The sequence below is a fragment of the Solenopsis invicta genome, unplaced genomic scaffold (assembly GCF_016802725.1).
Source record: "Solenopsis invicta isolate M01_SB unplaced genomic scaffold, UNIL_Sinv_3.0 scaffold_161, whole genome shotgun sequence".
NCBI classification, from domain to species: domain Eukaryota; kingdom Metazoa; phylum Arthropoda; class Insecta; order Hymenoptera; family Formicidae; genus Solenopsis; species Solenopsis invicta.
Genome location: NW_024105249.1, coordinates 1 through 125,871, shown reverse-complemented (window position 1 = coordinate 125,871; position 125,871 = coordinate 1). Strand labels below are relative to the sequence as shown.

The following is a 125,871-nucleotide window of genomic DNA, read 5'->3' as shown; positions in this document are numbered from 1 at the left end:
AATATCTCTGTGTTTTTATAGCCCCCAGAAGAGTTCTAACTTTTATCATAATAGATCGAATCGTTAAAGTGAAAACGAAAGAGTTATATCAGTCAAAGTATCGAAATTTTTGAGTAAAATTTTTTTCGAATTTCTCAATATCTCTGTGTTTTATAGCCCCAGAAGAGTTCTAACTTTTATCATAATGATCGAATCGTTAAAGTGAAAAGACGAAGAGTTATATCAGTCAAAGTTTGAAATTTTTGAGTAAAATTTTTTTTGCCGAATTTCTCCAATATCTCTGTGTTCTGATTGCCCCAGAAGAGTTGTAACTTTTATCATATGATCGAATCGTTAAAGTGAAACGGGAAAGAGTTATATCAGTCAAATTCGAAATTTTTGAGTAAAATTTTTTTTGCGAATTTCTTTAATATCTCTGTGTTCTATAGCCCCGAGAAGAGTTCTAACTTTTATCATTATAGATCAAATCGTTAAAGTGAAAAACGAAAGAGTTATATCAAAAAGTACGAAATTTTTGAGTAAAACTTTTTGCGAATTTCTCAAATATCTCTGTGTTTTTATAGCCCCCAGAAGAGTTCTAACTTTTATCATAATAGATCGAATAGCTAAAGTGCAAAACGAAAGAGTTATATCAGTCAAAGTTCGAAATTTTTGAGTGAAATTGGTTTTTTTCCGAATTACTCCAATATCTCTGTGTTCTGATAGCCCACAGAAGAGTTGTAACTTTTATCACGATGTATCGAATTGTTGAAGTGAAAAAGGGAAGACTTATATCAGTCAAATTTCGAAATTTTTAGTAAAATTTTTTTTGCGAATTTCTTTAATATCTCTGTGTTCTCATAGCCCCGAGAAGAGTTCTAACTTTTATCATTATGGATCAAATTGTTAAAGTGAAAAATCAAAGAGTTATATCAATCAAAGTACTAAATTTTTGAGTACAACTTTTTTGAGAATTTCTCAAATATCTCTGTGTTTTTGTAGCCCCCAGAAGAGTTCTAACTTTTATCATAATAGATCGAATCGCTAAAGTGCAAGACGAAAGAGTTATATCAGTCAAAGTTCGAAATTTTTGGTAAATTGGTTTTTTACGAATTTCTCCAATATCTCTGTGTTCTGATAGCCCACAAAAGAGTTGTAACTTTTATCACGATGTATCGAATTGTTGAAGTGAAAAAGGGAAGACTTATATCAGTCAAATTTCGAAATTTTTGAGTAAAATTTTTTTTGCGAATTTTTTTAAATATCTCTGTGTTCTCATAGCCCCGAGAAGAGTTCTAACTTTTATCATTATGGATCAAATCGTTAAAGTGAAAAACGAAAGAGTTATATCAATCAAAGTTTGAAATTTTTGAGTAAAACTATTTTGCGAATTTCTCAAATATCTCTGTGTTTTTAAGCCCCAGAAGAGTTCTAACTTTTATCATAATAGATCGAATCGCTAAAGTGCAAGACGAAAGGGTTATATCAGTCAAAGTTTGAAATTTTTGAGTAAAATTGGTTTTTTTCCGAATTTCTCCAATATCTCTGTGTTCTGATTGCCCACAGAAGAGTTGTAACTTTTATCACGATGTATCGAATTTTTGAAGTGAAAAAGGGAAGACTTATATCAGTCAAATTTCGAAATTTTTGAGTAAAATTTTTTTTGCGAATTTCTTTAATATCTCTGTGTTCTCATAACCCCGAGAAGAGTTCTAACTTTTATCATTATGGATCAAATCGCTAAAGTGAAAACGAAAGAGTTATATCAATCAAAGTACGAAATTTTTGATTTAAAACTATTTTGCGAATTTCTCAAATATCTCTGTGTTTTTATAGCCCCCAGAAGAGTTCTAACTTTTATCATAAAAATCGAATCGCTAAAGTGCAAGACGAAAGAGTTATATCAGTCAAAGTTTGAAATTTTTGTGTAAAATTTTTTTTTCCGAATTTCTCCAATATCTCTGTGTTCTGATACCGACAGAAAAGTTGTAACTTTTATCACGATGTATCGAATTGTTGAAGTGAAAAAGGGAAGACTTAAAATCAGTCAAATTTCGAAATTTTTGAGTAAAATTTTTTTTGCGAATTTCTTTAATATCTGTGTTCTCATAGCCCCGAGAAGAGATCTAACTTTTATCATTATAGATCAAATCGTTAAAGTGAAACACGAAAGAGTTATATCAAAGTATCGAAATTTTTGAGTAAAATTTTTTTGCGAATTTCTCAAATATCTCTGTGTTTTTATAGCCCCCAGAAGAGTTCTAACTTTTATATAATCGATAGAATCGCTAAAGTGAAAAACGAAAGAGTTATATCAATCAAAGTACGAAATTTTTGAGTAAAACTTTTTTGCGAATTTCTCAAATATCTCTGTGTTTTTATAGCCCCCAGAAGAGTTCTAACTTTTATCATAATAGATCGAATCGCTAAAGTGCAAGACGAATGAGTTATATGAGTCAAAGTTTGAAATTTTTGTGTAAAATTGGTTTTTTTCCGAATTTCTCAAATATCTCTGTGTTCTGATTGCCCACAGAAGAGTTGTAACTTTTATCACGATGTATCGAATTGTTGAAGTGAAAAAGGGAAGACTTATATCAGTCAAATTTCGAAATTTTTGAGTAAAATTTTTTTTGCGAATTTCTTTAATATCTCTGTGTTCTCATAGCCCCGAGAAGAGTTCTAACTTTTATCATTATAGATCAAATCGTTAAAGTGAAACACGAAAGAGTTATATCAAAGTACGAAATTTTTGAGTAAAACTCTTTTGCAAATTTCTCAAATATCTCTGTGTTTTTATAGCCCCCAGAAGAGTTCTAACTTTTATTATAATCGATAGAATCGCTAAAGTGAAAAACGAAAGAGTTATAACTGTGGGGTTGCTTGTGGTATCAGAAGGTTCCACAAATAATTACACGTTATACGTTTACGTGTTCTTTATTGGAATAACTCTGTTACAAAAGTATACTTTTCTTTGGTAGTGGCTTAGGCGGCGCCCGGAGGCGCCTAAAAAAGTCGGTCAATTGCCGAATAGATTTTTTATCAGTTTATCCTTCCGTTTCTTTTTCTCCCGCTTTTCTGCGGGGAGAGATCGCCCTGGCTTGCGAGGACGCGGAGAACGCGGCGAAGGAGCGACTGGGACGACGACGACGCTTCGAAGCTTCTGCGGAGTGCTCGTTGCAGGCTCAGGGGACGTCTGGGTACCGCTGGACGTGCCCGAAGCGGTGGGCGACGTTTGGGTCCCCTGACTCCTTGTTACGGTACACCGGCGGCGAGGGTCGTAGTGTCGTGGTACCTCTATATGCCTCAGCTCCCAAGGAAGGAACGCTATGCCGGAGTCGAGTATGGGAACTCCCTGGCACTCGTCTGGACAGACGCACCCCGGACAGTCCGGGTGCGGGTAAGGACCGGGACGGTCCCGTCGGAGACGTCGACGAGGCAGTTTGACGTGCCACGAAGCTCTTCGACCAAAAGATTGAGGGCCCTGGAGGGAGCGCACCTCGTGTTACACCAAGAGCGAGGGCCCGTGCAGGAGCGCACCTCGGGTGATACCAAGGGAGAGGGCCCGTGAAGGAGCGCACCTCTGGGTACACCAAGAGCGAGGGCCCGTAAAGGAGCGCACCTCAGGTGACGATTCTCGAGATCGAAGGGCCCAACAGGAGCTCAGCCTCGATCGGAGGATGCGTGCTTGACGGGTTGCGGTCGCGTATTATATGCGCTCGGTGGATGCATTTGACTCCCGAGAAAGCGGCCGCCTAGCGGCGGCGCCTGAACTAGCGCCGGCGCTCGCGCCCACGCTGGCGCCCGCGGCTTGCTGCGCGCTCGCGCGCGCGCGTATGTTGGTGGCGGATTTTGGTTCGCCACATGACCCCCTTGGTTGTCTTAAAGTCCTTGGAATCGGACTGGTGGACGTGATATTCGTCCGCTTCTCGTCCGTTTCTCGTTGGATACCTTGGGTGTCTGTTCTGTTGTGCTCTGATTTTGTTCCGTTTCTTCTGGTTCCAAAATGTAAGCAGGTTTTAGTCTATCGATTGACACATTGATGGCTCGCCCGTTGATGAGGATTTTAAACGTTTTTTCTCCTCTGTTTAGGACCTTGTATGGTCCGTCGTACGGCGGTTGTAGCGTTTTCGTCGGCGCGTCATGTCGTAAGAAAACTTGTTGTGTCGTGGCTAAGTCTTTAAATACAAACGTGGCTTTTTGTCCGTGCCTTCTTACTCTTGGTTGCAGGCTTTTCATTGCTTTCTTCAGGTCCTTTACGAATCCTTCCGACGTGTCTGTTTCGCTGTCGGCTTCGTTGAGAAACTGTCCTGGTAACCGAATTGGTTCTCCGTAGACCATTTCCGCCGGTGTTGCTTGTAAGTCCTCTTTCCACGCGGCCCTGATGCCCATTAAAACGACTGGGAGTATCTCCGCCCATGCTTCGGTTTGGTGGCTCTTTATGGCTGCCTTTAACTGCCGGTGGAGCCTCTCTACCATCCCATTGGCTGCTGGATGGTACGCTGTGGTATGGAGATGAGTGGACCCAGTTAGTTTTGTTAGCTTCTTGAATAGCTCGGACTCGAATTGTCGTCCTTGGTCTGTAGTGATCCTTGTTGGTGTTCCGAATCTTGCTATCCAATTTGTGAAAAGCTGTCTGGCTACTGTTTCGGCCGTAATGTCGGGAACAGGAATTGCTTCCGGCCATCTCGTGAAGCGGTCTATGATTGTCAAGCAATATTTGTATCCAAGCGATGTTGGCATGGGTCCGACCAGGTCCATGTGTATGTGCTGGAATCTTTTCGTCGGTCCTAGAAAATTCCCCGTTGGCGTGACTGTGTGTCTGTGTACCTTGGCTTTTTGGCATTGCAGACATGTTCGTGCCCACGCTCGGCAGTCCCGTTGGATGTTAGGCCATATGTATTTCTGTCTGACCAATCTCTCCGTTGCTCTAATGCCGGGGTGCGATAGTCCATGCAGTGCTTGGAATACTTGCTTTCTAAACGGTTCCGTTACGTAGGGACGCGCTGTCTGTGTTGATGTGTCGCAATACAGTTTGATTTCAGTCCCGGGTATCGGAATTTCCGTTAGTTTGAGTGACGACTGTATGCTGCCGTCAAGCAACTGTTGAAGTTCAGGATCTTCTTTCTGTGACTTTGCCATTTCTTCGAAGTCAGGCGCTTTCTGTATAGCCTCTACTCGAGATAATGCGTCAGCGACTACGTTGTCCTTGCCGGCCACGTGTCGGATGTCTGTTGAAAATTGACCGATGAAATCCAGGTGTCGCGCTTGCCGTGGGGAACTGCGCAATGGATCTTGCTGGAATGCGTAAACCAGCGGTTTGTGATCCGTGAAGATGGTAAACTTCCGGCCTTCCAACAAGTGCCGAAAGTACTTCACCGCTGCGTAGATTGCCAAAAGTTCCCTGTCGTACGGACTGTATTTCACTTGAGCTTGGTTGAGTTTCTTGCTCATGAATGCTAACGGTTGCTGGTTTCCGTCGACTTCCTGGTGCACCACCGCTCCTAATGCTGTGTCTGAGGCATCGGTGGTTAATGTGATTGTTGCTTCTGCTTTCGGATGGGCCAATAGCGTTGCCTTTGCTAGACTATCTTTGCAAAGTTGAAACGCTTGTTCCAGTTGAGGGGTCCATTCTATCGGAGTTTTCCCTTTTTGTTTTGGTCCTTGCAGTACGTCGTGCAGTTTTGCCTGGTCGTTTGCTGCTCCTGGGATAAACCTTCTGTAGAAGTTTAAGGTGCCTAAGAATTGCCTCATCTGCTTGATGTTCTCAGGTCTTTTGTAGTCCTTGATTGCTTGGACTTTCTCTGGCAATGGTTGCGTGCCCTCTGCGGACACCATGTATCCCAAAAACTTGACCTCTGTGGCTCCAAAAGTGCACTTGGCAGGGTTTATTTGAATGCCGTATGCATCGAGACGACGAAATAGCTCCTCTAAATGTTTTCTGTGCTCCTCCTCGTTGCTGGAGGCGACGAGGATGTCGTCGATGTAGGCGTAACAGAAATCTAGGCCGTGCAGTACCTCATTGATGAACCTCTGGAATGTCTGTGCGGCGTTGCGTAACCCGAAAGGCATGTACCGAAACTCGAATAACCCGAAAGGCGTCGTGATCGCCGTCTTGGGAATGTCCTCCGGGTGCACTGGAATTTGATTGTACGCTCGGACCAAGTCTAGCGTGGAGAACAGTGTTTTTCCTTCGAGGCCTTGCGTGAAATCCTCTATGTGAGGAATCGGGTATTGATCTGGTACCGTTCTTGCGTTCAGTTTTCTGTAGTCTCCGCACGGTCTCCAAGTGTTTCCTTTCTTCGGAGCCATGTGGAGTGGCGCGGCCCATGGGCTCTTAGAAGGTTGTATAATCCCTTCTTCCAGAAGAAGATTAAATTCCGCTTTTGCTGCCTTAAGCTTTTCAGGCGTTAACCTTCGTGGCCGGCTTGCTTCTGGTGGTCCAGCCGTGGTTTTGATGTAATGCACGGTAGAGTGTGGCTGCTTCTTTTGGTAAGTACCCGAGCTCTGCGTGATCTTCGGGAACTGTGACAAAAGTAGGTGGTACGGAGTGCTTCCAATTATGGACTTGACCGAGGGTAGGTTTGTTCCTCTTGTCGCTCCGTCTGTTCGTAGTCCCGTTTTTGCGTCCACTAGTTGGCCTCTTCGTACGTCTGGCAAGAGGTGAAAATGTGCTAGGAAATCGGAACCAATTATTGGTGTAGTTACATCTGCCACGATGAATCGCCACAGGAAGTCTCGGCGTAAACCAAGGTCGGGTCTTATCGTCAGGTCGCCGTAGGTTCGTATAGCGGAACCGTTTGCTGCAAATAGTTCTCCCGCGCTGACTAGCCGTCGGCCGTGAACCAGAGTTCGAGGGAAAACGCAGACGTCTGACCCGGTGTCGATCAAGTATCTTGTTTTGGTGCTGCCGTCTGTGACGAATAAGCGGCAAGGTTTCGGGCTGGAGCCGTTTGCCGCTACCAACGACTGCCCATCTAGTTTTCCTCACTTTTCTTGAACTCGCACGGCTGTGTGCACTTCTTAGCTTTGTCCTTGAATCGCTTGTGGTAGAAGCACACGTTACCCTCTTTCGCTTTCTTTTTGCTGCGGCTCTGGGAACGGTCACGTTTCTGGCTTTTTTCCGTTGACCGTGATAATCGCCCGCTTAGATTTGCTACTTGCTTAGTGAGTTCCTTGACTTGTTGCTCGAGCGTTGGAGTTGCAGGTTGTAGGCTAGCGACTCCTGTAGCTCTGTTGGCGACCTCGTGGATGCGGTCGGCCTGCTCGGCTACTGCCTCGAGATCATCTGCCGTTCGGGTAGCTAGAATGGCTTGCAGTTGTGACGGCAGTCTGCCCATCCACAGGGTTCGTAGCAACTGGTCTGGGATGGCGGAGTTTGCGAGGGCTTGTAGGTGTCGTAGGAATTGTGATGGCCTACGATCTCCTATCTCTTCGTGTTCGAGTAGCTGTCGGATCTGTTGCTCTTGCGAAATCGAAAGTCTTTGTATGAGGGCCTTTTTTAAATTTTCATACTTGTTCTCCGCAGGGGGCTTCGTAATTAGATCCTTGATTTCCTTGGCGTGCTTTGTTTCGATGTGGGACAATACGTAAGCGTATTTCGTACTGTCCTGCGTTATGCCTCCTAGCATAAACTGGCCTTCCAGCTGAGCAAACCATAGTTCGGGCTCGTCGGCCCAAAACGGAGGTATTTTGAGTGCTACTCGGTGGATGTGCGGACGTTCCTCTGTTGCGTTGGTGCCACTACCATGTGCCTCTGTCATGGTGCTGATTTTTGATCACGTCGGGGTCACCAATTTGTGGGGTTGCTTGTGGTATCAGAAGGTTCCACAAATAATTACACGTTATACGTTTACGTGTTCTTTATTGGAATAACTCTTTGTTACAAAGGTATACTTTTCTTTGGTAGTGGCTTAGGCGGCGCCCGGAGGCGCCTAAAAAAGTCGGTCAGTTGCCGAATAGATTTTTTATCAGTTTATCCTTCCGTTTCTTTTTCTCCCGCTTTTCTGCGGGGAGAGATCGCCCTGGCGTGCGAGGACGCGGAGAACGCGACGAAGGAGCGACTGGGACGACGACGACGCTTCGAAGCTTCTGCGGAGTGCTCGTTGCAGGCTCAGGGGACGTCTGGGTACCGCTGGACGTGGCCGAAGCGGCGGTGGGCGACGTTTGGGTCCCCTGACTCCTTGTTACGGTACACCGGCGGCGAGGGTCGTAGTGTCGTGGTACCTCTATATGCCTCAGCTCCCAAGGAAGGAACGCTATGCCGGAGTCGAGTATGGGAACTCCCTGGCACTCGTCTGGACAGACGCACCCCGGACAGTCCGGGTGCGGGTAAGGACCGGGACGGTCCCGTCGGAGACGTCGACGAGGCAGTTTGACGTGCCACGAAGCTCTTCGACCAAAAGATTGAGGGCCCTGGAGGGAGCGCACCTCGTGTTACACCAAGATCGAGGGCCCGTGCAGGAGCGCACCTCGGGTGATACCAAGGGAGAGGGCCCGTGAAGGAGCGCACCTCTGGGTACACCAAGAGCGAGGGCCCGTAAAGGAGCGCACCTCAGGTGACGATTCTCGAGATCGAAGGGCCCAACAGGAGCTCAGCCTCGATCGGAGGATGCGTGCTTGACGGGTTGCGGTCGCGTATAATATGCGCTCGGTGGATGCATTTGACTCCCGAGAAAGCGGCCGCCTAGCGGCGGCGCCTGAACTAGCGCCGGCGCTCGCGCCCACGCTGGCGCCCGCGGCTTGCTGCGCGCTCGCGCGCGCGCGTATGTTGGTGGCGGATTTTGGTTCGCCACAATAACAATCAAAGTACGGAATTTTTGAGTAAAACTTTTTTGCGAATTTCTCAAACATCTCTGTGTTTTTATAGCCCCCAGAAGAGTTCTAACTTTTATCATAATAGATCGAATCGCTAAAGTGCAAGACGAATGAGTTATATGAGTCAAAGTTTGAAATTTTTGTGTAAAATTGGTTTTTTTCCGAATTTCTCCAATATCTCTGTGTTCTGATAGCCCACAGAAGAGTTGGAACTTTTATCACGATGTATCGAATTGTTGAAGTGAAAAAGGGAAGACTTATATCAGTCAATATCCGAAATTTTTGAGTAAAATTTTTTTTGCGAATTTCTTTAATATCTCTGTGTTCTCATAGTCCCGAGAAGAGTTCTAACTTTTATCATTATGGACCAAATAGTTAAAGTGAAACACGAAAGTGTTATATCAAAGTACGAAATTTTTGAGTAAAATTTTTTGCGAATTTCTCAAATATCTCTGTGTTTTTATAGCCCCCAGAAGAGTTCTAACTTTTATCATAATAGATCGAATAGCTAAAGTGCAAGACGAAAGAGTTATATCAGTCAAAGTTCGAAATTTTTGAGTAAAATTGGTTTTTTTCCGAATTTCTCCAATATCTCTGTGTTCTGATAGCCCACAGAAGAGTTGTAACTTTTATCACGATGTATCGAATTGTTGAAGTGAAAAAGGGAAGACTTATATCAGTCAAATTACGAAATTTCTGAGTAAAATATTTTTTGCGAATTTCTTTATCATCTCTGTGTTCTCATAGCCCCGAGGAGAGTTCTAACTTTTATCATTATGGATCAAATCGTTAAAGTGAAAAACGAAAGAGTTATATCAATCAAAGTTTGAAATTTTTGAGTAAAACTATTTTGCGAATTTCTCAAATATCTCTGTGTTTTTAAAGCCACCAGGAGAGTTCTAACTTTTATCATAATAGATCGAATCGCTAAAGTGCAAGATAAAAGGGTTAGATCTGTCAAAGTTTGAAATTTTTGAGTAAAATTGGTTTTTTTCCGAATTTTTCCAATATCTCTGTGTTCTGATTGCCCACAGAAGAGTTGTAACTTTTATACGATGTATCGAATTTTTGAAGTGAAAAAGGGAAGACTTATATCAGTCAAATTTCGAAATTTTGGTAAATTTTTTTGCGAATTTCTTTAATATCTCTGTTTCTCATAGCCCCGAGAAGAGTTCTAACTTTTATCATTATGGATCAAATCGTAAATGAAAACAAAGAGTTATATCAATCAAAGTACTAAATTTTTGAGTAAAACTTTTTGCGAATTTCTCAATATCTCTGTGTTTTTAAAGCCACCAGGAGAGTTCTAACTTTTATCATAATAGATCGAATCGCTAAAGTGCAAGATAAAAGGGTTAGATCTGTCAAAGTTTGAAATTTTTGAGTAAAATTGGTTTTTTTCCGAATTTTTCCAATATCTCTGTGTTCTGATTGCCCACAGAAGAGTTGTAACTTTTATCACGATGTATCGAATTTTTGAAGTGAAAAAGGGAAGACTTATATCAGTCAAATTTCGAAATTTTTGAGTGAAATTTTTTTTGCGAATTTCTTTAATATCTCTGTATTCTCATAGCCCCGAGAAGAGTTCTAACTTTTATCATTATGGATCAAATCGCTAAAGTGAGAAACGAAAGAGTTATATCAATCAAAGTACTAAATTTTTGAGTAAAATCTTTTTGCGAATTTCTCTAATATCTCTGTGTTTTTATAGCCCCCAGAAGAGTTCTAACTTTTATCATAATAGATCGAATAGCTAAAGTGCAAGACGAAAGAGTTATATCAGTCAAAGTTCGAAATTTTTGAGTAAAATTGGTTTTTTTCCGAATTTCTCCAATATCTCTGTGTTCTGGTAGCCCACAGAAGAGTTGTAACTTTTATCACGATGTATCGAATTGTTGAAGTGAAAAAGGGAAGACTTATATCAGTCAAATTTCGAAATTTTTGAGTAAAATTTTTTTTGCGAATTTCTTTAATATCTCTGTGTTCTCATAGCCCCGAGAAGAGTTCTAACTTTTATCATTATGGATCAAATTGTTAAAGTGATAAACCAAAGAGTTATATCAATCAAAGTACTAAATTTTTGAGTACAACTTTTTTGAGAATTTCTCAAATATCTCTGTGTTTTTGTAGCCCCCAGAATAGTTCTAACTTTTATCATAATAGATCGAATCGCTAAAGTGCAAGACGAAAGGGTTAGATTAGACAAAGTTTGAAATTTTTGAGTAAAATTGGTTTTTCTACGAATTTCTCCAATATCTCTGTGTTCTGATAGCCCACAAAAGAGTTGTAACTTTTATCACGATGTATCGAATTGTTGAAGTGAAAAAGGGAAGACTTATATCAGTCAAATTTCGAAATATTTGAGTAAAATTTTTTTTGCGAATTTCTTTATCATCTCTGTGTTCTCATAGCCCCGAGGAGAGTTCTAACTTTTATCATTATGGATCAAATCGTTAAAGTGAAAAACGAAAGAGTTATATCAATCAAAGTTTGAAATTTTTGAGTAAAACTATTTTGCGAATTTCTCAAATATCTCTGTGTTTTTAAAGCCCCCAGAAGAGTTCTAACTTTTATCATAATAGATCGAATCGCTAAAGTGCAAGACGAAAGGGTTAGATCTGTCAAAGTTTGAAATTTTTGAGTAAAATTGGTTTTTTTCCGAATTTCTCCAATATCTCTGTGTTCTGATAGCCCACAGAAGAATTGTAACTTTTATTACGATGTATCGAATTGTTGAAGTGAAAAAGGGAAGACTTATATCAGTCAAATTACGAAATTTTTGAGTAAAACTTTTTTTGCGAATTTCTTTAATATCTCTGTGTTCTCATAGCCCCGAGAAGAGTTCTAACTTTTATCATTATGGATCAAATTGTTAAAGTGAAAAACCAAAGAGTTATATCAATCAAAGTACTAAAGTTTTGAATAAAACTTTTTTGTGGATTTCTCAAATAACTCTGTGTTTTTATACCCCCCAGAAGAGTTCTAACTTTTATCATAATAGATCGAATCGCTAAAGTGCAAGACGAAACTGTTATATCAGTCAAAGTTCGAAATTTTTGAGTAAAATTGTTTTTTTTCCGAATTTCTCCAATATCTCTGTGTTCTGATAGCCCACAGAAGAGTTGTAACTTTTATCACGATGTATCGAATTGTTGAAGTGAAAAAGGGAAGACTTATATCAGTCAAATTACGAAATTTTTGAGTAAAATTTTTTTTGCGAATTTCTTTAATATCTCTGTGTTCTCATAGCCCCGAGAAGAGTTCTAACTTTTATCATTATGGATCAAATCGTTAAAATGAAAAACCAAAGAGTTATATCAATCAAAGTACTAAATTTTTGAATAAAACTTTTTTGCGAATTTCTCAAATATCTCTGTGTTTTTATAGCCCCCAGAAGAGTTCTAACTTTTATCATAATAGATCGAATCGCTAAAGTGCAAGTCGAAAGAGTTATATCAGTCAAAGTTCGAAATTTTTGAGTAAAATTGGTTTTTTTCCGAATTTCTCCAATATCTCTGTGTTCTGGTAGCCCACAGAAGAGTTGTAACTTTTATCACGATGTATCGAATTGTTGAAGTGAAAAAGGAAGACTTATATCAGTCAAATTTCGAAATTTTTGAGTAAAATTTTTTTTGCGAATTTCTTTAATATCTCTGTGTTCTCATAGCCCCGAGAAGAGTTCTAACTTTTATCATTATGGATCAAATCGTTAAAGTGAAAACCAAAGAGTTATATCAATCAAAGTACTAAATTTTTGAGTAAAACTTTTTGCGAATTTCTCAAATATCTCTGTGTTTTTATAGCCCCCAGAAGAGTTCTAACTTTTATCATAATAGATCGAATCGCTAAAGTGCAAGACGAAAGGGTTAGATCTGTCAAAGTTTGAAATTTTTGAGTAAAATTGGTTTTTTTCGAACTTCTCCAATATCTCTGTGTTCTGATAACCCACAGAAGAGTTGTAACTTTTATCACGATGTATCGAATTGGTGAAGTGAAAAAGGGAAGACTTATATCAGTCAAATTTCGAAATTTTTGAGTAAAATTTTTTTTGCGAATTTCTTTAATATCTTTGTGTTCTCATAGCCCCGAGAAGAGTTCTAACTTTTATCATTATAGATCAAATCGTTAAAGTGAAACACGAAAGAGTTATATCAAAGTACGAAATTTTTGAGTAAAACTATTTTGCGAATTTCTCAAATATCTCTGTGTTTTTATAGCCCCCAGAAGAGTTCTAACTTTTATTATAATCGATCGAATCGCTAAAGTGAAAAAGAAAGAGTTATAACAATCAAAGTACGGAATTTTTGAGAAAACTTTTTTGCGAATTTCTCAAATATCTCTGTGTTTTTATAGCCCCCAGAAGAGTTCTAACTTTTATCATAATAGATCGAATCGCTAAAGTGCAATACGAAAGAATTATATCAGTCAAAGTTCGAAATTTTTGAGTAAAATTGGTTTTTTTCCGAATTTCTCCAATATCTCTGTGTTCTGATAGCCCACAGAAGAATTGTAACTTTTATTACGATGTATCGAATTGTTGAAGTGAAAAAGGGAAGACTTATATCAGTCAAATTACGAAATTTTTGAGTAAAACTTTTTTTGCGAATTTCTTTAATATCTCTGTGTTCTCATAGCCCCGAGAAGAGTTCTAACTTTTATCATTATGGATCAAATTGTTAAAGTGAAAAACCAAAGAGTTATATCAATCAAAGTACTAAAGTTTTGAATAAAACTTTTTTGTGGATTTCTCAAATAACTCTGTGTTTTTATACCCCCCAGAAGAGTTCTAACTTTTATCATAATAGATCGAATCGCTAAAGTGCAAGACGAAAGTGTTATATCAGTCAAAGTTCGAAATTTTTGAGTGAAATTGGTTTTTTTCCGAATTACTCCAATATCTCTGTGTTCTGATAGCCCACAGAAGAGTTGTAACTTTTATCACGATGTATCGAATTGTTGAAGTGAAAAAGGTAAGACTTATATCAGTCAAATTTCGAAATTTTTGCGTAAAATTTTTTTTGCGAATTTCTTTAATATCTCTGTGTTCTCATAGCCCCGAGAAGAGTTCTAACTTTTATCATTATGGATCAAATCGTTAAAATGAAAAACCAAAGAGTTATATCAATCAAAGTACTAAATTTTTGAATAAAACTTTTTTGCGAATTTCTCAAATATCTCTGTGTTTTTATAGCCCCCAGAAGAGTTCTAACTTTTAGCATAATGGATCGAATCGCTACAGTGAAAGACGATAGAGTTATATCAGTCAAAGTATGAAATTTTTAAATAAAATTCCTTTTTTTCAGAATTTCTCTAATATCTCTGTGTTCTGGTAGCCCACAGAAAAGTTATAACTTTTATCATGATGTATCGAATCGCTGAAGTGAAAAAGGAAAGACTTATATCAGTCAAAGTTCGAAATTTTTGAGTAAAATTTTTTTGCGAATTTCTCCAACATCTCTGTGTTCTGATAGCCCCGAGACGAGTTCTAACATTTATCATAACAGATCAAATAGTTAAAGTGAAAAACGAAAGAGTTATATCAGTCAAAGTACGAAATTTTTGAGTAAAATTTTTTTTACGAATTTCTCAAATATCTGCGTTTTGATATCCCCCAGAAGGGTTCTAACTTTTATCATAATGGATCGAATCGCTAAAGTGAAAGACGAAAGAGTTATATCAGTCAAAGTTCGAAATTTTTGAGTAAAATTTTTTTTGCGAATTTCTCCAATATCTCTGTGTTCTGATAGCCCCGAGACGAGATCTAACTTTTATCATAATGGATCAAGTCGTTAAAGTGAAAAACGAAAGATATATATCAGTCAAAGTACTAAATTTATAAGTTAAATTTTTTTTGCGAATTTCTTAAATATCTCTGCGTTTTGATAGCCCCCAGAAGAGTTTTAACTTTTATCATAATGGATCGAATCGCTAAAGTGAAAGACGAAAGTGTTATATCAGTCAAAGTTTGAAATTTTTGATTAAATTTGGTTTTTTTCTTTTTTTTTCTAATATCTCTGTGTTCTGATAGCCCACAGAAGAGTTATAACTTTTATCATGATGTATCGAATCGCTGAAGTGAAAAAGGAAAGACTTATATCAGTCAAAGTACGAAATTTTTGAGTAAAATTTTTTTTACGAATTTTTCAAATATCTCTGCGTGTTGATAGCCCCCAGAAAAATTCTAACTTTTATCATAATGGATCGAATCGCTAAAGTGAAAGACGAAAAAGTTATATCAGTCAAAGTTCGAAATATTTGAGTAAAATTGTTTTTTTTCCGATTTTTTCCAATATCTCTCTGTTCTGATAGCCCACAGAAGAGTTATAACTTTTATCATGATGTATCGAATCGCTGAAGTGAAAAAGGAAAGACTTATATCAATCAAAGTTCGAAACTTTTGAGTAAAATTTTTTTGCGAATTTCTCCAATATCTCTGTGTTCTGTTAGCCCCGGGAAGAGTTCTAACTTTTATCATAATGGATCAAATTGTTAAAGTGAAAACGAAAGAGTTATATCAGTCAAAGTACGAAATTTATGAGTAAAATTTTTTTTGTGAATTTCTCAAATATCTCTGCGTTTTGATAGCCCCCAGAAGAGTTCTAACTTTTATCATAATGGATCGAATCGCTAAAGTGAAAGACGAAAGTGTTATATCAGTCGAAGTTCGAAATTTTTGATTAAATTTGGTTTTTTTTCCTTTTTTTTCTAATATCTCTGTGTTCTGATAGCCCACAGAAGAGTTATAACTTTTATCATGATGTATCGAATCGCTGAAGTGAAAAAGGAAAGACTTATATCAGTCAAATTCGAAATTTTTGAGTAAAATTTTTTTTGCGAATTTCTCCTATATCTCTGTGTTCTGATAGCTCCGAGACGAGTTCTAACTTTTATCATAATGGATCAAATCATTAATGTGAAAAACGAAAGAGTTATATCAGTCAAAGTACGAAATATTTGAGTAAAACTTTTTTTGCGAATTTCTCCAATATTTCTGTGTTCTGATAGCCCCGAGACGAGTTCTAACATTTATCATAATGGATCAAATCGTTAAAGTGAAAAACGAAAGAGTTATATCAGTCAAAGTACGAAATTTTTGAGTAAAATTTTTTTGCGAATTTCTCAAATATCTCTGCGTTTTGATAGCCCCCAGAAGAGTTCTAACTTTTATCATAATGGATCGAATCGCTAAAGTGAAAGACGAAAGTGTTATATCAGTCGAAGTTCGAAATTTTTTATTAAATTTGGTTTTTTTTCCTTTTTTTTCTAATATCTCTGTGTTCTGATAGCCCACAGAAGAGTTATAACTTTTATCATGATGTATCGAATCGCTGAAGTGAAAAAGGAAAGACTTATATCAGTCAAATTCGAAATTTTTGAGTAAAATTTTTTTTGCGAATTTCTCCTATATCTCTGTGTTCTGATAGCTCCGAGACGAGTTCTAACTTTTATCATAATGGATCAAATCATTAATGTGAAAAACGAAAGAGTTATATCAGTCAAAGTACGAAATATTTGAGTAAAACTTTTTTTGCGAATTTCTCCAATATTTCTGTGTTCTGATAGCCCCGAGACGAGTTCTAACATTTATCATAATGGATCAAATCGTTAAAGTGAAAAACGAAAGAGTTATATCAGTCAAACTACGAAATTTTTGATTAAAAGTTTTTTTGCGAATTTCTCAAATATCTCTGCGTTTTGATAGCCCCCAGAAGAGTTCTAACTTTTAGCATAATGGATCGAATCGCTAAAGTGAAAGACGAAAGAGTTATATCAGTCAAAGTTCGAAATTTTTGAGTAAAATTGGTTTTTTTCCGAATTTCTCTAATATCTCTGTGTTCTGATAGCCCACAGAAGAGTTACAACTTTTATCATGATGTATCGAATCGCTGAAGTGAAAAAGGAAAGACTTATATCAGTCAAAGTTCGAAATTTTTGAGTAAAATTTTTTTTGCGTATTTCTCCAATATCTCTGTGTTCTGATAGCCCCGAGACGAGTTCTAACTTTTATCATAATGGATCAAATCGTTAAAGTGAAAAACGAAAGAGTTATATCAGTCAAAGTATGAAATTTTTAAGTAAAATTGATTTTTTTCAGAATTTATCTAATATCTCTGTGTTCTGGTAGCCCACAGAAAAGTTATAACTTTTATCATGATGTATCGAATCGCTGTAGTGAAAAAGGAAAGACTTATATCAGTCAAATTTCGAAATATTTGAGTAAAATTTTTTTTGTCAATTTCTCCAATATTTCTGTGTTCTGATAGCCCCCAGAAGACTTCTAACTTTTATCATGATGGATCGAATCGCTAAAGTGAAAAACGAAAGATTTATATCAGTCAAAGTTCAAAATTTTTGAGTAAAATTTTTTTGCCTATTTTTCCAATATTTTTGTGTTCTGATAGCCCGCAGAAGAGTTCTAACTTTTATCATGATGGATCGAATCGTTAAAGTGAAAAACGAAAGAGTTATGTCAATCAAAGTTCGAAATTTTTGAGTAAAATTTTTTTTGCTACTTTCTCCAATATCTCTGTGTTCTGATAGCCCCCAGAAGAGTTCTAACTTTTATCATGACGGATCGAATGGCTAAAGTGAAAATCAGAAGAATTATATCAGTCAAAGTTCGAAATTTTGAGTAAAATTTTTTTTGTGAATTTCTCTTTTCGAAAGTCGAAAGGCTTATATCAGTCAAAGTTCGAAACGTTTTAGTAAAATTTTTTTGCCAGTTTCTACAATGTTTCTGGTAGCCCCCAGAAGAGTTCTAACTTTTATCATGATGCATCGAATCGCTAAAGTGAAAAACGGAAGACTTATATCTGTCAAATTTCGAAATTTTTGAGTAAAATTTTTTTTGCCAATTTCTACAATATTTCTGTATTCTGATAGCCCACAGAAGATTTCTAACTTTTATCGTGATGGATCGAATCGCTAAAGTGAAAAACGAAAGAGTTATATCAGTCAAAGTTCGAAATTTTTGAGTAAAACTTTTTTTGCGAATTTCTCCAATATCTCTGTGTTCTGATATCCCCCAGAAGAGTTCTAACTTTTATCATAATGGATCGAATCGCTAAAGTGAAAAACGAAAGACTTATATCAGTCAAATTTCGAAATACTTGAGTAAAATTTTTTTTGCCAATTTCTCCAATATTTCTGGGTTCTGATAGCCCCCAGAATAGGTCTAACTTTTATCATGATGTATCGAATCGCTAAAGTGAAAAACGAAAGACTGATATCAGTCAAAGTTCGAAATTTTTGAGTAATATTTTTTTTGCGATTTTCTCCAATATCTTTGTGTTCTGAGAGCCCCCAGAAGAGTTCTAACTTTTATCATGATGGATCGAACCGCTAAAGTGAAAAACGAAAGAGTTATATCAGTCAAAGTCCGAAATTTTTGAGTAAAACTTTTTTGCGAATTTCTCCAATATCTTTGTGTTCTGGTAGCCCCCAGAAGATTTCTAACTTTTATCATGATGGATCGAATCGCTAAAGTGAAAAACGAAAGACTTGTTAATAGGCTTGTTTTCTATTCCTGCACTAGACTGCACTGGAACGTTCCTTCTTGTTTTCACTAACTTTCAAATATATATCTATTTCACTTTAAGTGTACACTATTTCATAGCGTTTTTCACTGAGAAAATTAGTACGCACTAAGGCCGGTATTCGTAGTCGATTCTTATATTTAAGATCATCTTAAGTATCATCTTAAGATGCCATCAACCAATCAGAGAGCCGTATTAGCATCTTAAGACGTTACTTAAGACGATTTTGAAATAAGAATCGACTATGAATACCGGCCTAAGTGTGCACTCGCTGCTGGCAATTGGACGTTTCAGTTCGCGCGATGACGGTGCCAACGGAAACGCCCAATTACCTGCAGCAAATGCACATTCAGTGCGCACTAATTTTCCCAATGAAAAACGCTATCAGGGGGTGTTTACGATAACTAATCGGATCTCGGATTGGATTGAACAATGGTACTCAACGTAAGTATAGAAAATTTCCCTAGGCTAATCGAATTGACGATTGCTGTCTCAAATGTAATCCGATTGATGACGAAAGCGTGGAGACCGAGAAGCATGCTTGAAAAGTAAGTCTCTTTATTTTTTTAAATAATAACACAAAAAATCAAAGATAAAGTTAAAAAGAATGATTTGAATTTAGATTTATTGTAATTTGTTTTGTCTAAACACTGGATTTCGTTTAAATTTCTGTTTGTAAAAATTAATTAATCTATTCTAAAGTTTGTGGTTATAAACAAATCAAAATTAATAAAACAATTATTAATTATTAGGTACATATTAAAGCATATAATATTTCAAGCATATCATATAGAATTCCTGTTTATTATAAACTTAGTAAACATAACTTTGAAATTATTCAACTATATTATACATTAATCAATATTAATTTATATGTTAAAAATCAATAATGTTTCTAAAAATGTTCTTTTTATTCTTTTCCAGATCGTAAATAAACTTCAATTCCATGAATAAATAAAAATTACTGGAAAATGGATTTATATGAAGAGGGCATTATTGAACAATATCAATTTGTGCTAACTTAAAATTTGTAAAATCTACTTTTCTTTATTAGTTGTTTATTAGAGAGTAATAATATAAAAATGTAATACACGCATCATATATGCATACAATTATTTTAATTTTATTTATGTATATTCCGTTCTTATATTATTACTCTCTAATGAACAACTAACAAAGAATAGCAGATTTTACAAATTTTAAGTTAGCACAAATTGATAATGTTCAATAATGCCCTTTTCATGTCAATCCATTTTCCAGTAATTTTTATTTATTCTTGGAGTTGAAGTTTATTTACGATCTGGAAAAGAATAAAAAAAACATTTTCAGCGACATTATTGATTTTTAACATATAAATTAATATTGATTAATGTATAATGTAGTTGAATAATTTCAAAGTTATTTTTACTGAGTTTATAATAAACAGGAATTCTATATGGTATGCTTGAAATATTATATGCTTTAATATGTACCTAATAATTAATAATTGTTTTATTAACTTTGATTTGTTTCTGATATAACCACAAACTTTAGAATAGATTAATTAATTTTTACAAACAGAAATTTAAACGAAATCCAATGTTTAGACAAAAAAATTACAATAAATCTAAATTCAAATCATTCTTTTTAACTTTATCTTTGATTTTTTGTGTTATTATTTAAAAAAATAAAGAGACTTTTCAAGCATGCTTCTCGGTCTTCACGCTTTCGTCATCAATCGGATTACATTTGAGACAGCAATCGTCAATCCGATTAGCCTAGGGAAATTTTCTATACCTACGTTGAGTACCATTATTCAATCCAATCCGAGATCCGATTAGTTATCGTAAACACCCAGGGAGTTCAGGAACAGAAAACAAACGGAATAACGTAAAAAGTGTAAAGTAACTAGGCGGAAGCTAATGTTCCAGTAAAACGATATCATTGGTCGGCGCAAGTTACGCTTACGCAAGTTACGCCCCATGTGACGGCACTCTCAAGTAGACCGCAACGGATAAACGCGCGGGAGATGCATTCGCGAAGTTGCGTGGTCGCCTTTACTCAACGGGGAGTTTTCGATTGTGACATTGGCGGCATTAGAGGGGTGTCAATTTAATATGAAAAACGGATAATGAGAGAAATGTGAATGATGGAATGCTCGAACCGTGTGTAATTAATAAAATTCTCATTGAGGAATCAATTTTGTCACCGGACTCGCACAATCTACAACACGCCGGAATATCGAAGATGTTGATCTACGATGTACTGCACAAAGAGAAGGTATATCACGCTGTCGCCAACGATCTCAGGAGCCTTGGAGTCAAGTATCGCTTCAAAAAGAGCATGCTTAAGAGCGAAAGGGCCGAGGCGTGCAAGGACATCTCCAAGAAGGTCTTCAAGATCCCTCTGTTTTATCAAGCTTTGGACATTGTCAACTTGTCATCTGGCGCGATAGTTCACGTGCCTGTATTTGTGATTCAAGCCGCGACATTCCTGGAAGAGCATGTCACACAAGAGGGTTTGTTCAGAAAAGCTGGCTCCCAAGCGCGACAGAAGGAATTGATATCCCGCCTCGACAACGGCGGCAGTTTAGGCGACAAGAATCACGCGGTTGACATTGCTAATTGCCTGAAATCCTTCTTCCGCGACTTGCCAGAGCCGTTGATCCCATATGTGTACCATGACCTGTTTGTGCACTGCGCGTTGCTTAAAAGCCACCGGGTGCAGGCATTGCTGTTAGCGTGTACCCTGCTACCACCATATCACTTAAATACCTTGGCATTCTTCATGGAGTTCTTGAAAAAGGTTTCCATGTATGAGAAGCAGAACAAGATGAGTGTGGAAAACTTAGCAAAAGTCATTGGACCAAATATCATGCCTCTGCAAGAAATGTCCATGTCGGCTGTGCAGAATAGATTACAAATGCACCTAACTATTGTCAAGGTAATGTAAGTTTTATAGACAACAAATTATATGATAAAATCAATTGTTACTGAATGTTACAGATTTTGATTGAAAATTCAGAAAATATTGGTATCCTTCCGCCTCATATTGTTCAGAGTATTTCTACTGAAACAAGTGGCAGCACGGACAATGGATTGGATTCATTTGAGCTACATCTAAAGCATAAAAAGAAGAAACATCGTAGTGGAAGTCTTACGCGTAAGTTGTATTTAAGTAGTTTTAATTTTTATCTAACAGAGGTAAGACCAGATGAGAATGCTTTTTTAAAATTAGATTTATTGCAAAAGATAGCTCTTTGTGCATATTAAAAAGTTCTATGTTTTAGCTTTAAATACTGCTTATTTTTCCAAAAATCCAAAATAAAAATTATATAAATAATAATAAGTAAAATTAGGACAAATAAAATTGTAAAATAAAGATGAAAAGACACTACTATCATTTAGCAATGATCTTAGTGTCTAATAATATTTTTTTATGTGAATTTTTACAATTACCACTTGTGTTAACTGTACACTGATTATTTATTGGTATTTGAAACAGTTACAACTTACTGAAGCTGGAATATATAATATAACAAATTAAATTGATGAACAAATAATTCAATAATATTTTAATGCTAACAAACATCTTTAATAAAAATTATATAGATATAAAAATTTTGTAGTAATCAGATTTATAAACTACTTGATAAAATAAATAGACTTTAGGAAATGGTGGAAAAAAGGTATTACAATGTTCTAAGACCAATTGACTTTTGTTACATATAAATACAATTTAGATTGATGTGAACCTAGGCTGTTTGAGTACTAGTTGACATTGTCCATTACATTGTCAAAATAGTGACAAAATGTATTAAGCTAAACTGTAATTATATCTAGCAATAGGAAAAGGTAAATAACTTTCTAGAATAACATAATTCTTAAATTATTTCTTCTTTTTCTTTAGATTTATCATCTTATTAAATTAATCAATCCGATGCTTTTAAAAGTTTTCTTTATTGTTAACTTTTTGGAAACTAAGGAGTGTCTGCAGTTGAGGATTTCAAATTTTTAATATAGGCAGAAAAAATTACCTTCTACAACAAACTACATTTTAAAATTGCATTTCCAATTTTGGGTCTTTTTTTATAAATATATATATGTAACTTATATATTTATACATAAACTTTATTGAAACTTATAATGTTAATTAAAAGATTAATATAAGATTAAGATAACATTTAATATTGTTATATCTATTAAATGTAATTTGTTGTCTATAATGTTATTAAGATCATATTTAATCTTTTACAGTTTTTCTTATTGTTTTACATATATAACATTTTATATTTGTACATATTGTATAACATGCTTTGCACACTTGATGAATGTTTTACATAGGAATGTTTAATGGCTTGAAGAAGATGGTTGGGAAAAATGCAGATGACGCACCTAATGTTAATCATCCACAGTGCCTTGTACATCCAACACAGTTAAATACGGTTTCTAACAAATTTACCAAAAAACGAAAAGTGGTTGAAAGGGAATATCCTCCAAGCATAAAGAAAAAGTAATGAAATTATACTTATGCCATATTTTCTATCCTTTTCTCATTGTTTTGTTTTATTTATTATTTTTTTTAATATTTAATTTAAAACAAAATAATAATGAATTTATTCTAGATAATGTATGTTTTAGGAGAATGGCTGATAAATTGGATAAATCAAAGAAACTAAGACTGAGTTTAGATAAATTTGTACCTAAGAATAAGCAAGTAAGTACATCAGTTTCTATACTTTGATATATAGAATAAAAAATCCACTTAAATCAATCAATAAGTCTTAACCCTCAGCTACTATATTGGATTTAATATTTTGCCACACATGGGTGTGTCACCTGATCAATTGCGTATATCTCAGTACCTAATCCATAGAATTTGAATAATTTTTTCTTTAATTGATACGCCAGAAGGTGAAGAAAAAGACTAAATAGGTGCGAAAATCGAGAAGTTAAATATCGAAACATTCAGAAGAGAAGAAGTGAACGATTTATGAATGCCAAGTATTTTTGTAAAACAGCCCGGATGTACGGCACCCAGTGTGTTAACTGAGGGTTAAAAGATTATGAAATTGTAATTATTAAGTAGAATTGTACGTCTTATATTTTATAATTATAATACTTTCAGAAGAACGTTGATGGTAACTTGTCAGATTCATATACGGGTAATTACAAAATGTGTAATGAAAGACGTTGGAGTTCAGTAAGCAATTCTTTTGATACGGACAAAATATGTGAATTCAGCGAAGAAATATCAAATCTGAGATTAATGAAATATGATAAACCATCAAATAATGATTTTCGCCAAGAATTTAATGATGTATTCATTAATGCCACTGTGGATTTATCAGACGATGGTGGCGAGCAAGTCTTGCTTGTTAATGAAAGTCGTCGTAGAAGTGATGAACAATGGCGTTTGAATGTAAGCACAAGTTCAAGAAAATTGGATGCTACGGACGAGAGTGATAACATATGCTTGTTGACGCCTGAGGAAAAGACCGATTCAGAAGAATTTGATACATTTCTTCCAAGCAGTGACGTAATATCTTTATCGAGTGATCACTGTGAAGAAGATTACGTCAGAATCCGTAAAAGTGAATACGAAGACATAAAAAATCGAGTCTCTGCTATTGAATCACGTATTTCTCAAGAATTTGGATGTATATACAATGAGAAGAATGATATAACTACACATTCATTAAATAAGATACAGACAGCGTATGAAAAAACATTAGAAGAGGCTAGCATCGAGAATACTCTGACAAGCGACTATCTGGCAAAAAGATTGAGTAAAGAACTAAAAATTAGAAGATCTGGGGAGCATAAAATAATAAGATCTCCTAGCGCAAGAAAAATTGGATCGTTAAGAAGACGTTCTCAAGAGAAAATTGCGAGGTAATTGGATCATACTTAAACTCTTACAATTATTTTAATGTAAACAACAATTATATACATTAAAAAATTTTTAAAGTATATAAATTTTTTAAGTATATAAATTTTTAATAAAATATATAGAGTATTTTATTATATTTACATTTGCTACAAAATAACTCAAAAAAAACCAAATTTTTTAATTAAAATTTTTTTAATCATTAAAATTATGTAATATTATTTTTAAATGCGATTTTGGTGTAACGTCTAATTGTAGAGAAATGAAAGTGTTATCTCTTCACTCAGTATACTTAGTATCAGTTTTTTTTTGCAGACAACTCAAAAATTATAATTTTTTAGTTATAGCTGATGTATAAAATCTTTTTTTATTATATATAAAATAATATCTTTTAATATATATAAACCTTTTTTTGCTACGAATGTAAGTAGTGCAGCGAAAAATTTAAATTTGAAACATTTTATTAACTTGACTTTTGACCTCTTTACAGTCAATTGATTTATTCATTTTGTCTCGGCGAAACTAAGATCCTTGAATATCTATTGGCAAAAACAAAATTTAAAAAAATTAAGCTGAAAACTCTTGTAAATGGATGGACAAATGGACAGACATCCAAACTAATACTATAAAATTATAAAATAGTTTGCTACGCTGCACTATTTAATAAAAAGTTCAAGTAGTATATAAAAATATAATTATAAAATTATTGTTCTAAAAATCATTGTTTTAATGTTTGCAGCAAACGTGTTAGAAGAACTGCATCACGGCATACATCTCCAGAATTTAACTTACAACATCACATTCAACTTGAAAGACAAGTAAACGTTTATCCGGTTGAAAAACAATCGATTTATTCTAGTAAATATTTGGAACAATCTCATTCTACGGAAAAATGTAATGAAGATATTTCTAACAATATGAGAGATGAGATAGCCTGTTTACATAATCAAATTAACACATTGATTTCTCGTTCAAACGATCAACGCAAGATTTCAAACAATAGCGACTTGGATCTTTCTGGATTTAAAGATCTGTACTTGAATAACCATACCACAACATCTGTGCGTAGAGCGTCATCTTTTCATGGAAAAGATTTTGTGGATAACTCATCTTACTTTGATAAAAAGATCGATGAGTTGAAAAAGGTGAACAGTCATCAAAATATAGCCTTAAATAATGATTGTTTACAAAGAGATAAGACTGCTTTTGAGGGCTCGAACAAGATATCTTGGAAGGATGCAGATAAATATTTTAAATCGGTATCCCGAACAAACACACCCGCTCCACAGACTGGCAGAGCGTCCGTCGCAAAGCTTCGAACGCAAAACGCTGGTATGGTACTGGCCAAAGCAAAATTATTTGATGAATGCACAACGAAAACATCCGAGTTTATATCGAGTAACATATCAAACAGGAAACACTATCGTGACAATACAACTAAACATTCCCCAAAAGTAACAAAAGAAATGAATGCGAGTACTGAGAATTTCAAGGTGTGTAACAGGTCACAAGTCTCTCGAAAGAAGTCCAATAAGGATTCGAAAGGTAAAAATCGTCACGCTACATCATCTCCAAATGTGTCGCCACAAATTAAAATGCAAGCAATGGATATGCCATTAAAATCGTTTCAAAACGAATTAAACGAGCATTATCGTTCCGTGCGAAAATTTGAGTCGCAAACTCAGAAACTCTCGAATAAGGAACCAATTATACATGATACTTTTGCCAAAGATAAAGAGATTAACATTACGCACGACACCAAAATTTATCAGAAAGAAAACATTGCTGTCAAAGGATTGCCGTTAACGAAGGTGCCTGTCAATACAACGCTAGAAAATCCAAATATGTCTCCTTACAAATCAGACATTATCAAAACTCCACATATCAAGCGACCTTTAACGGTAAAAACACCTAAAAGTTCAAAATTAGTGCGTAGACCTCCGGTTGATACACGTAGAACACCATTGAAAGCGACGGCACACCTAGGAACCCCAAAACGTCAGAGCCCTAAAAGTATCTTGAAATCACGAGCTCTCAGTATGTATACGTAACGGGAAGTATAATCATAAGTACATATGTTGAATTAGTCTCATATATAATATACATATGTTATTTTAAGAAACTATAATTTTTATACTTTTATATATATATATATAATCGATATCTTGTGGTGTTTTTAATATATTAAATACTTGTATCAACAAAATATATACAGAAGTTGCTACAAATAGAAATATAGTAAGCAAAACTAATAGTTTATGCTTAAATCTTCAAAATTACTTTAAAAAAGGTGATTTGAAGAATGTTCCTATGGATTACAAATATACCTGTATGATTTAAGAAAATTTACCTTTTTTAAAGGCTAAAACACGTAAATATTATTTGAAATATATTTAAGGCTAGTCATTGCGTATATCTGCGCTCTCATTTATAAATGTATAATCCTCATTCATTGATTCATTGTCATCTAATGACAAATCAAGAGTTACATGCAATATTCATATCATCGTTTGTTAATATGTAATACAAATCGCACAATTGACACTTGACTTGCGACTGTATCTATTACAATGGGACTAATTATATCGTTATTATATTTGCGTACGCTCTCTTGCTTCTTATTTCAGAAGAAAACATCACACAGAGGAAATAACTAAACAAATGTTTATAATTAATATTGCAATGTATTACTAATTAACATTTCACAAAATAAAATATACATATGAATTATACATTACATATAAATTATGTCAAATATGAGTCATAAATATTAATAAATAAAAAAAAAATATCCTAATTAGAATGTATCAAATATTGCTGCAAAAAGTCACAGATAAAATTAAAAAAAAATTATTAAAGGAGAAAAAAGCTCAATTTTAATTAATAAAATAAAAGGTTAATTTTAATTCTTGTTATTATTTCTGAAAATTTAAATAGTGTCCCTGAATTCCAATCTGATCTTCAAATCTGATTTTTCAAATTTTATCTGCGGTTTTCAGCGATCAAGAAGTATGTGATACATTCTTAATTTTATTATTAGTATCCATAAAAATGATTTATATTTTTTATAATTTACGTGATTTTAATTTAACTTATATATATGTTAATATTAAGTACAATATTAGTCTTGATATCAATATTAGTTTGTTTTTCTCTTTAACTCTGTGTATTGCACCCGCTCCCTTTTAAATATCAATGACGTCACTTGTTACCAGTGGCGTAACTAGGAAGAAGTTTCGGGAGGGAGGCTGTACCTTTAATTGGTTACAATTATCACTATAATTAATATTAATTAGGCACATCTATACGGTAAAATTACACTTTGCGTGACCCAGAGCCAACGACGAAGCTCTCGCCTTGCATGTTAACTGTTCCTCGTATTTCTATTTTTGCAGATTTATTTTGTTACTAGAAACGGTCAACTTTTTTATAGAAAACAGGTGCTAAATTTTTGGCAATAATTTAAACGTTTAAAAAAATCATATTTTTTTAAATATTAAAATTAAACTAAATTGAAATTATTAAGAATTTCGGGGGGAGAGCTGCAGCCCCCACAGCCCTCCCCCCTGGCTACACCACTGCTTGTTACAATGTTGCTCTCTCTCTCTAATGAAAGCGAAAAATCATCGCGATCCACGTGGTCAACGGTCGTAGCATGATCGTTCGTGTGACCAATCACGTGGCACCGCCTGTCTTTCACAGCTGTCACAACATTACTGGTTGACACTTCGCGTCTTGCCTGATGACGCAACAATCGCGATTAATAATAAATCACGATATCCGTTTGCCTTGTCAAAACGTGCTCGTAAAAAAAAAAGAGAGAAAAGGAGCACGGAGGTACATACGCGCTGTTCGTAAAAAAAGTCGTTTCGTATACGCGGTTCGAAGATTACCGCGATTACCGATATCGTCACGATATCAGCGCCACGCGTTGATACCGAACCGACTCACGGCGAGTAGCGTTGTATGCGTGCGCGCGCGCGTACGTGCGACGATACGTGTTCATCCACACTCCGTTTGTACATACACAGACAGTTCGCTGAGGTGGTGCACGGGATCGTCGAAAACGTGCGATCCGATAAAATTTTCCGTGCGAAGACGCAAGTGTCAGCGATTTCTCCACCTGGGAAACGCGGTGAACGTTCGGGCTGTACGAGAAGGCGCCCGGCACGAAAATGAGGGAGGCCGGGATCATGCTGATCAGCACCGCGCTAACTTGCGTCGTTATCGGCAATGCGTACTATCAGAGAAAACAGTTCTATCCGACTGTCGTTCACATAACTAAATCCAATCCGAGCATGACAGTGAGTTGAGCTTTGTTTTTTTTTTCTTTTGCGTTTAAACGTTAATTTGATAAGCTGCGCGACACGAATGTGTACGCTCCGTTACCGTATCACATATGTATTGTTTTGTGCTCAGGTGATCTACACGCAAGGATTCATTCTTGCATTCATGATAAACGCCTTCCTGCGAAAAATCTTTTTCGGCACCCTGCGTGCTGCCGAGCTTGAGGTGAGCGAGCCCCTCCTCTCTCCGCGCTTCTCCATCGTCGTCGGATTACTCGTAATGTTGCTCTGTTGTTTGCAGCATCTGGTGGAAAAAGTCTGGTATGCCGTGACGGAGACTTGCTTAGCGTTTACAGTGTTCAGGGACGACTTCAGTCCTAAATTCATAGCGTTATTTACTCTCCTCTTGTTCCTAAAGTCGTTTCACTGGCTTGCAGAGGACCGCGTCGATTATGTGAGTTTTATCCATGTGGTGAGGTTTGATCAGAGTATAATGTGACATATCTGTTCATTTTCTCTATCTGCTGATTGTTATTGACATTTGTGTACAGTTACTTAATGGTCTGTTATCTTTTAGATGGAAAGAAGCCCAGTAATAACATGGTTGTTCCATCTCAGAGTCGCTACTTTACTGAGTCTTTTGTTTGCTATCAATCTCACCATGATCAATTATGCCTATAATACGACAGCCACTAAAGGCCCCTCTGTACAACTTGTGTTTGGCTTTGAGTACGCGATTTTGCTGACTGTTGTCTTTAATATCACTGTAAAATATATCTTGCATACTATTGATCTGCAAAGTGAAACTCCATGGGATAACAAACCAGTGTTCCTGTTGTATACAGAACTGATTATTGGCGTATTAAAGGTAATTTATACAAAAAAAATCTTGTATCTAAGTTAACACTACACATAATTTGATAATTTTGTCTCAAATTTTTTTTAAAAACTAATTGTAAAAAACTACACACTGTAATTAATTACAATATTTATATACAATTATTTTAAATAATATATCTTTTAGAAATGTTAAGATATATGTAACTTATTGAAGAATTTTTTATAACAATTTAAGCAAAAAACGCTCAAGATTTAAACAAAAATAAAAGTACAATTAAAGACTAATGAAACTAGAGTCATAGTGCTCAAAACAAATTAATTGGTTATTAACAAAATTTTATTCATAAAATTAATTGAACGTTTTGACTCACTTTGAAGTCATCCTTAGCGTACCAAATAACAAAATTCGAAGTAATTATCTAGCCATCGTCGGTGCAAAGCGTGAGTTACTAATGGATTGTCAAGACCGAAGTGGCAGCTTCATCCATCATATGTGATATCAAAAGAGATGATATGATTTTCTTATAAATGTATATGATTTGTTAATGACCAATTAATTTGTTTTGCGCACTATTACCCATGCTGTATTATCATTAATTAGCTTTTAATTGTACTTGAATTTTTTATACTCATAAAATGAAAACAGAATATTCCATTAATGCTAAATATTGCAGCAATGTCCTGCAGTATTGCTACAGTATTCTGCGTTGTATGAGATATATGTGTGCTTGTATCTTTATCAAATTAACATTTTCTTCCAGGTTTTCCTTTATGTTGCCTTTGTGACCTTAATGATAAAGTTGTTTACATTGCCCTTATTTGCACTGCGTCCTATGTATTATACAATGCGAGACTTCAAGAAAGCATTTCATGATATTGTAATGTCTCGACGAGCTATCAGGAATATGAACACTCTGTATCCAGATGCAACAGCTGAGGAATTGGCTGCTGCTGATAATGTTTGCATTATATGTCGGTGAGTGTTGCAATGAATAAAATTATTATGATTGCGTTTTAAGTCCAACATCTATTATCAGCATGCACTTTATATAATTGAAGAATAGGTTTGATCATTGATATAAAAATATTAATCATCAAAATCCATTCTAACTGAAAAATGGCACTTCTTTTGATTTCTTTTAAAATTATTGTTTTATAATTTGATTGTAACATTTTTTAAAATATTTATTTTAATTTATTGGATAAATAAATTCATTGTTTGTTTAAAAATTAATAATTTTCGAATTTTATCTTATTTAAACATAAAATATATTCAATTAAAAAAAGAAAAAATTTGTATTCCAAATACCATAATGTCATATCTTATATGAAAGCAAATAAGATAATGTGGTCCTTTAAGGGGTCCTTGTGTATAACTAGTGTATATAGTTGTAGTTACAGTGACCAGTCAATCAGATAAAAACATATAAAATATAGCATCAAAACGTTTGCATGCCTATCCAAATAAGAGTTATTTTAAAATATTTCTTGTTAAATATTGATTTTATGCCAGTGCAAAAAATCAATAATATATACAATAATAGTCGTTTAATATTTACGTCACAAGTGAATACTAAGGCTATGTCTAATGCATTATACTTGCAGAGAGGAGATGGTTACAGCCAGTAAAAAATTGCCATGTAATCACATCTTTCATACCGCATGTTTACGTTCCTGGTTTCAACGTCAACAGACATGCCCAACGTGTCGGTTAAATATTTTGAGGCCTACGCCAAACAATGCACCACCTAGACTGCAAAATCCTCCTCAGCCTGTACCGCAGATACCTCCGCAACCTCCACAAGTACCTGGTGTCAACCCTATTGGTACGATTTTGTGTTACTTTTCATAAATAGGCAGGGTTGGAAAAAAACACATTACTTAAAAAATAACGCTTTTATTATCGTTATTTGGTTTAAACAGTCATTATTTGTTCTGTTTTAATAATAATGAATCCAGCTGTTATTTTTATCATTATTTTAATTTCCTGTTATGTTTAAATCTTTTCAATTCATGCATCTTTTCAGTGCAAATACATATGGTAATTAGCGTGCTAAAATTGCATATTATATGCAATAAATGCAATTATAAGTTTCATTTATTTTGATATTGATTATACACTTTTTACATATTGAAAAATACTGTTTACTTTTTATTTTATCGTATTTTCTCTGATAGTCATTGTTAGTATTGTTTCTGAAATTGTACAGTGCATATGTAACATGTACTATAGATTTTTTATATTGACAATGAATACTAGAATACATTCTTGTAATAATATTAAGGTGTTCAAAAATTAAAAAATTTTTTTATACAATTTGCGTTTATGAATTACAATTTTAATTTCTATGAAGATGAGTATTATACTAAAAAAATAAAGATATTAATGTAAAGAACTAGAAGAATTATTAGATACATTTAATATAAAAAGCTTGTTATAGAGATTAGTTTGAAGTTGTAAGTTTTAGTATTGATTATTATATTTAATTTGATTATTAAATAATGTAGTTTTAACAGTTAATATCTTATTTTTTAGTATTACAAAAAGCAATGAAAAAAACTAGTTAATTATTACTTTCTAAGTAATTGTAAAAAGTTACTTCTAAAAAAAAAGTAATAATAATAAATTACTTTTATAAAGTAACATTCCAACCTTGTAAACAAGTCTGTTCTCTTTAACTGAACTTTTTGTATAGTTCATCTTTTCTCAATGAGAAAAGAAAAACAGAAAAGATAAACCATACAAAAAGTTTTAGGTAAACACAAGCTTCATAAATTTTACACATGAAGTAAATGTTGTCTATTTTTAATCAATTTTTTTATTTAATGTAGGACCACCCTTTCATTTCCCAGTATTTTGGGCTGGATTACCCGCTCCAGGTATGCCGCCACAACAACAACAGCAACAGCAGCAGCAACAACAGCAACAGCAGCAACAACCGCAACAACAGCAACAGCATCAACCTCAAAATAATGCTGGAAGTACTACCCCGCCTCAAAATCCGGTACCCCCTACCGGAAATATTCCGCTTTTCCCACCGCTATTTCCTGTAGTACCATTGCCACCTATTCCCGTACCGCCACCGAATTTAATTGAATTGAGCGAAGAAGAACTCAGAGCGATGGAAGGTAATTTGCGGCAAGCTGTTGAAGCCAGGATACAAACGTTGCAAAGGATTCAGCTTTTGTTAGATGCAGCCAATGCGATGATGAATCAATATCAAACAGCAGCTGCTACCGCTAAGTGAGTAAAATATTCTATAAATAATATACAAGATGTCCGGAAAAGTCGAGTCTAAATTTATACAATGTAAAAAGTTTATATAAACTTATTTCCGAAAATGCTTTATTACTAGATTACGAGAATACTTTATTACTGCTTTGCAACTAGAAGTTATAAATATTAAATTTTATTGATTAATAATTATAACGTTTGAAAATTCTTTCTTCTACAAGAATATAGGCTTCTATTCAGTGACTATTGAACTCTCGAATATCTTTCGAATTTATTATAATTATAACAATTGATAAAAATCTTCGAATGTTTTCAATTATTCATAAAGCATTCGGCCTTAAGTTTATATAAACCTTTTTCACCTACTCAACTTCATTATTAACAGTTATAGAAGCTTGACCCCGACCTTTCTGCACACCTTGCATATCTGTAATATTTGCGTGTAAAACACATATCACTTAAAATTATAGCATTCCTGTGAACAATAATTCTGCAAGCAATATCGACAGTACATCAGATATGTCCACAATGGCAAAACCAGGGCCAAGCGGTACAACAAACACGAATGCTGGAGTTGGTAACGATAGTTCTCAAGTCAAAGTAGAGAACGCTCCTACTCCGACTACTCCGTCGAAGGAAAATACTTCTGCTCCGAGTATATCGAAAGAGGATGCGTCAACAAGTAATGATACTGTAGATTTATCTAGGACTGAATCTTCGAGCGAACAGGAAATGCTGCGCAGACGTAGGTTACAAAAATTTTCACCACCAACAGAATAAACAAAACTTGTGTGATAACTTATGTAACATAATAGTTTTTAAACTTGGTTTATTATCGGCCTCAATTAATGTGAGCGGTTAATAATTGAGGACTGTAAAAGCTAAAGTTTGGATTTTCTAATCGATACGAGAGACAGCCTTGTTGAATGAGATTTCATTCAATCAGTGATTAATTAATAGGTTTTAAGAGCACAGATAGAACTATTTGTAAAGAGATCTCTAGCGATTATCAAATCCAGAATTTTAATAACCGAGACTGAAAGCTTGAGACTCAAATTACAAAAACTGAGGGTATATTACCAACAAATCATAATCATATGAAAAATGATTTTATAGTAATGATTTTTTTCTTTCTTTTTGTAAATTATCAGAATACGGAGTGCAAGAAATTAATTCCATTGACGTAATAATTTCCAGATTTACAAACATGTTTACTTGTATATAATTACAAATTTTCTTGCTTCTCTACGTAATCTTTACAGCCGTGCGAGAGTACGACAAAAGCCGACGAAAACTGACGAGCCGTGCAATTTCTTGTGAAACTATGTGAAACTTTAAAAATTAATTTGATATTCTTTGCATAAAAATGTATTGAGTACCTTTATCCCTAAGCTTTAATATATGAAAATTTCTTATGTACATTTATAATTATATTATCATGTAAATATGCTACATGTGTGTGTTTGTCTCATTCTTTTGTAAAACAAGACAACATACCAACATTGATTTACCTTGAACAAGTACAAGAATTTCTGATAATTAACATATATAATTTATTTACTAATATGTTTCTTCTCTTTTTTAGAGTACATAGTTAAAATATAAAATTATATATTCTAGATATTTATTTTAGAATTAAAAAATGCAGAAAAAAAGAATATACATAAGAAAAGATGTAAAAACATAAACTTTAGCTCAATTTGCATAAATTATTTTGTATTGTTCTCTTCTACTAATACATAAATATTCTTATTAACGCTATTAATGCAAATTGAATGTTTCTAACTTTGGATACCAAATTCCTTCCTATTAAAAAAACTATTTGGTAGTTATTCGAAGAAAAAGGTTATAATTGATTCCATATAAACAAGTAAATTTTCCTTTAAAAGAAAAATTTTTTAAATAAGCTTGATTATATTTAAAATAAAATTTTAATGATCTCTTCAAATAAAATTATTTATAATTCGATTAATCTATGCAAGTTGCTTTAATGTTATACAATTTTAGATAGTGTATAAATATTTGAGTTTAATTTTTTTAAATTATTAATAGCAACGAACGGATATTATTAAAAAAGTAATTCATTGTCAAAAGAAACACTTTCTAATGGATATTTTATTTATTACTTTCTGGACCATATTTTATAAATCTTTCCTCAATAATGAAAAAGTTAAATTTCCCATTTGTCGTGTAATTTCTACAGATGGCTCTATGTCTTAAAGCCTAATAGATCTCCCATATTTCGTTACAATCGGCTTTTTCTGAAAATTTTAAGACTAAGCAGTAAAAATTTTCTTTAGACTAGATAAAAGTATTCTAAAGTCATATACAGATTTACTTGTATGTATCAATATCCATTATGCCACATAAATTTAATATATTAATGTATGTAATATGAAAAAATATTGATTTTTCTGCAATATAAAAACGTTAGATATTTTATATAATTAGGAAATATTTCTCAACATAAAATTCTTTTATTAAATTTCATAATGAAATTAAAGACATATACTAATTTATTCACTTAATTTTCTATTGTCTACAAATATCACAACTAAAAGAAACTTTGTACAAGATAGCCAAGTACTGTAATATCTAATCAACAAGGCTGATTATGTTTGATAAAGAAAGTTTTAGATCCTTACAAGAGAGTTATGAAAAAAATAAATTCATGAAATTTTCTTATTGCTTATTGTTTCTGATATGTCATATCAGATTGTATATGATTGGAGTTTCTATACTTTTCTTAAAGCTTCATACCTAAATTAGAAGATTTTAATCATTTTTTATATGCACTTATTATAAAAAGTTTTTTAAGTTTTAATTCACATAACTTTTACTCCAATTTGTAATTAGTCTTCAGCAAAGATTAAATATACTACATTTTATTTTTTTTTCCCAAAATAAAGTACAGACAGTTGTTCTTGAAACTTGAATGTTCATGAATTAAAAAAAATTTTTTTATTACTTTAAATAAATGAAAAATATACGCGAGATATCCATTTTTAAGTCAATGATGTAACTTTTTTATATTATTGTACCGCAAGAGTTAATATAATTACATTTTCAAATAAAAAGTGATATTTTAATCAAATTTTTATGAAGATTAAATCTAAAAAAATATCAAATAATTTGCAATTTATTATTTTGAAGTCTTATTATTTTAATACATTTCTCAAACAGTCATTTACTAGCGATTGTCCAGCGACTAGTATGTACAGTGACCCTATTTAATATGGACGGACATGATGGACATCTAATCACTCGCAATGTGACATACTTGTCAATGTCAATGTGACGTTTGATGTACCTGTGGAAAAGGGCTATCCGGTCTAATAATAAAAATGCGGTTAAAATAATTGGAGCAGCACGACGCATGATACGGAAGACAACGGCGTCCAACATTACTGTATCCGCTAAGTTTTATTAATCAATCGAAAGATATTTATAACCTCATTTTAACGTCTCGAAAATGCGCACACTCCGTTTCGCAGCACGGAGCAACACCGTTAACACATAGAAGTGACTTCCTAGAGAAACATCCGATAACGTCCGATAATAGCACGTTCGTACATACTCGTGTTGCTTTATCGGACCAATCGATCTGTTTGTTTCTATTCTATTCTATATGACGACCCGTTCGTCGCGAGTGTCGATATTTGGACGCTGACGAACAGTTGTGATTTTATAAATTAACATAATTCATTTATATTTAATAAATCAATATTATCCATTTATAAATTAATTTTCCCACGTAATCTCTTGTTCCATCGAATAACCATATGTTCCGCATATTTTATTAGTTCCTTACAAAACTTGTTCCCGTAACTGTTCAATTAGACAGGTATAATTTATGATAAATATTCATGAATATTTATTATTAGGACAACAAAAATTATTTTTAATTAAATATTTTGTATATGTTTTATAAATATTTTTATGATCAATCTAAGATCACAAAATATGAAACATTTTGGTAAATATTTTTATAAAATATTCAAATAATTATAAACAACATAATTATGTAATATAAATTATAAATTATTATAAGTATAACATAATAATCAAAGTTTGTACATTTTTTATAAGTAATGTGTATTCTGTCTAGGTTTGGCCAGTAACAATTATTTGATATTTGAATTAAGAGGAAAACAGTCGTATTTTTATAACATACGTCAGTGTCGAGTATACGTTATATTAGAAATGTTAGAAATTTTTTTCATGAAACACGCGAATATGAATTTTTTATGTCTGTCTACGTCTGAAGTATTTATACATGCTCATAGTGTTTTTTTTTCCTACAAAAAGAGCGCAGGAGCCAGAAGAAATAGAGGAAAACGCGACATGTAAACAGCGGCTATTGAGCTACCGAGTTGTAATTTTAATTGATATCGCGATGATGTAACGATGTTATTCGATTGAGGCACGAGCGACGAGAGCAATCAATTTTTCAACTGTTATCAAATCGAATCGTTAATCCGTAGCATTACTAATTCGAAAGTCCAATTATCGTCTCGTTTTCTACGAATAAAATCATTTGATATCATATGAATCATATGATATCGTTTGGAAGAAAAATCAGGCAGAATAATTTACTCCGAATCATATCCAATAAATGTACAGGATGTTTCAAAATTTACAAATCAAAATAGAGCAAGAATATGTTCTTGAAAAATTAAGTAAAATGGTTATTTGCAAATTTTTATTTTTAATCATAGTTTTTGAGATACATTTATGAAAGTTTAAAACTAACTGATCACAAGCTATGTTTCGACAGTCGCATGTCTGTTTGTGCGGTAATGTTAGTGACTGTCCATCGTAATCTCTACAATACAAAAAAATTCTTTATCTTCAAGTAAATATATTTATTTTAATATCGTTTCTTTGATTTAAAATATATTTCCTAAGTTCAAAGATATATTTATTTGAATATAAAAAACTTTCAGTGTACGGTTTGCTTTCTATTCTTGCACTAGACTGCACTTCTCACTTTCGCTAAATTTCAAAAATATTCAGAGTTGAGAAGTAACTTGTAACGTTGTTTCTGTTATAATTACTTTCTTTAGTAACGAATTAGAAATGGTGTTACTGTTCTTGTCTCATAACGGTAACGTAGTTACATTTTTTCATTAAAGTATCGAACAGTTACTTTCATCGTTACTTTTATATTTTGAACATATTTGTGACAATTTTTGTTGTGTATGTATATTAAATCTTCAATATCCAGCTAGTATTCATAAGTTGCTTCTCTTTTAAAGAACACAGTCGACACTTTTGACATACAAATCGACACATGTCACTTTCCATTTACAATTTGGTTTACTTTGAACTCAATCGACATTTTTCGACTTTACTCGGAAAGAGAGTCAAAGTATTTTGGATCGATTGAACAATATTAGAACGCATTATATCACCTCCCAATATTTTGTTTGAATCTTTGAATATATATATTATATATATATATAAGATTTGAATTGTTTTTTTATTGATCACATTTAACAATAAAAAAATTACAATGATAAATATTATATATATTGACAGAAAAAATTTAGTATCTTCAAACAAAAAAATTTACTTAACCCAAAAAATTATTTACTCAGTGAGTCCTAATAATAGTTTATTTACTTACAGTCAAGTTAAAAATTTCTCAATTGAAATATTATATTTATGTAAATAAAATGAAGAAATAATTTTTAATCAAGTATTTTTTTTGCAGTTCTAGAAAAAATTTGCTGTTAGATTATTTTTATATTTTAGATAATTCATGTTTTTAATCTAAAAAAGCAATTTAAGTTTAATAATATTATTAGCTTATTTGCAAAATTTTTTAAATGTAAAAAATGTAATAATACAAAATTATATACTTAAAATAATATAGCTATATACTTAAAAATAAATATTTGTTATTTAAATAACACAAAAAAATGCATGATTTTAAGAAAATGTATTTTTTATTAAAAAATATTTTATAAATAACATATTTTATAAATAAATTTACATTAAAATTTATAATTTTTGTTTCTTTTTAAAATAAATATTATAAAATTTAGGTATTAAAGTTAGTACACACTATACATATCATGTTGCATTTAATTGTGGCAAATTATGCTCGAATATGTCAATCTATGTCAATTTGTGTTCCTTAAAAGGAAAACAGCCAGTCTATTGTTACGTTTGAATTTCAAGTGTAATTTTATAATGTCAAACCAATCATATATAGTCGCATACATTTTAAGAACAATTTTCAGTTTAAATTTATGTTAAAATTTCTTAATGAAAAATTGTGAATGCAAAAAAGTATAAATTTCGATGTATTTATAAATTTAATAAAAATACAAATTTTTTATTTGCATTTTGAGCATTTAAAAATTTTTGTTTTAATATTTTGTAGACTTGCAAATTTAAGATAGAAAATAATATTGTTCTTATCTTACAATAAGTTTATTAATATTTTAACAAAAGTGATTAGAAATAAGGTAAATTTTTTGTTTGATTTAATTTTAATATTAAAAAAGTAAAAAGTATCAACTCGTTCTCACGGGCTACACAAACACCCAGTGCTTACGTTTACGTCATCACGTGCGAAGTGGCCCATCCGTTTGCGCTTTTATAAGTTCTTATATTTTAAAAATTGTTTAAAATAAAAGTTTACAAACTATTTCATTTAATTTTTCCAAAGCTTCTATAATATTTTGAATCACACATTTTAGGACACCCTGTATATAAACATATACGCATTGTTTTCTGGATAATATTATAATGCGCGGGAGCACACGAACACACACAAAGAGAGAGAGAGAGAGAGAGCGCATATAATACTCAATATTTATTAATTTCCGAGTCATCACTTTGCGAGAAGTCACTCGGCCATCTTAGAACGTGACGTCAAAAACCGAATAATCCCGTCGAATTGTGGAGAAAATGCATCATCCACGCGGAGAAGATATCGTCGCATATTTTAGCAGCACGCAAACCGATCGTTGCGCGAACAAGTGAGCAAGACCGCTCGTCTGAAAAAAATCTCACACTGTCGCGATGGAGAGTCGCGCGAGTCAACAAACAAGGCACGTTTGCCGGCACACTTGGCGTTTTACCGACAGTGTGATTCTCGAGATTGTCGCCATCGTCGTGCGCGACTCGAGCTCGACAAACACACAGTCGAACTTTCCGAGTTTTCGACTATTTCGACATTCCGCGTGAGAATGACGTGAGTACGCGGAAGTACGAAGATCACGAACACAAACTCACTTATTAACTAAAATATTCAACTAAAAATTTAAAAAATATATAATCAAGATTAATAAATTAATGAAATTAGGTATCAATTTTATAATTTATCAATTAAGTTTTTGCTTAAGTAAAGTAATGGATTAAAAATTTATGATAAACATAATCACAATTTAATTAATTAAATTGATTATTGAAACAAGTCAAATACCATTGATTAAAAAAATAATGATCAATCATTAATTATAAATTTTATTTAATCATTTCAAAATTTATATTTATAATTTTTATGAATTTAAAGAATATGTTTGTCATATTTCGAAAAAGTAAATTGATATTAATCGATAAATTATTTGATTTATTATATTAATCATTGCTATTTAACTATCAATCAACACTGTAAAATATTAAAATAAATATTAGAATTAATCACAATTACAATTTATTTTAATCAATTTATTTTATTGATTAAAAATTTAACTAATACCCAGGATTTATTTCAAAACAACTAAAAAGTTTTAATTGTCCATTACAATCAAGTATTAAATTTTTAGTTATAATTATATTAATCAATAAATCAATAAAATCTTGTTCGACATTGTTCAAGATTGTAAAAAACGGGAAGAAAAAAGGAAGATAATATATATTTATTTTCATTGTATAAAGACAAATCCTCTAAGAACGTTAAAAAATAGAAGTAATAAATAAGAAAAGCAACAAATTATGGCAAAGGTATATAAAGTACACGAGAAAAATTTCTTTTAATGATACAATTAAAGGTATAAGAAAGTAATTCAAAAAAAGAATAAAATATAGCAAATGTAGAAAAAAATAAATGTTATTTAGTCAACATTTATTGGACTTTTACTCGTTTGACTACATTTTTTGTCGCTTCTGAACGAAGAAATAATTTTGAACGAAGACATTAATTTTTTTTTTATCAAGGAAGACTTTAATTATTCTACTTCTACTGAAGTCGTATCTGACCTTCGATGTAGACCTTGATACTTGTTTTTTTATCTCTTTTTTTTAACGTTGTATGATCACTAAATTTATATCTTAGCAAAATTTAGCTGAAAATGATTAAATAAAATCGAAATGTTTGGTATACAATTTACAATGTTACAAATATCGACAGATCTAAAAGATCTTTTTATATTCGCTGTTGATCTTTTTTAAATGTTTGTGTTTTGCTACATTCAAGCTAGAAATATGTTAATCTTATTTAAAATTTGATATAAATAAAATAAGAAAAAAAATTTTGTAAAGAAAAAGGAACGAAAAAAAGAGAAGAGACGAAATCGGCTTATGGCGTCGCTGCGAGAGTCTCGTTCGAATCTCGCGCCGCGCGTCCCTGGGTTTAGCTTGGTGGACCCCGTGGCGCGTTGTTATGATCTATCATGGCGGAATGTAGTGTTGTGGCTGCTCGGTGTCTATGTCAATTTTAGAGTGGCGCAGCTTAGGGGTAAAGGGTGCGAGCGGCGACGCGAGCCGACGGCGACTGTCACGGGTGTTCGTGTGAGGTAATCGTGTTCCTGTGGGCAACCGTATCGCGGAAGTGGCCACCACGTACCACGGGTTCTCGTCCATCGTCGCCGCTCTGCCGCCGTCGCTGCCGCCACCGCCACCGCCACCGCCGCTGTCGCTATCTCCACCGTTGCTACCGCTGCCGCCGCCGCCACCGCCGCGGGAAGAGGAATCGTATACAGCGGAGAAGCGGAGAGAGCGTTGCACGCGCCAGCGATCTCACTAACCGAGAGTGGATTGGTGTCCAAGCTGGAGAGCCGTGTCCCCGTGCCGGTCGAGACGACGACGAGTCCAACTGTCGCGTATTGTCGTTCCGATACGTCGCAGCCACCGCGACACGTGAGAGTCACGGCCACGCGAACTTTTCCCGCGCGCGATCTGCCTCCTGGCTAGAGCCCTCCCGCGGGGAATCGCACTAGGATCGCGTTCACACGCGTCCGCCCGCCCCGACGAACGGCGCGTTGACGACGCGGGGGGAAAGGCCCCGGGGAAACATTCATCCATGACGCGCGTCCATTGCCCACGCCACTCATCAAGTTCACCGTTTTACGGAGCACGCATATGATCGTCAGCCGTTCGGAACTGAAGTCAACCGCGTGTGTGGATTGTGCACGTTGCTTCTCCACGGTGGTGGATTTTATCCGAGCGCCGAACGCTGTGTGGTGCCTTTCAACGGAGAGACACACTGACACCTCACCGAACATTTTTGTTTATACACTCACGTTACGCGACGCAATAATAATAAACCTTGATGGGCTGTACAAGGGCATGCAGAAGTCTAACATATCTAGGTTTTTATCCATTTGTTGCTCCAACAGGTATCTGAGAGTTCTCCTATAGAGACGGCCACAGAGAAAGCCAAAGATTGAGTGAATTTGGAAAGGCATGCGGAATAGTTGGTGATACGGAGAGCGCGCTAATTAGTTTTACAATATGACGGATACACGTAGGAGAGTAAAACTGTATGCTCTTAATCAGGACAGACAATGGGACGATCGTGGAACTGGTCATGTTTCCTCTTCTTATGTAGAGAGATTGAAAGGGATTTCTCTTTTGGTAAGGGCAGAAAGCGATGGCTCTCTCTTGCTTGAGAGTAAAATACAACCTGATACGGCATATCAGAAACAACAGGTAATAAGAGAATTTTTTTTATGAATTCTTTCTATCTTGCAAGAATTTTTTTGTTTCACATATACAATCACTATTGTTGAGTAGATATTACTCTGTTGTTATTACGCAATCTTGTATAAAATTTTTCTAATTTAGATATTTGTGATATTTGTAAACAATGAAAAACTGAGTAAATTAATCAATGCATTTCTTTAATTTGCTTGTTATAAAGCTTAATGAAATCTTTAATATTGTAAATTATTTCTTAATTATAAGCTATTTGACATTTTTATATCAATATTTTTTATATTATTAGATACATTAATGTTAAATATAAGAATATATTTAATATATTCTTGAATATGTTATATTTAATGAAAATTATTAAATTATTTTTATATTATTACACACATTAATGTACCAAATATATAATTTATATAGCATGACACATATATGGATATGTACAAGTAAATATGTATATAATTTTAGGATACTTTGATAGTGTGGTCTGAAGGAGACAATTTCGACTTAGCCTTAAGTTTTCAAGAAAAAGCTGGCTGTGACGAAATATGGGAAAAGATTTGTCAGGTTCAAGGCAAGGATCCATCTGTAGAAATTACACAAGATATTGTGGAAGAGTCCGAAGATGAGCGGTTTGATGATATGTCAGATGCGGCACCGCCTATCGAATTACCTCCATGTGAACTTAGTCGATTGGAAGATATTAATGAGCTCATAGAGAATTGTCTAACGTCCCCAATGAGAAAAGAGAAATTGGCGGTGGCACTAGAGTCAGAGGGCTACATTAAGAAATTACTGAATCTTTTTCGTACATGCGAGGATTTAGAAAATATCGAGGGATTACATCACCTTTACGATATATTCAAAAATATTTTCCTACTCAATAAAAATGCACTGTTCGAAGTTATGTTCAGCGATGATACGATTTTCGATGTTGTTGGTTGCCTGGAATATGAACCAACGTTATCTCAGCCAAAGAGGCATAGAGAGTATCTCCGACAGTTAGCCAGATTTAAACAAGCAATTCCTATTACAAATACCGAACTGTTAGCTAAGATCCATCAAACATACAGAGTTCAATACATTCAAGACGTAGTGCTGCCAACCCCAAGTGTATTCGAGGACAACATGCTGAGTACATTGAGTAGTTTTATATTCTTCAATAAAGTTGAAATAGTGACTTTGATACAGGATGATGAGAAATTTCTTACTGAACTTTTTCGTCAGTTAACGGACGAGGCGACTTTAGATAGCAAGAGGCGCGACTTAGTCCTTTTTTTAAAAGAATTTTGCAATTTTTCTCAAAATCTCCAGCCACAAGGAAAAGAGGCGTTTTATAAAACGTTAACAGCACTTGGTATACTTCCCGCTTTAGAAATCACTTTGGCGATGAATGATGCACAGACAAAAACGGCTAGTATAGATATATTGACTTATATCGTGGAATATTCTCCAAGTGTTGTACGAGATTATACATTGCAACAGATAAATAACACGGAGCAGGACCAAATGTTAGTGAATGTAATAGTTGCTCAACTTGTCGGGGACAGTGATCCCGAGTTGGGTGGAGCGGTGCAGTTGGCCGGTGTACTACGTTTACTTCTGGACCCAGAGAACATGTTGGCTTCTGTTAACAAATCAGAAAAGACTGATTTCTTAAATTACTTTTACAAAAATAGTATCGGTACTCTAATAGCCCCTCTCCTGGCAAACACGATCGGAGAACGGCCCGCGAGAGAGGATTACAGAACAGTACAACTTTTGGGATTGATCCTGGAATTGTTATCATTCTGCGTGGAGCATCATACGTACCATATTAAAAACTGCATATTGAATAAAGATTTACTCAGAAGAATATTGGTTTTAATGAAATCAACACACACATTTCTAGTACTATGTGCATTAAGGTTTATGAGAAAGATTATAGCATTAAAGGATGAGTTTTATAATAGGTATATAATTAAGGGTAACCTGTTTGCACCTGTATTTGATGCATTTGTAAGAAACAATGGCCGATACAATCTTTTAGATTCGGCTATATTGGAAATGTTTGAATTTATCAAATTGGTGAGTAAAAGTTGCTTTTGCAACTTTCCTTTTATATATTCTTCTGAAAGAAAAATACATAAAAGTTTATAATAAACTATATTTTATTATGATATTTCAGGAGGATATTAAATCACTATGTTCGCATGTTGTTGAAAACTTCTCAAAGGAACTGGAAGCAATTGATTATGTACAAACATTTAAGGCATTAAAGTTGAGGTATGAACAACATCAAGACAAATTGAAAGATCGTGATAGAGCTACAATTGACAGGTATATACATTTAAATGCATTCTTAATTTCTTATTTTAATTCCAAGAAGATTAATAAATTCTACTTTTTACAATGTAAAGAAGATGAAGGATGGAATTAAAAAGTTTTCTGCAAAAATCAATCCAGAAAGTTAAATTTTTAAGAAACAAAACTTTTTATCTTTAAACTGTTTATTGTGTAAATATGATAATTTTTTTCGAATATATACTAGATAAAGTAAAGTTGTGGGCTTTGATTAATATTTTGAAGACTTATTTAAAAGAAAAATAAATTAACTTTTGGATTTGTTTGGTTCATGCAGGAATGTTATATTTATTCTTACTTAATCTGTATTTTACATTTACCTTGTTTTATAACATTAATAATAATAAAAGTTAAGTTAGAATAAAAATGAAGAAGGAAATATTATTTATAAATCAATAATTTTTTCACTTTTTATTTACAAAATTTTACAAATTGCTTTGCATAAAGATGAAAGATGATAATTTTTCTCGAAACATATAATAAGTATAAGAACAAAAAGTTTTAGGCTTTAATATTTTAAGGAATTAAAAAAAATTTCCAAATTTGTCAATTAATTAAATTTTGATGGGTTAATAAGAATAACCGCGGTGCGTAGAAATAATAACAATTTTATTATCTTTACATAAAACTTGATTAATTGACAATTTTGAGAGTGCTACACTTCAATGTTTTTTTATTGTTGTACTTCCAAATTTCTTTGTTTATGCGAAAATTTTATATTTATTATTTATATTCCCTCCCCCCCCCCTTTTTTTTAATGGAACAAAATTGTTTATGATGTGATGCCACTATTAAAGAATTTGGCATCGTAACTTTTTACATTTTTAAAAAATAGACTTGTTTCAAGTCCTTTCTTTAATTTTTTTTATTTTTTATTTTTTTTTTGTAGGAAACTTTTCAATTTTGTGAATTATATAACAGATTACTCAGAATCGTCATACTAAACATTTTTACCTTATTATGAAGCCATCATATATTGAAATTTTATATATACACACTTTTAGTTTATTATGAAACCATGATATATTGAAATTTTATATATACACATGTATGTACAGTGTCCCATCAATCTTACGGAATAGTCGGTATCGAAGGGACCAGAGGCAGCTAGACGAGGAAGAAGAGCTATGGTTTAATGAAGAAGAAGAATTTGATGATGGTGAGGCAATGCTGTCGCAACAGCAATAAATCTTATATTGCCAATTTTTTCCAAAATGATATTACATTACATCACTTTATTATAATTATATTATTATCTTCAAACTTTATGTTTATTCTGTTCTTGTAGATTCAAAAAGCCATCAGCAACAACAGCAACAGCAGTCTGTGTTAAATAACAACACTGCTAATAATAATATTACCTCGCAACAACCACAGATCAATAATAGCTCGTCAACAACGAATGAATCACCAATTGCTTCGGACATAAATCCTACTCCGGCTATTGGCACTGTGGAAAAAACGGGAACAGCACTGTTTAAGAAGGTAAAACAAAAGAGAAATATCATAATCGTATAGCATCGTTTGAGTCAATATAAAAAAAAGATTTGAAAAATAAAAACAAATTTCATAGAGAATAAATCTTACATTAAATCATGAAATGTCAAAGAAAAAAGTTTTTTAATAAAATATTAGAAAATAAAATACATTTTGAATGTCAAATAGATCTATATAGAAACAAATCTATTTGATACACAAGCGAAATAAAATTATTGTGCAATTAAAATTATTAATAAATAAAGATAAGTTTAATTTTTTCCAGGGGTTAGTCGATTATGAGGGAGATTCGGATGAGGAGGATGAAGATTCGGAATTAAGTCCTTCCCCAAAACGACAACGATTGTCATAGTAGGCAAACTTGGAAAAAACAAGAACATTTGTGATTTTTAATTGCTATTATCATTTCATGACCCTCCTACATGTAAAAACAAATCTATCTCCTCATTGTTGGAAGAGACAGATTGAGCTTTTTTGCTAAGGAATGGACACAATAAGTGCTTTTAAAAAAGAAAAATGTATGGTGGGCACTCATTCATAAGTCTGTCTGTGTTGACACATGTATAATATGTGAAACATAAATAGGATCTGAATGAAAACTAAGTAAGCTCTGTCGGCCAACTGTATCGCTAAAAACAAAGAAAGAATGAACTTTCTTTAATGAAACGAACAGTGGTAGTATTGTGGCATAATATATGATGTAGCACGATGTACTGTATAATGCGTTTAAAAAAAGTAAGAGATACTAAACAAATCATAGAGAGTCCATTCCACTCATCTGGAAACATCTTGTACTAGGGAACATAATCTCATGGATAATTATGGATAGAATCTAAGATTTGGCCAAAATTATCCAAGTTTTAGTGACTTGCGAATACACAGGAGATCAAAGCGTACACAGTTTAGACACAGTGAAAAACCAAGACGTGTCGATTAAATTGAGATGTCACAATTGAATTGTGATTAAATTGTAATCACAGTGTATCACAGTATCTGGTAAGTCTATGAAGAAGGAACATACAACATGTTGTAAGACCGAATCGGAGAAGACAAGAAGTACATCAGATGTACCGCACAAAAGCAACCGCGAACGTTTCATTTTGCCATTTGTATGTTTCCCTATCATCTAGGCGATAGGGAAACCGATTCTTCGAAGGGATTAGGCACTATGAAACTTTATCCAGTTCGACAAAAGTAGTATTTAGTTTGTATATATATGTATATTTGTAACGATTGTAAAACAACCACACTCATCGATTAATCAGAAACATACAATTTCTTTAAGGATACAGTTTCCTTTAAAATACTTTCAGTAAGCTTTTTGGTTGTCAATGTAAGTAGTAGTAATTGTACAATAAATATTTGATTTATGTATATTTATCAGTCTGCACTTCATGCCCAGTGTTAATCCTTGATGTGTAAAGTATAACCTGAATGTATCGCAAAACGATTGAATATTAGGCTAATGTATAAAATATGTTATTCGTATTTACATGGGCAAAGTGAAGCCAAAAATGGCAGAAAAGCGCTTTGTAAAAATAAACTTATATACAATTTAGCTTTGTTAAATTGTAAACATGTTTATAACATATAATTTATATTGGATAAAAAAAATAATGTCACAATGCAATATAAAATTTTAATTTGTGCTTGTACTATTAAATTAACAAAAGATGCGATTTGATAAATAATTTCTTCTAGAAATGAATAACGTTTTGAAACTGAATATATATATATATATATATATATATAATTGGTTTAAATTTATAGTATCATATCAGAAGAATAGCATTGTCTATTTCAATCAGCTCCAGAAAATTTTTTTTTTGCCATTTATGCAAATGATAAAGTAAAATTTAATTATTATCACAACATAATTTCTACAGAATATCATTTCAATAATATTCATTTTTACATCATTTTTAATTGAGTTAATTTTACAAAAAATTACAAATTGATGTACAGATTTTTCAACAATATGCCTAATACCAGAAAGAAATTCCAAGACTGCTTTAGGACTGTAAGTACATAATGCTTGAAATATTGCAGTGGAGATACACATGTACACATATACATATATATTAACTCTTACTATAGTGAAAGGGATTCAGAAATGTTAATTCAACCGCAAAATGAACAAATTGTGAATATCTGAGTAGGCAAATTCTGCTGGAGCTGAGTGATACATGTACATAAAATGTTGTGCAACTTGGACTGATCACAAAAAGAGAAAATGTAACAAAAGCTAATATTAATTAGTTATTAAGATAATGCTGAGTAATGTTGTTCTTTATGTGTTTTACATATATCCACAATTTATTCGATAATAAAGAACAAATATTAAGCCTAGAATGTTATTGGGTGTAAAGAATGTAAGTAAAAAAAATGAACAAGTGAATTAATTTCTCTAAGTGATATTAGAGAGTAAAAATGCGATCACGTGCTACTTAAATTGAGAAATTTGATATATACATTTGTACAGAGTGTGTTACGCTCTTATACATTTCATCAATCAATGATATACTTGATTATTATTTGCAAGCTTCAATATTTTTGTTTTCATTTTTATATTAATATTTGATATGTATTAAATTTTAAAATTTTGAAGAAACATAATGAGCCGAACATATTTTCCTATCAATATGGATTCATATTTGTAGAATAAATATATACTTTTAATATAAAATAAAATAAAGTCTTCAATCCAATTAAATTTACAAGCACAAGAGGTCGTTATAATCATATATTTATTGGCTGCTCCGAAGATATTGATGTTTTTATCATATGTCTTCTTTAAATATAATATTTCATATTTATTATGGCATTATTATACAATATAGCTTTGAACATATGATACAACAGTCTAAAATATTCTGCCTCAAAATCGTTGTTGATTACAAACATATTTTTTTCAACCGATACATCACATCGATATAATATTAAAGAAAGAAAAGATTTCGAGACGTGCACACATTGTACAATATCACGTGCTGATTCTAGCATGCGTTTTAATTATATAATAAAACAAAATAAAAAACTTTTTCTTTGATAGTATATATACATATATATATATAGTGTATATATATATATATAATATATATATATATATATATATATATGCACGTAGAAAAAGAAATCTTTTTATATGAGAAGCTATTCGAGAATTTTGTGAATTACGAGCAAGTATAAGATATACAATCCTGTGTATTATGGTAATAAGCGAATGCGTTGTGTAATTGAAAAAGGATATTTTGCATTTTATTCTACTGGAGAATGAAAGAAACAATCAGGCAACAAAAGTGATGTATAAATGCAGGATTCATAGCATAAAACAGGCAACTATTGTAGAGAAAGTTAACTTTCACAAATTGTTTGCCCAATATTGTATTGTTAAATTCTGATTTGATTATAGCAAACGGTTTATTTCTAATATTGAAATTAACTAACTTGTAATATCAAGTAGATATCGTGATATCTGCAACGACAAAAAAAAGCAATTAAACTTTATTGAATAATTTAATTAAAATTATAAAACTAATTATAGTTATACTAATATATATATATATATATATATATATATATATATATATATATATATGGTGTGTGTTATGTGTACATATTATACGATAAAGAGAATTTATTTTGTATGCTGCAAATAGGTATTGATTTCCTTAATTTCCATTATGCTACATAGAAATATACCTTAGTATTCAATTAAATAAAGATGAAAATGGTTAGATATTTATACATATAACGTACTTATTGCTGGTATTGTGCTATGAATCCATTTCATTTGTTAGAAAGTAGACTGCAAAAAAGTGAGAATGATAAATGTGTGTTATGCAAATAGTGTGTTGTAGAAGTGCGAAGAGTATTTAATTAAATAAAATTTAAAATTAGATGAATACTTGTTAGCAGAGCTAATCTACCTTAATATCTACTTTGAGTTCCTGTTGACTCTAAAAATAATTAATGTGATTAATTAATATGTGAAATAATTGTAGATTTTTTAATATTTTATAGTACTTTTTCATATATTTATAAATGTGCACTTAAAATTCTTATTATTCAACATTTTACATTTATGCGACATATTCTTACGTAATAATGAGAAGAAACATTTAAAATGCAGTATTCTTTTTTTATTATTAAATGTAGTTTTGCTTAAAAAATCAGACTTTTAATAAGTAAAATATAATATAATAACCCACCAAACACAACGTTACACGTAACGTAAATGTTAGTTGTAATTTCCCACTCAACAATGTAACTGTTGTATAACGAGTGTATTATATAACAGTTACATTGTTGAGTGGAAAATTACAACTAACATTTACGTTACGTGTAACGTGGTGTTTGCTGGAAATAGTGGATGTAATTGCAAAATATTAAATATGTTTTGCTTTTTTTACATGAAAATATACTTGGGAAGAAAAATATTCTAAAAGCAGCAAGACGTAAAAATGTAAAAAATAACTCTAGATTTTCGCACATTTCTCGCAAACTATATCTGACGTACAACGTCTAAATACAATCTTGCATGTATGTACTACTTTTCTAGATATCACAATTATTTTATAGTCTTTTGTGTGAAGCACTTTATTGGAATTGCGAGTTTAAGACTTCTACGATTATGACAAATGAATATAATATTATATTGTGTATATATATAATAATGCAAAATTAAAATTACTTATGCACAACTTCAGCTTTCAGTCGAGCTGCAAGAGCCTTTCGTACTTGAAGTATCGAAGGATCTATAGCTTGTGCTGCTTCTAGTTCCTGTTGCCCTTTCATAGTCGCTTCAGCAACTATTCTAGCAGAACTTGGCCGAGTTTTGTTCATCTCTAGCTGTTGATTTCTAGCTTCTTTTTTCAAAGCTACAAGTTTATCTCGTCTGGCTTTCAGGTATTCTTGCCTTTTTTTAATATCTTCTGCATTCATCTGCAATAGCATAAGTTATACAATAAATTTGTGTTATCATGAACATTATTTCAGATTGGAAATCGGAGTCGGGACTAGACATTTCTGAGCCTGAGACAAAAGAAGAAAATGCGCCCTTTTTAACAAAAAATGTTTCTTTTACGACATTTAAAATATAATAAGAAATATAATATTAAATAGTATTTAATTTATTTATATTAGTTGTATTTAATATATTGATATTAATTTAATAGGCACACGTATAATCACATATACGTTACAAACAGATTACATGTATATTATAAACAAAGCAATTTCTAAACATAGCATACATTTTATATTTATATATTGTAAATAATATTAATTCTTGTAAAAATTTACAGGAAATATATTTTTTCACTTAATATAATACTTTTTGTCTAATAGTCACAAGATGGAATTATTTTATCGTTTATATTCTTACATATTCTATTTTCAAATCCCATATTTAATAACTTTTCTTGACTTAATATCTTAATAGGATATTATTAAATTATATGATAAAATCTTGCATCAAATTATAATAAGTAAATCAAAAGTAAATACCTCATCTTCGTCAGATTTCTTTTTTGAAGTCGGTATTGGCTTGAGAGGCTCAGTCTTCCTGAGTTTAAGTTTGTCTAATTGTTCTTTCTCAGCAGATACCTTGGCGCACTCAACTTCTTCCGTTGACTCGTCATCCGAAGTATTCCGAGAGCCATCTTTTGATTTTCGGTAATTATTTACTTTAGTGGCAGCAGCTCCGATGGCGTCGATCTTGACTTATGTTGTCAAGATCGTATCCCTAAGTGACTTACTCCAAGAGGTTTTAGCCGTCGCCCGTTATTTGTTAAAAAGTTATAATCATAAAAACATGGTGAAAATTATAATTTTCGACTTTCTACGCGGAATGAAGCCTATCTTATTGTTAGTACTAGCTGTTTCATATGGGTTTGTTTTGTACACGACGAAGTCCACCCTTCCCCCGTCTTGAGGACAAAACGAGGTCTACAGATGTACAGTTTGCAAACTTATGTGGAACAGTATAATCTGTAGACCTTGTTTCGCCCCCGTGGCAAGGGTGGGGGTGGGACCTCACCACAAATTATAAAAGATATATATCTAATTAGTAATAACATTGTTGAATAAAATATGTGTATAAGACTAAAATTGGTAGAAATTTTGTTTTATTTATGAAACTTTCTTTGTTGATAACTTTTGAACAAAGGACGCAAACAACGGCTAAAACTTGTTGAAGGTTAATACTCAGGACCATGACTGACAATATATGTCATGCTCAAGATTATCGGAGCTGGGGCCACTAAAGTAAATAATTACCTGATTTTCTTAATGCTTCCTCCAATAACGCTCTTTCATTATGATATTCGGCAGCTAAACGTTCGTGTTCAGCAATCAACGTCGTTGGTTCTGAGGGTATATCTGGTTCTTCCTCGCTCTGATTTTCCAGAGCTTGTTTGCTGTGCATACGAAAAAAAAAAAAATATATATATATATATATATATTCTATTCCTCCAAAAACCATTCCGATTTTTACGAACAGTGGCGTAGCTAGGAAAAAGTTTGGGGGGGGGGCTATGGCTTTAATTGGTTACAATTATCTCTATAATTAATGTTAATTAGGCATATCTATACGGTAAAATATTACCCATACTTCGCGCGATCCAGAGCCAACGACAAAGCCCTCACCTTGCATGTTAACCGTTCATTGTGTTCCTATTTTTGCAGATTTATTTTGTCACTAGAAACACTCAAATTTTTTCTTATAAAAAACAGGTATGCTGAACTTTTGGCAATAATTTAAACGTTTAAAACATCATATTTTTTTAAACTATTAAAATTAATCTACAAAATTATTGGAACTATTAAAAATTTCGGGGGGGCTGCAGCCCCATAACTCCCCCTCCCCCCCCTTCCTGACTACGCCACTGTTTACGAACATCTCTAATTCTTATACAGCAATATATATAGTGGTTTATATATTAATATATATATTTACGATATAACATACTGTATCAAATCTTCCATGACCAGTTCGTCATCGGGAAAACCATCCGTCTCGTATACAAGGGAGGCAGGTGTGAGACCATATTTTTGTTCGATCATATTTAGCGCCTGCAGCTGGAGCTCCAAGTTCTTTTGTATCATCATCCTTTTGAATATTTCATATTCATTCGCCGCCCATATTTGTTCGAATAAATTCTGTAAAATACACGATAGAACGCGTAACTTTTAAGAAGAGGACGGCAGCATTTATTAATAGAAAATATAGGCGAATTGTATAAAGAAACGTAAAAATCACGCGATATAATTTGCTTATATTTTCCCAATGATAGATAAAAATCATTAACGACTTTACGATAAGAAATTGAACTTCAATAGAGTCCCTTAATTTTGCTCCATATTATATACATTTTTTTTCTTTTTGATACATAAATATAATTTTTTTTTAACTTATGAAACAAAATACGAGTGAAACATAATTTCATTGTACAGGCAATGCTGGAGAAGATATTTAATTAAAATAGAAAATAATAATAAAAATATTTATTTAAATATAGAAATATTTATTTAAAAGATGTATCTCTATAAAAATATTATATTATTTGAAATTATTTAAAATAATTATTTAACTGTTTGTTTTTTACATTTTCTACCTAAAAGAATTTATTTTAAATAGAATTTGTTATAAATAAATTCTTCAGATATTTTTATTCAATTTGTTTCAATTGTTGTGTATTTCTGCTAATAATCGTACTTGTTGAAAATGTATTGGAATTTTTGTATCTCTGTTAACAGTACACGCGTGTTCGAATTGCTCCGGTGTGATACCCATATCTTCCATAAAGCATCCGAGTAACAAGTCGACTAAATTCTTGTATTCCTGATATATTTTCCGATACTCTTCGCAGTCTTCGGTGTTGGCCTCGAAAACTGCAACATATTGAAAAAGTCTTTATATATTTATTTGCCTTATTATTAATAAATACGCCTTATTATTCAGCATTCGACGGAAAATTTTCCAATGTCGCGATCAATGCTTCCATTGCGGAGAAATTATATCTACAAATAATGTCCACTTTCACTTTTTCAAAATATTTATTTTTGTTTCAGATCTTTATTATTACATGCATAAATTGAGAATAATAAAAAAATTTTATCTTCTAAATCAATTTTAAAATGATTATTATCCTATCAGCACATGGTAATCCATGAAATATTTTCAGCTCTTTCACTAAGAAAATTCATAAAAGCCTTTTCTAAGAAGATATTCAGAGAATATATATTTTTACAAATACATTATCTTAAACGTTTTAATAATATTCTGTATAATTATTCCCACATGTAGAATAAAACCCAATAATGTTACAATTATAATATAACACCAAGTTAGAGTTTTATAACTTTAGGATTATTCATGCATAATTTTTGATAAAATAATCCTTTTTTTCTACTATACAAGACTCTTGCATGATTACCTAAAAAGTCAAATTTGGAGAACGTTACATATAGAATATAATACGTGTACATAATATTATATTCAATTATGAATATTCAAATTAAGTTAAATTACAAAAAAAGTTACATTCATATTTCTGTAACAATATTAGAATATTTATTTAAAAATATTTGCGTGAGAAGAATTATAGAATGTTCAAGAATATGGAATCTTCTCAGTGTGCTAGCTGAAGTAATTATAAAAATATAATCCCTTAGAGGGTTTACTCTACTTTTAAACATCACAATTATATTTAATTTTGTTTTTAATTAATTTTTTAATCTTTGGAAATTTTTAGACATTACAGGTTGCAATACTTTTAGCTTCTTAAAAGTTAGCAGTACAGAACCTACAGCATAAATAACCTACTTTACATAGTTGTAACATTATATATAAGCGTATTACACCGTAAGGCTGTAATACGTTTCGAAGCTAATTAGTAGAATTGGACGTATAATTGCAACTTACCACCTTACGACTACTGTAAAATAGGTTTTACAAGCCACGCTATAAGTTTTTTTTTCTTTTTCTTTCTGTATATCAAGAAATTTCAGTTAAAGACAAGTTCTGACGAGAGAAAAAAAAATAAAGAAAAATAATTTTCGGTTATACGAACCGAGAGATTTCTCCTCGATGAAGGTCATCAGGGGCGAGGACCAAATAGGACCTTGCAAAAATCCAATCAAAGAATCGAACACCCAAGCGCTGTCATCCTTATCATTTCTACTCATTTCGCCCTGATCGTCTTTAACGTCCTCGCCTGAATTTGCACACTTATGTCGATGTGTCGAGCGTCTCCTCTACAATTGTACATACGCCTCCGAGACGATACTCTTCTCTTTGCATAGCAAGTTGTAGTCATAGTTACGACGAACAAAACATGAGCCGTTGGAATTAGACTTGCGCCAGTATTATTCATCAGAATCGATGTGCGCGTCTTTTCTTTAGTTTTGATTATAGACAGGTAGATACAAACAGATACCCGGAAATCACTATAAAATATACAGAGAATACTCACTTTGATGCCTTGATAAATATCGGCCTGTAAAACTATACGTTTGGAGCAAGAAATTAAGGAATGCTTCACGTCCAATCTAATATTATCGAGTTGTAAATTATTAAGGCGTCATTCAAAATAAAATATTATAAAATTTATGGTTTTTGTACACTGCAAGAAAATTTTTATCTGTTCACAAAATGCGACATACATTAATTTACACGGTATTTTCCAGCAACGCGTTACTTTTGTAACACCGTTACAGATACTTTTTTTTGTAACGTATTGGTTGCGGCCTTGAATTATTTTTTTTGTTACTGTAATGATAACGTATAGTAATTACATATTTTTATACTAAGAAAAGAAAGTTGTTAAATTGACTAAATTTTTCAACTTGATTAAATTTTTTTAGTTGAAGTATTTAACTCAAATGCATAAACTATTGATACTTTCAAGCATTTATATATTTAACTTAAGTACATAAATATTTGAATTGAAAATATTTAATCAAGTAGAAAATTTTAGAAAAGTTAATATAATTTCTTTTCTCAGTGCAGTCTCAATGCGATCCACATGTACGTATAATTCTATAATAGTGTCATATATATATAATATATTTGAAGATCAATTTAAAGTTTAAAATTATCTTATTAAAATTTTTAAACATAAAATTAAAAATTCGAAAAAAATATAAATTTGATTACATTTTTAAATTCAATAAAAACTAAATTTTTTAAAATTTGTCCTTACAAATGTTGTGTAGCCTAATTATGAATTTAACATAAAAAATTTTCACATAGTGATCTCCTTTACATTATTGGTTTATTTCATATAAATTTAATTTACAAAAACTGAATATTATAATTGTTTTGAATATCCAACTTTAAAAAGTCACAAACTTCTAATTTAATATGAATGCTTTTCAATATTAACTTTTAACTTAACTTAATTTCAACATTTTCAACGCAACTTTTTATTGAGTTAGATTTTGTTCATGAAACTTTTAACGAAATTAAATTAAATTTACAAGCTGTTAACTTTAAAAAAATATTTAACTGCTCAACCATGGTAATATGTAAAACAGACTATACAGGTTATAAAATGCACAATTAAAAAATAATAAATAAAAAGAGGAGAATCGCGACAACTACGCGCTCTCACGGCGCGCTAGGGAATTTTCCGGAAGATCGCGAGGCCGCCGGTCGCGGGGAAAAACTCCGTCGTGGCCGTCGTGGGTGCCGGGCGCGCCGGGCTCCGCCGGGTAGGAGCGGTAGAAGAGTACGCCGGGCGGCCGGGCCGATCACAGCGCTCTCGAGAACGCAGAGAGTCGGGTGCCAGCGTCCGCCGCCCGCCGCCGCGGCGACAGAGTCAACATCCGGCGACGCAGAGATGCGCACGTTTCGGCGCTCGCCGAGAGGAGAAGGACGCCGCGATCGTGATTTCGGAACATGAAAGTGAGATGAATGGTCGCGATACGAGGACGAGGGCCTGAGGAGCGCTGGGCTTCCGGGACAGGACAATCCACGAGGGCGATTCGAAATCCGCCGCCTCGTCTGTGCGCTCGTACGCGATTGTTTCTCGGCGTTGTCGCGTACTCGCCGCGACAGTCATCGCCGCCGCTGTCGCAGTCGTCGATCCGTCGGAGTCGGACGGTCGCGGCGGAGTCGCGCCGATGCGTCTTGCACTGCGCTTTCCTCGTGAGTGCTGGTGCTGCTGCTGCTGCTGCTGCATCGGAAGCGGCGCGATCTCGTCGTAGGGCGCGTTGTTACTCGCGCGTACTCCAGCCCGACTCGGAGCAACTCGAAGGACAATAACGAAGCACGGAGCCGCCGCGTGCATCTCGCCAGCGATCCGCGCGGATCCATTATTCCGGCGACACCGTCGCCGCGCCGAGGCGCCGAGGGAGCCGTCTCGCGTCTGAAGCGGCGGACCGGTCCTTCCCCGCCGCCCCTGCCTCTCTCCTTTCCCCCCGCCCACCCGTCGGCGACCCGGCGAAGCTAGGCTTGCTCCGAGACGACGGCAAACACGGCGTGGATCACATCGGACACGAGGTACATCGACGCGCTGCGGCGTGCAACGCTTTTCCTCGGCCGCTTTTCTCGGCTCGTGTACCAGCGAGTCGCGGGCAGGGAAAAAAGTAAGAAAAAAAAGGGAGAGGGTTAGGAAACGGGGGAGAGGAGGGGAGGGAGACCCCCAGCCAGAAGTGGCCACTGTGCGTTGTGCGCGGGTGTCCGAGAAGAGAGGAGTAGTCGGAGTAGAAGGACCGCGGAGAGTCATGTAGACGACACACGCCGGGAAACGTACGTCTGCTCCGGGACACCCGGACGGCGCCTGCCGTTGGAGCCGGAGTGAGCCAAAGTCTCCCTCGCCTCCTGCCTACGCGCGCGCGCGAGAGAGAGAGAGAGAGAGAGAAAGAGAGGAAGAAGCATTCGACCCGCGAGAGAGAAAGAGAGCGAGAGGGGAAGAGAGAAAAACGCGTGCTCCTCCGTGAAGGGAAATCAATTTTGGGCGCGTTGAACCCCCCTCGGGAGTCGGCCCCCAAACCGGAGCGGACGGCTAACTCGCGATGACGAAGCTCGAGTTCGTTCGGGTCCCTTGCCTCCTCGGGACTACCCGGCGGCGGCGGACCGTCCCGCGGCCCGCACGTCGCCTCTCGCATGTTTCTCCGCGGGCCACGCAACGCGACGCCGTTTAAAAATAATACGACGCGACTGGATATCCGTTCGGAGCAGCTCGACGGGACACTTGTCCGGCGACGAGCAAAGACGCGCGATGTTTATGTTGCTGCCCGTGGGAGGGGTGACTGCTCGACAGGGCGAGGAACCGGAAAAATCGTCGGTTTCGCGTCGACCGTGACTCTTTGTCGAGCCACCCCGTCGAGAGCGTGGCCGGAGAAAGAGAGAGAAAGACGACCGGTTCCCGGGAAAGCGTGATTGATTTCACCGAGCATCGTTTGTATATACTCTCGTTTTCGGCGCCTCGATTATCTTATTCGTGTCGTTACTCGCGAATTTCAGAATTCACAGCCGTTTGCTTCACTCCGTTTGTTTTGTATGTGTGACATACTCGGTCGGAGAGACTCTTGCCGCGACGAAATTTATATTCTTACGCATCGTTTTATGCGTAGATATCAATAATCTCGGTCGTTCGGCAAGAATGTTTCACAAGTGTCGACCGACAGCGAGACGGAGATGCAGAAGTGCAAATGTGCTCTAAAATTAATCTCGCTTTTGTGATACCTGTCTTGTTATCTATTGCCGTTAAATATTGCTAATAATTTGTAGAAGTTTGCATAGTTAATAATACGTATGCATTTTGTCGCAGAGTCATGTCGTCGGGAGCGGGCTCCAGTGGAACTGGACGAGGACGCGGGTCCTCCTTGGCAGACAATAAACCAGATAGTAAAGAAGCTAAGCCAAATCCAAAGATGTCGAAAGCTTTAGGCACGTCCGCCAAAAGGTAATGCGGTAGACTCTTATTGTGCAACACAGTAATTATACGTTTATGTTAACTGCAAATGTTACAGTTATTTGTGACAATTTTAAATGTGTTTTATATCTTTATCAGGATACAAAAGGAATTGGCAGAAATCACGCTAGATCCACCCCCCAATTGCAGGTATTATTGCTAATAATCATGATTCCTTTCAAAATAATAATTTTCGAATAAATAATATTTTAAAATAATATTATACTTACATAATATAAATGATGAAACAGTTATATACTTCGTGAGAATAATATGGAGAAATAGAGTTAATTTTCGATTGATTCATTTTACAGTGCAGGACCGAAAGGTGATAACTTATACGAGTGGGTTTCTACTATATTGGGTCCTCCAGGTTCGGTTTACGAGGGCGGGGTATTCTTTCTTGATATACATTTCTCGCCAGAATATCCCTTTAAACCTCCTAAGGTAGGTTGATGGTTGCTCTCTTTTTTATTACATATAATGCTTATTTGTACAGGATTACAACTAGAGCCCCTTATTTCACATGTACATGGATACACGGATTAGATGTGTTTTAGCATTTATGTGTGCAAACAGATGGGTACGTGTACCACGTACCCACGTGCATTACACGAATCAAATATGTATTTAGAACACGAATAAATTAATAAATGTTCAAATTTTTATAAATAAATATATATAAAGTGTCTAAAAAGGTTAGATCAACAAAGTAAGAGGTGAAAGAGAACCTTAAATAGAATACACTAATGTAAATAAAATTTTCAATGCTTTTGAATTTTTAAATAATACGTAAACATAAAAAGTAAAAAATTAACGTAATGTATGGCATTAGCATTATTATTTTAATAAATATTTCAATAACCTTTGATTTTGATATAAAAATATTAACATATTAACATTGCAAGAAAGCAATAATGTTTTTTTGAATATAATATTTCCGGCAGTAGAAAAGCAGCGTTCGGAATTTATAGAAATTGCTGGTATATACGAATACTTTCTTACTAAAAATGCAGTAGCTGGGTATTTATCTTTTCTAGTTTTCATACAGATCTGTGTAACTGTGATTGAACCAAGTATTTCCCTATGTTTTTCTATATTATTTTTTTTGTTATCATCTCTTTTATGTACGTAAATACACACGTCAATCTGTCATACAATATAGAACGCTGTGATTTAAAATTTTAATTATCCGTGTACTTATATATATATATATATATCATTTTATTTACGGATACCCGTGTCAGATGTGTAAGACGACTACATATGTCACATGTATTTTAAAACACGTTTCTGACCGGGAGCTCTAATTATAACACACATTAAAAAGAGGAAAAAAATTAATAAAAATTTAAATAAAATACTGATATTTTTCCATGTATAGGATGTTTACTATTAAGAAAGGCTGAAATTTTCAGGGAATAAATTTTTTTATTCTTGAAAATCATGAATTTTCATGGAACTTTATCAATATTCAAAGAAATTTTTGGAAGTTTATTTTAAATTTAAATTATACCTTGTAACAAATTTGTTTCTGTGATCATTTTTTTGTGATAATGTAAAATTGATTAGCAATAAATATGTAATACACATTATGCATATTTTCTTGTAATTCGGGAGTTTTTATAAAAAAAAATTGAGACAATAAAAGATGATACATCGTTTTAAATTAGTGTTGTGTTTTAATCACAATTAGTTTGTATTATTTCTTTTTAATATTGTCTCTTTAGTATTCAAAACTTAAGTGGCTTTTCTTTGTGATTGTATGATTATGGAACATTAAAAGATACAATAATATAAATTTATTTCAAAGCTGCATTAAAAAATTCTGTAATCTTACCTAGAATTCTGAATAAAATTTTTGAATAATCTGGGGTTTTGGAGAATGGTTTTTAAAGAATCAAAATTTGAGTAAACATCTGATATAAGTCTATTGAAATATCTGTATATTTTAAGTAAATATTCACATTAATATTTATTACATAATATCTTTAAATATTACTTTAATAATGCCTTGCATTTATAAAATTTTTATATAAAGTTTACAGTTATTTCTTTTATTTTTACCAAATATACGTTTTGTTATACACAACTATTATGCTTCAAATATGTTACTTTGCAGGTTACATTCCGAACGCGCATCTATCATTGCAATATAAATAGTCAAGGAGTTATCTGCTTGGACATATTAAAGGACAATTGGTCCCCTGCATTGACAATTTCAAAGGTCTTACTGTCAATATGTTCCCTCTTAACAGACTGCAATCCAGGTAGGCGCATTATTCATGATTATTTAAATTTGATGTACGATATGTACATTTAATATAAATAATGAAGGTATTTATGATATCACTCATTTGTTCTCAAGATTACATTCTGTAGATACTGTATTTTCTTTTATGTGGATCTCTCATATAATTTATCTTACAGCTGATCCACTGGTAGGTAGTATAGCGACGCAATACCTACAAAATAGAGAAGAACACGATCGCATAGCGCGGCTTTGGACTAAGCGCTATGCCACATGAGCATATTTTTAATTCGTATTAAACTCCTATTAGTCTCATGCCAACTTATGATCATTGCTGCTCTCATACAACTTGTCTCATATTGTAGCCTGTGTACACATTTGTATCTATGATCATGTTGGTCAGCAAAATACAAGTGAGCGAAGACCGTTTGAGATCAGCTCAAACACATGATTGTGATGTGCTTTTATGTAGCGTATGTAATGTGCCTAAGTCGGATGAATGTGCGTGCAAGTGTTTAAACAGTGTGCTAGGGCATAACGAGACAGGAGTTTTTCACTTAAAAAAAGGTTACAATGAGATAGTATTTAAATGGATCGTATTGTTTGCAAACAATACTACCCACGATGCTGCTAATATTTCTAGAATAGGAGATAACATGAACAATATTGATAATGTGTAAGTAATTAATAGATATATAGGCGATAAGTCGTAAGTGTAGAGGCCCATTTTTCCATAATTGAACTCCCATATTTTTATATTGAATTCTCTTAAATTTAAATTATTACGTTCATAGATATGACGCCTGGCTCGAGATGTACAGGCTGATTGCATATAACTATAATTTAGCCGTTGAAAAACTACCTATACAATTTTGTGTTCATAATACAGTAATTGTAACGCTCTGCATGAAGCAGACATCAATCACGTTCACGCCATCAGACAAAATTCAACTTGTCTGGGCCCATCCGCAAAAAAATATATTGTAACTGTAAATAAATATTATTTACCGTATACTTATACGCTAGTACATTCAAAAAACTTTGTAATTTTGACCTGGAATCATATTCTGTCTATTATATGTAATGTGAAAATTGATATTTGACTGATTGATTGCACCAATGATCCCGATTCTCTAATTCTGGTTAGCGATTTCTTATCCTTTTCTATAAATCATAGTTTCAGTTTTTAACGTAAAAATGGAGAGAGAAAATTTAACGATTGATGCTAACCAATGTTGGTGCAATCCATCGCGTGTTTTTTACCTGTTATTTTATTGTATCTAAGGAGATACTTACATATCACTTGTGTTGCATACTCAAGGTCTAAAGTCCGAGCATGCTAAAGATACTTTCATTGTCTTCAATGTATCAGGTATATATGTATTGAGCGTCTCCCGAATAATTTCTCGTAGCTTTTTTTTTACATCGTATAACAATTAGATAAACAAGGTGATTAAAATCACTTTGTACATATCTGTTCTAAAATATGGATAGTTGCTTAAAAATATCGGGTAGTGTGAATGTAACTATAGTTTATTAAAAAAAAAAAAAAATGACGAAGGAGAGAGAAGCTTACTCGACGAATACTGATATTGTACAGTTTATCGTGTAAAATGAACACTTTACATCCCTTTCGTCACGAAATTCGAGGAATGTAAATATTGCGTGAAATGCATGTGCAGAATATGCGAATCGCGTAAGTTCCTACTACGACAAAAAAATCGAAATATTCTTGGATTTTAATTTAGTCGGCGGACTTTGGCTTCTTATATTTTGTAAGCGCCAGTATGCAGTTTCAACTTTATGAATTAAAGTGTGGGAGATACAAGTCTCAATCAGGATTGTAAATAGAAATAATTATACATAATAGTACGTGTACATGCTCCACGTACATTTGAAGATTACCAGAATATTAACAGTACATAATGGATCTCCGTTATTTCTAAAAACGTGTGTATACGCTAAATAAATATAACTGGAAAAACGAAAACACGTTCCTTTTTAGTACCGATCTGAGAATTGAGACGCATTAGTCTCTTGTAAAAAAAAAAAAAAAAACATGGATAAGAAGGAAAAAGCCATTGTGGTATTTATGATCTACACGCGGTTTTGATCATTCAATGATCTAAAATTATAAAATACGCTGAGAAGTTAACTAATTCATGAACGCTCTTTTATTTGCGCGTATAAAAAGTATGAATGTTAAACAAAAGAGAATGATGCAAGTTGTACGAAGGTCAGTCTTATATATTGGTAAAGAACCTTTTAATGATATAACGAATGAAATACAATTTATTATATGCTGGTCTTTTCGGTCGTTATTATTGTTACCTTTCCTTATATTTTTTTAAAATCTTTAGTTATATATTCTATGAGGTTTACATTTAGATAAAATTTGCGAAAGTTCGTAAAGATGGGAAGGAATTTGATTAAAAACACTATTTAGTGTCATTAAATTTATTAGTATACATAAAAGCTAGATGAATATGTGCTAAGGACATGTTGGCTCCTAAAATGCCGTAAATTAGTTACATTGTAATAACGAAATTACATTTGTATCACTTTAACGATACTGACTAATAATTTACGTTTATAATAAAAAATAACATAAGCAGCCAAAATAGAATTTAGTACAAAGTCATTTGTGTATATGTGTGTGTGTGTGTATATGTGTGTGTGTCTGTATGTATGTGTGCGTGCGTGTGTGTGAGTATGTGTATATATATATATAATATATATAATATGTATATATTGTATGTAAAATACCAATGTTAGTTAATACTGATTACAATAATCTTCGTCAGTCTTTTGCGTTGCCTGGTACAATTAATACATACAGAGTCTAAAATTTTTAATTAATCTCTGACAAAAACAGATGATTTTATATAATCAAAAGGAGCAAACGTTTCGGACAAGTGCTAGTTTCGAAGCTACATTGCGCATGGTCGATAGATTAATATCATTGAAAATGCTTTCTAATCTCTATTAACTTATAACATAAACGTTACTATGTTAGGCACACTTTAATATCTCATAGCTATTATTTCTATGTTTCTGCAATGGTTATCCTACGGACGTTCATGTTTATTTCTGAGATCTTGTGCATTTGCCACTTGTGTACGTGTGTGTGTACGTGTGTGCCGATGGTAAATTTAAATTATTTCAACATTATTGTAAAATAGTTAAATATATCAATACTCTTTGTTCTTACATATAAATTATTTGCAATAAATACGTTCTCCATTTTTTCAGACATATACGTTCTAATATAACGTTCGGTACATATGTCTAAAGGAATGTTGTAAAATTTCATGCATTTGTTGTATACACAAGACTACAGAAACTTACATAATTCAAATTTAAGTCGTGGTACTTGAATTCGTGAAATCGACAAGACGCAGTGAAATCTCTAAATTTTTTTTCCCTTTCATTTGTTACGTACAAATCTAAAAAGAACATATATTTTCGATGTACTTAAACGCACATAATGTTACTGTTGGCATCCAATTGACATCAATTTTTAAGTTGCATTAAAAAAATGTTTTTTTTTTAAATGGAAGCAAATGAACAAATGGTATCATCGTAATTCGTTCTCATTTAATTCATTTTCCAATATTACTGAAAACTCTTTTGGACTGGAAAATGGAATGAGGTTCAAAAAGTCTTTTTAATATATCACATGGCTATCATTTAAATCATTTATTTCTTTTTAGAAATAACTTGTTGCTCAGTAAAAATAACATTAATCTTTTTGCCTTGGTCCCAAATATGAATGAACTTAGCACTAAACATGCACAAATGTTTTTGCAGCAATAGACTGTCAATAGCATATAATACAATGAAGCACAAAGAGAGAATCAATATCAGAGTTTACTGACATTACAAGCTAAATTATTGACAGGATAGAGCTAGCTTCCATTTGATACTCCGTTTTAATCGAGCTAGATGTTAAGATGCGCTAATTTTGTTACATCATCGGTACAGAATAATGTACAGAATTTTTGTGTACATCTGCAATATTACATAATGATACTATATATACACGTATACGTATATATATTTCACGGGGCACCGTCGATTACGAATAAGAGTACACTGCTTTTTCTTTGTTTTTCTTTCTTTGTAGAACACAGAAAATTATTATAAATTTAATACAAGATTACTACAACATCGTATATATTATAAGTATTAGAGACTGTACTTTTTGTCGAGAGAAAAAGATGAGGAGGCATTATAAAAACAGATGCCAAGACTGCATGTACTCAAATATAATACATACTAGTTTATGGTAATATTAAATTATATCAGAACACAAGTTTGCTTGCAATTAACCGTTACATAATTTGTCCATTTCTGCATTTCGAGGAAGATTATGCAGAAATGCTCGTTTTTGTTTTTTTTTTTTTTTTTTTTTTAAATCTGGCAAAAATTAAGAGGAATGATGGCTACATTAGATGCTATTTCTTATAATAATACAGAGATTGTACATAATTCGTAAAAGATTACCAAACTTTGTATAAACATGTCGCACGAAAAAAATTGATCAGACTGCATCATGGCACATAATTTAACAGGCACCTTTTATTGTATGTGCCAAAATTGATCAACATTTCATTGTAATTTCTGATAAACGGGATCGTATACATTTTCGACTAGTTGCTCTCTTTTCTTTTTGCTTTTATATTGCATGTTACATTTTTGGCAGATATTGGCAGTAATTTGATGTTTAAATTTAACAGGATATGTTAATATTCAATGCATATTGCTGCTTCATTTGTCTTTTTTTATTTTATAAGAAAAAAGCGAAGTAACGAGGGACATCAATTTGCATTCCCTCAGAAGTATGTACTTTCACATGCATTACATACATACATACCGAAACGTCGCTAACTTAAGGTATCGCTGTACACTAAATACTTGTGACATCATTCCTCTTTGAGTATATATTTGTAAGCACAGTAAGAATGATTACGGTCGTAATGAATCTACAAGTATTTATTAATCAATGTATGATGAACAATATTATGAAAAATGCCTCCTAATTGATGGCAGATCAGTGTGCTGTGGTTTCGCTGTAAGTAAAAATATTAAATCACTAGGTATGAACATAAAATATTTAAAAAAAAACATCTAGTTTTACGGCATATTAAGCGATATAATTTCAGTATGTATAATACAAACAACGAAAAACAAAAAATAACACGTCACAGTTTTTATGTGATTACTATTAAAATGTAGATTTTAATAATAAATATTCTCTCTCTCTCTCTTATTGCCAACACCAGTTTGCAACACTATATAATCAAGTTAAAGCAATGTCTGTATTGCTGTTTTAACCGAGTGTAAGTCGGTTGAAATAATCTGGTTAAAATAATTTTGTTATGGAATTACGCTTTACTATAATTTTCATATAACATGAACAACTATTACGTTTCGTCTATTTCTATACACTTATACATCTCGTAAGACATTTTTCATGATTGTAACACTATGTAAACTTTACATTGTGGTAAACAACAAAATATCTTAATGTTAGATATATAGTATTTTCTTGTATTGGAACGCACAGCACGCGCGCGGCAACATATATACGTGTAGTTAACATGCAATTGCAAATTGAGGATAACAGTTCTCTTTTGTGTCTTTCAATTTGTTAAATACGAAAATTTTTCATTAATCTGAAGAGTACCATTTAGCCACAAATTAGAAAAAAACAAATTGCGCATTGACACATTGTTACTTTCAATCACAGTTTCTTTGCAGTTCATGAGTATAGTACATCCTATTAATTGATTAAAGTATAATTTTTTCTTTGATTGGATTATACAACATGCAATAAAGGAAATGCCCTTCATCATACACCATTGGGTTAATGCTGAGAAGATATTCATGTATCTTAATACTTCATTTTGTATCTTGAACTGTCTATAATTAGTGGCTTTTTTCTATATAATTTTATTTGTAAAAAAAAACATGCACGTACAGATTTTTTATGAACTTTGAAATATTGAACTAAACTAAACATGTACTGATAATATATAAATATAATAAAAATTCATACTATTACGTGTTAGTATTATATGTATTAGCATTTACAATACGTATTAGTATTTATTATAAATATATGTATATTTAAATATATATGTATATTTAAATATGATTTCATAGAAATATACTCAAATTTGCTTTCACAAAAGCATCGATTCGAAAACAAAATGAAGTCTTAAGAGATATGAATGCTTTTAAAACTTGAAGATGATACTGCTGATTATAGCAGAGCCTCGACAACAATATCAATATACACTACATCATGCGAAATATTATGAAGCGAAAATATAGAGAAACGACAGAAATACACTTTTGCTAATAAGCTAAACAATTACTCACGTGGAAGCAGACATTGAACAAAAAAAAGCTTTTAGCACATTTTATAGTGATTTATATTTTATGTAACTTTATCATCGAGATATATAGTTATCGTGGCTCAACTATAACAGTACCACAATGACACTAAACAAATCAGATGTACATTTATAAAAAAATGTATGATCTCCGAGAGTAACAGAGTAACTCCGTTAATATTAATATACAAAGTTGTTCGAGAGCCTATTGTAAAAATATATAAAACATATGTGTGTGACGTTTTATGCCTCATAAGGCTCAAATACCAAAATAGCAGTGAGATTTTTTTGGAGATCTTTAAATTGTTCTTTTTTTTAACCTATCACGCACTCTTTGACGAAAAATAATTATGGCTTATTTGCAATGTGTTAAGAATAGAAGCGGTAAAAGAAAGAAAACATTTTTTATATATAATTGTGCATGGTTAAATGGTAACGAAATAAGGGAAAAAAAAAGTGACAGCTTGTGTAATAGATCAGGTTTTATACAAGTGCATTTTAGGCTTGTTGCAATGAAAATTTGTGTCTATCAGCTTACACAGTCTCATACTCGCGACGAATTGAGCGAGCCAGACAGCACGCAAAGACTACTCCGATCAACTGAAAAAAAAAAGAGAAATTATTATTTAACATTTGTTTTTTTTTTCGGATATAGCTAAAATCCTTTGCTTATATACATATTGTTATTTGTAGAAATAATATTGTAATAAGTCTTATTTATCAACGTATGCAATAGATGCTCGCATTTAAATCATAAATATAATTGTTCAATATAACTTCAACACATAACATTAAGGTGACAGTTTGAATTAGAACTTACTTGTATGAGGGCTACCCCTATGCCTACTCCTCCCAGGATCATAGCGTTATTCTCTATAGCAGATTGCAGTTTCATCATGCAGCCGTCACTGTATACGTGAATCGAATTTAAATCGCATCGGCTCTGAGTAGGAATCTCTTTGCAGCAGGAATCGGGAACAGTATTGTCACGGAAACCAATATGGGGCCAATCCGCAGGGCTATTCATACCGCAACATTGTAACTGAAATTATATTTCAATTCTCAGTTAATTACAAATTTTAATCATGGCATAACAATAAAATTAGTAATATACATAAAATAAAATATATATTTATTTTAGCTACAGTATGTACTTACTACTTACATAATGATATAATACTCTTTCTTACAGTAACGAATAAAGATTTAAATGTAATATTTATACAAATTACGTACAAAACATTTAGTGAACTCACATCATGCTGCATAATATCCCACGAACGGCGAATATCCGGATTAAGCTCATATTGTCGCAAAGTACCATTCAGACGATTTTCTAACATATTAGCAACCTCTCCTCTCATTAGGTAACCTGTGATTCCAGCGCTCAATTCCAGAATAAATATCAGCATCAGCAGGACCGAGAACTGCAATAAATTAAAATTATTGTATATAAGTGTAACATAAAGGATATTGACTTGATAGGAAATAAAAACTTTTGTTTCTATACAAAAACTTTTTTGTTGTGTTATATACAATAAAAAAAATATTTATTAAAAGAGAGGTAAATCACGTTGCGGAAAAGAGATGTAATAGTAATAAATAATGATATTTTAATAATAATCTTTTTAGAGTCATACCGTTATTATCATGCAGTGGTTCTCCTTTACAGCGCCGCAGCATCCAAAGAATGATACAAGGAAGACTATGATACCGACTACTATCATTAAGAGTGGGGCTGCAAAGAACCAACTATCCACAAAATTGCTGTACCCGCTGTAAACAACCAGAATCACACCGCCCACCGAAATAAATACGATGCCGGTGATCTGAAATAACACATAAAATATTTTAAATTTTTAATATTTTAATATCACATGTATTATGTGTATTTATTATTTTTCTATGCAATAAATATTATATATTCATTATAAATATAATTTATAATTTCACGTTTTATCATTATAATGATAAAATACGATAAGATATGATAAATTCTTCTCAACGTGAACAATGTAATATAAATATTTATTTATTATTCAAATTATACTTTTATTACGTAGCTCTGTATCTTTTTATAATTTCGCGTTTTCATGATAAGTTGCAATTTATCGTACCTCATCATAAAAATATAGACAGCACAATATACAAATTTTCAAATTATATTCTCTTCAGTGTGAAAACATACAACTTATATGTATCATTTAAATCGGGAAGAGAAAAAATTAGTAGTAAAAATGCTATCGTTTTTAAAGAGTTAAGAAAATAACACCCTTTATTCTTAATCCTAGTTCTTTACACGTGCATCGCAAATTCACGTTAAATTGTATGTTTTCTGGCATATTATATTAGCGCTTACTTTCACAAAGCGCGTGCTTCCGAAGTGAAAATCTCTAATTAGAATCATTACATTAAAACTCCACGATATATGAGAAACAATAACAAACAACTCTACTGCCCGTGTTATTTCACAAATATATAATTAACGAACTTCAGCGCGCTCGTCACACTTGATATATTGCTTCAGAAATACATTTTTCTACCTTCCGTTCAGAAAGACGAGTTGCAATCGACACCTCGAGTAAATTAGAATGAACATTCAATACTTTTCTTTCGTGCTAATAACTTAGCTTTAAGTGGAAAGCATGATCACGTAAGAGCTGCATTGTTTACCAATGGGAAGCACATAAAACTGTTATAATTACGCCGTCTTAACTTTCAGCGAGATAACTACGCGGGAAGGACTCTCGCAAGTAGATTACGAAAGCGAGTAGATATTACAGTGGCTCTACAAAGAAACTATTGTATAAGAAATTCTTTGTAGTAGAAAATTAGAAAGGTAACATTTGCAACCTTATCATCCGAAGATTGCGGAAGAAAACTCAAGACGTTTCTTTACGTCGTTACTGTCGCAAACACGCGAGTATCTCGATAATAACATGCATGTACGGAAATTTTCCACGCAGGAGAAGTCGATTTTCAAGCCGAGAGTGGTGGTTAAAGTTCAAGGATTCTGATAATTAAATTCTTTATCTACGTTACAGATAAAATGCGACGAGTTTCTACGCAGAAATGGATAGCAAATGGTCGAACACGGCTTGTTTGCTATTCATTTATTTCGAGCTGTTGACGCGAACATGGAGCGTGAGTATCCAGGTAGCACGTCCTTTAGAAATCCAATACTGGTAGTACTAAATTGGTCAGTGATTAATCACTTTGAGTATTAAAAGCACTGTTATTAGCGGAGAGAAAGGTAGTATTACAGCTGTAAGCATTACGGCTATCACTATTATCTTCGTTATTAAATGACAAATTCCAACGATTGTTTATGGAATTATTTGTTTAGCCCGACGTTATGTAGCGACGCTAATATGCCAATTATTATAAGGCACTTTTACGATCGATTACTGCCAACCGAAGGTTGACAAAAATGGAGAGAATATGCGTTTTTACTTTTGAGAATTTCAAAACTTCTTCAAGGTACATTTTAACATTTAATTACACATACTTCTTTATTGTTATTAAACTTGAGCATATAATATTATCATAAAAATGTATGTATACTCGAGTGTTATTTTTTTTTTATGCAGCTATACACACTTCAAGTTATGATCGAATTATTCAATAGCACAGTATTTTATTAATTTAGCTACTTAAGCGAGGGTTTCATATTGAATTATTTCTCCGATAAGTCAATTGTCACTCTAAAGGCTACGTGCAGAAATGTTAGAGATATCATTTTATCTTTGTTGTTTAATGTTAAACAAGGATAAACAATATCTCCAGTGTTTCTAAACGCAGGAAAATTCCAAATATTGGAAAATTAAAAATATACGATTATAGAATAAAATATTGTGTTTTTAATCAAAATCAATTTTGTAAATTTATCTTTGAGGTGATCATATTACCACCCTGTTTTCTCTTCCATCAATGGATGGAATCCATTATGCAGTGTCATCACATTTTTATAAATCACGTACTAAGTAATAAATATTTCATAACTTTGTCTAAAATTTAAACAACATTTTGACGAATCGTTCAAAATTCAATGTAAAATATGGATTACTAACAAAGTTATTGAATAAAATGTAAATGAGTGATTTATTACTTTTTTTTTACTTTTAATATACAAATTGAGTAATTAATTACTGACCAATTTAATACTGCCAATATTAAATCTTTGTAAAGGATGTTGGTTGATATAAATTTTATATATGTTTATATATGTTTCCTAAAAATGTTTAATATTTTACAACCACTTAGGAAACGTATATAAAATCAAAAATATACTATTCAGATAATGCTTCGCAAAATTTTGAATGTGCTTTCTGGTATCGCTAAACACAAAAAAATATTGTCGCGATAAGAAGAGTGGTTACTCAATCTTCAGTTTCCTTCTTTTAAGTAACGGTTATCTTTACAATAAAATAATAATCTTAAAATACACTTATCATCATTTATTTTAAATAAATAATATTTAAAATTGAACTAGAACTGGCTCAGTGAAAATAAATCAAAGTATAAATTAATGTCATAAAAGCCAATGAATGTTCGCGTGTAAAATAGTAACGCAAAATACGAAGCAAAATATTAACAGAAATTAGATACAAATAAACGTTTCAAGCCTCCGTTTTGGATCATCTTCAGTATAAATAATATAAAAAAATATTAGTATCAATGTAAAATAAATTGTCCAAATTTGACTAGTTTATTACACCTATGATGGTCGAGATGATATGAATTAGATGCATTAACATATTCAGAAAGTTGAAAATTTCAAAACTCAAACTCAATGTAGTGCTTTATAGAATGTGTTATGGAATAAAAAGTTTTTGAGTAGTTAAGAGTTAAAAAAAGAGAACGTTGCAGTTTAACAGTTAAAGCGGATGAACACTGTAAAAGCGAGGTAAATGTTATAAAGAGTTACAGAACAGTAAATATTTATTTAAAATAAACTGAATACACTTAAAAAAAATACAATATATACTTGAATTAAATAAATATTATATATTTCAAATTATGTATTTCTTAAGTTGATATATTCGCAAATCTATCTTCTAATCAAATTTATGCAAAATTATACTAATTATTTATTAATTGTCCTTGCAACTCAATACTTCAATTAAAAATATTATGTTAAGATAAAAATTCGATTTGCTTATTGTACTTGAATTTCTCTGATATAATTTAATAATATTCTTCAAAATAATATAAATTTTTTTTTAAAAATGTGTAACTTTTTCTAAAATTTATTACAAGTGTATTTTAAAATTATCAAGAAAATATCTTTTATTCAAGATATATAACCGTTACTTGCTAGAAGAAAAAAAAAGGAAATTGAGTAATTGCTTTTCTTCGTTGTACTTTTTTGTGAGAATATACAGAAAAATATTCTCGTGCTAAGAAAAGCGATTACTCAACCGTCAGTTTTTTTCTTTTAAGTAATGCTTTGCAAAATATAGCTTTCTAATAGTCTTATAATTCACTCATTATTACTTGAAATAAGTAATATTTATTTAAAATAAATGTCTATGTATCCAAAGAAAAATATATAAAATCTGAGTAAATATCATGTATTTCAAATATTTCATAAGTTAATATATCCACAAGTTCATAGTAAATATAAAATTTATTCAAAATATATTTTGAATCTTAATAACTTAATACTTCAATCAAGAATATTAAATTAAAACAAAAATTTGATTTGTTTATTATTCTTATTATTTTTTAATACAATTTTATAATATTCTTTAAAACAATACATGTAGATTTATTTTTTATAAGTTTTTCTAAAATTTGTAACAAATATATTTCAAGACAACTATCAAGAAAATATTCTCTGTGTTAAAAGATAACAGTTACTTGCTAGAAGAAAAAAAGTGAATTAAATAATTGCTTTTCTTGGTATTTTTCTCTGTAAACACAGAAAAAATATCATTCTTGTGCTAAGAAAAGCGATTATTCAATATTGTTAGTTTTCTTTTTTTAAATAATAACTTGCAAAATATCTTTCTAATAAGTCTTCAAATACACTCATCTTTTACTTGAAACAAGTAATGTTTACTTAAACTAAATTTCTGCGTACACAAAATAAAATATATACTTGAATTAAATAAATATTATGTATTTCAAATATTTCATAATTATAAAACTTATTCAAAATATATTTTGAATCTTGATCACTTACTTTAACCAAAAAAGTATTAAGTTAAAATTCAATTTGCTCTTATTATTCTGATTATTTTTTCAATACAATTTTATAATATTCTACGAAAGAATATCTTTTTGTATACATTTTTCTAAAATTTGTGACGAGTATATTTTAAGACAACTATCAAGACTATCAAGAAAATATTTCTTGCCACTCGACGCTAGGAGAAAAAAAAAGTAAATTGAATCGCTCTTGTCGGCAGTATTTTTCCGTATGAAATAATCGGTTCTACCGAAGCACGCAACCGCGGCGAGAGGAATTCGTCGACGGCGGCCCGTGTTCCCGTTGCTGGATCTGTCTAAATAAAGACATCTCTCTCCAGCGCGCACGGGAGCCGGCGTTCTACGGCGGCCGCCATGCCGGGGAAGAAAGAGAAGAAAAGGCGAGCGCGACTGGCGACATCGTCGCGTCGTAGGAAGGCTACGTCGCTCGTCGCCGCCAGACGAAGATTATAGACCTCTCCCCCTTGCCTATGTGGTTACCTACGTGTCTTTCACCTACGGCTCACCTACGTTCCCGGCGGCGTGTTACGCGCGCTCGCTCGCTCGCCTGCCCGCCCGCCCGCCCGCCTGTTCGTTCGCCCTAGTAGGCCTTCGAGGCAGCGCGAAACCGAGCCCGACCAGACCGGTCGATTCGCGTTCGCCCCCCGAGCGAAGCCTGGACACCGGCTACCGCTGCCACCGCCGCCGCCGCCGCCGCCGCCGCCACCGAGACCGACCGGCGCGTCGCGGTGGCCACGGCGCGCGTAACATACGCTAACAGGTGACTCTACCACGGCGAACTTTACGTATGAATCTATTGAAAAGTTTCAGCAACGAGGACGTGCCCTACGCGCGACGATCTATACGATCTAGGGTGTCCTAGAAAGCGAAGTGTAGAACACGGGGACGCGAACGACGCGCACGTCGCGCGCTTATCTCTTCCCCCTGTGAAATGTAAAGTTCAGCTTCTACAGCCTTACTAAGAGTGTCATTGAAAGAGAGCGTGGAGGGAGGAATCGTAAATTGATTCTTTCGTCGTTCGATTCGCGCGGCGGATTTTTCTGCTGGGAGAATTTTAATTCGGGACTCGGAAACGCTCCCGGCCGCGGTCGTATTTTTAACTCCCTCTGCCTGCAATCTGGGTCTCCTTTGTCCAGCCCAAGTGTTTTTTTACTGTGCTAGGCTTTCAAAATATGTACAACGTAATTGAACAGACGCGACGTAATCGAATTCCTTTCACTTAAAAAAAATGGTCTTGCAAGTACAGCCATAATTTTCTGGTTGCAAAAAATTAACTAGGACACACTGAAAAAAATGCTGCAATATAAATTAAAACGTAGTTTGGTTCAATTAAACGAATCACGAGCTGTCACTAATACGTGTAGCCGATTCAACTAAATTTGATTCATTCAACTACATTTGTTACTGTCTTTACCTTTAATTCTTTTATTTCATTAATACCGTTATTAAATTAACAAAATAATTCCATTAATCTGATGCTGTTGATTCAACAGTATTGTTTTCTCTGTGTAGATAAATAAGTGTAGCAAATATTGTGATATTACATATGTCTGGTACTTAACCAATCTAAATAACAGAGATAGAATTTATATTTTAATTGTTTATGAAATTTAGTAAGAAAATTTTTTTGAAACTTTCTATTCATGTTCAGGCCAATCATACTTGTTATAAAATTGACTGTATAATTGGCAATAAAACCTAAATTTTCTAGAAGGTATTGTTAAATGTTGCTGCTACAATTTTATGTGACAAACAATAATATTTTAATAGATACAAAAAAATAACGATAAATTGAGACACCTAGATATCTATCTGCATTAGCAAAACATTTTTTTTTATGTTCCATCTAACAGAGTACATTTTTAAAAGATTGGGAAAAATTCAGGTTACTTTTCAACATTTTGTTATCAGTTTTTTACTTCCAATGTTAAAACATTTATTTAACCCCTTCATAGTGTATGCAGCCAATGTGCACAGAAAAAAATGGGCCACCAGTGTGTAATGTAACATATGTGCACATCTAAAAGTAAAACCGATTTATCCTTTTGTAATTTGTATGAAACTTGATATCCTATGATTTTTGAGGTTGCCGAATCCGAGTATATCAGAATTTCAAAATTTAAAATAGCGGATTAAACGGTAGACATAAAACTTGAAAAAAATAATTGGATTTTTATAAACCTAAGTACTCCAGAGTAGTTGAATCAAAATATATCAGAATTTTGTTATTTTAAATAGGCAGATCAAACGTAAACGTGCCCCTTTTTACAAGAACACAATTATTTTTTCAAATTTCGATGCGCCATATTAAATCCACCATTTTGAGTTTAAAAGTTCTGAAATTATATTCAGTGACTTTAAAAACTTTAATACTAAAATCGTCTCGGAAAAATAATAAACTTTTTTCCATTATACAGTCTTATTTCCCACATTGCGAAAGGATTAATAATAATTAAAGTTTAAGTAATAAAATTTGAGTGAAATTTTGCTTCTTCCAAAAAGAACCCGAACATCACAGACGGAAGATTAATTTGAGACTCAGCCGAACTCTGAAGGCTGAGAAACGACGATGCGGCGACGCGAGACGGTATTTTCTCGCTGAAAGACAAAATTGACTTCAAGCATCGTGAAGAACAAAGCCACCCATCGAGCTCGTATTTCTCCTGGCACGCTCTGTATAAACGCGGTCGTTGCGCTGGCATTTCACGGTGGACGGATCATTAAACGTTACAGTAAGGAACGCGCGCGAGAGGCACCCCGCCCTGTCTTCTATCCTTCACAGGGTTGTTTTGTGTCCTAGATCCTGCCGTTCGGCCGTCGCGTCGGTACGGCGACGACGTTTTACGTATGTGAGCGCCGTCTCCTGGGACGAGCGTGGCTTTCGATAGTTTCGTTGTATCGCGCCCCAGCCCCTTAAATAAACTCTTCCCCCTTCGTCAACGTAATCGGACGCCGTCCCTTTGTTATATTCACATTTCGAAGGTGACAAACACCAGCTGATACGAATACATTTTTTTTTATCGTGTTATCGACGTCTTTTACGCGGAAACAGTGACTTTGCCGAAGTATTTGAATTTTATTAGACACAGATTTAAAAATAGTTTCGTTGGACTGTGAAAGATATTTATGTAGGACGCTCAAGCGTGATGATAGTGCTGCAAAAAATGTTGTTCTAGCAATCAGCTCGAGTGTCCTACTTAATTATTTCGACGGCTCAGATTATTTTTAGATTCAAATGAAATTTTAAATACTTCGGCAAAATCGTGTCAACAGTGTTGTCGTTATTTATATAAAATTACTTATATAATCATCTAGATAAAGAAGCTTTATTTGATCTTTATCTAGATCATTACAACATACATTATTTCCATTTTTAACTGAGATAAAATAAGTGTTATTTTTTTCAAATTATCTATGATAATGCGAATAATAATGAGAATGAAGTACTTATAGCCTCAATCTCTAAGTTATCATTTATTTTAAGAAGAGAATTTTTTTAATGATAACAAGGTTGCGTGCCAAAATTTACTACCAGTACAGAAAATCTATAATATACATAATGTGAACTATAGATTTTTAGTACTGACAGTGTATAATGAAATGCAGCCAAGTTGCACAGATTCAGTATAGTAGTGCAATATAAATATTGCCGTATAAAACTATAAATTCAAAAAGTTTTACAAAGAATTTTGTGAGACATTATATAATGCGTTATTCTTTCCATTTTTCAACTTTAACTTTTATTTGTATATTGATTTCAAAAAAGAATATTTTTTGTCAGATTAAATTATATGAAGAACTTGTGTTTTTAAAAAGATATTTTAGAAATAAAAATACAAACATGTCGTTTTCATATCTTAAATTGTTTTGCTCTGAATAACAATATTATTTAAAAATTTATCTACGTAAAACCATAATTTTAACTTTTATCTGTATAAACTGAAATTAAATCATCTTTATCTTATTTAAGATACATTTACATACAATTTATCTTTACAAGATAATTTTAAGTTATCTAAGCGCAACACTAATCATTAAACATTTGTTCATGCCATTTCATTGCTATTTACTCTTTAAAAAATATACCTTGTGCTGACAATGAAAATATTATTAGACAAAGATGTTTTGTTAGATAAAGATAAGAACATTGTTGGGGAAAGGAAGATACTCTGTCAGATGGAAAGGATATCCGGGGACTCAATCGCGTCACGTCCGGAATCTGCCTTGAATTTTTATTTTACGTGATGTTGCACATATTTTGCACGTATTACAAGTTTTATACGCAATGGTGTCGCGCGCGCGCGCGCGCGCGCGCACGACTATGTTGGACGGGGTGAACTCTAGATTACGTTAAATGCGAAAGGATGGATGGGAGAGAGGGGGAGCGGGGTATCGATCGCTTCATCCGTAACGCTTACACCGAGCTTCTGGAGCATAAGCACCACAAAGTTTCCCTCGAATTGATACCCTCGTACTTGCATCATTTATTCAGAAACGCGGTGCGGTTTCGGTCACGCCATGCAATATCGATTAGATTATTATTGTCATTAGATAATAGATTATATCGGCGCTGGACGGGGTACGGCAATTTTTTTTTTCTTTTTCTAAAAACCAAACAGAGCGGCACGGACGACGGAAAGGATCCCCTCGCCGTCGAGCCGTGCGTAATATCGATCCGATACGCCCAAGATTGCATCGTGTCAATGTAACCATAAGAAGCTTCGTCGCGAGCGGAAACACGACACCGATGGCGATCATTGTATTACCAGACATCACGGTCATCAATCGTATAAGATCGAGTCGACTCCCGATCGTCGCCGTAAAGGACGTGAAAAATGCTTTTTCGCTTGAAGTTGGCTGCTCGCCGAAGTTTTCTACAATGCACGTTACGACGTAAAGCCCTAAGCTGAACAGAACAGGGAACAAGCAACATCAGTTCAATATGTTGAACAAAGAAAGCTCTATACGTTTTCCTTATTCCTAACAGCACACGATATATGAATATGTGTACGATATTGTATGATAATGTACGAATATTCGTACGATATGAATATTCTAGAATATTCATACGATATCTTGCACTGTTAGGTTATTTAACATATTGAACGATTGCTTATTATTCCCTGTGTGTGTGTGTGTGTGTGTGTTATTGCCTGTGCTCTTCATTGTGCATCAGGCTTACAGTTACAATCCTGTATGGAATATGGAATGCAGCTTGCTTCAGGCGAAAAGACATTATTGACGCCTAGTGTACGACAGACGTTAGATGGACACGGACGTAGCTCTTTAATCGGCGATCGTCCACTGTTCGGATGTTACATCCAGTATGCAAATGATCTGAGAATCCATCGTTCGAAGCCACAATTTCGAGACACAAAACTCGCTCGAGCCGTCGTAAATTTCGTGCAGATCGATGACCAGAACGAGACACAACCCGGTCCCAAATAAATCGAGCGCGATTCGTAGCCAAAGTGTCCCGGTGTGCGATTCTTGCGGTTTCGAGCGGTGATTCATCGTCATTTCATTCGCCGACACGCGGATGACGATCGACGGGGCCGCGACGCCGGTGTCGGCGACGTTGCCGAGCCTCGATGTCGGGACAAGCGAAGCGTGTCGAGATCGGCGAGATCTCTCCCCAGATGCTTTATCTGGCTTCAGGGGGTACGCGTAACACAAAGCCCGGCGCCGCGCTGGGCGCGACGCGTCGCGAGGCGACGCGACGCGACGCGGGGCGACGACGCGACGCCGAGAATAGCGACCCGGATAGCGGAACGCAGAGAGCGAGCGTCGGTGGGCCCTTCGCGTCCTCCCGTTAGCTCCACGCGGCCTGTTGTTACTCACCGCGAAGATCAGGTTGAAGAGAAACAGCAGGTACTTGACACAGGCCATGCCGCCGGACACCATTTTCGACACTCTCACTGTGTGTACTACGGGCTTCGTGAATCACTGAATCGTGTACGCCACGCGACGTCTGTGCGCGCGAGAAGAAGTAGAAATCAATGCGCCTCTCGCAGCTGTGTGCACACGGAAGCGGAAAACGTCGCGGTTTGCTTTGCTCCTTCGCGTTCTCGTTTCGCCTCTGACCCACCTCCCTTTCTCTCTCTCTTTCTCTTTTGCCGCTCCTCCGTACGTCAACGACCCGAACTTCACGGGATGCTCGCGCGTCGACTGTTCGCCGTCAAATGCACCGGACAATGTATTTTTGTTGTTGCGCGGTATACACTGGCGATGCGCGCGCAGCCACTCGGCCAGGGCCGTACCTTTCTTCCGAGGCGCGGGGCACAGAGTGAGGATAAAAACATTGAAATTTACATCATTTTAACATTGCACTTAAAATATAAAACTAAAAGAATCCGCTGCTCTCTATTATTCGCGAAACATCTCGTGTAACACGTGCGCACGTCACGTGTTTCTCTCTGATCTCTACTCTGGTAAAATCAATTGCAGCGGAACGGAACGACACGGACATTATTAACAGTTAGTTTGAAGCTTCAGAAATTTAAATAAGACAATGCCGCGAACGGAATTAGCGCCCGCGTGGCGTCTATTGTTGTAAATGCTGTAATAACAAGCGCCACCGCGACGTTTGTTGTTACACAGTCAAGAATCCTCTTGGGCGTATCTCACTCCGCTCGATTCCTCCTACTGTTTACTTAACAGGAAAACTTGTATGTCTCTCGTGATTATTATTCATCATTCGTAGTATGACCGTCGTCACGTCCGCTCGTAGATGATCGATGACTATGCCGCTCCACGCGCGAACGTGCCGCGTCGTCGCCCGAATGCTACGAGCCTGTGCGTAACGCGGTGCACAGGCTTTCCCTCCAACGCAACGCAAGACGACGCGACGACGACGACGTTGCACTCCGGGTGGCGGCGGTATCATGGCGAGCTTGGCTTCTGATCGACGATTCAGCCGCACAAACCGCGTGTCCGCATTATGCGTATGCATCCCTCACCCGTCCTTGATTCCCGAGGACAGATGAGGACCAATGTCGATCGCGGACGACAAGGTTCACATGCAATTGCAGCTGAAGCTCGTGTCTCTCCCGATGACACTCGATACCTCTTTTTCATCTTCGTCGCCGAAGACTGCCAACTTTCGAATTTTGGGGCTGACCGAATTCGACAATTGGGCGTGTCCCGAAATGCACCAACAGTACTGAAAATCTATAATAAGTACTACGTAACGTGAACTAGCTTTTCAATATTATCAGTACGGTAATTCAATATTTTCAGCTCTGTCACACGATCAATTTCTAACTTCTGTTGATCGGATATGATGATACGACGATAATATTGGGTGTGTCCCGAAATGTATGAGCATAAACAGTATTCTAAAAATCTATAGCATACGCCATATGAGCTATAGATTTTTAGTACTATCTCAGTACTGTCGATATTTCCAACTCCGTGAAACGGCCAACTTCCGACTTCTGCGTTAATCGAATATGGTTATCCTTCGACAATATTGGGTGTACTGAAATGTACCGACAGTACATTTAAAAATCTATAGCATATGCAATGTGAATTATAGATTTTTTCTATATTTTTAAGATTTTTTTTAGTATTTTGAAATGCATCAATTGTATTACATCAGCTAGTAATGAAACAGACTGAAATTTATCGTAGCATAGTTAAAAATTAAAAGGTAAAAGTGTCCGCAAAATATATAATCGACAAAACTTGTATAATTTAAAAATAATTATGTTGAATCATATATTGTAGAACGACAATCACGAAGTTCATAAAACTTAACTGTTATTTTGTGACGAGACCGAATAAAACGAATTAAATAGCATACTTCAGAAGAGATCCGTCATTTTTATTAGTAACGTGAAATGAACATATGTATATATGTATATGAAGTTGTAAATATTTTAAAATAGATCAATAATTGCTGATTGCTTCAATAATTGGCTAGTTCAGCGACGTATTTCCGAAATAATGATCAATTGCACAATCAACACGCTTTTAAAAATTCCATAATACATTTTCTAACATTAATGTACAAAGTGAAGCAATAATAATTATTATAAACATTTTCAAAACTATGAGAATAAGACAAAAATTTATTTAATTAGAGAAATTGCGTGGTACAAAGTGGCCGTCTTATGATAGTAAAGCTTTCTAGAGCAACTTATTGCTAAAAAACAACTTAACTTTAAAAATCTCATCTTTAAATAGAATTATATGTTTTTTTCATGTAATGTGGTTCTTTTAATTGTTCTACGGTGAACGTATCTAACAATTAAATATATAACATGTTCTCTTATTATTTAACAATAATAAGAAGACAATGGTATGTAAATACACAATTAATTAAAAATATTAAAAGAATTTAATTCAGCAAATAATTATTATGGAATATGCCGGCAACAATTGCTGGCAAATGAATTACAATGTTTTGCTTTTGCACAAAATATTATTTGAAAAAATCTAGCTAGATACAAATCTGAAAATAATTTTGTTGGATATCAAAATAATTATACAGAACGCTCAAGAATGATAAACAATACTTCAAAAAGTTTTGACATTTTAACAATGAGCTTGAGTATCTTACATGATTAATTTGATGGGGGTTCAACAAAATTTTTACATTCTTCATGTAGTTAAATTTTTAAATATTATAATAAAATTGTTTTTTTTATCACGAAAAAAATTATGCGCAATACTGTGTCTTTGACATAGGTAGATAGTTGTTGCGAGTGACACTCGGAGTTCAGCTCGAACCGTTTTATTCGATACCGATGTTTGGTCGAAGTCGCCCCGAACGCAAAGAACGCGCGCGTTAGCACGAAAAGACGTGGTGCAACGAACGGAGAATCTCGTAACGCCCACATCGTGAATTACGATGTTGATATGCCTCAATACCGTTCTCTCTGTCGGCGTCTATTAATACACACGTCACATATACACACGCGTTTCTTCAGGTCTACGACTCTCCGACGAGGAGCATAAGAGCAGAGAAGATGACTGATTTGAACAGAATCTCATCTTGGCGAAATTACGTCGCAATTCTGTCCACGCAGTTCTGCTTGTCTCTTGGTAGCATATTAATGACACCTGAAATGGAACCATGTTCTCCTTACGTTACAAAGAGAAAAGTGATATGCCTCGATAATAAACTTGACGTGTGCGCAAGTGGAATATTTAAGGAACGACGCCAGCTGCGCTCGGCTCCAATAATTCGCACTCGATATATTGTATTCGCATTAAAATGTTTTTATATCAGCCACCTCATCGACGTGAGAATTAGTCTTGACATTTACCCTAAATATGCCTATTGATTTTCTAAATATAACAATACCTGCGTATATACGTGTAATGTAATGTTTATATTGAATGCTTGAGAGACTTTACCTGCCATATCAGGGACACTTTACGCGCGTATAAAAATACATACAGCGTTTAATTGCGGCACCCAACAATCTCACACACAGCTATAACTTACTCATATTTATTATTGTATATATATATTACATATGTTATATTGTTTATTATATTTAATAAAAAATAATATAATTAATATAAAAAAAATTGTACTTAACACAAACAATTATTTAGTGGAGTCTTATAGCTTATTTACTTGCTGTCGAGTTAAAAAATTTCTTAATTAAAATACTTATAAATAAATAAAAAAATAATTTTTAATCAAGTATTTTTTTTAGTTCTATAAAACTGTTAGAATATTTTTATATCTAAGATAATGAGATTTTTTAATGTAAGAAAACAATTTAATTAAATTTAATAATAGAGAAAAGGTAATAATATGCCACCCTTTTACATTTTATTTAATAACTTCGTTAATGATCAATACTTTATATTGAAACCTAAACGATTTTATTTGTTAAAGTGTTTAACAGATTCTAGACTCAAAGTTAATAAATATTTATTGGCTTAGAATGTGATTTATAAAAATGACGACACTTCATAAAGGATGAAAGAAAATTAGGATTAATAAATATATGTAAAGTTATAATTTTTTTACATATATTTTTACATATGTGGAATAGCATCTAGAATAATTTTTCTGTTATTCGTTTAGAAAGAAGAATACAAAGAAACCAATGTGATAAATAATTAAATATGGCCAAAAATAAATTTTAAAAATTGGTTTTGTTTAAAAAACAAAGTATTTCATTACAAAATTATATTAATTAATTTTTCATTACTTAGAATTTTCTTATATTCAGAAATATTAGAGATATCGTTTTAGCGTTGTCGTTTAACAAGCATAAAATGATATCTTTAATATTTCTGAATACGGGAAAATTTTAAATGATGAAAAATTAATTGATATAATGTTGTAATACTGTGTGTTTTTTTTAAACAAAATCAATTTTTTTAATGTTATTTTTTAATATTTCTGAACGCAGTCCCTTTAGAGACAATTAGTTTATTGAAAAATATATTAATATAAAAATCTCGTTTAAGTAGTCATATTAACAAAATGCTATGCTACTGAATAATTTTACATAACTCGAAATGTAAATTGTACACAGTTGAATAAGAAGTTAAATAACATAAAAAAACAAACACTCAAATATACATGCATTCGTATGATAATATGCTCAAGTTTAAAAACAATGAGGAAGTATATGTAATTGAATGTTAAAATATAACTTGAAAAAGTTTCGAAATGCAGAAAAATAAAAATGTTTTATATTGTCGGTTGTTGTGCAATTGTCGGTATATTAGCGCTACTAAACAACTACTAAACAAATAATTCTATAAGCAATCGTTAAAATTGATCACCTAATAGCAGAGATAATAGGAATAGCTGTAATGCTTGCAGTTAATTTATAACCCACCTTTTCTTATACTATTTTTAAAATCATTGTTTAAATGTAAAAAAAATAAACAAAATTATGTACTTAAGATATGTATATTTACTTATATATGTATATTTGCTTAAAAAAAGTAAATATTTTTTAGGGGAAAAGATTCTCAAACTTGGATACTTGTTAATATCATTTATTATTAAATTGACTTTTAATTTAATAAGTACATGATATTATTATTTCTTGTTCAACTTAGAACTGTGTCTTAAGACCAAAAATTTATTTCGCGCACAGTTTCATGAACTTAAAAAGGTATATAAAATCTTACAATAAATATCAGCGCTAAGATCTATGATCAATAAGGCATTTTGTTTATATTACGTAAATATTTTTATTTAAACAGAATTTACGCTGGCGTTAAAATATAGTTTTAAGAAAATGTATTTTCTTTATTTGAAAAAATTTATATTATATAATTAGTTATGTTAGAGTTTATTATATTGAAAAAAAGTTATTATATAGAGTCGTAATGCAGTCATAATAATTATGTCTTCCGCTAATTTCACCTTCTGACTAAACGGTTCCATGCGACTGATCGAGAAACGGAGAGAGAGACAGAGAGGGAGGAAGGTACGATAATGAATTCAGTCGTTCGCTCTTAACGGGACGGTCTTAACAGGCGAGGAGATGAGTTGCAAAATGAAAGCGGCGTGACCGCGATGGATGAGTCGCGCGTTCTCAATGCGGCGGGATGCAATGATGGCAAGTAGCGCAAGTAGCGTAAATTGGATGTGAAATCAGTCGCCCTTGCGAATTTCGCTTTCGCGCTCGTCCGTGAGTGGTCTATGCGTTAAATTCTTGCGTGAATGCGACCGCGCGCAACGGGCGCACGGCACGCTACACCGCGCTGCGCCACGCCGGGGAGAGTTCTCCACGATGTCGGCCACGTCAGGCCGTATACAACCCTCGGCCAAGCAGCTAAATATACATGAATATAAAATGTGCGGGGCCGGAGCATGCGTGCTCGGCTACCCGCTTCAGGGACACGGCCTCGTCGAAGCACTTCGCGACACGCCATAGACAAGACAACCCTTCGACCGTAGAAGAATTGGAGGAGCAATCCAATCACGAGCCGCTAACCGCTTCTCCGTCCGCAAAAGCTTTACACGTAATCAGTACATGCAAGAGGAATCAAATTTGTACAATTTGTTTCTGCTGATCGGCTTCAAACCCGAAGCATTTCGGCAAAATAAAGTAGCGCCCATATGAAAGGCGAACATGTGGAATGTAATACACGAAAGAACTTTTGCTAAAGTACATAAAAATTGGAGCAGATACATGTCGGAAAATAATTATATTGGACCATCAAAATAATTATGTAGAACGCTCAAGCGTAATGGCAATGCTGCAAAAAGTCTTGACATTTAAGTAAGCATTTCAGCTGAAGCATTTAATATGATTATTTAGTTAATCTAATGTAATTATTTTAAGATCTGTATTGAGATAAATTTTTTTTAAATATAATTACTTCAGCAAAACCGTCCATTATTAATAATAGCATTAGCTAACACCATCTAAAAGTTGAGTAATTAATTAAAAATAATCATATTAATTCAATAACAATATTAATCTAGCAAACAAAAATGAATTGAAATGGAAAGAAATTCATTTTGTCATTTTCAAATTCACGTTTAAATTTTTTCAAATTTATTTAAATCCGGAAATCTAAATACTCCGCGGAAATCTAAAGCGCGAATTCGGATAAAATGGAATGTAATTTAAAATTCATTTAAATTCATTGTCATTTACTGGAAATGTAATAAATAATTTTGTTTTAAATTACTAAGACAAAAATGTTTAATATTTATGACTATAATTACATGGGATAAAAATTATGATAAGAATTCATTTTTGTAGTTATTATCACTATAATTTTAATAATAATCATCTTGTGTTTATAATTTTATCAACTATGAAAAAATTTTACTATAAAACTATTAATGTAGTAAAATATCAAAATATGGTAAACTTAAAATAAACATTTTTATATAGTAAATACAATCACAATCAATTAGTGAATATATCTAATTCTTAAACATTTGTTTACTATTTACGTAGTAATAATAACTAATAACTAATATAAATTTGATTAAAATATCTATAAATCTGTACCTTGGTGCTACAAGAGCCAATGTCCGAATTTTCAAATTATCTGAAATTTAAAATTCATTCTTTATATTTCTAAAACAGCAAGTAAATTTGTACGTAATTTGTGTTTTTTATATTTTAGTTATTAATGTAATGTTGTTTACTGATGTTTTAACAGTGTTAAGTTCTGTTCAAGTTTTATCTATGGTCATATTGGCCATTTTTGCACATAAAATGAGATTGGCCTCTATACAATTGTTATTTTTCAAAATGTATTCATAGAAGGACATTGACCCTTTTTACAATAATAGTGGTTCCCATTTAGAGTTCATTAATGTATATAACTCAAATTTGGCAATTTTGAAGGACATTGGCCCTTTTAGCACCAAGGTACAGAAATATACATATAGTTGGCACCGACAATGGCTATGAATTATAGTTAAATTATAATAATGACATTAATTTTTTTTTCTCTTAGTGCATCTCACATGACATATTTATTTTATTAATATTATTATTGCATTAATGAGATTGTCTTTTTCAATTAGACTCCTATTAACTATAGTTAACAACAATCTAATAAAGACGGTTTGAAATTAAACACTTTTTTGAAATACGAGTATATATACTTCAAAAAAGTGTTTAATTTCAACATATTAAAATGGTTTTAATTTAAACAGTATTTAGATTTACAATAAAAACTAAACTTTGAAACTTAAAAATTTCAATGCAAAATTCAAGTTTTAGTGTTTTAAATTTAAACACCGTTAAAAACTAAAATATTTTTAGATATTCAAAGAGAGGAAATAAAAAGAAAACATTTCAATATCTTAACATTAAACACCTTTCTCTCGAATATATGCTAATACCGTGTATATAATTTTTTATTACAGTTAATATAGTATCATTTTTCTTTTTTTATGTATATATAATTATAAAATATTAAACTATTTCCCTATTTCCCTGCCCTCCGCCCGATATAATCTTTCTAACATAATGGCATTAAAAGCGAAAAAAAGGAACTTCAAAACTGATGGATCATTCGTCGAAACATGAATTGTATCTCGACCGACGAATAACAAGGGAAGCTAAAAATAACTCGTACATTATCTTCGCGCGAGTCGAAACAATCGCCGACATGTTCCGTTTGAACCAGCGGTATATTGTTCGATTTTAGCATCTAGAACGAACAATACTTGCCGCAGGGCAAGATATAAGTTCGCACGCACGTATCTAGCCCGATTTTGCGCCCCCCCTCCCTCCTCCCCTTCTCGCTTCGACGTGGAAGGGCCCGCCAGACGATGTAAACGGATATTTGTGTCACGGATTGATCGCGGCATCATTAACCGATCATGCGACGGGTAATAACTCATCGCGCACGGGGACGCGCGGTGAGATATGTGTCAAGTGTTACCCTTGAGCACTCGGTTATTGAATATTATATTAGCCACGTTAGAGGATCTGCTCCATATTCTACGCCTCAATGGTCTCAATTACGGTCTATAACTAACGACGTGGCCGAACCCAGGCGTAGAGGCCGCCAAGGTATCGTGCCCGACGCGTTTTATCAGCGTTTCCGCGGAGATTTCCGTGAACCGTGTCGCGTCCGTCGCGGAAAGACGTCACGCGCACGCAAACAAACAACGCGGAAACAAAACGACTCGTGCAGATTATTATCTCTCGCAATGGCCAAAAATTTTATCTTCCTTTAGGAACAGCTTGCCCGGGGTCGTAAACATGTTTATGAGTGGAATGTTAAGATACTGGCGAATGCAAATGAACTTTAAGGTGGAACATGAAAACAGCGCGATGTATAATCTAATATTTCATTTGTAACAGTATTTATTCGCGCTGAGTCGTTGCGTCTTATTTATTTGACGCAGGGGCGATATTGCGCGTTAAAAATTGACTTTCCTCGCGCTCAAAGTTTAATTGTATCTCAGACAGCATATTGTTTAAAATCAACAGGTAATACGAGCACTACACGATCAATAATACTGATCAGTAATATTGAATCAATAATACTAACAGTTTTCATCGATATTTTTACTAAGCTAAGATTATTTCTGTAATCATGTTCTTCATGATTGTGTAATTATACTGATGAAAATGTTGACGCATCCTTTTCACGTACTCATTATTATCGTCAATATGCTCACCACACAGCGATACTCTCACTGATACTCGAAAAGCAAAAAATCCGTATTACCGTTAGTATTCTACATCAATCATCAATATTAATCAAACCTAATCGATAGTACTGTTGGTATTTGTTGACAGTATTATTGATTTCGTAGGGTCCGTATAAAACAACTTTGAGATATCTTCAAGAGTTTTTTAAGAAATATTTCTGAGACATTTCATAAAGAACTCTGAAAGATATCTTAAAGTTGTCGTCGATTTTACATATTCTATTTATTGAAATGTTATTTTTATTCATGTATCTTTTTTCGATTCTTGAAGTGCAAGTGTTATTACGAACGAAATTCCATCTAAAATTAATGAAGAAATTAGATTTTCTTATCTATTTACGCTTCCAACTCGAAATACAATTCATTAACCATAAATCAATTATCAAATGCAAAAATATACAAAAACTGTAGCGAGAAAGGTTTTTTGCAGAAAACACCATACAACAAAGTGTTAAAAACACGTTCCACCTTAGGAAAAATATTTTATTGCATCTAAATGTATTTTATTTAAAATACGTTTACATGTAATTTATCTTGTTTTTATTTAAATAATTAAATTATCTAATACCCAATTTCTTCACATCTCCCGATAACTGTACATGTTCTAATTAATTAACTAAAAATTCGTTTTCTTCAACCTCTGGCTACGTATTTAAAGGATAGTTATTCTTCATACTAATTTTTCATACAAAATGTACTAGAATTTTAATAGAAATTATCATATTCTTTGAGAGGTATTTATCTTCCGATAATTATTGTGCAAATATTGCACAATAATGGCAATACGAATTGACGAAAATTTTGCAATATTGCGGTAAAGTAATATAAACATGTTATTAAGATGAATCGACATATCGTCATAGTTTTGCCGAAATGTCATTTCGAAATTATATGCGCAAACAGTTGTCAACATTTTATAAAGAGTCAATACGTTTACAACCATTTTTGTATACCTACATGATTGTACATTAGAATGTAAGATTTCGTCCCATTATTTAATAAATGATGTCTCATTGGTGTTGTTATGAATAAAGTTATCTAAAGGTGAAGAAAATGGGCATAAGCACAACGCTGATTATACATATCAAGTGGCCTGAACGGAAAGTTCAGCATAAGGACGCCACGTGGCACGAAATATGTTAAGAATCTTTTTCTCTAATCAGGTCTCTTCCGCGCCTAATCTTCCACAAGAAATGGTTTTCGTCAGGTCATTTATCGATATATACGCGTTACGAAACTGTCTATACATTCGGCCGAAAAATCAACGAGAAATCTCTCGAGATTTCGCAACCACTGGCGCAGGATCGGTAACAGGTGTACGTGTGCGGCACCAACACCTGGCCGCCAATGTCGATGTATCTCGGAACGAATTACCGAAGCGAGATTTCGACCGGTCTCCGCGCCGCACCGATACGCACTCGTTTGCGCGCGCCATGCATATTCACGTGTGTGTACGCACGCGACCGACAGCAGTTGTGCGTGTGTGGTGTCGCATACGTGTATCCCGCTCTTGGCACGTGCACATCGGCGCCACTCGTCGGAACGTCTGTTCTCGCGCTAAGGGGCCTTTTTTCGCCGCGTTTTTCGTTGCTCTCCGAAGTTGCACAGTAGCGCTCGCGCCTCTCCCTTGAAAGCAGTCCGTCCGTTATCCGTGTGAGTTTCGCGCGTGCGAAAGAGAAAGAGAGGGAGATAAAGAGAGAGAGAGAGAGAGAGAGAGAGAGAGAAGGACAGTGAGAACCGCGTGTGCGTAATTCATAATAGACAAGTTCTCCAGCAATGGCGATGACAAAGCTGAGTCTGGCGCCGAAAACCATCAAGTACTTGATGTTCGCTTTCAACCTGTTCTTCGTGGTAAGTACGCGGCCGACGATCAGCTGTCGGCAGACGTCTCGCGGTTCCTTCTGTAACCTGGAACCTGGAATCTTGAGTTGGCATGGATCCGCGCGACTCGATTGCGCTTGCGAGCTATCGAACCGTGCGTTGTATCGACACGCGTCAGTGCAATTGTTGAAAACCCTCGATTACGATCGACAGTCGCAATTTTCAGAAGCTTAACAAGAGCGTAACTTTTACGAATATGCGTTTGCAAAGCCGTGAAGTGAATAAATAAGATCGATCAAAATTTTTATTATTTTTTTATTACGAGCAATGGTAGAAGTTAGCTAAAGTAGTTTCAGTTGAAATTAACTAAGAGCACTTCCCAGTAAGCATAAAGTGCTATTAGAATATTTAACAGCAAGTAACGTTTTCAAACACATCATACACTTGATGTTGTATACAATATCAATATGAACAAACTTTGACCATAACTTGGAAACATTTTAACAATTCTAGACGGCAACGCGTGTCTAAAGGCATTTTTAAGATATCGTTTAGACGTAAAAAATATCTTAAAGATATCTTAAAGACGTTTTTTAAACACGCACGTTGTCTGGGATGTTTTGAAAAAAAAATGTATAAAATAATCTTTTTGAAATGTTTTACATAATATTATTTTAAAACGTCCAAAAGTATACATGAAATTAAGCCAGACAACATTAAATTCCGAACTCATAGACGTTTCTCAAATTTCAGATCTCAAATCTGTCTTTGACTTGCTTACTACGTTACCATATGCGAGACAAAGACAGATTTGAGATTTAGATCTGAAAAATGTCTATGAATTCGGATCTAAAAGGTCTTACATTAAGACATCTTTTAGTCTTTAAGATGTTTAAAAATGTTTCCTAAATATTTTTTATATATAATTTCTTCATCTCTAGCTCCATTAGATACATAACTAGAGGTTTCAATCAAGAAAACGAATTTTTAATTATGTGACAAATATGTTTATCTAGAAGATAGCTATCGGGAGATGTAAAGAAAGCGGGCAGTAGACATACGTGTTGTCAGGAAATATTTCTTTAGTGCCCAATTTCTTCATCTCTAGATAACCTTATCCACAAGATATTTCCCAGAGAATGATAATTTCTACTGCAGTAAAATAGTGAAATTCTAATATATTTTATGTCGAAAGTTAGTAGTATTAAAACTGGTAGTATGAAGAATAGCTATCTGTTACCAGAAGTGAAGAAAATGAATTTTTCAGTGAAAAAAATAAATTTTTAATTAACTGATGAATATCTTTGTCTGGAAGAGATAATTATCGAGAAGTATGAAGAAATCAGCCAAAAATGTTATTTTAATGTTTCTTGTTTACCTAAAAAATACGTTAAAGTTTTGTGGGAATCTAAAAGATATTTTATTAAAGATATCTTCAAGATATTTCTAGATGTCGAAAAGACATCTTAAAATATATTTTTAAGATATTTGTCACATAAAATTTCTTTTAGATTTCTAAAAGGTATCTTCAAGACATCTTCATAGATATCTAACGTGATATCTCAAAATATTGAGTAAGATATGTTTCAGATCGCTAATAGATGTATTTTCGAAGCTTTACGAAAATTGTAAGATATCTTAAGACATAGCAAGACATCTTTTAGAAATCTAAAAGACATCTTTTTGTTTATGTAGATACTGGATTCTTATCTTACCATTTTAAGACTGTGTAGAATGAGACGAAATCGAATTTTAATCAAAAGTTAATTTCAGCCAAATTTTATTTTAATTAGAATTCGCGGCTGTCAATAAATACGAGTTTAATACAGTATTTTAGTTGGTTTTGATTAATATTTGTTCCTGTCTCGTGGAACGTCAAAATCCAACAATCGCGCTAAAGTACGTACATTGTCAAGATAGCATCAGTCACGTGGTTCAGTAGAATCCGGTTTTTAAATGATATGCGCGACGTAAATCACGTTTTTTTCCCCGCAAATATTTATTGAAAGACAGTGGAAATGTGAAATTGAAAATGGAATTTAATTCAGATATCATTAACAAATATAGAATACAATGTACACGTATATATTTGCAGATAGGTATATAGTTTTTTGTGTCAACTTTTTATATTTTATGAGTTACGCAAATATTGAGTTATTTTGAGCAAATATTTCAACTTTGTATTTGGTAGATGAATATTGGTCGAAATCACTCGTAACAAGTATCTGTTTGAAAATTTGAGTGGAAAAGTACTGCATTTATAATAAGATCATTTGACGAATAGTCATATTTACATCTTGTAGTTTCGAAAATAAAATTTTTACATCTATCAATTTTCCTAAAAAAATAGAACAATTTTGAAGAAAAATCGATTTTTGAAAAAAATTGATAGAAACTATATCAGTAATAACCAATGTTATAAAATATGTGACAAAGCAATCACAATTTTTTCCTTAGTTAATTAATATATAAGTTTATTATTGTCAAAATTAAACTTTTAATCGCAGATTCTTAGTGAATATATTGGACACCCCGTATATGGAATGTGTGTTCAAATATAGATGCCATTTAAGTGCGTGTTATAAGTCTGACGTAAAATTAAATTAATTCATCGGTTATTTAGTTATCGATTGGATTCAACGATGAAGACTGCAAGTAGATGAATCACTGTAAGAGAAATCTTACAAAGAAAAATTGATCAGCGTAAAAGATATGTTCAACGGAGAATTCTCATACGATATCTGCCTTCTTTGGATTTTTTCGTACGCAACGTGATGACACTGAAAGGCCACATTCGGTGCGATCGATACGGATGAAAGCGATTGTACTATGACGAATATCATATGCTACAGAGTGGGACAAGAATTAGACATCCAAAATAATTTTATTATTAGAAGTAAAGAATTCGTAGTTGTTTATGCATATGTATAGAAACTACAGTTTGATAAGATGATAAGCAATTCAATAACTAACCTGTTCTTCGATTATTCAGCACAATCGAAACACACACCTTTTGTTATCGCTTTATTAATAGACACGCTATTAACGTTCTTGCGCTACATGCGTGTTAATTTTTTACGAAGTAAGAAACCCGTTTATCTGAAGTAATGCTTTTTTCCGATTATAATTTTTTAACGTAGTTATTTAATTTATTGCAAAATCGCATTATTGCAAAATTAATGTTTTAGAAGTGCTGAAATTATTGAATTTCTGCTATTGTTAGTATAGTTAGTTAAAAACCATTATTTTTGCGTTTATTTGTCAAGATACATGCATATATATGTGTAAATGATTACATCTTGTTTGAAAGAAGAAAAGAAAAAAAAATTCGCTGCGGACAGGATTCGAACCTGTGCGGGTAGAACCCAATGGATTTCAAGTCCATCTCCTTAACCGCTCGGACACCGCAGCTGTTGCAAACGTGCTGCTATTTGTACAATATACTGTGCGCAGATGTAAAATTCTAAAAAGTTAATGTATTCTATGAAATTAATCTTGCGCGTTTCTTTCATATGTATTATAACTACTAATTACATTAAAGATACATTGTACGTACAACATACGCACAACTCTTGCAAAATAAATTAAAATTCGAAAAATGTGTTAATATTTATTTAAACAAACTATATATACATATGAAAGTTGTGTGAATAATTTAAAAACATTATATTTTATTTAATAACATATTTTTATTTAATTTGTTATTAAAAATAAAATTATGTTAAAAAATAATGACAAACAGCTTAATTTTTTTGTATAAGTATTTTATATACATTTAACATGATTTATGCAAAATTGTATTCATGCTATTCTGAGTTTAATTTTATAAATAAATAAACAAATAAATTTTACTTATTTACTTATTAGAATAATTATTCTCTGCATCATAATAAAATTTTACATAAATCATCTTGAACTATATAAAGCACGTACTTATGTAAAAGAAATCCAATTTAAAAAGAATTACATTTTTTTAATTGCATTTCCATTGGATCTCTCTATCCATTGGACATCTCTATCTCTTATTGAAATAATTTTTGATTCGAATGTCACAATTAAATTTTTTATGTTAATAAAAAATGCAACATAGAATGTCTGTAGATTTTTCATTAGTTTGAATATATAACACATTCTTAATTAAACAATTACGTCGTTTAATTGATTGCGCAATACTGCGAAACCATTATTTAACGTGACGAAATCGTTATGTAATCATTACTGGTTTTTAGCGTGATTAACTCAATTATATTTTCGATAAGTGAAATTAGATGGAAATATGAATAATACAAGTAGGAGAAAAAATATGATTTTTAATCAAAGCGAATTTTGGTATTTAATAATATTTCTGTATTAAAATTTGTAAATATATTTATCAATTTTATAAATTATTTTTTTGATCCTCCTTTTATCAATAGAAATAAATTACGCATCGATGAATTGTGCTTAGATTACAGGAATAGTGTTGCTATCGATCGGCGTGGTCATCCATGGAGTGTACCATCAGTACCAACATTTCCTTGACAACAGCTTCTTCTCGGTACCGTCTCTTCTCGTAGCCGTGGGCGCTATCATTTTTATCATCGCTTTCTTTGGATGCTGCGGAGCCGCTCGCGAAAGTTATTGCATGATTATAACGGTAAGACAAAGATCATAAATACTTGAATAACATTTTTCTCTTATTAAATATCGCACTTTGATTGTACTTTCTGCAATAAATAAATTATTCATCTTTTTCATGAAAAGTGAATAATTTATTCTTATAAAAAATGCATAATTTAATTATTTTACGTGTTAAGCTACACACTTATTAACTTGTTATATCACTTGAATATCGCATATATTCTTCAGAATTTTTCTCAATAATGAAAATGAAAAGTTGTTGCGCCATACGCAATCAAATAATTTAACACTGCGACTCCGTCGCAGTAAGTATAAACGTTTAATTAGCAAATAATAATTACTCAGCCGACTAAATCAATAATATTAATAATGATAATAAGCAAACTCTCTGTAATGCACTGCTAGATTGGTAGTAAATTCGATCAGAAATTGCTAGAAAAAAGGCATGTACTTTGTCTGCATTAATCTTGTGTTTTATCGACAAAGTTTGCAAACATAATCTGACAGCAGATTGACGGCAGAAACCGAGCAGAATCTGTCAAATACAGATTCTGCTCTATTTCCTCTGCCAATCAATTGTAAAAGGAATACATCAAAGATTGAATTTCTGCCATTAATCTGTCATCATATTTTGTTGACAATATTTGTGCTAATTCTACTAACAACATTATACATAGAAAAAAGTTATTATTAAATTAAAATTAATATGCTCTTTTTAATAATTATTGTCTTTCGTCGAGAACATTTTTTTCTAAAAATGCTTCCTTTTCAAAGTATTCCATTGTTTCCATATAAAGTGCAGCATTGAAATGGGATACTCAATATAAGCACAATTAGAAATTTTTTTTTAATTTGATAATCTTAGACATTTTGCTTACATAAAGATATGTTTTACAGTTTTGTCACGAAAAATACATTCATCTTTGTTCGATAATAATTTTCATAAGTTGAAAAAATGAATTGAAAAGAAAAGATATTAGATAGAAAACAATATTTTCAAATCAAGCAATACAATTTTTTAAATTTAATATCAAATACTATTAATATGAAAACAATCATGTTGTACTATTTAAGTGATTATTATAATATTGAAATAAAAATATTTTATTGAAATTTAGAATTATCAACTCTTTAAAGACTTTTTTTTATTCTTGTTGATATGTACATGAGACAAAAAATTGTTAATTTGATATGAATTTTTGTCTGTATATGTACTAGATTAAATCTGCAATTATTACAAAATTATTTGCACATTATTGGCACAATAATTGCCTATTGAAGATCGTTAAAAACATTTTATTTAAAAATTACGATGTTCATTGTAAATGCACCGATTGTAAATGATTTACGTTTCAATCGATCGACCGTACCTGGCGGAGCTCGCCATAGGATTGCACTTCCGATTGAGAACGCGCCGACGAGAATCAATCGTAACGCAACGCGAGCAATAAAGCGAACCATTGTCGTGACTCGAGAACATTTGCAGCGCATTTTCGACGCTGTTCTATTCGAATTAATTCAAGATTAGGATCTCGATACGGAGTGTTGGGTTGTCGACCGCGATACGCGGACGGAAAAAAGTGCGGCTAAAGTCTTGTCCATCCACGATATCGGTTCCCCCTCGTTTTCATAACATAATGGATCATATGTTTTGTGCACGAGGTACGTAATTGACATGTGTGTGTCCTCCCCCCGTTTTACTTTCGCCCCGGCTCTTATTCCGGGAAAATTACTCTCCCTCGCATGCAGACGAGGGCGGGAGTACTTCCGGCGTTGCTTTAAAAAATTGACGCAAACGTAAGACTAGAAACTATATAACAAATATTTTAAGCATCGAGATTAGATTCTATCCTATTTGCGCGTTTTCCAGATACCTTTAGAAAAATACATCACCTAATACCAAGAAACCGATTTATTTTTGGGATATCTGTATAAAGCCTATACATAACAGATTATGCATTGGAGATTGCGAAAATTACGAATTGAAGATTACCTCGATAGGCATATTGCGTGAATATTGCACAATAATGGCATTACGAATTAAAAAAATTTTGCGCTAAAATGATACATTATAACAGGAATTTTATCAAAATAGAATTTATAAATATTTGTCCAAAATTAGACAAATCTAAATTTGATATATAAATATTTTTCAATTATTTCAAAAACCGCTTGTGATTCTTTATTTAAAATGTTATTATGCTGAATGTGTAATATTTCATACTACAATATTTCTACATTATAATTTAGAAATAATTATTTATTTTTGTAAACATGTATATGGATTAATTATATTTTAAAATTTTTATACTCAATAAAGCTAAAATATATTTATACAAATTGAAAAAGAATGCCTTCAACGGTCGCAGCTTAAAATATATTTTTTTTCAATTATTAAACAATTTCTTTATAAATATAATTTTGCAAATGTACTAAATATAAATATTGTGATAATTTTACCGAAATACTATTTTGAAATTATTGTACCGTAGTTATCAATATTTTGTAAAAGGTATTTCTACATCTATTATTGTAAATACATAATTGCAAATTATAATTTTTATGCAAAACTTCGTCATATAATTTAATAAATGCCTGTCCTATTGGGGTAGAATTTTTTCAATCAAATAATTTTAATTTGTTTTGTTCTGGTTGATTGAATTCTAATCTCCAGTTCGTATATAATCCTCAATTTCCAATGCGTAATCGGAGGTTTAATGATTATACATAGAAAATAATCTGTCGAAAGATAATTTGAATTCTTCTAACGACGTTCTCTTTTGCCGTTTGCAGTTCTGCACACTTCTAGCTGCGATTTTCCTTCTGGAGATTATAGGCGGCACAATGGGATACGTGATGAGGGCGCAAGTGAAGGAAGTTGCAAAGGCCAAGATGCTCGATACGATGCCAAAATACAACGGCAGCGAAGAGATCAGAATCGTCTGGGACAATCTACAACGAGACGTAAAACGCGCAATTATATACAATTACCGCATTTATACGCGTGATCGCGTTATATCCTCGAAATGGCGGACCATGTGCGAGTGGTTTTGTTTTTTTCCCCCTTTTCCGACGGCAGCTTTGTTAGAAGTTTCTCGCGCTTCGCGTCGTGTCTTCCCCAGTCGTGGGAGCGATCCGGTCGTTGCAAGGATATCGCGGACGACAGGCGACAGGGATAATTTCAATGCCGGGCTCTAATTCCGGTGTATAATACATGTGTGGTAGCTGGCGTGCACGCTACAAGAGGGTAGCGTAAATCGATTTTTACACCGACTTCCTTGACCACCCTTAACGATCTATGAAATATATGCGCGCGCGCATTTTATGTTTTATATTTTATATATATGAAATCATAGGACACCCTGTATATACATACATACAGAAGGTATCCTATTGACAAAGCGTTTGTTTGTAAGTAGAGTAGATTGAACTGAATAGAAGTCCTGTACACCCACGATCATCGATTCTGTCCCTCGGAAAATTTTTCAAATTGAGAAGTCACTATCTTTCTACACACTCGCAGTTCACGTTTAACGTAACATCAGAGCTTACGGTCGCGCTGGCCACTCGCGACCACATTTGGCGAAGTAATCTTTATGTCAAATACGATAAATTTTCGGAAGTTAATCCGCAAACTTGAGTTTCGAAGATTAATAATTTCTCGTGATGAAAAAGAAGATGAATTAAAGATAAATTTTTAAAAACTATCAAACTATTATTAAATTATTGTATTGTTATTGTTCCAGTGTCATTTAATTAATATTTTCTACGTTAATCATGAACTGCGTATGTAGAAAGATAATGACTTCTCAGTTTGAAAAATTTTCTGAGTGACAGAATCGATGACCGTGGGTGTACTATTTCTGCAATAGTTAGTGAAAAACAAATTACATAATAATTTTTGAAACATGAATAAACAAAGTGTTTTTCGATGGATTTTTGGTCATTAAAAACGAATTCGACGGCTAAAGTTTGCTATCACATCATAGTTTGGAGAAAAGTCAAAGAGATGATGAAATAAAAAATGATGATTTCTAGGATTTCCGGAACATTGTAGTATCAGCATCAAATTTTTTTTCCTTGCAAAAGTATCAACTTTTAGCTTTAACATGCCTTGTTCCATTTTAATTTGACTTTTCGTTTTTGAGATATAACTAAAATAAGAGATACTAATCGTACGCTTGGTATTAGTATCATATCCAGTATTATTTTCTTGCGAAAATAAATGCGAATAATCATTTTCGAAGTATGTTTCACTGCTAAACAAAGTTAATTCCATTAATTAAATTTGGTTATCACATCATAATTCACATTGCATATGACTCTTTACCAGTTATTCAGTTTAGTTAACTTTACCGGCACATGAGCGCTTTGTCAATAATTATAGAGCATCTTGCATATATCAAATATATCTTTGGCCAAAAGTATTAGACACTCATATTTTTTTCTGGAATTTTTTTGTCTGTATTATTTTTTTATTAATTACCGCGTTATATGTACACAAGTTTAAAAAGAATTCTTGAAATAAAGAATAATTCCAATAAGACATAATACAGTAAAAAAATTCCAAATAAATGATAAAAATGTAGGTATCTGCTTTTATTTAAGACTATATAAATATAGGCAATATAAATAATTTATTGTTTCAACAGATAAGCGTTTTGAATCTAAAAATAATGTCCTATAAACATGGATTCAATTCAAAGCAATTATCCGTTATATTGCACAATAATAAAATTATATACATCATATAATATATTTATATATTATTTATAATATATTATTTACATATAGTATAAATATTATATGTACATCACATTTATAATGTATATAACTAAATATATATATATTCAATTATGTGTGTGCATGCATGTATATACATATATTTATATATAATGAAGTATTTCTCATGAAATCTTTCATTATAATTGTTGACTCTGTCTCTGCAACTGTATATGTATCAACGTATTAACCACGTATAATCCGTTTTTGCAGTTTGAATGTTGCGGGACGAACAATGCTACTGACTGGTTAAAACCGGGAAATCTGCCGGCTATTCCGATGTCGTGCTGCGACAATGTAGTAGGTGCTATTGGTGAATCCAACTGCACCTTGTCGTCGCAGAGTCTGCATCGTCATGGCTGCATGGATGCGTTCGGGGATTTCGCGGAAAAACACGCGTCCAAGATAGCGGGTGTTGGGATAGGTCTTGGTATAATTCAGGTATCCTCATTAGTATCTTATTACTCGAAAAAGACGTGTTTAATTTAATTTTAAGATATTAAAATGTTTTATCTCTGTTTTTTCAATACTTAAAAAAGATTTCAGTTTTAAATGATATTTAGATTTAAAACACTGAAACGTTTAAAATTGCAATCTTCAACAGCTTCAAACATTTTAGCGTTTTAAATTTAAACACTGTTTAAAATTAAACCATTTGTAAGTATTTAAAAAAAAAACGAAGACAGTAATAAAACATTTTAATATCTTGAAACTAAACATTTCTTTTATGTTAGATTTTCCGAACGTTGCGTTTCAAAGTTTCTGATAAACTAAAAACATTCATCTTTTATTAATACAAAAATGGAATAATTAATGTTGCAGCTAATAGGAATCTTCTTGTCAACCTACTTGGCAAAATCAATCAGGAATTGTTATCAGACCATGTAAAGTGCCATACGGACATCAAACGCATCGGAAACAGCGTTACATTCCTAGATGATAGTCAAGCAGGATTTTCATTAGAATTACCGAATTACATACATCTGATAATTGATCTGATAATTAATCTGACAAATATTATTTGTCTTCATAGAACAGTGGTAAATTATTTTTGCTATATACTTCGCATTGCGCTATATGAACCGTGTGTATTTTTAATAAATCTTTACCTTGCCAAGTGTTTTTGTGAAAATGGATTTATCATTTCTGATTAAAATATCCCAATTGCATGTTCTTAGGACCATTCTACAATAGTACGTAAACGTAGTTGTAAGTAGTATAACATGCAGTGGTAAGACTCCATTTCTACGAATACAAATTAACCTTAATCTTTAACTTCCTTTTTATCTTTTTTCAGTTTTAAGAATAAGAAAAACTGAGTAAAGTTAATTTACATTGATTGAAGTGGATATGCAACTACACCTTTTACAATACAACTAATTGTTTACAGGATTGTAGAATGGCTGTTATTTGCATAGATGTACTAAAAAAAGAAGTGATTAATTTTAAGATATTAAAATGTTTTATTAGTGACTTGTAAATACTTAAAAATATTTTAGTTTTTTTACGTGTTTAGATTTAAAACACTAAAACGTTTAAAACTGTTAGATTTCAGTTTTAAACGTTTCGTGGCCGTCTGTGCCAATGTAGATTAATTTTAATCTCGGTTTAACTTACTTCATCGTTTTCTAGGTCTAAGAATTAGAAAAAGATGAAAAATTGAACCGAAATCAAAGTTAATCTACGTTGATGAAAATGGCGATTAGTATTTTAAATCTAAACATAGAAATAAAACATTTTAATATCTTAAACATTTTTTTTTGCATGGAAGTGTGTGGAAATATAAAACACAATCACGTTTTTTTAATAAAGAATCTGCTTTTGTCTACGATAAATTTTTTTTTCACAAGTCTTTGCGACTTGTAAATTTTAAACAAAAAGTCGTAGCACTCGCTTGTGCACAGAAATATTTACACACGCGCGCGTGTGTGTGCAGAGAGACACGAAATTAAACTTAATCGTTCACATATGAGTCATGTTTGCCTCGTTGTTTTGCCCACGTGTAAACGTAGCAACGAACGGGTGTGGACGTCTCTTCCACGCCCATCAACTTGAAAATTTTAGCTCTATATAATATTCAGTTAAATATTATACATGTACCGTATAGATATAAATTTCTTTTACAATGTATTAAATATAAACATGTCTCGACATTTCCAACAAAGATGTCTTGCACCAATAAATCTATAAAAAAATGTATTTCATATCAATGTGACACTTGTTATCGAATAATCGAATTTTCATTGACGCATAGTGCGCTATAATTTAACTGATTTATCGCTTTGTCATGTTTTTTTCTTCATGCTATCGCAAATACTTCCTTGTTCCTCCCACTCTTTCTCCTCCTCTTCCCCCCTTTTCCCTCTTGTGGCTGTCTGTCTCTCTCTTTGTCCATCTATTTTTCTTTCTCTCTATCCATTTGTCAGGCTCTCACTCTATCCATATTTATCTCTCTCTCTCTCTCTCTCTCTCTCTCTCTCTCTCTCTCTCTCTCTCTCTCTTCTCTCTCTCTCTCTCTCTCTCTATCTCTCTCTCTCTCTCTCTCTCTCTCTATCCATTGTCTCTCTCTCTCTCTCTCTCTCTCTCTCTCTCTCTATCCATTTGTCTCTCTCTCTCTCTCTCTATCCATTTGTCTCTCTCTCTCTATCCATTTGTTTCTCTCTCTCTCACTCTATCCATTTGTCTCTCTCACTCTCACTCTATCCATTTGTCTCTCTCTCTCTCTCTCTCTCTCTATCCATTTGTCTCTTTCTTTCTCTCTCTCCCTCTCCACGTTATACGGCACGTTCCAAACAAACCTAAATTATCCGCATCGGTATCGCGTGAATACGTCGCCGTGCGCGATCGTGTGTTTTCGTGGCTCGTTATCGGCCAGCAGATAACGCCGCAGGCCGGCGCGCCAGTGTCGGCATCGGCAATCGGTGTAGCAACTGGAAGTGCTCAAGGTGCGCGAAACCGCTCGCTGTGCATCTGCGCCCGGGAGAAGCTAAACGCGAGGCAAAATGGCGGCCACGCACCTAGACGTCGGCCTCCGCTGCATCAAGTACCTGCTGTGCGCGGTCAACTCCCTCTTCGTGGTCTGTACATCATAATGTGAATGGCGTTTCTATCTTTCCGTCACCGTTGTCTCGCGGAACGTATATTCTTCATCGAATCTCCGCCGCATTCCAAAGCATTCTCGCGTCGATCGAAGGACAATCGCGATCCTTATGTTTATTTATCGACCGGGCTCTCTGACTCCACGCGCGTCAATAAAAAAAAAAAATTGAGGGGAAAAAGGAATAGCGTTTACTTTTCGTGGCTCGAGGAATCGTCACCGAGAATCTCGGAAGATGCGAAACGTTACTCGCCTCGCGAGGCGAGGCTTCGTTGTCGCATGAGTCCCCGTCGAAACAGATATTCTTGAAATATGAGATAACGTGCATTATGACTCTTCAAATACGCATAAAGTCACCGCCAATGACTGTACGACGAATCGCGGCTCGTAGGAAAACGCCGTTGCGACGTAAGTTCGACGTGCAATTGCGCATCGCAGGCCAGGTGTCCTCATCCAAGCCATGTAACTCCGTTCGTCGATAATTATCGATTGCTATTATATACCGTGTAGATGATGAATAGAGAAAGGAGACTTCGCTCGGAGTTACCTTAAATTGCTAATAATCTACTTTTGAGAAAGATAAAGAAGTAACGCGAATAAGACGTTTAGCTATAATTTTTTGTATTTATTTTGAAAATTGTTTATATTTATATATTGTATAATACATATATATTTGTGTAAAAAGATATATGCATATAATTATTACCAAGATATTTTTTATATTTATATGTCTATATATACATATTTTTTTTTACATAAATATATGTAATATAATTCATGGAACGGACGAAGTGTTCGTTTATAGTACGCATTGACTATCACTGTTGGTTATCACTTTTCTTCAAGATACCTGCTCGATACAGCTGTTAGTGAATAGATAACATAAATGGCGATTAATGTCGAGGAAAAATATGACTCAGATATTTATTTTTCGCGTATACGTGGCAGACGTCTTTCTATTCTGTGTGCGGCAATTCGAAAATCGATATTATCGCAAATTATGGACTTTATAAAAAAGTCATGGTTTACACAAATTGGATTATTCGAAATTATTATAGCTCAACCCCTGGTACCATCTATTAAATCGATTTTCTGTATTAGACGATTCAAATAACGTATTGAATCGTTTATGTCATCCGTGGCAACTCTGAAAAAAATTCTACAAAATTCTCTCTCTCTCTCTTTAAGAAATGCTACGAAAATACTAGAATTGGAACACTTAAATTTTTGTAAATTTTTGTATTGTGTCGTTTCTGTGATTTCTATGAATTTGTCAGTAAAACTATAATGAATTGAACAAGTACCCCGACGGAAAAAATTTATATGAGTAAATATATAGTTTTAATGAAATTTATAGAAATTATTTTCTTTTTCATAGAAATATTTGTTTTTTCTTTAATAGAAATATTTTTCTTTCAAAATTTATATTTTGCAGTAAAAATATTTTATATACATATTTTTATATACGCGAAAAATAAATATCTGAGTCATATTTAATTAAAGTTAACAAAAGTGTTCAAATTCCAGCATTTTTTGGTAGATTTTTATAACATTTCTGAAGTTTGTGAAGAATTTTGTAGAACTGTTTCCGTCAAGGAATTAAGAATAAAATAAATTGGGATTAAACTAGATAAAACGTAAAGGGACAAAAGGATGAGCTTTTTCTACCGATCCTTTGGAGTGTTTCAACAGATGTTTTAAGATTTGAATTACGTGGCATTTTTCATAAAGATCGTCACATGTTGTTTGTTTTTATTTTACAGTCATCTACTAAACTAGTAGAATTTATCATAGAGCGCTACACAATCGTAGAATACATCCTTGAATTTTATTACTAATGATTTCTGGTAAAGAAATTGCTTATTGATGAACGCATTTTCATTTCAACAAGTGTGTTAATAAGCAACTTATACAATACAGACCTCTTAAGACAACCTTGGGATGTTTTTTGAATAGTGTGCTGTGTCATAAAAAATTGTTATCTCTAAAAACTCGCGCGTGACTCAGGAAAATCCAATGCAAAAGAAGCATTCGGTACGTGTGAAAATTTGTTGCGGATGATATCATTGGATCATACTTTTTTGAAAAAGATGCTAGAATGTTTGTTATGGTAAACGGAGTGCGCTATAGAGATGTTAAAGCCCGGTTTTTGGTATGCCATCATCATGAGTGAAGCTTATTGGTAAAACAGGTTTAATCATAAGCTAACCAGATAATGAAGAACCGGACCGTAGACGTTTTAATCTGTTTAATTTGAACTAAAGAATACAAATACAATGAACTTTTATTTCTAATAAGATGGGGCGATGCCATACAAGTAATGAAACGTTCGCTTTATTGGGTTTCAAGTTCCGTGGTCGTTTTCTTTCGTGAAATGGCGATAATTGGCCACTAAGATCATGCGATTTGGCGCGTTAGATTTTCTTTAGGGCTACGTTAAAGGGAAGGTCTATATCAATAATACACAGACGATTAACGCTCTCAAAGCTACTATTGCTGAAATACAGCCGTATCTTTGCGAAAAATGATCGAAAATTTTGAGAAAAGAGAGGATTTGCAATAAGAGTCGAAGCGGCCATTTGGATAATATATACTATTCCACACACATAATCTACATGTCTCTACTCTATAACGAAGTAATGAAATCTTGATTATTACAATTCTTTGCCGTTTTATTAAAAAAACATTCTACACTTCTTGTTGAAACGCTCTATATTACGTTCTTTGTTCTTGTCGGCTTACGGAGAAGGGGATATGGGCCACGAAGTTCGAGTTTCGTTGTTAGAGAGAACGGCACTTTCGAACTGCGGTCGATATCGCAGTAGACAAGGCTATGCACTGCTGAATTATTAGGGATGGACGAACCTGTACAGCTGCACAACCCGATTAGCACTCATATACTCAATTAAACAAAGGAGAAATAATATGCGCCATCGAACTCTTTCACGATTCATTACTTATCACTACAGGATACGCAGACAAATGGCTTAAGATTATCGCCAACAAATCGGCATGAATAATCAGTTTGATGCAAGTATATTGCGTGGAGTATATTGCATATGGAAGCATTTATAAATTATAATTAATATATCTACAAGAGACCGTGAAATGCATGTATAACATATTTATAAATTATTTTCAGACACTTGTGCAAATTTCTAACTTCTTGCTGCACGTGAAGGAAAATGCGTATGAGAAAAACGATTTTTCACTAACAATAAGACCTTTCCTTGATTTTGACATCCGAAATCTCAAATCGACGATATGAGAACCCTTTTCGTTGTTCTCAAAACGTAATATCAGGAAAACATGTTCTAAATATCTTACATTGTATCGCGCTCGCCTAGGGGACTTTGTGGTCGCTCTTATCAGTAGATAAATTTATTATCTTCACAATCGTTGATGTCGGGACATATCGTACGATTTAAAATTTTAACAAAGGGTATACTTCGGTGCACGAGTACAGAACGAAAAATCTTGGAAGACAGACCTGTACAATGGTCGATTGCATGAAGATCAAACATTTTGTTTGCTCTTTGATTTCGTTGCGCTCGAACAGGAAAACAAAAATAAATTCATGATACGTCGTAAACGGGTCGTCGATATCTTATCCGAATGCGTTTGTTTATATAAATCAAATTAAAAGTTTTAAAAGCCTTTCCTATCTTAATGTAACATGTATCTCTCGACGCTCTGTCAAAATGTATTTGAAACGATTTCACATTTTATTTTGAGCCTTCGGTGATAAAACAGATTTACGAATAAACGTGTAGAAATTATAAGAGAGCCGCTCATCGTGGAAAATTATACGATACGCTTTGTGGAGCAAATAAAGACCGATGGTAACGTGTAGATAGCGATACGCTTCACAAAAGTGTCATATACCCTCTTTCCTCTAGTCTAAAAAGTTTACATTCAAGCGAGGACACATGTATTATATAACTAATGTCAGGGAAACCGCGTATTACGGAAATGATCGAAACCTTACTATATATACTGTACAATGAGCGTGTGTTACGTTCGGTATATGTTGTATGTTCGCAAATCGTATGCAATACTGCATATCTAAGTGGTTGTTATAAGTAGAAATAATATACAGGTTGCTGAAAAAACACGGAACTTTAAAATTGCAATAAGAATGAAAAAGTTATTACATAAACATGGATATATTAAAAACAAATAACATTCCACGAATCTCTTTCTGAGATACTATTAAATAATGCATACTAATTCAAGCTAATATTATTATTACAATCTCCAACTTATGCGAACTGTGCGCCGAACATTTTATCAGTTTTCAAAATAAAAACCATTACGTAAAGCCGAACGTAAAATCCATGATGTAACACATTAAATTTATGAGCAATAGATTATGCTAACAAGCATCGTATTGGCTTTTATTTCGTTAGATTTCTGATTTAATTTTTTCGAGCTTAATTTCTTTCAATTTATTTTAATATAATTTTTAAGTGATATCGGCTTACGTTTTAAATAATTAAAATGTAAAAAGATATCTAATTAAATTTTTGCAAGAAAATTATCGACCTTGAGTCGATACTCCATGTAATCGAATAATCAATCCATAAGTGAAGTTTATAGAATCATTAAACGATCGTTAGTAAACTGTTTAAAAAATATATTAAAATAATAAAATAAATAATAACATTCAAAATAATCAATTATAAATGGATATTTTTTACATCTAATTTTTAGATGTGATTAAAATATTATTTTTACTTGAAAATATTATATAAAATTGTACACGATTTTGTAACATTTTTTGTCTAAAATATAATTATTCGCTAATTTATGTTGAATAAGCACTACCATTTTCGCTGAATTGCTCGTTGTGGTCATTATTAAATTATTGTTTGTTCTTTTGCCTCGAGCTTGTATATTTTTATTAATATGTAATAAAATTATATATTTTTTTTACTGTTATTTTATTGCAGTTGACGGGAGTGATGATAATATCGGTCGGTACGACGATCTACGCAGTTTATGAAAATTTCTCGCATTTTCTCGATCCAAGCTACTTTTCGCCAGCCACTCTTTTGATCGTAGTCGGAATACTTGTCTTCATAATTGCCTTTATGGGATGTTGCGGTGCGCTTAGGGAAAGTACCTGCATGGTTCTTGTGGTAAGGAAAACCGAATATTTTGTATTTCTACTCTATTTCAGATATCTTCTCTGATACGTATAATATATTTATACACGCGTATCTAGTTTGCAGTCTTGCTATCGTTTGTCTTGCTATTGGAACTTGCTGCCGCTGTTGCCGCGTATGCCTTACAAGACGGTATCAAGGATCTTTTAGCAGAGAAGATTAATGTAACGATGCATCAGTATGAAAAGAACGAGGAAGCCAGATTTGCAATCGATTTTATGCAGTCTAGGGTAAGATAATCGACTGCTTTATAGATAAAAGAAGGTAGAAAAATCTTTTAAGATAATTAAGAATGTGTTACACATACAGTGCAAAATTGAAATTGGAAATGTATTAATATTTATACTTTAAATATAAACTATGAAAGTTATAAATAATATATTTTCATTTATTGTGTGAATAATATTTTTATAATTTATTTACCTTATTTGTTATTAAAAATTAAATTATTTTATTACAAATTAAAATTTGAAAATTCAATTTTTTTGTATAAGTACATTAAGTATTCAAAATAATTTATGCAAAATTTTATTGCTTCTGAACTTAATTGTTATATAAATAAATATTGCTTATTTATTAACTTGACAACCGATTTCTATATCGCAATGAAGCTTTACGTAAATTATCTTAGATACTTAGAATGCTTATATAAAGTACTTGTAAAAAAAAATTCAGATTTTTATCATTAGTTGCATTTTTACTTATTTGATCACATTTTTTCTTATTGAAATAATTTATGCGTATGTGTGTGATCCAGATAGAAGACCATTGACTTTTTATATTATTTCCAAATGCAATGTAGAACAATCTATAATTTTGCCATTATTTTGAAAATGTGCAATACATCTTTAACACTAAACACATTCTGCAAAAAACATTTTCAGGATATAGTGTATTCTTTTATAGGAAAAAAAAGAAATAAAATAATTAATCCATATTTCTCTCTCGTTTTACAGTTACGCTGTTGTGGATATAATAACTACCAAGATTGGAACAATGTACCGTTCAATAATACGCATATGGATGTACCTGACTCTTGTTGCGCATATCTAGTGGATGAGCTTTCAGACCGTTGTTATGGAAAATATCAGGAGGGCTGTATTAGTCGCCTTGCTCTTATTGTTCACCGTAGCGCGCTATACATCGGCACGGGGGCGGTAGCAATCGCCCTTATTCAAGTTAGTAGATTCAGCTTTTTTTTAATCTCATTTCTTGCATTTCAAAATTCGGCATCGATACTACCAAGTATATTTGTAAGATGAAACAAAATTTTGAACAATCATTTACCTATGTAAACTGATAAATCGTCAATTGTTCCTTTTCAGCTAACGGGAATTATGTTTGCGTGTATGCTTGGACGAGCTATCAGGCGTCAGAAGACAGAAAGGGAGAGGCGTCGTTGGGAGTTACGAGAGAATCTAGTGAACGGTTACGAGCCATTGGGAAAATCGGATCCCGTAACTACGTTTCCCGTAGTGTACATGTCGCCAGACTATCCATTGAAAGACGATCAGAAATGATTCAGGTGATCAAAATTAACATTTTGATATAAAAATCGAATAATTATATAAAAACTTAATGTTTTTTTTATTTTGTCGAGCTCACAAAAAATTTATTAAATTTCGAATAATGAGAAAAAAAGATTCTATTTTTTAAAACGCGTTTTAATGAAAATGAATATTTATTCTTAATTCTTAATTTTATAATAAAGTCCAATGAATTAACATGGGATAGCAAGAGAAAACAGTACTTATTACCAAATAATTGCTTGACTTACAATACATAGTTTAATATATTTTTCTTAATAGGCATATATATGTACGGACAGTCTGATTGCTTTAAATAATTTGTATATCAATGATAAAATATTGTGATGTTTGAATTCAAATTTTATGTAGATAATGTAATACCTCATTGTGTGTGTGTGTGAGAATATTTATAAAGTAAAGGCATTATTTTAAAATACTATATAGACTGTTGCAGAGAGATGTTATTTGCTGTACATTCTTAATGCACTGTATATTAAGAATAAAATATCTTTACTCTATTAAAACAGTATTTACATTTATCACGCCAAATAATACACATCCTTAAGGATTATCTATTCTTTTTATAAATAAATGCAACAATTATTAAAATATTAATTTCATATTAACATCACCAGAAAAGAGAAGCTTGCCTTAAAATCTCAGAAGCTTCCTCTTGATGTTCTCCATTTTCGAGATACGGAGGTGTTAGTTCACGATAGGCGAGACAAACGCGTCTCGACGTGATGTCCTGTCGAAGCACAGAATGCTCCCATTTATATCTATTAAACAAAAACATCACATATTAATATTATTTCTATGAAATATAATTTTTCCTTTAATATTCCTAAGCAGAGTGTTATACCTTGCTGGACCATATAAAACCATGAGTGATCTAGCAGGCATTGGTAATCGTATTACTATGTTATCATCAGTATCTAAAGATCGTGTCTTGTGCATGTCTTTTTCTAGGATGGAATCGTATTTTGATACGTAGTCTAAATTATATCGTGTTATCGGACCATGATAAGGAGTCATAGTCAAAACAGAATCACCGAGAACGTTCACGGTTACTATTCGTTCTCCCCAAATCCAACAATCGTCCACGTGGGGATCGATAGACGCGCCTCGTTCAGAATCATATTCCAGTGAACATTGTTCAATAGTTTTAAAATCATGTAACAACGGGATTTCCTCAAATTTCTTCTGTACAAACTGTGTTGTTTTGGGAAAGCCGTTAAATGACCCTAATTGTAATTTTCGCTTCTTGAAATTACATTTTGGCCCAAAATTCTATAAGACGTATCAATTTAAATATAAAAATATAAATACATTCAAAATACTTTAGAGATATTATATACCTGTTTTCTTCTACCGCTTTGTGAAGCTTGCCAAGGAATATCATCGAGTGCTTTCATGAGCTCCTTACTCTCATCTTCCTTTAAAAAATCTAGCTGGGACATACACAATATATATAGTGTAATGTTTATTATATTATAAAAAGTATATTATAAAATATAATAATCATATTACCTTGATGTAAACACCAGGATAATCAATTAAATTCCCATCGTGATAAGGATGTTTCTTATATTCATCTATATCCCATCCAGGTGATAATTTATCACAATGTGGACAATAAATGTAACTTTTGTTTTTCTATAATAATACATATAAGTATATTTTTAACTACTTAAGAAATCAGACGATAAAAAATTAGATGTTTCATAAATTTGTGTAATTAAACTATGAATTTTTAGAAAACATGTTTTCTCAATTTTGGTGTTATAGAGATTTGTGTACATTTCCTTAAATCTATAGAATGATTTCAAAACAAAATAAGAAACAAGAAGTAAATGTTTTTTTTTTACACAAGCAAACTGGTTTTTCTGGTATTTTCAGCCATTTAAAGGAGCAGATTCAATCAAAAGACTAGTATACGATAGACAGTAAAAAAGGCACAACCAAGTGGTGAAATTCTCAGATAAATTTCTTTCTTAGATATATATATGTGTATATATATAATTCTTTTTAAAACCTCTGAAAACCATTTTTTAGAATAGTGTATGTGTGAAAGATAATAATCCTAAATAAAAAAGATACAGGATACATCGGATATACTGTTTTTCAAAAGGATACTCTTTTCTTATATACCTCTAAATATCCACAAATCATTTTTAAATTTCCAGTTTAACTTATTAAGATAAATTTTGTTTTTACATATGTATGTAATATATTATTGTATTTAAAATTGAAACATATTAAAGTCTCAGATAAAATATCTTTTCATAACATTTAGGTCCGTTTGCAATATGGTATAACTTTAAAATGGTTTAGTTTATTTATCTTTTTCTAATGTTTAAAACCAATAGCAAAGAAATATAGAATGAAATCTGCACTTTAAAATGATATATAAGATGAATATATTAAAAGAAATTTATTCTAAAAACAAGTCGCAAATTAAATAATATAAAAACAAACATTATTTTCCTACCAACCTAATAGTAATCGCCACAAACGTAAAATAGGAATAGAAATATTTATCAAACATTTTGCACATTAATTGGATTAGCTACATTTCTGAATAATCATATTGTAAATATATCATCAATCATTAATTGAAAGACTATCATCCATTTGCTATCACAGAACTAAAAAAATGGTCATTTTTTTGTTTGCAAAAATTATTGTAATGAGAATTCAATATAATAAAGGAAGAACTATACACTAATATTTTTATTTATTTACAATTAGCTTACATTAAACTCTCAATTTTAAAGATCACAAAATTTTAATGATTAAAACATTTAAACTGGAAAAATTTTGCTTTTTAGGTTATGTATTTGTTGTAACAAATAAGCGATGTGTATTGATAAAATTGATCGGGAAAAGTCCTTAAAATTAATGTGTTTTGCCGTAAATAAGTTGTTTCTTCGACTTTTGAGAAAGGAATTGCGCAACTAATCGCGAGAAATTCCGATACGAGTAACATTGATAGGTTAAGACACTCCGGTGGTCTACCTGTAACTCGTTCTTCAAATCTGGCTTCGAAATCTCATATTCGATTTCGCAAATCAAACAAGAGCGTATCCCTTTGCAACCGCATGGTCGCACAGTCTCCATTGTGTTTCTTTTTCCTTTCGATATCAAACAAAAAACATACGGAAGTCGAAAATATGGAAATATACTAGCAAGACTACAGTACAGTGCTGCCAACATTTGCCAATGCTGCGAATGTGTTCCAAAGTCGATTCTCGACAAGTTATCGTATCCATCGATATATCGATTTGAACAAAGAACTATTTATTCCTCATTCGATTAATTTAAAATATCACATCTAATTATTAAGTTCTAAAACAGAAAAATATTTATAATAGAAATTACTAAAATATGCTTACTAATAAATATTATAAAATATATAATAGATATGATAGACATGCATGTGGTTACTTAAATGCGATCATTAATAACCATTTAATAAACCTAATAAATAAAGTGACGTCAAATGACGTTTCAATGATGTTTTACTGACATTAAAGATGTCGTTAAGACATTACCCAGTTAGCACACAATATTTATGATAAATATTAATAAATATTTATCATAAATATTTTTTTATAAAATGTTATGAATATACATTTTATACTTTATATTTTATGTACATGATGAAAATAATTATAAAAATTTTTATTTAAAATGTTAGTAAAATATTTACAAAATATTTTCTAAAATATTTATGATAATAAAAAATAAATATTTACTAAAATATTTTATAAAATATTTCAGTAAATATTTATGATAAATAAAATAATAAATATTATAGCAAGAATTTACAAATCTCACAAGTCATCACAAAGAATTTTATTTAATTACACAGGCACACAAAAGAAAAAAAGTGTCATGTCCGAGAGACTGCACCTATGTATCCCTATGTATTTTGACGCCCTGAAACTGAATATAACCTCAGAATTGCTCCATCAGATCAAGATTTTCTTTTACACTCAAAAAATTACTAAACGTTTCTTAAAATTACACACTATTTAACATGGTAAAAAAAAATTCTGACCTGATGGAGTAATTCTGAAGTCGGTTTCAGGGCGTCAAATACATATGGATACATAGGTGTAGTCCCTCCGATATAACACTTTTTTTATTTTGTGTGCCTGTGTTATTGTATTATATTAACATATATTTTCTAGTTGCATTCTTATTTAAACAAATAATAAAAGTTGTTCCAGATGCTATTCCGCCTTTGTAAAAATAGTAAAAAATTACAATTTTATATATGTTTATATAAATAATATATTTTAATTATATATATTTTATTTTTTCAATAACGTATATACAGGGTGTCTCACAATTAATGATAAATCTTTCGCAATATGGGTAGAATGGATTAAACTGAGTCGAAAAGTTCTGTACCACTTTGCGATCTGCGCAACAGTTAACGAGTTATAAATTAATAAAAATTCCAAATTAATCCCGCCCATCGGCAAATCCAAGCGTGTGATTGAGGTTGCTAAGCATGCAGGGCGGGAAGTTTGCTAGCAGCAACGCGGCTACGCAAGAATGGCGCGTAACGCTGCCCCCTCCTTTCATAGTCATGAATGTCCACCGTCATTTTTTTCAAGTAAACTCCCCGCCCTGCACGTTTGGCAACTTCAATCACGCGCTTGGATTTGGCGATGGATGGAACTAATTCGGATACTTTAATAATTTATAACTCGTTAACTATTGCGAAGATCGCAAAGTGGTACAAGACTTTTTGACTCAGTTTGATCCATTCTACCTACATGCGAGATATTTATCATTAATTGTCAGACACCCTGTATATTGACCTGATGTACCAGTTATACATATACACATATCAGCACAAACTGTTCATAGGTTATCACAAGGAATTAGTTTACGGTGACAACAGAGGTTAAGAAACGTTCACTGAGATCGCGACTTGGATGGGTGACCACTTGGGAATTTCCGAAAAAATATTCCTAGAATAGAATTTCTTTGCGAAAATTGTTTTTTAAAATATTATAAAAATATTGTTTTGCTCAATGGAATTATGTGGTGTAATAAGTATTTATGCCGATATTTCAAACATTTTCAAAATAATTATTATAAATTTATCATAAATATTTTGCAAACGTTTATGATAAATATTTATGATCTGTCAAATTTAAAACCATAAAAATATTTATTAAATGTTTATAAAATATTAAAATAAATATTATAAATATTTAGTAAATATTTTATAAATATGTATTTTGTGCTATTTGGGTGATTATTATTTTTTAGTGATTTTCTGATTAAGAATAGGATACTGTCATTGACAGAACTAGTGTATTGTTATTGAAAAATAGTGCATATATTACTGAATAAAATATTACAGTATAAGTATATCAGTGAAAACAGACTATTCATTGCCTTTCAGTGAATAATACACTAATTTCAATTTAGGGAGTAACAAGTTTTTATTATAATTATTTATAATTATATATCATATATATATATATATATATATATATCGTGTTATATGTATATTGAAATATATGTAATAACATATAATGATATATAATTATATATAATCGTATGTAATTATGTATAATTATATGTAATGACTATATCAAATTGTATACAATCATTATATAATTATAATTATACATAATAATACTTAATTATATATATTTTAATATACGGAGTGGGACAAAAGTCTGGATACACCTAAATAACTTAAATATAAGTTTTACAGAAAAGTGTTTTAGACAAAAGTTGTATAGTTCAAAAAAATCTATTTATTAATCTTATCAATTTGACCTTAAGTGGCATTGCCAAGGTCAGATCAAGGTGAGGTCAATATTTTTAAATAGAACCCTATTTTTAATTTCAGAATCTAATTGCTGGTGTCAAGACCTTTCCAAAACTCTACAAGAAATTTTATTTTTGTTGACTATTCTCCGAGTTGTGAGGCTTGAAAGTTACAGTACACTGTAGCTTTTAAGTCTCACAACTCGGAAAGTACTCAATAAAAATAAACTTTCTTGTAGTGTTTTAGAAAACTCTTGACACCAGCTATTAGATTCTGGAATCAAAAACAGAGTGTTCTATTTAAAAAATGTGATTTCGATCTGATCTTGGCGATCGCCATCCAAGATCAAATTGATAAAATCAGTAAATAAATCTTTTTAAACCATACAACTTTTGTTTGAAACACTTTTCTGCAAAACTTATATTTTCTGAGTTACTTAGGTGTATCTAGACTTCTGTCTCATCCTGTATATGGACATTTAATACATAATTATGTATAACTATAATAATAATATTAATTATACAGGAAAAATTATTTACCGGGTTGTTCTGAGATTTACTTATAAAACAAATAATAAATTATAGTAATTTATGTTTCTCCCTCATCTTTTTTACGATTAAAAATGATATAAAAAGTTAATAAATATTATTCAGTGACTTTTGTTATCTTTTAGTTATAAGTTATCGCAATCTGAGATACTGTTGGTATTATATTCTGAACTTTAGACGTTCTCCTTACAGTCGCAGACCGTTGCTTTATGCTGTGAGGATGATTTCAAAAATCTGCTTCGTGCTTTTGTTGGCACTTCCTGCTAGTTTTGCTGGTAAGTATTTTTCTAAATTTTCAGTTGACCGTTATTCATTATTTTGTAAAATCCTTTGAAATTGTTTGCGAAATGTACTATATTTACTTTTTTACCTATTAATTTCTTATATTATAAAAAGTTTTTGTCATTTGTGAAAGAAAAACAATTCAGCAAAAAGAAAAAAAATAACAGATTCTCTTCATTTATTCCATGTTGCTAATAACTACTTTTCAAAAAGGAACAAGAGTTAAATATATATACAAAATATGTATGTACAAACGTATAAATGTATATATTCAGAATGTATAAAAATATTCATTTGAATATACACAAAATATAAAAAATATTATTGTAAAAATATAAATCCATTTTTGAACGCTTTTTTATTTCCTTATAATCAGATAAGTAAATGCTTTTTTTACATATTTTCACACCTAAAAAACCTTCAATTTTCTTGACTTTTAAAGTTTTTTTTTTTTTCGATTAAAAAACTATTTTTTTTTTTAACGTTATAATCAATTAGGATTAATTTTTTATTGAATATTTTTGCAGAGGATAAGTGTCCAAACATTATCGGTAGAACCCAGTGGACCAATGTCCCCGCTGGAGATGTCAACTATTTAATAATACCAATACCTTACGTGATAATACAGCATACGACAACCAACACATGTAATACGCGTGAGACATGTACAGCTCGTGTTAACAGCGTTCGAAGACACCATATGGATACACTTGGCTGGGATGACATTCGTTACTCGTAAGCTATATAATTTCGATTATAGTTATACAAGTTTTTAAATTGTTCTGATCAATACCAATTCTTAACCAATTATTCGCCTTATTTATTATTGTAATAATACTATTTCTTGTTTACGTATGAATCAATGACTGCGTTCAGCAGACTCAACATGTTGAGATATTCTTTTAGATCATCCAATCAGACTTTCAGATTTAGAATACCAATAACAGCGAGCGCTCACTCAACTGTTGAGTCTGCTGAACGCAGCCAATGATCTTATATCTTACTTATATAGGGTGTTCCAAACCACTCGCATAATCGCACGTAAAAAGATAAAAAAGATTGAGATAAATCAAAACGTCTTATATTATTTTGCATTATTTACAATAATTTTCAAGTTATAAAATATTGAAGTCGTACGAATAAGACTGTGTGGAGAGAAAACGCTTGTTCGCATGAGCTGTGGGGCGATGGAATGGTACCCTGCTAAAAGTTTCGGATAGGATTTTAATACGAACTTTTTCGAACTTTTACAAACAGTTCCGAAATCTGTGTTCGTTCTAAACCAAATCAAATTTGTAATTTTTTTCAATCCGTACATCAATTCCAAGTTTTATCTGAATGAATCCGAAACAGTCATTTAATCTTTTTTAATCCTGGAGTCCAATCTGAATGAACCCAAAACCTATCTTGTTCAATCCTTCTCAATCCGTGAGTTCAATCCAAATGAATCCGAGGCTTGTTCAGACAAGGTTTTCAATCTCGAGTTTTAATCGGAATGAACAATCCGGTAACAATCCAAAAAAAACTTTTTAACTATATTTCTTTCTATCTTTTTTTTTCTATCTGCGTAAATCCATTTTTGTACAAAATCTGTATCCGAATCTTTTCAACACTTTCACCAGGTTAGTGCGTAGCGTGCGACGAAGGATAGCATGTCCGATACTATTTGATCTATGCTATGTTTGTTTGAATATTTCATGCTTTTAAAGATTAAAAAAAGTATTCTATTAATTATCAATTATTTTTATTTATATACAAAAAAAATTTGTACCAAATTAATAATCATACATTGTCTCTTATATAAACAAGAATACAAATTTCTTTTTAAAAATTTGATAATCTTGGACATAAATAAAGAAATTTTGTTTAGTTTCATCAAGAAAAAAAATATTATATATATATTTATATGTATATAAGACAATAATTGTTGATTTAATATTAATTATTTTTTTTCAAAGCTTCTTGATTGGCGGTGATGGAAACGTATACGAAGGACGCGGATGGACACGCGAAGGAGGACACACATACGGATATAATAAAGAATCTATCGGTATAGCTTTCATTGGAAATTTTCAGAGTAAGTATAGATAAATCTTGGGAAACTTATCTGTCACAATTGTTTCAACAATATTTATATTAACATTTATATATTATTTTGTATACTGAAAATTAAATATTTTAACGAATTTGTTTCAGACAAAGAAGCTAGTCAGAACATGTTAGACATCGCACACCAATTAATTAAATGTGGAAAATCCCAACATATCCTTCGAAACAATGTACGCGTGCTCGGTGCACGACAGGTGACCGCATCAACTGGTCCTGGAAATCAACTCTACACCCAGATCCAAAATTGGCCTGAATGGAGTAGTGAACCATAGACGAGTGTTTGGGAAGTGAATGTTTTTGATTGAATAAAGATAGTATTTATGCAAAGAAAGCACGTTTTTCGCAATATTGCAGGATAGTTGGTAACATGACCATAAATGGGCAATTTTTGGGGTAGGGGATATTGCCATCCGTGGACGGCAAAATGGGCAAAATCAATATTCTCGTACGGTTCACCATGCGCACTTTTGTCACGTGACTTCATGCCTCCCCTGACCAGGAGACTTCGCTGCCTGCACCCCTGACAGAGGGCTCTGCCCCCTGGACCATCGCTGGAGGGGGAGGTTGCCCCCCCAGACTCCCCCTCGCTGCGCAACATAATTGGAGATGTTGCAATACTCTTCTGCGGTGTGACGCAAAAAAGCGTACTTTCTTTGCATAAAATACCGTATACACTGTGGAGCCGAGCGCGTTCTCAACTTCGGACGCTGTTTTCAGTCGAGAACGGCAAAACTCGGGGATACATAATGTACTATTGTTGAAGATTGTGCGTGAATCGGCCAGCTTGTGTATAAAAGATACTTTATTATATGTATAAGTACAGAAAATACAATGATACTTTCCGAAAGGAGGAAAGGAACTTTAAAGTGAGAGCGAACGCGTTAGACAAAGAAAGAAAGATGGCGCGGGCAAGTAATTACAAAGGTAGACATTAAATTGCGCTATTCTCGACAATATTTAAGTTTCATATCAAACAAGAAATTTTTAATTGATTTATTTCTATGCTATAGCAAAAAATCTTAATCGTTCTATTCTCTGCTTTTGTAGCAAAAAGTTTTTTAACGAATTTTTTTTAAGGGATTAAGCTACAGTAGAATTAAAAAAAATTAGAAATTTTTTTGGCTTAAATAATACTTTAAGGTCTTAACAATAAACTACAAAATGTATCATAAGTAAGAAAAGCTTTGTAATAGATATTAAGCTCTGTTATAACTTATTAAACACTAATTGAAACTTGAAACACGTTGTGAGGCTCAAAAGCTACAGTGTACTGTAACTTTCAAGCGTCATAACTCAAAAAATACTTAACAAAAAAAAACTTTCTTGTAAAGTTTTGGAAAGCTTTCAAAAGCGACTACAAGAAAGTGCAATAAAAGATATAATGTTAGAGTATCGATAATATCCTAATGAAAGGGGGGTATTGGTACTTCCTTAACATTTTATATTTTTTATTGCATTTTTTTGTAGTCGATTTCAAGAGCTTTCCAAAACACTATAAATAAGTTTATTTTTGTTAAGTACTTTCCGAGTTATGACGCTTGAAAGTTACAATACACTGTAGCTTTCAAGCCTCATAACTCGGAAAATACTCAATGAAAATAAACTTTCTTGTAGTGTTTTAGAAAACTCTTGACACCAGCTATTAGATTCTGGAATCAAAAACAGAATGTTCTATTTAAAAAATGTGATTTCGATCTGATCTTGGCGATCGCCATCCAAGATCAAATTGATAAAATCAGTAAATAAATCTTTTTAAACCATACAACTTTTGTCTGAAACACTTTTCTGCAAAACTTATATTTTCTGAGTTACTTAGGTGTATCTAGACTTCTGTCTCATCCTGTATATGGACATTTAATACATAATTATGTATAACTATAATAATAATATTAATTATACAGGAAAAATTATTTACCGGGTTGTTCTGAGATTTACTTATAAAACAAATAATAAATTATAGTAATTTATGTTTCTCCCTCATCTTTTTTACGATTAAAAATGATATAAAAAGTTAATAAATATTATTCAGTGACTTTTGTTATCTTTTAGTTATAGGTTATCGCAATCCGAGATATTGGTATTATATTCTGAACTTTAGACGTTCTTCTTACAGTCGCAGACCGTTGCTTTATGCTGTGAAGATGATTTCAAAAATCTGCTTCGTGCTTTTGTTGGCACTTCCTGCTAGTTTTGCTGGTAAGTATTTTTCTAAATTTTCAGTTGACCGTTATTCATTATTTTGTAAAATCCTTTGAAATTGTTTGCGAAATGTACTATATTTACTTTTTTACCTATTAATTCCTTATATTATAAAAATTTTTTGTTATTTGGAAAAAAAACAGTTCAGCAAAAAAAATAACATAAATTCTCTTCATTTGTTTGATATTGCTAATAACTACTTTTCTAAAAAGAACAAGAATTAAACATATATACAGAATATACATGTACAAATGTATAAATGTATATATTCAGAATGTATAAAAATATGCATTTAAATATACACAAAGTATAAAAGATTGTTGTAAAAATATAAATCCATTTTTAATCGCTTTTTTATTTTCTTATTATTCAGATAAGTAAATGTTTTTTTTTGCATTTTTTTGACACCTAAAGAACCTTCAATTTCTTTGACTTTTAAAGTCTTCTCTTCTCGATTAAAAAACTATTTTTCTTTAACGTTATAATCAAATAAGATTAATTTTTTATTGAATGTTTTTGCAGAGGACAAATGTCCAAACATTATCAGTAGAACTCAGTGGACCAGTGTCCCCGCTGGAGATGTCAATTATTTAATAGTACCAATACCTTACGTGATAATACAGCATACGACCACCGACAAATGTAATACGCGCGAGACATGTACAGCTCGAGTTGACAGCATTCGTGGATACCATATGGATACACTCGGCTGGGATGACATTGGTTACTCGTAAGCTATATTATTTCGATTATGGTTATATGATTTTTTAAATCATTCTGATCGATACTAATTTTTAACTAATTATTTGCCTTATTTATTATTGTAATAATACTATTTCTTGTTTACATATGAATCAATGATCTTACTTATATAGGGTGTCCCAAACCACTTGCATGATCGCACGTGAAAAGGTAAAAAAGATTGAGATAAATCAAAACGTTATATTATTTTGCATTATTTATAATAATTTTCAAGTTATAAAATATTAAAGTCGTACGAATAAGAGTGTGTGGAGAGAAAGCGCTTGTTCGCATAAGTTGTAGGGCGAGAAAATGGTACCCTGATAAAAGTTTTGATTAGGATTTTAATACAAACATTTCCAAACTTTTACGAACAGTTTTGAAATCTATGTTCGTCCTAAACCGAATCAAATTTGTAACTTTTCTCAATCCGTGCATCAATTCCAAGTTCTATCTGAATAAATCCGAAACAGTCATTCAATCTTTTACAATCCTGGAGTCCAATCCAAATAAACCCAAAACTTATCTTAATAATTTGTTCAATCCTTCTCAATCTGTGAGTCCAGTCTAAATGAATCCGACGCTCGTACGGACAAGGTTTTCAATCTCGAGTTTTAATCGGAATGAACAATCCGGTAACAATTCGAAAAAAAACTTTTTAACTATATTTCTTTCTATCTTTCTTTTTTTTCTATCTGCGTTAATCTATTTTTATACGAAATCTGTATCCGAATCTTTCCAACACTTTCACCAAGGTAGTGGGTAGCGTGCGACGAAAGGAGGGATAGCATGTCTGATACTATTTGATCTATGTTTATTTGGATATTTCATGCTCTTAAAGATTAAGTAAAATGTATTCTAGTAATTATCAATTATTTTTATTTGTATACAAAAACATTTGTACCAAATTAATAATCATACATTGTCTCATATATAAGTAAGAATACAAATTTCTTTTTAAAAATTTGATAATCTTAAACATAAATGAAGAAATTTTGTTTAGTTTCATCAAGAAAAAAATATATTATATGTATATTTATATGTATATAAGACAATGATTGTTGATTTAATATTAATTATTTTTTTTAAAGATTCTTGATTGGCGATGATGGAAACGTATACGAAGGATGCGGATGGACCCGCGAAGGAGCACACACGTACGGATATAATAAAAAGTCTATCGGTATAGCTTTCATTGGAAATTTTCAGAGTAAGTATAGATAAATCTTGTGAAACTTATTTGTCACAATTGTTTCAACAATATTTATATTAACATTTATATATTATTTTGTATACTCGAAATTAAATATTTTGACGAATTTGTTTCAGACAAAGAAGCTAGTCAGAACATGTTAGACACCGCACACCAATTAATTAAATGTGGAAAATCCCAACATATCCTTCGAAACAATGTACGCGTGCTTGGTGCACGACAGGTGACCGCAACAGCTAGTCCTGGAAATCAACTCTACGCCCAGATCCAAAATTGGCCTGAATGGAGTAGCGAACCTTAGACGAGAAGTGGATGTTTTCGATATAATAAAGATATTTATGCAAAGGAAGCACGTTTTTCGCAATATTGCGGGACAGTTGGTAACATGGCCATAAATGGGCAATTTTTGGGGTAGGGGATATTGCCATCCGTGGACGGCAAAATGAACAAAATCAATATCTCGTATGGTTCCACATGCGCACTTTTGTCACGTGACTCCGCGCCTTCTCTGATTAAGAAGTTTCGCCCTTGACCAGAGGGCTTCGCCGCCTGGACCATCGCGGGGGGGAGGGCTCCGCCCCCCCTCCCCATAGACCCCCTCTTGCCACGCAACATAGTTGGAGATGTTGCAATACTCTTCTGCAATGTGACGCATAAAGCGCGTACTTCCTTTGCATAAAATACCGTATGCACCGTGAAGTCGAGCGCGTTCTCAACTTCGGACGTTGTTTTCAGTCGAGAACGGCAAAGCTCGGCTCTGGGGTACATAATGTACTATTGTTGAAGATTGTACATGAATTGATCAGCTTGTGTATACGTACACAATTCAAAAAAATTCAAATAAACTACTTTATTCCTTATCTTTTATTGTTCAAATATTGATATTACTTTTTTTTATAATAAAAAATGGCGGCGATACGTATCCGCTTGTAAAGGCTTTCTATTTTGACATCACACGGGCGAAAAGATTTCTTCCATAATTTTTTGTCTAGACTAAAAATCCAAAGATATTTTGAATCTAGATATATTTTCTATAGAAGTACGGAAATTTTTTTTCGTTTTTTGCAAAAATGGTGCATAAATGAAAAAATATTGTAGTGTTTAACAAAAAAAAATGACGAGAAAATTATTTATAACAAAAAAAGTTTACAGTGAAATTAAAATTCCGTAAGTACTTCCGTGTAGAATATTATTTTAAAACTGCCTAAAATTTGAAGTTAATCGATAAAAATTGGACCGAGTTATCCTTCCGCCCAATTTAAAAAACATAATTTTGAGAAAAACGTGTTTTAAGTTTCAATTAGTGTTTAATAAGCTTTAACAGAGCTTAATATCTATTACAAAGCTTTTCTTACTTATGATACATTTTGTAGTTTATTTTTAAGACCTTAAAGTATTATTTAAGCCAAAAAAAGTTTCAAATTTTTTAAAATTCTACTGTAGCCTAATTCCTTAAAAAAAATTCATTAAAAAACGTTCTACTACAAAAGCAGAGAATAGAACAATTATAATTTTTTGTTATAGCATACAGATTAATCAATTAAAAATTTCTTGTTTGATATGAAACTTAAATATTGTAAGGATAGCGCGATGTAACGTTAATCTTTGTAATCACTTGTCCGGCCGCGCTATCTTTCTTTGTCTAGCGCGTTTACTCTCACTTTAACTTATGACTTATTATACCAACTAATAGCTTATTGTAGAAGACTCATAATGTAGAGTACATAGTGCGTAAAGCACAAGACATAAGGGGTCGAAAAATTCGTATGGATAAATTTTTAATGCTTTATGTCATGTGGTTATGTTAATATAAGCCGTGCTAACTCATAACCACAACAAAATTCGATGCAATTCGATTGCGATAATTCCACGGGCTCATAGTTCCAAGCCAGCTATCGACACCGCATTGTATGTACATATTTATTTAATAAATAAATAGTCCGATATGATACAAAATAAAATATTGAGATTAGAACATAAAGCTTTTATACACAAGTATGTGCGAGAGCACGCGATACGCTATGTACTATGCCTTATGCGTTATGCCAAAGTCTGTGCTGTGATCTTAAGCCTGTTCTATAGCCTAATTTACACCGAACACTTGATACGCATACTAACAAGTAACTTTCTATTAAATTGTTTTAATTTTGACAATACGTGTAAATGTATATGTGATATCTATATTTAATTAATTATCTTGATTCATATTGTACCAGCTTAATATACTATTCATTAAATTTGTTACCGAAATTAAGATAATTGAATAGAAAGTTACTAAATATTACGCGTATCAAGTATTCGGTGTAAACAAAGCCTATAATAGCAGTAAACACAAAATGTAAGGTTAAAACGTATAACGTAAGAAATGAAAATTTTTCATTCGCTTACGAGCTCTTAAAACCACATCTTACAACCTGACGGGCTTGTGTTTATGCTATTGTAAAACAGGCTTAATAGCTTATTGTAGAAAGCTTATAATATTTAAGATGGTCTTGAAATAAGTTTATAGAATATCAATCTAAATGTTGTCAATCTAAACCTGTAATCTGATGAATTTGATACTTTCCTGAAGCAGAGAGGAACCTGAGAGCGGCCACGGCGGTTTATTTTCCTATAACGCTTCGAAACTCCCGTACACTAGTGACGCACATCTATTCTGGTCAGAATGGGAACTACGTGTCACATCCATTTTGCAACCCGCCGTTAAAAACAGTGTGGATGTTAGCACGGACAACAACCCACATCCATCTCTCGAGAAATGGAT

At 32.8% G+C, this 125,871-nt stretch overlaps 11 protein-coding genes and 1 non-coding gene across 23 annotated transcripts; 8 read left to right on the top strand and 4 right to left on the bottom strand.

The window, feature by feature from the left end:
- The first annotated feature begins 20,361 nt into the window (after positions 1-20,361).
- LOC105203100 lies at positions 20,362-26,929 on the top strand. 2 transcript variants are annotated; one of them, XM_039459287.1, is made up of 6 exons: positions 20,362-21,251; positions 21,314-21,470; positions 22,652-22,820; positions 22,949-23,024; positions 23,439-24,202; positions 24,937-26,929. In XM_039459287.1, exons 1-6 carry the CDS (start codon positions 20,463-20,465, stop codon positions 26,246-26,248), a joined length of 3,267 nt encoding a protein of 1,088 aa, XP_039315221.1. In that variant the 5' UTR covers positions 20,362-20,462; the 3' UTR covers positions 26,249-26,929. The 2 variants fall into 2 exon arrangements, with proteins under 2 accessions (XP_039315221.1, XP_011170158.3); XM_011171856.3 differs by having other exon boundaries at positions 20,365-21,251; positions 23,436-24,202.
- Positions 26,930-28,151: 1,222 nt separating this feature from the next.
- Positions 28,152-34,097, top strand: LOC105203101 (E3 ubiquitin-protein ligase synoviolin B). The gene is made up of 8 exons (XM_011171859.3): positions 28,152-28,501; positions 28,617-28,709; positions 28,785-28,937; positions 29,061-29,351; positions 30,085-30,299; positions 30,929-31,149; positions 32,156-32,567; positions 33,029-34,097. The coding sequence occupies exons 1-8, from the start codon at positions 28,373-28,375 to the stop codon at positions 33,336-33,338; spliced, it is 1,824 nt and encodes a 607-aa protein (XP_011170161.1). The 5' UTR covers positions 28,152-28,372; the 3' UTR covers positions 33,339-34,097.
- A 6,719-nt stretch (positions 34,098-40,816) lies between these two features.
- Positions 40,817-46,788, top strand: LOC120359865 (serine/threonine-protein phosphatase 4 regulatory subunit 3-like). The gene is made up of 6 exons (XM_039459277.1): positions 40,817-42,443; positions 42,912-44,510; positions 44,611-44,762; positions 45,845-45,945; positions 46,075-46,271; positions 46,549-46,788. The coding sequence occupies exons 1-6, from the start codon at positions 42,246-42,248 to the stop codon at positions 46,633-46,635; spliced, it is 2,334 nt and encodes a 777-aa protein (XP_039315211.1). The 5' UTR covers positions 40,817-42,245; the 3' UTR covers positions 46,636-46,788.
- Positions 46,007-56,166, bottom strand: LOC105203103 (cilia- and flagella-associated protein 36). 5 transcript variants are annotated; one of them, XM_026140598.2, is made up of 8 exons: positions 55,950-56,166; positions 55,358-55,733; positions 54,001-54,176; positions 53,254-53,444; positions 52,563-52,702; positions 51,792-51,946; positions 50,977-51,227; positions 46,007-46,236 (listed from the first exon to the last, which is right to left on the bottom strand). In XM_026140598.2, exons 2-8 carry the CDS (start codon positions 55,470-55,472, stop codon positions 46,194-46,196), a joined length of 1,071 nt encoding a protein of 356 aa, XP_025996383.2. In that variant the 5' UTR covers positions 55,473-55,733; positions 55,950-56,166; the 3' UTR covers positions 46,007-46,193. The 5 variants fall into 5 exon arrangements, with proteins under 5 accessions (XP_025996383.2, XP_039315215.1, XP_039315212.1 ...); XM_039459281.1 differs by adding an exon at positions 50,213-50,242 and having other exon boundaries at positions 55,358-56,069; XM_039459278.1 differs by having other exon boundaries at positions 55,358-55,579; positions 55,760-56,069.
- A 1,001-nt stretch (positions 56,167-57,167) lies between these two features.
- Positions 57,168-57,590, top strand: LOC120359866. Its single transcript, XM_039459285.1, has one exon. It carries the CDS (start codon positions 57,202-57,204, stop codon positions 57,550-57,552), a length of 351 nt encoding a protein of 116 aa, XP_039315219.1. The 5' UTR covers positions 57,168-57,201; the 3' UTR covers positions 57,553-57,590.
- LOC105203104 (ubiquitin-conjugating enzyme E2-24 kDa) lies at positions 57,558-63,515 on the top strand. Of its 7 annotated transcripts, none has more exons than XM_011171864.3 (6): positions 57,558-57,789; positions 59,063-59,197; positions 59,306-59,356; positions 59,521-59,653; positions 61,329-61,476; positions 61,637-63,515. In XM_011171864.3, exons 2-6 carry the CDS (start codon positions 59,067-59,069, stop codon positions 61,732-61,734), a joined length of 561 nt encoding a protein of 186 aa, XP_011170166.1. In that variant the 5' UTR covers positions 57,558-57,789; positions 59,063-59,066; the 3' UTR covers positions 61,735-63,515. The 7 variants fall into 7 exon arrangements, with proteins under 7 accessions (XP_011170166.1, XP_011170165.1, XP_011170168.1 ...); XM_011171863.3 differs by having other exon boundaries at positions 57,650-57,875; XM_011171866.3 differs by lacking the exon at positions 57,558-57,789 and adding an exon at positions 57,912-58,086.
- Positions 63,516-64,590: 1,075 nt separating this feature from the next.
- On the bottom strand, positions 64,591-80,279 carry LOC105203107 (CD63 antigen). The gene is made up of 6 exons (XM_011171872.3): positions 79,913-80,279; positions 69,499-69,687; positions 69,115-69,285; positions 68,679-68,900; positions 68,397-68,458; positions 64,591-66,529 (listed from the first exon to the last, which is right to left on the bottom strand). The coding sequence occupies exons 1-6, from the start codon at positions 79,973-79,975 to the stop codon at positions 66,511-66,513; spliced, it is 726 nt and encodes a 241-aa protein (XP_011170174.1). The 5' UTR covers positions 79,976-80,279; the 3' UTR covers positions 64,591-66,510.
- A 10,440-nt stretch (positions 80,280-90,719) lies between these two features.
- Positions 90,720-110,292, top strand: LOC120359864 (tetraspanin-33-like). Its single transcript, XM_039459276.1, has 8 exons — positions 90,720-91,046; positions 95,464-95,652; positions 98,430-98,600; positions 100,632-100,859; positions 108,468-108,656; positions 108,743-108,913; positions 109,640-109,861; positions 110,009-110,292. Exons 1-8 carry the CDS (start codon positions 90,972-90,974, stop codon positions 110,201-110,203), a joined length of 1,440 nt encoding a protein of 479 aa, XP_039315210.1. The 5' UTR covers positions 90,720-90,971; the 3' UTR covers positions 110,204-110,292.
- Positions 94,346-94,427, bottom strand: Trnas-uga. Its single transcript has one exon. It is a non-coding gene; the product is annotated as a tRNA-Ser (tRNA).
- A 363-nt stretch (positions 110,293-110,655) lies between the features above and the next one.
- On the bottom strand, positions 110,656-113,569 carry LOC120356879 (alpha-ketoglutarate-dependent dioxygenase alkB homolog 4-like). The gene is made up of 5 exons (XM_039459275.1): positions 113,231-113,569; positions 111,743-111,868; positions 111,571-111,663; positions 111,075-111,502; positions 110,656-110,991 (listed from the first exon to the last, which is right to left on the bottom strand). The coding sequence occupies exons 1-5, from the start codon at positions 113,426-113,428 to the stop codon at positions 110,841-110,843; spliced, it is 996 nt and encodes a 331-aa protein (XP_039315209.1). The 5' UTR covers positions 113,429-113,569; the 3' UTR covers positions 110,656-110,840.
- Positions 113,570-116,755: 3,186 nt separating this feature from the next.
- LOC120356878 (peptidoglycan-recognition protein 1-like) lies at positions 116,756-120,346 on the top strand. Its single transcript, XM_039459274.1, has 4 exons — positions 116,756-116,838; positions 117,373-117,580; positions 118,804-118,922; positions 119,042-120,346. The coding sequence occupies exons 1-4, from the start codon at positions 116,784-116,786 to the stop codon at positions 119,224-119,226; spliced, it is 567 nt and encodes a 188-aa protein (XP_039315208.1). The 5' UTR covers positions 116,756-116,783; the 3' UTR covers positions 119,227-120,346.
- A 648-nt stretch (positions 120,347-120,994) lies between these two features.
- LOC105203112 (peptidoglycan-recognition protein 1) lies at positions 120,995-123,967 on the top strand. Its single transcript, XM_011171876.3, has 4 exons — positions 120,995-121,150; positions 121,676-121,883; positions 122,986-123,104; positions 123,224-123,967. The coding sequence occupies exons 1-4, from the start codon at positions 121,096-121,098 to the stop codon at positions 123,406-123,408; spliced, it is 567 nt and encodes a 188-aa protein (XP_011170178.1). The 5' UTR covers positions 120,995-121,095; the 3' UTR covers positions 123,409-123,967.
- The last annotated feature ends 1,904 nt before the right edge of the window (positions 123,968-125,871 follow it).

Bases quoted from the DNA above. Each gene is read 5' to 3' on its own strand.
- LOC105203100 (XM_011171856.3), top strand. From the start codon at position 20,463: ATGCTCGAACCGTGTGTAATTAATAAAATTCTCATTGAGGAATCAATT. The intron at 21,252-21,313 runs GTAATGTAAGTT...TGAATGTTACAG, and splicing joins TGCACCTAACTATTGTCAAG to ATTTTGATTGAAAATTCAGA. The intron at 21,471-22,651 runs GTAAGTTGTATT...TGTTTTACATAG, and splicing joins TCGTAGTGGAAGTCTTACGC to GAATGTTTAATGGCTTGAAG.
- LOC105203101 (XM_011171859.3), top strand. From the start codon at position 28,373: ATGAGGGAGGCCGGGATCATGCTGATCAGCACCGCGCTAACTTGCGTC. The intron at 28,938-29,060 runs GTGAGTTTTATC...GTTATCTTTTAG, and splicing joins CAGAGGACCGCGTCGATTAT to ATGGAAAGAAGCCCAGTAAT. The intron at 30,300-30,928 runs GTGAGTGTTGCA...TTATACTTGCAG, and splicing joins AATGTTTGCATTATATGTCG to AGAGGAGATGGTTACAGCCA.
- LOC120359865 (XM_039459277.1), top strand. From the start codon at position 42,246: ATGACGGATACACGTAGGAGAGTAAAACTGTATGCTCTTAATCAGGAC. The intron at 44,511-44,610 runs GTGAGTAAAAGT...ATGATATTTCAG, and splicing joins TGTTTGAATTTATCAAATTG to GAGGATATTAAATCACTATG. The intron at 44,763-45,844 runs GTATATACATTT...ATGTATGTACAG, and splicing joins GATAGAGCTACAATTGACAG to TGTCCCATCAATCTTACGGA.
- LOC105203103 (XM_026140598.2), bottom strand. From the start codon at position 55,472: ATGAGTAGAAATGATAAGGATGACAGCGCTTGGGTGTTCGATTCTTTG. The intron at 52,703-53,253 runs GTATGTTATATC...TCGTATGCACAG, and splicing joins GTCATGGAAGATTTGATACA to CAAACAAGCTCTGGAAAATC. The intron at 46,237-50,976 runs GTAATTTTAATT...TTTTTTCCACAG, and splicing joins AAAGCTGAAGTTGTGCATAA to TGCCAATAGCCGGAGTAGGA.
- LOC120359866 (XM_039459285.1), top strand. From the start codon at position 57,202: ATGGTCGCGATACGAGGACGAGGGCCTGAGGAGCGCTGGGCTTCCGGG.
- LOC105203104 (XM_011171864.3), top strand. From the start codon at position 59,067: ATGTCGTCGGGAGCGGGCTCCAGTGGAACTGGACGAGGACGCGGGTCC. The intron at 59,198-59,305 runs GTAATGCGGTAG...TATCTTTATCAG, and splicing joins TTAGGCACGTCCGCCAAAAG to GATACAAAAGGAATTGGCAG. The intron at 59,654-61,328 runs GTAGGTTGATGG...GTTACTTTGCAG, and splicing joins ATCCCTTTAAACCTCCTAAG to GTTACATTCCGAACGCGCAT.
- LOC105203107 (XM_011171872.3), bottom strand. From the start codon at position 79,975: ATGGTGTCCGGCGGCATGGCCTGTGTCAAGTACCTGCTGTTTCTCTTC. The intron at 69,286-69,498 runs GTATGACTCTAA...AATTTATTGCAG, and splicing joins ACCACTGCATGATAATAACG to TTCTCGGTCCTGCTGATGCT. The intron at 68,901-69,114 runs GTGAGTTCACTA...ATATAATTTCAG, and splicing joins GGGATATTATGCAGCATGAT to TTACAATGTTGCGGTATGAA.
- LOC120359864 (XM_039459276.1), top strand. From the start codon at position 90,972: ATGGCGATGACAAAGCTGAGTCTGGCGCCGAAAACCATCAAGTACTTG. The intron at 98,601-100,631 runs GTAAAACGCGCA...CCGTTTTTGCAG, and splicing joins GGGACAATCTACAACGAGAC to TTTGAATGTTGCGGGACGAA. The intron at 108,914-109,639 runs GTAAGATAATCG...CTCGTTTTACAG, and splicing joins TCGATTTTATGCAGTCTAGG to TTACGCTGTTGTGGATATAA.
- LOC120356879 (XM_039459275.1), bottom strand. From the start codon at position 113,428: ATGTTGGCAGCACTGTACTGTAGTCTTGCTAGTATATTTCCATATTTT. The intron at 111,869-113,230 runs GTAGACCACCGG...GTATTATTATAG, and splicing joins ATTTGAAGAACGAGTTACAG to AAAAACAAAAGTTACATTTA. The intron at 110,992-111,074 runs GTATAACACTCT...TTTGTTTAATAG, and splicing joins GTTTTATATGGTCCAGCAAG to ATATAAATGGGAGCATTCTG.
- LOC120356878 (XM_039459274.1), top strand. From the start codon at position 116,784: ATGATTTCAAAAATCTGCTTCGTGCTTTTGTTGGCACTTCCTGCTAGT. The intron at 117,581-118,803 runs GTAAGCTATATA...TTTTTTTCAAAG, and splicing joins TGGGATGACATTCGTTACTC to CTTCTTGATTGGCGGTGATG. The intron at 118,923-119,041 runs GTAAGTATAGAT...AATTTGTTTCAG, and splicing joins TTTCATTGGAAATTTTCAGA to ACAAAGAAGCTAGTCAGAAC.
- LOC105203112 (XM_011171876.3), top strand. From the start codon at position 121,096: ATGATTTCAAAAATCTGCTTCGTGCTTTTGTTGGCACTTCCTGCTAGT. The intron at 121,151-121,675 runs GTAAGTATTTTT...ATGTTTTTGCAG, and splicing joins ACTTCCTGCTAGTTTTGCTG to AGGACAAATGTCCAAACATT. The intron at 121,884-122,985 runs GTAAGCTATATT...TTTTTTTTAAAG, and splicing joins TGGGATGACATTGGTTACTC to ATTCTTGATTGGCGATGATG.